This window comes from Erigeron canadensis, chromosome 8, assembly GCF_010389155.1.
Source record: "Erigeron canadensis isolate Cc75 chromosome 8, C_canadensis_v1, whole genome shotgun sequence".
In the NCBI taxonomy this organism is placed as follows: domain Eukaryota; kingdom Viridiplantae; phylum Streptophyta; class Magnoliopsida; order Asterales; family Asteraceae; genus Erigeron; species Erigeron canadensis.
In genome coordinates this window covers 214052-328396 of record NC_057768.1, presented here as the reverse complement: position 1 = coordinate 328396, position 114345 = coordinate 214052, and the positions used below count along the sequence as shown (strand labels likewise).

The window sequence follows — 114345 nt, the reverse complement described above, 5'->3', positions numbered from 1 at the left end:
TATAATCGTATATATATATATACACACTACACTAGCTCAGACGAAAGCTGGTATTTTTTATTTTTGGAATCTAATTACTTTTTCTCATGGTTCTCACATGTTGTTTAATAGTTGAGAAGATTTGAAAAAATAAAATCAATGAAAAGTCATTTATGTGTATTTTAATTATAAAGAAAATTATATTGTTTTTGTAAGACATCTTTGGGATTTTCATAGTTAAAATGTAAAAAATATGGTTATAATCTATTAAATGAATTAGTTATATATAAATGAAAACTTTGACTAAACAAAATGGATATTAGTTAAGATATTATAAACTATAAGAGTATAGTATTTCACTAAACCTAGGATTTTTATATAATACGAGTACTATAAATAAGAAAATATACATACACTGTGATGAAGAAGTGTGCGTAGGTATTAAGGTCAAATAAGCACTTTTTCATTTATGTCGCCACTCACATAATGTAAATGTAAATCAAATGAACGGGGTATCATTCGACATTCATACCCGCAAGTATTGGAGTCCGGATATGGTCTTTTTATTCATTGGATGGGGTCATATTCTATAATCTTTTGTTTCATTCCGGTTATATAAAATTTGTTGAATTTACGCCGATTGAACCATTCGGTCTCTCTTGTTTCCGTCTCTGAATGTATAAGATTACTAATTCACTATTAGGTTTTAATTTTTGGTTTATTGATTAAAAAAAGTAGTAGATGATCAAAACCACTTCATAATAATATAAGTTAAAGAAATGTGTTATGGAATGCAAGACCCCTAAATCAAGGATGGATTAAGACATAATATTGTTATTAGGGGACACTGATGTCAATGATCAAATCTTTCTTTTGATATTACTAATAATAAAAAAAAATACTAATCATACATACGCCATTAGAGTTGAGTTGGATGTCCACATCCTTGCCGTTTTGACTCATAAAGAGTGTCATCATATTAATATTTTATTTACGTGTTAGCGTACGTGGTACAAATATCCAATTTCTTGACGGGCCCCTACCTATATTGACTGTGTTCATGATTATTCATTCATATGTAATAAACAAGTTGTTAAATATATGTTAGCAGATTTTATGATTGTGGTCATAATTAAGCTATTTACCCATTATTTCTACTAACAACGTATCGCATGTATGAACGAATTTGAGTTATGTTCAATTTTGAAGTTTGAACGATTAAATTTTGAGTAAGGAAAAAAACAGAACATTATTAGTAACATTTTTATTTAATATATTCTGCCGTTATATATATATAAAAAAAATTATTTTGGTTATCAAAAATACAATATAAACACCCCAGCACCCTCGTAGTAATAATTTTATATGTAAAAAAAGAAAAGCAACGAAGGCCTTTTCTTTTCATGAAAACCAGGAAGGAGAATAATGCATTTGGAGAAAAAGGAAACTGCTTTTTCCAGAGCTACAATTGCTAATTGCACACAAATCATGTTTATGGTCGCTTGTATGTAGAGTTTTTATGCATCTGTTTTGATGGCGATGCTTTTCTTTAGGTCTGGGACTAAGTAAGATGCTACTGGCCGCCCTTTCTGATCCATGATGACATCGGCCCGAAACCACCACCCGTCCAAAAAGTGCATTTTACTCAGTTTTTAAACTTATGGTCCCACACTCTTTTGATAATGTTGTTACTCATATCCCCTCTTTTTTTGCTTTTTCTTTTCCGGTTTAGAAATGAATCAATAATTGTCGAGTCGGGGTCAAACATGGATGTAATTTGTGCACACACGAGTCGACTTGACCTCGAGCCATTTTTGTTTGACACAAACAAAATCGAATAATAACTGACGCTTGATTTAAAACAACAAAGAAGAATAATACCAATTAAACTTCGATTGGATGCTTATAAAAGTTAATTCTTTCGATATCAACAATCATGTAAAAACATATAAAAGTTAGAGCGTAACTTAAATATAAGTATAGAATGTTATATAAAATCTAACGATAACACCATCTATTAACATTAGATATATATATACTTTCGATGTTATAAGTTTAAGTCTGACACTCTGACCCTATGCATTTGTAGTTTGGTTTTAAGCTCGATTTGAACATGGAGCAGATAGAAGCTCTACTTAAACGGATTCAAAATGTTTGATTAAATCTCTGTTCAGCTCCAACGCTAGTCAAGTGACCTAAAATACTACATCTTCAATCTTTTATTTTCCATAAATATTTATTGGAGGAATAGTCATTTTAAAAAATACACAAAAATCAGATGTTAAAAAGTATTAAAAGTATTTAGCTCATGTGGCCAAAAACTTATATTTTGAATGGAATTGTATTTAATATAAGTAGACTTAAACTAGAGAATTGTACGCACATAACGGCGGTGACGCTAATTTCTACTTTTGTTCATGGTATTGACTCGGGAGTTTGACATGTGTGTTTAACTCTTACGAGTGTTATAATTTTAACAATTTTTAAAACTGGGCGAGATAAGAAAAAAAGTGAAAGGAGAAAGAGGGATCATAATATCCTAAAAGGGACCACAAATATGAAGGGGACATGTTGTCCTTTTGTTATATTTTGAAAGTGTGTGAAACGACTATATTGTTCTTATTAGTGTAAAAAATGGGTGATCTTAATTTATCTTATTAAAGTTGAATGACCAAAATTGCGTCTTAACTTAAAAGTTGAAAGTTTTAAATTTTGACAGAAAGGTAGATAATATGCTTTATATATGAGTATAGATGTTCGTCTATATTTTATACGGGATATTAGAATTAGAAAAACACACGAATGAACTCTATTTTTCCCCTTTAATAAAGGGTCATTTTATATACATACACAAATTCATCTTTTCACTTTTTATTACCATAAGCTATTCTGGTTAGATTATATCGAGTATTATTTTTATCTTTACTCCTTTATAAAGAAAATGACATTTTTTATTTTAAGTAATTCTACCTTTGAATTACCAGAATTACCCTTGACTTTTTATGTTTTGTCCTTAATGAATTATAATTTAAACTCTAAATCTTTATTTTAATAATTAACACTTTAAGCCTTTATCTTTTAAAAATTTACATTATCACAATTACATCAACCTATCACACTTTACATCGTCACCACCACCAATAGTACCATCACTGACACCACTAGACTGCCTACACCACCACCGCCGTCACATTGCGCGGGTACCATACTCGTTTTATATAACTATAATATATTCATGCAACAATTATAAATGTTCTATGAAAAGAAAAAAAATGTAAAATGTAAAAGAAGAAATTGAGGGGTTGTAGGAGCATGGGGTGTTTGTCTCTTCCGTTGTTAGGACTTGGTGTTTTTATTCACACTTTCTGCAACTTTCTTTCTTTCTCTCTTTTATTTATTTAATTTTCTACTAGTAGCAAGTTACGATTATCTTACACTATCCTAATATTACTAAATTATGTCGAAATTTGAACTTTGATTTATACTCGAAGAGACAACAACACTTACCAAATAGGCTAACTCCATATTGACTAATACTTTCTTTTTTTAAAATTCTTCTTCTTATATTTGTGTGTATATAATTACAAGTATATAGTATGTTCACAGAATGAAAGGGTTTGTTGTTGGGGATATACATAAAACACAAACAACACCCGAATATTAAAAAATCTCTAAAGGCATGTAATCACTTTCAGATTGAATCAATTTGATGGTTTATCCCAAAATTTTCAATCGGATACAATAAAAAATTGAAAATGTTTTGTGTCTTTAATTTGAGGGAAAAAACAAAGAAAAGAATATAATCGTATATGGAAGAAAATAACGGATATACAGATTAGGCTCTGTCAATTAGACAATTAAATAATAGGTTTTCAAGTTGCCAATTTTAGTCTCTTAAGATCCGAAAATTAAATTTTGGAGAGATTTTCACCAAAGCAATTTTGGTCCCTTAAGAACATTTTTAATGGTCATACCACTACATCAAGTTGGTGTGCAATATCATTGCCACGTCATACATTATCTTTATATTTTTTAATAAAACATAACACATTTATTTATATACATAAAAAACCTTCTATAATACTGTAATTAACAAGAATATAGTTATTACTAAAAGTTTTATAAACAACAAATCTAAACTTAAATATATTAACGTTTTAAATTATAAGCTATATTATAAACTATTTTGATAATTTGTGAATATATGAAATTTCAGGGTCTAAATGGTAAAAATAAGTTTATACGAGTAAATCAAAAAAATAAAAAATAAAAAAAAATTGAAAAGTTTATCATCACTTTCACCGTTTCACCTTCCCTCTCTCTACACAGAAGCCATAACCATTTCTTGAAAATGAAAAGTTCAAAACTTCAAAACCCATAAACACACACAATCCATACACACAAAGAAAAATAATAACAAAAAATTGAACCAACCCATAGCTTTACCGACACCGATACACCAATGCCGGCATTCCACACCACAACGACCCTAGCTACCACCACCCCGATTGTGATAATAGTCCACCCTACCTCCCCGGCGTCGTTGGCTTCAACGCTGGCCACCCCAATCACCATTACAACCGCTCTAAGATCCAAGTTGTCAATTAGCCAGGGGCTCTGCCTTTTGGACCCCGCTAGGGGCTGTCCTCCCTTGGACCCTGCTCCCAGGTGCGCTGCCCCGAATCCCCGTCCCTTGGGGACTTCGCCCCTAAGATGATAATAAATTCAAATAGGTGTGTACTCCGCACCTCCAAACTTATATATATTCTTATTATGGCGATAATAATTAAGCAAGCTAATCCAATTACACTAATATATATAACATTTGTCAATGGTGAATTGATGATATAACCATTGGAAGGACATGTATGATCGTATATAAGTAAAACTATGACGGATATGTCTTAATTATCTGATGTAATTTTTTGTGTTTTTCGGTATTTCGCCAAGAGTTCCTGTTTGTTAATACAATTGCTATTTCAAAAAGTTACTGTAGTAAAACCATGTCAAAGTTATACTATAATCGTTTGTATATACTACTGTTTCGAAGTATATAAAACTTCAATTTACTTTATATATAAAAAACTTATAAATGATATTCGTCCGTGACCTAAGAATGCTATACGAACGAGGGTTGGTAGAAGGCGATCTAAAGTTAACATTGTAAAAATATAATCACATTATTTTTAATTTATCTGGAATTAAATAAATTGTAATTAAGGCGCGTAGGATGGAACATGTTCTTTACACTCGATGTCATTTATTCTCACAAAAAGTCCCCGACAAGATCTGCATTTTAATTATTATTTTAACAAAAAGCTCTTGGTTTATGTTTTTCTTAAGAATATAGCAATCAATTCCCTTAAACATTATATAAGTTGATCAAATAACAACTATTTAATCAAATAAACCCTCCTAACCAATCCTTTTAAAAATCATCCTAATATATCTACTTGTTAACACATGGGATCCACTAATTATTTTTCTCAATCTCACCCTCTGATTTTCCACATGTCACAATCCTATCAATTCGGAAGATTTTTAGGCTAACAAATTAAGAAGATTGATCATTACCCATTTAATCATGTAGAATGATAAATCTACAACAAATTTTAGTCATTTATAATAACATTTGTTTTATACAGTTATATAATTGTGCAATAAAATATGCATATTTATAGTATATTTCTAACTATTGTTGTATATTTGCCACTAGCCTTTAAACTTTTGTTGTAAATTTGTAATACATTTTTTTTGAGTTAATTGCAGATTGGTCCATGTGGTTTATACATTTTAGTAAAGAAGACCCATTTTCGAGAATCGTTGCAATGGGTGTTTATATTCAAATATTTTTTTGCAAGATTAGTCCAATTTTGACTGATCCGTTAAAGGTGGTTGTCAAGTGTGCACGTGTGGGGATATTATGTACTTTCCACCCCACAGGGACCCCATTGCTAAAATGAAAAAACCACATGAACCAATCTTGCAATTAAAACCTTAATATCTTTTTGATTTAATTCAACAGATTATAACATATAATTATTTGCTCTTTAGGTCTCTAATAGTAAATTTATGTACACTTTTAAATTTTAATAATAGAGATATATCTTATATATATATATATATATATATATTTCTTTTTGATAACTGATTTATTTATAAACTTTTGCTATTATATAAGCTTAAATAAATAAAAGATTGTATGTTAAAAATTTGATATTTATTAAAAAGAAAAAAGCAAATATGTTTGAATAATATAAATGTCACATATGGTATTTTAGTTATCTATTATCGTGTCAAATACACAGAAAGTCAGCAACATTTTTGAAATAAAATAAATTATTACATAAATGCAAATAAAAAAACCTTATAAATTCTAATTTACAAACATAAGAAATAGCAAACTAGTAATTTGATATTTGTCTTAAAAAACAAAATCTTTGATATATTCTTAGAATGCAAATATAAGTTATTATGTGAATTGGAGTTTAATCATCAATTGAAGTATTTATAAGTTTTAGAATTTTTAGTGAAAATATGTTTTTAATAATTTAACTATAAAAAATCATGAAAAGCTAACATGTATTAAAAATTATATTTAAGTTAATTATTTAATAATTCTTTTATGGAAAAGTTAAAGAATACTCCACCCGTCCCATTTTAAATGTCTTATTTTGACTTTTCAAGTCTTTTTCTTTAAACTTTGACTGTAAATATCTTTGTTTGTGTTATATATTACTTGATGAAATTTATATCAATGGAAAGTATATCCAAAACTCAATCCATTCATATATTTTATAACGATTGTTATAAAATAGAAACAGAAATATTTACGGTCAAAAAAGTTGAAGGCAGAAGACTTGACCAGTCAAATCTGAATAATTAAAATGAGACGGAGAGAATACTAATTAGTGATGGATTTTTAAAAATTTTAAGTTAATTAAACTTTTATACAATTATTAATATAATTAAAAATTAAAAAAATTTTAGTTCCATATTTTTTGATTTGCCCTTATAATTTAAATTATGATACATGTAAATTCAATTTTTAGGATGTAAATTCAATTTTTAGGGTAATTAAGATTTTTAAATTGTTAAAAAGTGGTTAGGCCAATAGTCTTTTATTATATATAAAGAAAATTTAGTTGCAAGATTGGTCCCCGTGGTTTTTCCATTGTATCAATGGGGGTCCTTATGGAGTGGAAAGTACAAAAATACCTCCACACGTGTTGTACACCTGCACACTTGACGTCCACCTTTAACGGATTCGTCAAAATTGGACCAATTTTGTAAAAAATTCTCAAAATAGGACCCACATTGCAACGATTCTCAAATAGAGACCCCCTTGCTAAAATGTACAAACCACAGGGACCAATCTTGCAATTAACTCTTTTTTATGTCAAATAATCCTTCACTAGTTAATTAACCCGGATTCAACCCGGGTATTCTAATTAAAGTTTTAGAAATGAAAAATATGTAGTAAAAAAAGTATGTAATTTTTGTTATTAATATATTACAACTTGATATTGATATAAAGATAATGAATCGACTAAGACAAAATACATAAAATAAGATTACCATTTGGGTTAAAACAAAAAGAACTTTCAAAGATTTATGTTGAAAGATAATTTTTTTTGTCTTCAATAAAAGATTAGAAATTTTAAATAAACATTTAATATAATGGTTTTTTTTCCCATATATATATGACATCATAAATCAAAGACATTTGGTTTTTTTTTCCATATATATATGACATCATAAATCAAAGAAATTTTTTATAAAAAAATATGTGTGTTTGCCACATAATATTTTTTCTAGAGAGTAAGTTTTAATTTCCCAAATTCAGGTAATCAACTATCAATTTGGATACTGTAACATTGTTCTTCACTTCAATGTAGGGCCATTAATTTGTAGGAAATTGGTGGTCTAATCTAATGGTGTTTACCACCTCGATCAACCTATTACCAGGGTAGATTCGTCTTGGTCTTTCAAACCATCCTTTTTGTTGTCATCATTATTTCATACAAGTTAATGGGTGCGTGCCTTGAACAATCGTAATAGAGTAGTTTGTTTCGATAACTTTAAACTTGATAGGGAACAGCTAAACACGAAGATATGTTTTTGATGAAGTTGCTTTTATACTTACAAATGGATAAAATACTCCTTATTGATACTTATTTGTATTGTAATTTTTTTTCTCTTAGTGTCTTGTTTATTTAAATGTTACTTCATCCGTCCCATTTGAAAAGTCTTATTTTGAATATTCAAATAGTCTTAATCTTTAAACTTTGACGATAAATATATATTTTTTGTGTAATATAAAATTTGATGAAAGTTATATCATTGAAAACACGTTTAAAACACAATCAATTCTTATAACTTTTATCAAGTATTATATAACACAAAGAAAACTATTTAAGGTCAAAGTTACAAAAGTTAGACTTTTAAAAATTCAAAAATGACAATTTTCAGCGGGACGGAGGGAGTATACTATTATAAAAAATATATCAAGTTATGAGATACTAACATAACAATGTATATATGAAATACTAAACTTAGACATGTTTTAAATTACTTCATAATATATAATTATGTTACATTATAATTTTTTCATTTTTTTTTTCCAAAGAAATAGTTGATAATTCCAAAATTCCACCCTCACATCAATTATTTTGAATCATTTTTACTTGAAATATATATAACACATTTAACGAAATTCGTTAAAAGCATATATTACCTAAATAACTACATCACACTTTTACATCAATAACCTACATAAATCGCCGCCGCCACCATCATCGATCGTCATCGTCGCTTCCACCACTACCAGACCACCACTACCATCCGTCACTACCGTCACATCGCCCGAATACTTGTAACTTAATTATTAAACATATCTAATCTTCAAGTTCACCAACTCTAATCTTTTTCACCTTTAATAAACTTAAGGAATCGTTGGGATATGCATGTGCTATACATTATCGAATGAGATTGATTTCTCATCCACATTTCATAAACAAACCGATTTAGATCTCGATCTTGGCAATTAATTTATTAATTAACTAAACACATACTTCATTTCCATACCTCTTTCCCTTGTTTTCTTTTCTTAATTCCGATTTCTGACGTGAAATATATATATTAAATACCCCGGGATTCGAGTTAATTCTTTAACATTTTCATGACCAGTTCTTCCATTTCTCCGATCCGATCATATTTTCGTCAAAAAACAAGCTAATTATACCCTCTTTGGTTAAAAACAAGAATTTCTGACTTTGTTATATCAATTTTATTACTAGTCATATTTTACTTCTAAAGACTAAACACGGAGTAGGTGGTTTTTATACCCGTGTCAAATACACGAGTTTTACAACGGTATCAATATACGAATTAATATATAGAACAAAAAAAAAAGTAGTTAAAATGTAAAAAAATAATTAAAAAATAATTGAAATATTCAAATGTAATACTGAATGGTAAATCATATCAAAGCTAGATGGTGTAGCAGAGTGTCCTTTATACAAACTACTCTAGAGAATGAATATTTTAACCTTAATTACACAATTGATCGAGTTCTCATTGCTATCTTGCAAAAAAGTAATTTTGTTTTCGTTAGCTAATATATTATTCAAATTGGCTTAAAGTGTAAATTGGTGATAGAAATTAAAAAGTGTAAATTAAATATTTTTAAATTAGGACAGAGTGTAAATTAATGATGGAAAACCAAAAAATATAAATTATTTTTTACAAAATTGGGTTAAAGTGTAAATTGATGATGAAAGACCAGTAAGTGTAAATTAAATTTAGACATGTGCTAATTTAGTTAATTTTGAGAAATTGGGGGTTGTGATTAGCCAATTGATGTTAAGTCAATTGTCTTTTTAGTATATATTAAGTTAAGATTCCACTGGGTTTTAGAGAATTTACATGTTCTTAGATTTGTGTGTGGATTAAAAATTGATCAATGTATTGGAAAAAACGGAAACCAATTTTGTGTAAGTACATAGATTTTGATGTATATATATATATTTTCTCTTTTTTAATTTTTAGTAACATCTGGAACACCATATAAAGATGAAACTAGGCATAGTAGAAATATTCGTACTTGATCGGGAATTCGATATCCAAACTCGGTTAAACCGGGAAATCCTCGAGTTGAGCGAGGATGGAGACGGGTATGAGGATGCAATTCAATTCCCTGATGAGAATGTGGACGGTGATGAGAAATCATAAATTCCTGATCCTCCTATCTGAAGTCGAAAAAAATTAATTATATATATATTTATTAGTTTTACTTTAAGCTTTTTCTATTTATTAGAATCAACTTTAAGTTTAGAACTTTTTGTTTAAAACTTTTTATGTGTAACATTTTGTTTATCAATGACTTAATATAGATTTTAGTTTATGCATCAAAAGAAAAGGTTGAATTACATATTCTTTTAATTATTTTTTACTTTTACTGAATTTATGTTTACTTAAAAAGATATCTCTGATACCCGATGAGGATAGGTATGAGGATGCAACTTAATTCCTAGACGGGGATGGGGACGGAGATGAGATTACAAGTGGCCGGGAAACGGGTATGAGGATAGAGATTAAGATCCCCAAAAATATCTGACCTATTGTCATCCATAGATGACACTATGTCAATTCCACTTTTTTTCCATAGGTTTAAGAGATGCGCAAACATCTCTTAGAAAAAACTCATAGAATCGCGACTCTAAGAAGTCGAACCCAAAGATTCGTAGGTAAAATTTAGAGAAGCATTAACTAGTTAAACAAAAGTTATTAGTTTTATAACATAATTTGGTATTTTGTTCAGCCAAACAAGATTATCCGTTGATTTTGATCTCCTTCATGCAATCAATTAACAACGCGCTCTCCCAATTTCATATGATGATGGGACGGGCGACGCACACTACTTGAAGGTGTTGAATTATTGCCCCAATGCCTAATGATACTTTGATGTTGCCAAATGAACTCTAACCCACGAGATTGAATAAGGTTGTTCGATCTTAAAAAGGTCAATGTGTTAATCAAGATATTACTTTGTATTAGGCTTCTTCAATGTACATGGTCTAGCTGTTGGAACCACGTTAGTGTGACCGTCACTGATCATGTATCATTCCTGATATGATAATTGACGATAATGAAATCCCTATGTCTAGGTAAATATATGATGAACGTATTTACTCTTAGAGACGTAATGTGTGGGGGCTTCGCACTAATGTACATGGTTTCATCATTTGTGCCCAAAGGTCAAATATGATTCTCATGGTGCGTTCTTTTCCTTTTGGATAATGAACACTAAGTATATTGATTCTGCCCAAAAGTGATTTAATACACTTTGTGTGCTAAAAGGAATATTTTTCATGCATAAGATACACGATTCTTAATTTTGTGCCCAAAGGTCAAAAGATAAGCGTTGTGTTGCATGACCCTAATGCTCATGTGTACTTAGATATTAGTTACTTCTGCCCAAAGGTGATGTAAATCTAAGTAGAGCCTTATGTCAACTTATTGTTTTGGTGTTTACAATAGGTTACCTATCACTGGCTTCATTAGTATAATGGTCTTAGTCTCATTACTTTTAGGAACATTACTTTAGCCTCTTACGTATTAGGCATTACGTTAGTTCCATTACTTTTAGAGACATTACTTAATAAGCCTTGGATATCTAATTATGTTATTATAAGCAACATTATTATTAGCCCTTAGTTAAGTTTAGGCATTACTTTAGTTTCATTAGTTTTATAGATATTGCTTAGTCTGCTTTAGATAACTAATTATGTCACTATAATCTAATTGCCCTTAGTTTTAGGCATTACTTTATTAATCTTCTATTACTTGTATCCTAAATCTATATCCTCCTTATTTCCACTGTAGTACCTACTCTTGGTATTCAGCCACTTACCGGTGCAAACTACACTGCTTGGAAAGATCAATTAGATCTTACTCTGGGGTACCTTGACCTTGACTATGCCATTCGTAATGATGAACCCGCTGCTATTATTGCGAACTCTACTGCAGAACAGAAAGCAGCATTTGAGAAGTGGGACAAGGCGAATCGGTTATCACTTATGACAGTCAAGAACTCTATTCCCCTTGGTCTTCGAGGAGCTATTCCTGAGTCTGACAAAGTCAAAGATTACCTCAAATCTGTTGAGGATTACTTCCAGGGATCGTCTAAAGCGCATGCAAGCAGCTTAATGCTAAAGATGCTTACTCTGAAATATGATGGAAGTAGCGGTGTCCGTGAACACATAATGAAAATGAGTGACATGGCGAACAAGCTTAAGACTCTCGAAATGGAAGTCTCTGATAATTTTCTTGTGCATTTCATAATGACATCATTGCCTGCTCAATTTGATGCCTTCAAAATTAACTATAATGCTCAGAAAGATAAATTGAAGATGGGTGAACTGATTGCAATGTGTCAACAAGAAGAGGATCGCCTTAAGCTCGAGAAACCTGAAGCTTTTCACCTTACTACCACTGCTAATTCTAAGAAGAGGAAGGGTAACAACAACAACAAGACTGGAAAGAAAGCTTCAAAGATCAGTCCTGGTGCAGTTGCCTCTAGCTCTAATGTCTTGAACATCAAATGTAAGTTCTGTCGTACTCAAGGGCATGTTCAGAAAGATTGCCCTAAGTTCAAGGAATGGCTAGCTAAGAAAGGTAACATACTTTATGTAATATTTGATTCTTTTACTACTAATGTTCCTGTTAATACATGGTGGGGTGACTCTGGTTCTATGGTTCATGTGACTAACTCAATGCAGGGATTCCATACAATCCAGAAGCTACCAAAGGGCCAAAGAAAACTTAGAGTTGGAAGTGGTGATCTTTTAGATGTCGAAGCCATGGGAACTTATATTTTACATATGAGCACTTGAAAATGTATTAGACTAGTAGATACCTTATATGTACCGAGAATTACTCGGAATCTCGTATCTATTTCTAGACTAGACATTGAAGGTTTTGTAATAATTCATGGTTTCGGCAAGATTACTATTACTCTTAATAATGAATTGCTTGGTCGTGGTTTCTTGGATGGATTGCTGTATAAATTAGAACTAGATCATAATTTCTCACAATCTTTGTTATCTTTTAATGTTGATGATATAACTAAAACAAGGACAAATTCACTTAAGCAACAAGAGAATTCCTCCATGTTGTGGCATAAACGTCTTGGTCATATCTCACGAGATCGCATGACACGACTCATAAAGGATGGAATCTTACCACCTCTTGACTACAGTGATTTTGAAACATGTATTCAATGCCTCAAAGGCAAAATGGCTAAAGGGAATAAGAAAGGAGCCACCAGAAGTTCCAACTTGTTGGAAATGATTCATACTGATATAAGTGGCCCCTATCCCGCTTCCATTACAGGACATACTTCATTTATTACATTTATTGATGATTATTCACATTATATGCACCTTTATTTGATTAAGGAAAAGTCTGAATCCTTGCAAACTTTTAGTGATTTTAAAACTTTGGTTGAAAACCAACTTGAACGTAAAATAAAAGTTGTAAGATCAGATAGAGGAGGTGAGTATTATGGTAGACATACTGACGTTGGTCAAGCCACTGGTCCTTTCCATGACTTTTGTAAGGATCATGGCATAATTAACCAATACACCATGCCTGGTTCTCCTCAACAAAATGGTGTTGCTGAAAGAAGAAATAGAACCCTAATGGACATGGTGAGAAGTATGCTTGCTAACAATAACTTACCTACTTTCCTTTGGACTGAGGCCTTAAAAACAGCCGTTCATATACTCAATAGAGTTCCTTCTAAATCTGTCCCTAAAACTCCTCATGAGATTTGGACAGGGAAGAAACCGAGTCTTAGATATATGAAAGTATGGGGCTGTCCTGCCGAAGCTAAATTCTATAACCCTAACTTAAAGAAACTTGATCCTAAGACTGTTACATGTTTCTTTGTCGGTTATCCGGATAACTCAAAAGGTTATCGGTTTTACTGTCCTTCCCACACTACTCGCATCAGTGATACACAACATGCCACGTTCCTAGAGAACTCAGAGATCAGTGGGAGCACGACAAATCATAACTTCGATTTGCAAGAAGTACAAGAAGCGGGGGGAAACGATTCGTCGGTTATTATTACTCCTCCGATAACTCCTCTTGTATAGAACGCTGCTCTGAATGTCACTGATCCAACTCCTCCTAATGTTAATCATGAGACCACTAATGCTGAAGGATCTTCCGAAAATCAACTCAGGAGATCATCGAGGTCACGTAGGGCCACTAATTTTGATGACTTCATTACTTATCTCACTGAAGTTGAGGATGTTGGAAAGCTTATTGATCCTACCTCCTATAAAGAAGCCATTAATAGTGATCAGGCCACTCAGTGGAATGAAGCCATGATTGAAGAGCTTAATTCCATGCAGCATAATGACGTTTGGGAATTGGTTGAACTTCCTGAAGGATCCAAAGCTGTTGGTTGCAAATGGGTCTTCAAAACCAAATTAAACCCGAAAGGAAACGTCGAACGCTGTAAGGCCAGATTGGTTGCGAAAGGCTATACTCAGAAGGCTGGAGTCGATTATCAAGAGACCTTTTCTCCCGTGTCTCGTAAAGACTCTTTAAGGATCGTTATGGCACTAGTAGCTCACTTTGATCTTGAGTTACATCAGATGGATGTCAAAACAGCTTTCTTAAATGGAGACTTGGAATAAGACGTATACATGTGGCAACCTGAAGGATTTATTCCAAAAGGTAAAGAGCACATGGTCTACAAGTTAAAGAAATCCATATATGGGTTGAAGCAAGCATCGAGACAGTGGTACCTTAAGTTTGATGAAGTTATTAAAGAACAAGACTTCATAAAGAATCAAGTGGATCAATGCACCTATCTCAAGATCAGTGGGAGTAACTTTATAATCCTTGTTTTGTATGTAGACGATATTCTACTAGCAAGTAATAACTTGGATATGTTCCATGAGCCGAAGCGGATGCTTTCGCAGAAATTCGACATGAAAGATCTCGGTGATGCCTCTTATGTTATAGGTATCGAAATACATCGGGATAGGCATAATGGTATTTTAGGTCTTTCTCAAAGGGCCTATATTGAGCGGATTTTAGAACGCTATAACATGCAACATTTCGCACCCACTGTAGCTCCAGTAGTTAAAGGAGATGTATTCGGTACTTTCCAAAGTCCGAGCACTGAGATTGAAAAAAAGCAAATAAGGATGATACCTTACTCGTCAGTAGTTGTTGGTATGCAACATTATGTATGCTCAGGTCTGTACTCGTCCAGATATTGCTTATATTGTTGGTATGCTAGGGTGTTACTTATCTAATCCTGGATTAGCACACTGGAAAGCGGCTAAGAAAGTTCTACGATATCTGCAAGGGACCAAAGACTACAAACTAACGTATAAAAGAAGTGACAATCTAGAAGTAGTAGGCTATTCCGATTCCGACTTTGCCAAAAACAAGGAAGATAAGAAATCTACTTCTGGGTATATTTTCATGTTAGCTGGCGGACCTATCTTGGCGGAGTCATAAGCAGAAACTGACTGCAACGTCTACCATGATGGCTGAATACATTGCCGTTTACAATGCTACTTGCCATGGGATGTTAATTAGGAATCTGGCCAGTGGACTCAAAGTCGTCAACTCCATTTCTAGACCATTGAAGCTTTACTGTGATAACTCAGCTGCCGTAACTTTCTCGAACAGTAACAGTTCAACTGGCGCTGGGCTGTATTTCGATACAAAGTATTTCGTTTGTACGCGAACGGGTTGAGGAAAATGTTCTTTGTATTGAGTACATAAGTACAAATGACATGCTAGCGGATCCGATGACCAAAGGTCTTCCTCCTAATGTCTTCGTAGGACACGTGTTGAAGATGGGGCTTACTAAAGACTTAGTTTAAATTGTACTTATTTGGTCATTAGTATTATTGTTTAAAAAATTTTCCTCCTTATTCAGATTTTGTTTGTCTATTAATTACACTTTGAGTACTCATATTGGTGTATTGACATTGTGACAAAATTTGTCTTAGTCAATTGATCATTGCTTATTAGTTTTAAATTTGAGTCATAGTTTGACTAGTGGGGGTCCTGAGTTGATGTTCTTCTCTACGACTGTACTTATTGGCTATGATTTCGGTTTAAAACAAAATGAGTATTATTCCGGAACTTATTTAAATACTCATAGATAAATGATCGATCGGTCAAGTGGGAGAATGTTGGAACCACGTTAGTGTGACCGTCACTGATCATGTATCAATCCTGATATGATAATTGACGATAATGAAATCCCTATGTCTAGGTAAATATATGATGAGCGTATTTACTCTTAGAGACATAGAATAGGGTTTCCCATTAGGAGATTGTAAATAAGAGGACTAATGGTATACACATTAAACACCACAGGGGTTGAATGTGTAATTACTAAAGGGTGGTAAGTGTAATTACTCTCATTATAAATAGAGGGTAATTAACCCTAAGTTAAGGTTAATCACATACACATAATCCCACACAAATTCGTGTGTTTACTCCTCTCAAATTTGTGCATAACATCACAGCCGAATTACCCATCTCATCCTAACTCAATCACCTTGTTTTGGGAACCCGAAATCAATGGCAAATATGTTTAATGCCTTTAGAGGTTCCACAGGATCATCTAGTGAGTATTTTCCCTTGAATCAAACCATGTTTATTCCAACACTAGCTTGTATGCTCCACTGATGTCGAGGAAGTTCTAAATCTTTGTTTAGTGAATGCAATTTGATGGTCTAATTAACTTCGAAACAAGATCAAGGGCTGGCTGTAAGTTCACATTCCTAGTTTGGACCCAACAGTTGAAATTGTGATTAGCACACATTCCTAAAGTTTAAACATACCTTGAAGTAATCTGCTTACTCGGGTGGTGGTTAGTGAAATCACATAACATTTGGATACTTGTTGTGTGGTCTTAGCACATCGTGGTTGTTTTAGCATATTTGCCAAAATAAAATATGTAGTTTGGTTTAAATCTAAGATATTTGATATCTTTAAAAATATAAATAGAACTTGTTTAAAAAAAATATACTCCGTATTTTATATGGTATCAGCCTATCAGGGCTTTGATTATGTACAACCCATTGTCGATGCATTTGGAAGGGAACCTGATCTACTTATTTTTTCGTTATTTTTTTTAGTTTAATTATTGTTATCTATACTTTTATACTATATTATAAAAAAAAAGTAACCGCATTATTGAAACTTGCATGAAGAAATTGTCTAAAACGTCCTTAATTGTTAAATTACACTATGAGTTATTTATCTTTTAAAATATCTCCAGTATTCCTTTACATAATCAATTATCTACACTACTCGACGTCGCCTTTACTAACCACCGCCGCGTTGCGCGGGTAACATGCTAGTTATAGTTAAATAAAACATTATTACTTTTACTATTGATCAGTTCTTAGAAAATATTACACTCAGCAGTATAACTCTAACACTCAATTTCTTAAAATATGTATATATAAAGTATAATAGCTGCTATAACAAACATGCAATTGCTTGACTTTTAAATAGGATTGTTTTTAAAAACAAAGTTTAAGGTTTTTTGTTTTTTTTTTTCTATTTTATCATATACAGGGATAGAATGTGGACGATTTGATTGTGAGAGGAAAAAAGGAGGTTTATCTACTTATTTCTTCATAATTATTGTTTTCAAAGGTTCAACGATTAAAACGAGTGATAAACATTTTTAACTAAAAAGGTTGGTGCCTTGCTTATTTAATTTTTATTTTATGAGAGAAAATACCTGTGTGTTGCGTCAGTGAGAGATGGTGGGGTGATAGGTCATAAAATATGATATGTCCTAGGAGATGATAGGTCATAAAGTGTGATAGCCAAATGTCTTAGCCGTACGGGCTCCGCCCCCGGATTTAAAAATTCGTTGAAAGTATGTCGAATGAAATCTCTAATGAAAGAGCATGAAATTTTAAGTACACCCATATAATTTTTATAATATATCGACGTACGAATTTTGAGATAAAAAATTTTGAATGAATTAGAGGAATAAAATGATAGAGGAGAGAGAAAAAAATTAGTGGTTGAGATTTAAGAAGAGAGATGAAAATAAAAGTTGAAAAGTTGTAGGACATTGATGTATAATACATCATGCATTATCATGTGTACATTGCTGAAATTGAAAGTTGAAACCTTATTTGCTTTATAATACGAGAGCAGGTACCCACGCGTTGCAGCGGTGAGATGGTGGGATGATAGGTCATAGAGTGTGATAGGTCATAGAGTGTGATAGCCAAATGCCTTAGCTGTACAGGCTCCGCCATTGGATTTAAAAATTCGTCGAAAGTGTATCAAATGACATCTTTAATGAAAGAGTATGAAACTTTAAGAATACACATATAACTTTTATGATTTATTGATGTACGGTTTTTGAGATAAAAGATTTCGAATGAATTGGATGAATAAATGATTTGTGGGGGAAAGAGAAAAAAAATGATTGGTTGAGATTTGAGGAGAGAGAAAGGATAATGTAGGTAAAATATAGAATTGATAGGGGACATTTTGGGAAAGTAAATGCTAAAACTTATAATTTAGACAAAAGGATTTTTGCTTTATAATATAGTATAGATATAGATATAGATTTAGATTGTATAATTTTGAGCAACGAATTAGTAGTTAGAAACTAGCATTTGATACACCATGGTGGCATCCAATTGGCAATATGCAGAGCTCGAAGCACACTTTTCTGGACTAGGTTTCTCAAAAATCTCTTTAATGATCTAATTCTACAAGTAAAAAATGGAATTAAACCTTATTGAATTTCTCGAAGGTTTAAAATCTTACCAATGAGCCATTAACACATTAATCATTGACGCTTGTTTATTATTTGAATCAAGAAAATGCTTACACATAAGCAATTCCAAATACCCTGATCAAACTCAAATCAAGTTGCAAATTTTACTGCAAAAATAACAAGTGTTAATTAGGTTACAAGTTGGTGTTTATGGAAAGCTAGAAATGACTTCCTCTTTTTGAATATCCCTGTGAACATTGGCAAGATTGTCGCTAACATCAAAAGCCTGGGCTACTTATGGTTTAAGAATAGAACAAGGAATTGCTCGATTAGTTGGGAGAATTGGTGTAAATTTAATGTAATTAGTACTGTATAGCTTGTAACTGTTATTCCCGTTCGCTTTCGAGAAAATATATGAATAAAATTTAGCTTTCAAAAAAAAAAAAAGTTATATGAATAAAAATAATATGCAACATAAAGTATTTTTGATTCTAAAAAACAAGTTACCAACACCATTCAGTAGTTTTTACCTCAAAATGCAACTGGTACTGTACATAGTTTGATAAAAGTATCGTAAGTATAGTAGTATAGTAGTTGTCAAAGGTATGTATATCTATACTTCTATTTATACTACTATATAAAAATTATAGTCCTGTGTTAAAAAGTTTACAATTTTGGAGCATGCAAAATTACAATTTTATCCTTAATTAATTAACTTTCACAATCATTCCATATCTATACTTCTATAGTGCTATATAAAAATTATAGCCCTATGTTGAAAAGTTTACAATTTTGGGACATGCAAAATTATCATTTTACCCTTAATTAATTAATTTCACAATCATTCCATCTTTTATTATATTAAAACACAGTTGCTCTAATAACTTATCGACCAATCACAACTCTTGATTTCGTAATGTTGACTTTTGTTTTCAATTTTGACTTTAATTTACACTTTTTTGTTTTCCATCACAAATTTACACTTTTTACCCAATAATTTTAATATAATAAACAAATATAATAGTAGCTAAAATATATCTGATAGAATAATTGTTAATATTTATCTAACAAAATAATAACTAATATATATCCAATTTATATTTTTTACCCTATAATTTTAATATAATAATCAAATATAATAATAACTAATATATATCCGATAGAATAATAGCTAATATTTATCCAATAAAATAATAACTAATATATATTCAATAATATATTATCCAATGAAATAATAACTAATATATATATATATAATTAAAAATAAATTAAATTTAATGTAAATATATTAAGATTTTAATAGTAATTGTACTATTTTAATTTTAATATATACTAAAAAATAGTTGAACTAATGACTTATTAACCAATCATATCGTTCGATTTCATCTAATTGACTCTCGCTGATGTCATCATTAGTTTTTTACATAATTTTATTTAATTAATAAAAACCAAAAAACTAAAATAATTAATTTTACAATGTTATTAAAAATCGGTTTCTATTTACAAAGTCCGGTTTTCACACACGAACAAGTGTACATTGCAATATCTCGGGTTAAGTCGAGAAGGGTTTTAAGGTGTTAATATGTGACGAAGATGAAAAGACAAAAAACACTATAACAAATTTCTTCCATAAAGAAGTCTTTCAAATGATGAAGGAGGGTATATCCTTCCAATGTTCTTTTATTACATTAGTTTTCTTTCTATTAGCTTAACATTCTTGGCATTTGAATTGAACACTTCGTATCCACTTATATCTTCAACTTTGAACTTATAAGCTTTTATGAGATACATGTATAATGTATTAATATCTAATATTAATAATGTCGTAAGTCTCGTGTCCAGCGTTGGACACGGGTCTAAAATCTAGTAATTTATTAAAATATGTTCACTATCCCTAAAAATCCAATATCTTTGTATCAATTATTGCCTCTACCACCCGTCAACGCCACCACATCGCAACTAATGTCATCGTCGCCGCATTGCGCGGGTACCATGCTCGTACTACTATATAAAAATTATACCCCTATGTTGAAAAGTTTACAATTTTGGGACATGCGAAATTACCATTTTACCCTTAATTAATTAACTTACACAATTATTATATAATCTTTTAAAAGATATTCACTATACCTAAAAATCAAATATCTTTGAATCAACACCAATGCCATCATCATCCGTCGACGCCACCACATCGCAACTAATGTCATCACCGTCGTATTGCGCGGGTACCATGCTCGTTAATTTATGTATGTATTGTCGTTGCTGCTTTTGCGTTTTTAGGTAGTTGGATTTAATTAGTAAAAAAGAAACAATTAAGGAGGGTTTTAATTTGTAGCATACGTTAAAGACTAAAACATCTAGGCTGTCATTGTCTCCGGTTCAGCCTGATCTGAATCCAATTACATCTAGCTATAGCTTGGCTAGGCTATTGTCAATGAAAATTTAAGTAACATGGGGGGATGACCCCCACCCCCACCCCTCAACCTCCTTTGGCTAGCGACCACCCTAAATATATATATATATATAGATTTTATTTTATGGTCACTGGACCACATCATCACCTTTGGCTAGCTTATTAATTTAACGTATGTACCATATTATATAAATATTAATTAAGTTTTATAGAATTTACCAACAAAAAGATACAATCCAATACTAGACTGGACCATTACTATTCATATGGTAACGAGAGAAGATTTTTATCTTTACTTCTATCCATACTTTTTAAGATGTTGTGATTACGACTCACCGTGTATATGATTCATTTTCGACCAGGTTCTAACATTGCACAGTACATATCATTACCAATGACACAATATACCGAATTTACAGTCGTAAGCTAACACGTATCCATTTAAAAAAGTAAAATAATTAAAGCTAGGACCATATATTTTGAAGTCAATATTTGGTAAGTAACTAACACCCGATTCCGTTTTCCGTGTCTCTATATATGGGTTATGGGTCTTGATACCATCTACTGTGGTGTGTGTATATGAAGAAGTTTGAGATGTAAAAATCATTACCCCTACTTAAGAATCAAACATTTGAAACATGTCTCCAAACATAAATATATCATGAATTATTTTATCCAATTCTTATTTATTGAAGTCAATTAGTAATCTTTTGCTAAAAAACATGGAAAGATGGTAAGTAACCAACCATTAATAAATAGATTTGTTGTCGTTCAAGAGAAAAATTAAACTAAATGGATTTGTACGAAAAAAGGGTGATCCCTACACAACATAATTTTGCCATACACAATAATACATGTATCAGACAGTTGTACTGTACAATCTTTTAATGCATATGTTGTTGTATATGGTAAATTGTGTTGTGTAGGGATCATTTCCCGTTCAAAAATAGATGTGACCAAAGTTCTCTTCAAACCGGATTTTTCCAAAGTAACTGTTTTTTTTGTTTTGAAATTAGAGATGAATATATGAAAATCAATACCACTGTACCCAAACATGACGTTAAAAATAGTACTTCATCCGTTTCATTTTGATTGTCTTATTTTGATTATTCAAGTCTTTTTCTTTTAACTTTAACCGTAAATATCTTTGTTTGTGTTATATATTAGTTGATAAGAGTTATTTCAATGAAAAGAACATTTAAAACTAAATCAATTCATATATGTTATATCAAGTGTTATAGTCAAAAAATATTTATAGTCAAAGTTGAAAGAAAAAAATTCAAAAAATTAAATTAAGACATTTAATATGAGATGAAGGGATAATAATAAATATAGGGAAATGGGCATTAAAGTAAAAAAAAAAAACACATATATATATATATATATATATAGGTGGGTGTCATTGAACAACATGTCTATTGCTGACAGTTACTTCCAATGAAAACTATAACTCAAAACATGCAAGAAAGGGTACCAGGCCCCTAGATTAGCATACAGAAAGCTAACTGCCAAAACACCTTTTATTTACATAACAGAAAAGCTAGAAAAATTCCCACATCTACTTTTACTATATGACTAGTTAATTAATTAGAACTACTAACTTTCAATACATTATATAAAAAGGAAAAGTTACAACGAAAGACACCTTCAGTTACACCCTATATATGAAGAAATTGCCAATCAAGAGTGACAAATTCCATTAACATTTAACTACTATTTGATAATATACAAACATATTAACGTACCATCTACAAAAACACATGGAATTGTAAATCCAATCAACTAGCTAGGCACAAATTTTGTATGAAATCTTCACTTTTTTTCAATCACTCAACGTTAATTTTTATATTTAGACTTTTGTTTTTTAGCTGACATGTTAAAATTAATACAGTCCTATATAATACGAGTAGTATGCATAAACATGTCTTTCCACTCACCGGTAAAAATGGTAAAAATAAAAGTATTAATTACCTTTGACGATAAATCAATACTTGTTCTAAGTATTATACTCTTCTCATACGTTTACATGTATATAGTTTTGTAAATTCAATATATTATCAATAAAGTGATCGACACTTGTGCTAACTAAGATGTTTTTAGCATTTCTTTATTGCTATTATATCAACAGTCTATATATACATGTGAGTGTGGTTCAAGTATTCTTCCAAAAGAAAAAAAAAAAAAGAGAGAAAGAATAGCAAATAATAAATACTAATAAACTAGTACCAGTAAAGAAAGAAAACTATATAAAACAACAAAGGTGCGTTTAGATCCAGATATCTTCATTTGCAATTTATGTAATAATAAAAAAAAACATGCATCAACAATCCCCATAAAACACACACATCTCTTCTCTTCTCTTCTCTTCTCTTTCTCCTTCTCTTCTTTCCAAACACAACAACAGCCAGCAAGCAGCAATGCCTGCTCCTTTAAGGAATCCCAAAGTCTTCTCTTTGACATTTCTCAACACCTTCTTTTTCATATTATTATTATCATTCCCAAGTATTTGTCATTCCATTGATATCCAAGGCCAAGCTTTACTTTCATGGAAAGCCACCTTAAACAACAGCTCCACAAATGCATTGGTATCATGGAATCCTTCAGACCCAACTCCCTGCAATTGGGTTGGAATTCAATGCAATTCCAATTCTCAAGTTGTCTCTATAAATTTAAACTCTATGGATATACAAGGACCACTGCCTTCAAATTTACAGCCTCTAAAGTTTTTGAGTTCACTCATTCTTTCATCAACCAATCTCACAGGTCCCATTCCTAAAGAGTTTGGAGACTGTCTTGAACTTACACTTGTCGATATTTCGGATAATTCCATAACCGGATCAATCCCAGTTGAGCTTTTTAAGCTCACAAAGCTTCAAACTTTGGCTCTCAATACTAATCTTCTTGAAGGTGAGATCCCTTTTGAGATTGGAAATCTTTCTAGTCTCAAGAACTTGATGCTGTTTGATAATCAGTTGAGTGGTGAGATTCCCAAGAGTATAGGGATGTTAAAGAATCTTCAAGTTGTTAGAGCCGGTGGAAACAAGAATATTAAAGGAGAGTTGCCTCAAGAGATTGGGAATTGTAGTGATTTAGTTATGTTGGGGCTTGCGGAGACCAGCATTTCTGGTGGGCTCCCCGCAAGCATTGGCAAGCTCAAGAAAGTCCAGACAATAGCGCTGTATACATCGCTATTGTCTGGTGCAATTCCCGATGAAATTGGGAACTGCAGCGAGTTAAGGAATCTTTACTTGTACCAGAATTCAATGACTGGTTCAATCCCACGGAGACTTGGTGAGCTTCAAAAGCTTGAGAGTGTGTTGTTATGGCAAAACAGTTTTGTCGGGTCCGTTCCTGCTGAGCTCGGGAGATGTACCGGGCTCGTGACGATTGATCTATCAGAAAACTCGCTAACGGGGAACATACCGGCTAGTTTTGGATCACTTTTGAAGCTGCAAGAGCTTCAGCTGTCTGTGAACCAGTTATCAGGTATCATACCTTTAGAGATCACAAACTGTGTTGCGTTGACTCATTTAGAAGTAGATAACAATCAGCTTACCGGTGAGATACCGATTTCGATAGGGAAATTACAGAGCATGACTCTGTTTTTTGCTTGGCAAAATAATCTCACCGGTAACATTCCAGAGTCTTTATCCCAATGTCAGAATCTGCAAGCTCTTGATCTTTCTTATAATCAAATTTTTGGCACCATACCAAAACAGATCTTTTCACTTAAAAATCTTACAAAGTTACTATTGCTTTCCAACGATTTGTCGGGTTTTATCCCATCAGAAATTGGAAGCTGCACAAACTTGTACAGATTTCGGGTCAACGATAATAGACTTTCGGGTACTGTTCCATCAGAGATAGGGAACCTAAAGAATTTAAATTTTCTGGATATGAGTAACAACAAATTTGTAGGAACGGTTCCTAAATCCATTTCTGGATGTGGGAATCTTGAGTTTCTTGATCTTCATTCAAATGGGTTCACTAATGTTTTCCCTGATACACTTCCCAAAAGTCTACAGTTTGTAGATATGTCAGACAATAGGCTTACTGGTTCGTTGACCCCTAGTATTGGTTTGTTAACCGAACTAACGAAACTTAATTTGGGAAAGAATCAACTTTCTGGAGAGATTCCAAGAGAGATACATTCTTGTAGTAAGCTGCAGTTGCTAGATCTTGGAAACAATGGTTTCTCGGGTCAGATACCGAAACAATTGGGTCATATTCCGTCCCTTGAGATCTCTCTTAATCTTAGTTGTAACCAGTTCACCGGTGAAATACCACCCGAATTTATGGGCCTTAGCAAACTAGCAAGTCTAGACCTGTCCCACAATAACATAACTGGTAAACTAGACATCCTAACCAACCTTCAAAATCTTGTCTCCCTAAATGTGTCATACAATGACTTCACCGGAGCTTTACCAAACACTCCTTTTTTTCGAAACCTCCCAAGTTCTAATCTTGCTGGAAACCAAGCTCTGTACATTTCCGGAGCAGTCATTACCCCGGCTGACAAAATGGGGTCCACCAGACATGCCAGGTCATCAGCAAGGCTTGCTATGTCGATCCTAGTCAGCATTAGTGCCGTACTGGTCCTACTAGGAATTTACACGTTGGTCAGAACTCATTTAGCGAAAAAGGAGACACTAAACGAGAAATGGGAAATGATGTTTTATCAAAAGATGGAAGTTTATGTGGATGAAATCGTTCACGAGTTGACATCAGCAAATGTGATTGGAACTGGAAGCTCTGGAATCGTGTATAAAGTGACGACTTCCAATGGGGAAACATTGGCTGTGAAGAAGATGTGGTCAACAGAACGATCTGGAGCTTTTACTTCTGAAATTGAGACATTGGGTTCCATCAGACATAAAAACATTGTTCGTTTGTTAGGGTGGGGTTCAAATGAGACGATTAAGCTCCTGTTTTATGATTACTACTCTAATGGAAGCTTAAGCTCGCTCCTTCATGGCGTTGGGAGAAAAGGAGCGGAGTGGGAGACTAGGTATGAGGTTGTCTTAGGTGTGGCTCATGCACTCGCGTATCTACACCATGATTGTTTGCCTCCGATAATACATGGAGACGTGAAAGCCATGAATGTGCTATTGGGTCCTAACCTACAGCCTTACCTCGGTGACTTTGGGCTCGCTCGACTTGTCACCAATAATCAACATCATGATGTATCAAAGCAAAGCCAGAAACCTCAGCTAGCCGGTTCTTATGGTTATATGGCTCCTGGTAAATATTAATTTGCGCTCTTTTTTATTTTTATTTTATAGTTTTAATTTATTTTTGCTGACTGGATATTATGTTTATATCAGAACATGCTTCCGGGCAACATATTAGCGAAAAGAGTGATGTGTACAGTTTTGGAGTGGTACTTTTAGAAGTATTGACAGGGAGGCACCCACTAGATCCAACTTTGCCAGGTGGTGCACACTTGGTCCAATGGGTAAGGGACCACTTGCATGGTAAGAAGGACCCGGTTGACATTCTTGATCCGAAACTCAGAGGAAGAGCTGACCCCCAGATGCACGAAATGCTCCAGACACTGGCTGTTTCATTCCTTTGTGTGAGCCCACGGCCCTATGATCGCCCAGTCATGAACGATGTAGTTGCAATGCTGAAAGAGATACGCCATGAGGATTCTTTCAGGCCAGACACAGAGTTAAAAGGGAAAGTGTTGGTGAATGGTCCTCCAGTATCCCCGACTCCCAGAGAAACGATGGTTATACAAGCTGGTTCCTCTAATTGCTCCTACGCTTTCTCAGATGACTCCTCCTCCACCTAATCTAACTAGTGTTCCAATTATTAAGAAGATAATGTAAATCTGGTATGTATGGGTAGGCATGTTTATAATAATAATAATAATTCATGAAGGGAAGGGAAGGGAGTTACAGTAGCAGCTAGGCTTGTACTGAATATATAGAAACATGTACACAGATTATTACAGTACTATTGATGAGGTTGTTTTGTAACATAGGATTGAAATTGATCAGTATGACTCAAGTTAGTGATCGAGATGACCCAAATTGTCTGTCATTATTTTCTCAGCAAGTCGGATAGTTGGCTTCATTTGGATTTTATTTAATTACAAGTTACTACTTATGCAAATAATCAATCTAGAATATGTATATATGTATCTATATCGAGGCAGCATATTGCACATGGTCCCCGGGGTTCCTAACAGCACGTGCCCATGTGAACTTTACAGGTTTACAAGCAATGCAATGCAACGCAACAAGTATTATCTTCTGCTTAAAACCAAAATTGAAGTTTTGTTAGAGTGGACCCTGTCAAATCCGTTGTTACTCAACTTGTGACACTGTACAAACCACATTTTATTACATTTTAAAATAGTTTTGGGCATTCTAATTAATTAATTAAAGGTGAGGATTTTTTATAGGACATTGTTTCAGGCCAAAATAACTGACTCCCCTACTTAGTACTTACCATGGCCGGCTTGTGAGGCCAAAATTAATTCCTGCAAAATGACTTGACCGAAATTTTAAGGAGGTCCGACTATGTGAGTGTGAAACCAGAGCCCGAAATGAGAAAATTTGGGCCACCCTGTTGAGTGTTGACACTTTTTTTTTTTTTTTTAAATGGGCGGGCTGGTTGTGGGTCTAGTTATTTAAGAGAAAAAGTTGTGGTTACTTGAAGTTTAATATCCTCACTGTTTCATAGATGAATATGAATTAGACCGACAAATTGTATTGCTTGTTGAATCTGAAGCAGCTACCATATGATCAGCTATATATATTGAAATGGGTTGAGGTTGATCTATCAACAGTAGTAGCAATCCACCTTTAACGTGGTTGAGCAGATTAAATCTTTTACTTGTGCTTGCATATGACATTAGAGTTAGGGGGTATCTTCTAAAAATAAGCATATATATGTTGTTTGATTAAAAACAGATGGAGGAGATGTAATGAATGTCATAAAGAGAAATGATCGATTGATCTTAATGAATGGCATTTTGAATACGAAGAAGATGGAACACTAGCTAGCCTAGGCATGATTTATTAAACATTGTGACAGGATCCCCTGGGGGCCAACAATAAAATCGGGCGTTAAATAACTACTTAAAATTTGCAGTAAATGACCAAACTTTATATATACTATATAGGTTTATAGCAATAAAATTGCAGGTTGGTTCCACAAGCAATAGTAACTGGCGGGCCTTTTCGTGTCAAATTCATAATTTAATGGGGCTAGTTTAAGAAATGGATCCCATCATCACTAATCAAATTCATCCGTTCATATGAATTAACACACTACCCGCGCGATACGGTGACGCTAACAGCAACGGCCTTGTGATAATGGTGCCGGCAAATAATATTAGTAATTGATATAAAGAGGATAGTGTAGATATTTTAGAAGATAATAAATTGGTGGTGTAAATGGTCATTTCGCAACTAACTCTTTTCGAAAGGGGTTCATGAAGAAAATTTTGGTCCATTCGCAACTAATTTTTCTTTAGTTAACTATTCCAGAAGTAGGATGACTAGAATTTTTATATGGAATTATAAATAATGAGTATAAGTATTCTTTTTTCATTAGTAAACGTGTGTCTTAAACTAACATGAAATTAATACTAAAAATTGATGGATGTAATTCCTAATTTTCTAGCCGGTGAGAGTTTACTGATGTCGTATCCCGGCTTAATGTTTGAAAAATTTTTTTGCCTAATTTTCTCAAATGTGGACATGATTTTACATTTTGTTAGATTACCACTGCCTCCTATTGATAGATTTAGAACCGAGAGGCGCGAGATTAAACCATATGTAAATTGGATGTCGATTGCTTATGATCTTTGTTGTATTCAATATCCATACATGCTATGCATAAAAGCCAATTCCATCTGTTTTGGTATGAAGATCAAAAGCCAAAAAGTTGATATTTTCAACTTATCCCTAGCTAATGGTAACCAAATAGTGCAACGGATAGGCCAATTTGCCCCCACCACCACACACACACAAACACACACATGTATCTATATCTATATATATACATATTTTAGAGAAGATAATTAAAAAAAAAAAAAATTGGCTTTCCTCCTCCGTATTGCCCACCACGAAGCAACCCAATACACTCGCGAATACGGTTGAATACGGCCCACACCCAAAGGTGTGGACCGTATTCGAAGTCGAATACGGAGCAATACTAGTTACATTGGGGGTGCTCTTATAAAACATATTGAAATTCTATTTAAGTTAATTTAAGCACTTTTTTCGATATCCCCATATTGTCCCTTATTCACACATCTATCTACCAATATATATATAACAAGGTCCTAAATTCATCCATAAACAAATAAGAACCCTTAGATGAGTTCCATCTTTGATTTATAACTATTAGATCAAATTTAATTATTTCAACTTTATTAAATGACAATATTAATACTTATATTTTATATGAGTAGACAAAAAAACTCCTTTAAATTATATACCATATATAATTATTATTAATCATGGCCGTAAATAATTAGTATAACAACACATGTACATGTAAACTTCCCTTCAAATTCATGTGCCATAAAATTAATAATAATGATAATAATATTAATATTAACTAAATTATTACCGCCGTAATACGAGTAAAACATATATAATTAATGACATGTTAAAATTTTTTAGTATCATAAGTTGATAAATATTTAACCTGGTAAGAATAAATCCACTAGAAAACATGAAGTTACATTAGTGGTTATTTAGATTTCGGTTAACAGTAATCATGCAGTTGAAATATGGATACATTTTAATTTATATGCTATTGGTTAAGTAATATATTATTATTATGATCACTATTTAATTTTTTAAGGCTAAATTCTTTTATGAAGAAACAAGAATTAGATGAGTTCAAATTTTTAGTTACAACCCTTAGATCAAAATAATTATATTATTACCAAATTTATTTTTAAGCAAACACGACATTAAAACTTCTACGTAATTATTTAGACAAAATATAAAGTGCATTGAACTTTTATAATGATTTTTATCTATCAATAATTTAATCGGCTAATATAAAAAAAATGACTATTTCTAACTACTAAAAGTTATGCATCTAACAACTAACACTAAAATGTAAGGTATCTATCTATTTTATATTAAACATAAAGTTTTAAATTATATTTTTTTTCTCTTTTTGTTAACATAGCTAATTTTTAATAGCTCTATTATTGTTATCAAACATCAATTTTAAATATGGTATTCAAACTTTAAAGATAAACTAATAATAATAATAATAGCTATCTTTAATGTATATTCACGGAGAAAAAACCTAATTCTTTTGAACATATTATTATCATGATCATGCATTGTTTCTTTTCAATTTAATACTATTATTTGTATTTTAGTTTTTATATTATATATTATCTCTATACATATATTGTTTAAGCGGTAAAGTTTTTTAAAATAATAAATTAATAACCAACAAAATAATTTTTCTTGAACATAAATTCACATAAACTATGTGCTGCAATATATACTAAAATAGTTTTTAAAAAAAATCAAAAAAGCATAAATTTTGAATGATAGTTAATAAGAAAGGGTTTGAATAAAATAATTCATATAATTTTTAGATATGAAAGGCTTAAATTAACTTAACTCAAACTTAAGTGAAAGATGTCATCATCTATATATAAGAGAGTCTTAAATTATACAATGGAGAAATAATGACCATTAGATGAGTTTTCATTTTTAAAGCACGGTACTTGCGTGATGCGACGGTGGTGATTGTGACGGCGTTTAGGTAGTGTTAGCGACAAGTGGTGATGTCGCAATTATTGGTGATGGTGGCGATGTCGAGTGGTGCAAATTATTGTAAAATCTAAAGGGGTAGTGAAGATATTTTAAAAGATAAGATATTAATGGTATAAATTACTTCGCTTAGATCAAAATGATGTTATAATCATTGACTTTATAATTGGTCAAACACAATTTTAGTTATTCTACTTTATAGTTTAGACAAAAGGTAGATTCAAACTTAAACGATAAAATAATAATAATAATTATTGCTATTGTTTAATGTATATTTGTGTGCTAATTCTTTCTAATCTATTACTATCATTATCATGCATTATTTATTTTCAATCTATTACTATCATTTGTATTTTATTATATCTCTATACACTTATTGTTTAAATGGTAAAATTTTTTAAAATTGTAACTAATAAAAAGAATTTATTTATATATAAATTCACATAAATTATGCGCTACAATTTATTAAAAAATAATACAAAAATACCAAATATAGCCACAAAATAGTTGAAGGAAACAAACAAACCATGGCTTAGTAAGAAATCAAAGGGAATAAGCGATTATGGTTAGGAATTACAGTGAAAATTGTTTTTGCGTTCGGGCTAAAGAACTATAATCTATCAAAATAAAGAATTAAAAAAATTGTAGAGTGAAATCTTACAAGATATATTAATTAAAGTTGAAATTTTTTAATAAATCACAATAAATTTTTCACAAAAATTTTGAACGATAGTTGAAGAGAGGGTTTGAATAAAATAGTTCATACAATCCACAATATGAAGGGTTTAAAGTCGACTTAACTCAAACTTAAGTGAAAGATGACATCATTTATAAATAAAAGAGTCTTAAATTAACAATGATCATTAGATGAACTTCGAATGTTAGTTACAACGTTAATATCAAAATGATGATTCATCATTGAATTTAAAATTGGTCAAATACAACATTAGTCTTTCTACTTTACTAGCTAATAACCTGGGTTCAACCAGTGCATTTTAATAAAAGTTTTGTAAAAACATGTATTCACCACTGGAGTTGCGATGAAATTGATTGGGTATTATAATTAACTGAAACATTTTATAGTTTTGATAAGCAAAATGCATATAGCTACCTTTAAATTTTTGTATCAAATTTATTTAGTGTGCGTAAACAACAAAATATGTATATTACTCATAACTTCATAATATTATACCTTATGTTTCATCAATTTTCCATAAAAATTTGCAATATAAAAGCAACAATTGGAATCAATGGATAGAAATAGAGGAGATTATTATGTAACCATATTATAATATTATATAATAACTGTACAAGCATATAGTAGATATGTTTACATTTTTAATAGGTCATCAGGTCAACATTTAGTCAACCAAGTAAAAAATAGAAAAATATGTTGGTGATATATACTAATAATCCAGTTCAATTGGTATCTATGTAAATGAGGGAAAGTACATTAGTAATCCAGTTCAATGAGCAATCATGTAAATATAGATTAACCTGTTATAGTAGGTCATCAGGTTAGCAGTTGGTCAACCATGTAAAAAAATAAAAAGAATATGGGTGATACACATCAATAATCCAGTTCAATGGGCAACCATGTAAATGACGGAAAGTACATTGTTTATCTGGTGACTTAACCTTAATTTAATATCTGTTATTACAAAAATATGTAGATGACAGAAATTTAAAAGACTATGTATAAGTTATTAGAGTTTTTATAAAATAAAAATAAAACTTTTTTTGTTAGAAAAAATAACATCATAAATAACCAAAAATAAAAGTAAAATAAATCATAAATAAAATAATCACAATATTTTAATTTACATAAGACATAGGCTAGAAAAAAATTAAATTATAAATAATAAATAATAAATAATTAGAAAATGACTTAAACTTTAAACAAAGATGATGTTATAGATCAATACAATAAAAAATAAATAATTGGTATAAAGAATTCTAATAATGACAAGTGTGCTTTGCTTAGAAAATCATGATGTCATAAGAATTTGGTTTTATTTATATAAGAGATATCTTAAACAAAATATAACTTTCTGTATTTAAATAATATTAATATATGATAATAAAAGTATATATAAAATCTTAGAAAAGGTTTTAAAAGAATAAACTTTACCTATAAAATTTAATTTGTAAGTTTTGATTTTATGTTATGCATATATCAACTGAAACTATAATATACGTATATATAACATATAATTGAAGGCTAAGTTAATTTCAAATTTCACCGAATCAAATAGCTTTAATATTGACTTTGTATTTTATATACCATGAAATTATAAATGTTGACTTAGTATACAATCTTAAGTTTTAAACTTAACCTTGAATTTTGATTACATGAAATTAATAAATTCTACTAATATGAAATTGAAGAATAAATAATATGTTAAAAAAATATATTTATATGATTTTTCTTATTTAAAATCAAATAGCTCATCTTATGTAAAAAATCAAATATTTATTACTTTTTTTTTATTTATATCAAATAATATGATGTCATGAAATGATAACATGTTATTAACTAACTAATTAACCCGGGTTCAACCCGGACTTATTAATAAAAGTTTTATAATATTAAGTTATGTTAATGTTTAAGAAATATGGGATAGTTCAACCATACTCATAACCTCGGAATATTATACCTTATATTTCAAATAAATATAATTAACATATTTACTCGCATAATATGAGGATAAATTAATAGTCTTTTAGAATAAAATTATTTAGATTATTGAAAGTTAAAAGACAATGTATAAAATATAAAAAATTTCAAAAGAAAATAAAAAACTTATATTTTTTTAATAGAAAAGTACATTATAAATATAAAAAAAAATGAAATAAATTTAAAGAAGCAAAGTACGTATATCAAAAGTAAAAAAAAATCCTAAACTTTAAGAAAGAATTTAGAGATGACAAATAAGCTATTTTAATAGAATGACGATGTCATAACAATTGTCTTTTATTTAATATACTCAGACTAAATGATAATATTAAGACGAAAAGATATGGTGATATTATTTTGAAAGTCGTTTAAAAAGAAATAAATTAAATAATTACATTTTAATTTACATGAGACTTAAGCTTGGAAAAGAAAAAATCATAAATTAACTAAAGAACCTTAAATAGGAGAATTTAGAGATGACAAATAAGCTATTTTTATAAAATGACGATGTCATAACAATTGTCTTTTATTTAATATACTCGGACTAATTGATAATATTAAGACGAAAAGGTATGGTGATATTATTTTGAAAGTCGTTTAAAAAAATAAATTAAATAATTACATTTTAATTTACATGAGACTTAAGCTTAGAAAATAAAAAATCATAAATTATTAACTAAGTTTAAACCTTAAATAGGATGATGTCATAAATCAAGATAATAATAAAGAGATAATTAATAGGAATGAGTCTAATAATGACGTGTAAACATTTTTTAAAATTTAATGATGTCATAAAAATTTTGTTTTATTTATATAAGAGATTATATATGAATACTCGCGTATTACGCGGGTCAATAATCTAGTTACTTCTAATTCTATATCTTTAAACACAATTAGACAAACACCCTACCATGATCTAACATACAGTAACTTCTTTCTCTTCTTTCTATTTACACACACGCATATCAATTCCTCCTTACTGTTTTGTATTATCATCACCGTTTAACCGTCGCAACGCGCGGGTACTAACCCTCGTATAAAAGAAATATAAAGTAGCCATTAGCCAGTAATGAGAAATTGTATAAGATCTAAATTAAAGAACAAGTTAGGCCCAGGAATTTAGAATCTTGCCAATTTAGAAATTGTATAAGATCTAAATTGGACCCATTTAATCCAAATATTGGGCCAATCTGGTAAATGTGGGCCTTTTAAACTTACACCACTTATTAAAAAAAAAAAAAATTTAAGGACTTTTAATACATCTGCATCTCTCATGTATAATGTCCGGTCAAAGCCTACTTCTTAAGTTTCTCCGTTAAATAAATCGGGCAAATGACTAAACATGCAACCAAGTCTCCTCTCTTTTATTGTTTCAAAACTTTATACTGTATTTATTAAGCTGGTGTTTTTCCTGAGCCCCTGCTCTTTTCTAATATAAAACCTTTAATCCATTTGATAAGTTTAAGAATGACCATTAACAATAGTAACATTCTAACAATGATAACCCAATTGACATTTTTAATTTATATCTAGCCCATTTGATATAGCCCACTAACTGCCGAAGCCCATAACTTAAAAGTAGTATAATACATTTTGATAATTTGATATCCCTACATTTCCCTTTTCTTCCCTTTTCACCAGTCAATTTTACCAAAAGTAGTCACCGGCGTTACCACCGCTCCCGAACCTCCTTTTACCGTCGTCATCATCTCTGGTAAGTTAAAGCCCACATCTTTTTGTCTATAATATTCGTGTCATGAGGTTTAAGATGTGTACAAGTTGTGCCGCCTATGAATTAGGTACTAACTAGTTGCCTTTTAAAGAAAGCTGTCTTATACTTTGTCAGATCCTCCCAATTTTATACAACTGATGAAATCTTCAATATACATGTTATATCTTCCTACTACTATACAATTTAGTTGTATATACATGGGATTGCTTGTTGACGGATTTTGAAACTATTTTGTATTTATTATGCGAGACTGATAAATGTTTAGGTTTACAAACATATATGTTGATTGATACCTATCGGATTTAGAACAAGCACTCTAGTCTAGGTAACCGTTTGCCCGAACGAAATCCAACTTTCTATTCCCGGGGTCGCATTGCTTCTTCTTACACTGTCTTATCAAGTCTCAATATGAATATCATTCCTTTTATTTTTTATACATATACGAGAAAACCTATTACTCTGCTAGCAGCTGTTGATGCGGATGGCCCAATCCTTGAGGAGATTAGTACCTCAGTTATTGGGTTGTTTATCTTTGCAACATTAAACAAGTAAACGGTTCTAGTTCTTGTTCGTCCAAGATGGACTAATGAGGTCAAGTGCATTAGTTCAATGGTTACTATCTTAATTGACAAATTCGCCTGCATCACAGCATCACTTCACTAAGTAGCTCAAGAATTATAGTAAGTGGTGGCCTTGAAAAACACATCGACCCTCTGTTTTCAGCAATCACTGATGGGTTGAAAACTTGATTAAGAAATCTCTTTTTTACAAGTTTATAAGCTGCATAATTATCTGTTTATAAGTTCCATATAAAAATTGGTTTGGGGTTTAACCACATAAAGGTGAAACAACACTGGTGACGATAAGTCATGATGCTCACTTATGTGGCTGCTGATGTATCATTTTGGAACTGTTTAAGCTTGTGTGTCCGATGTCATAATGTGTCACTGCCAACGTGGAGATAACAGGTGCAACCAATGTTGCAAGTTACTGAGTGAAGATTTTAGAAATATTGACATCCAAGAATCATGACTGTAAACAACAACCATTTCTTCACTGATGCTTTTAAACCTAAATAAACCAGTATGACTAAAGTGTAAAGATTGGAAAGTTGAGAACTAAAATAATAAGTTTTTTCTTATAATTTTTGGTAACTAATACATGCTACTTTGGTGAGAAACTGAGAATGCTATCTTGTAATAATGGTCTTTACTCTTGTTTTAGAACATAGGAACCATAAACCCTAATACTACAAATGTACTTGAAGAGTATCAGGAATGGGGAATCCAACCAAATTTTGTTGAGAATATATGGATCAGTTGTTGACTGGATTGAAAAGCGTGATCTTGGTATTAGTATTTATTAGCTTACATTGTTAACTGGAATGTGTGAATATTGATTGAATATGGATAGGAGTATCTGTTATAGATTGGTAGTATCTAGTATGGATAGGATGAATGAAGGTCATTTCTTAGTACACTGGGCAGTCCATTTGACTAATAAATTGTAGACAGGCATATTTGAACAATGTTAATATATAGTTCACTTTTGTTAAAAAAAAAAAAACATTGTATGCATTTTGGCATTGACGTTGCATTTTACTTTTACTTTTAGATTTTAACTTTTGTAATTGTATTCGTTGTTGTGCAGTGTAACTCTCGTTATTAATTATGACAGACCAAGAAGACCTTATCGACGAAAACTTCCCCTTATTTTCTCGCAAACCAAGACATGAATCCTCTGAGTCTGCCTCCACAGTTGCTGATAATCCTAGCTCCTACCATCATCAGTTTGTCAAAGACACATCATCATCAAATCCTAACACCAGTAATAAAACATTTTCTGATCTAGGTCTTTCAGATTGGGCTCTGCAAACTTGCAAAGAATTAGGCATGAAAAAGCCTACACCCGTTCAACAAAATTGCATCCCACATATCCTTGCCGGGGACGACGTGTTAGGCTTGGCACAAACCGGAAGTGGTAAAACAGCCGCTTTCGCATTGCCGATTCTCCATCGCCTTGCCAAGGATCCTTTCGGTGTTTTTTGTTTGGTGGTGACTCCTACTCGTGAACTTGCGTACCAATTGGCTGAACAGTTCAAGGCACTTGGATCGTGTTTGAATTTAAAATGTGCTGTTATAGTTGGTGGGATGGATATGATCACGCAGTCGCAAGCATTGATGAGACGTCCTCATGTTGTTATTGCCACTCCTGGTAGACTTAAAGTTCTTATTGAACAGAGTCCAGATGTTCCTGCTGTTTTTTCCAACACCAAGGTATCCCTGATATTTTTTGTGTTGCAAAATAGCATTTTGTTTACTTGCTTTTTTTGCCATGCTGTCTTTGTTACGATTGTGGTAATAATATGTTCTTAATTATTAGTTCTTAGTGTTGGATGAGGCTGATAGAGTTCTAGATGTTGGCTTTGAAGCAGAGTTGAGAGTGGTATTCAAGTGCTTACCCAAAAACAGACAGACTTTGTTATTTTCTGCAACAATGACAAGCAACCTTCAAGCTTTACTTGACGTTTCTATGAACAAGGCATATTTTTATGCTGCATATGAAGGGTTGCAAACAGTTGACACTCTTAAACAACAGTATGTGTTTGTCCCAGAAACTGTCAAGGATGTTTATCTGTATCACATTTTATCACGGCGTATGGAAGATATGGGGATTCGATCTGCCATAATTTTTGTTTCCAGATGCAGGTATCTATGTTATATGTGTCATGTGTGCAAGAATATAACTTTTCCTATTATTTTTATAGTAATTCACGTCATTTTTTCATACGAGTATTAATATGTTGATGGCCAGGGATTGTCATCGTTTGGGTTTGTTGATGGAAGTGCTTGGTCTGGAAGTAGCTGCTTTGCATTCATACAAATCGCAATCTTTAAGGTTGTCTGCACTTCACAAATTTAAATCCGGGAAGGTTCCTGTATTACTTGCTACTGATGTTGCCAGTCGGGGTTTGGATATTCCGACAGTTGATCTTGTGATTAACTATAATATACCAAGGTAAACTCTATAAATGTGTATTTTATTTACAAAAAAAAAAACTTCAATCCCCTCCATTTTTCTGTAAACTATTTCAGAGATCCAAGGGACTATGTTCATCGTGTTGGACGTACAGCTAGAGCTGGCAGAGGAGGACTAGCATTAAGTTTAGTCATTCAAGTGAGAAATTGTTTTATGCATTTCCTGTAACACAATTTATCTTTGTCGATTACTTTATTCTTATTATGTGACATCAAATTCTCACTTCCTGGATGCACATTCAAACACACCCCAAATTGGTTTATATTCAAACATGACAAAAAGCTTCTTTTTTGTTTGCTGTAAGGTTAACTAGTACAAGCTTAAAGCAAGAATTGCCATTAAACATAATATTTTGGTATTTTTTAGCTACAAAAGCAAGTAGCTCTTGTGAACTTTATCATGTCTTCAATGTTTAACCTTTGATTAAGCAATGTTACTTTATCTGAAATGAATTTTTGGCAGAAAGAAGTTGATCTTATTAAGGAGGTAGAAAAAGATCTTGGGAAAGAATTGGAGAAGTTTGAATGTAAAGAGGATGATGTACTTGAAGATATTAAAAAGGTAAAAAAATTGAAATATTGTGCATTTCTCTTAAAATGTTTTTTTAACTTTTGCCCTGGTATGTTAAGTATACAGCAGCATGTTATTTTTTTAAAAAAATAAATAAATTTAAATGTGAGATGTACAGGTTTTTGATGCGAGACATGTGGCAAAAATGAAAATGTCGGATGATGGGTTTGAAGAGACGGAGAAAGCAAGGAAAGCACAGAAGATGAAAGGCTTGGCTGAAAAAGGATTTATGAACAAGAACAAGAGCAAGAAACGAAAAAGAGAGAAATTTACTATGAAGCAGTTGGTAGAGTAGATTGAAGCATTCTGATGATGTTTGTAATTGCATAGTGGCCATGAATTTTGTTGTTAAACTACATGGATTACATGCACTGATAAATTGTTTATTTATATTTTTTTGAACAAAGAAGAGGAAAGATAGCATATCAAACATAGTGTCAAATATGATTGTAGAAGTGGTAGTATACTAGTATCAGTAGTAAAACTAAGGCAATAATTAATCAATGATGAGTTTGTGTAATTGTTTGATGTTCCCTTTGTGACTTGTAGGTCTAGGTACGAATCCGTATTCAGCTAACTTTGAGATGTGGTATATTCAAATTCAATTATGGGAGCGCTGGGTAACCTTATTAATCGTCGTGCTTTTAGAAGAATTAGTATGAGTTTTTTCCCAATTGGGTATTTAAAATATGCATTTCTATCTCGAGGGCTCTCTAGCGTGGACCTGGTTAAGACAATGTATGATAGATCCCTCGCTGTTGAATTGCGACACGAAATTTTAAGCGAAATTTATGTTTAAAAAAAAAATAAAAAATTAAGAAGCAAAACATCAAGTGTATCAAACATCTCGATGAATGGAATAACTAGGAAGGAAGGAAAACACTAGTAGTATTTGTTTAATGGTGGAGATTTTTGACGGAAAATATTAATCGACCTACCTTATATGGTTAAAAATCAAACTAATATCGTTAAGATTTAACATATGGATTTTATCAAGTCTTTTTTCTAATCTTATCTTTTGATTCTTTTATACGTCATTATCATATAATTTGGTTTATTTTTAGTTAGGGTGATTTGTGGAGAAAAACACTCACGTATAAGATATGGTAACATGGATAAGAAGTACAATGAGGTTTGGCTTAGACGAATTTTTATTATAGTTTTCACAGTAATTTTTAAAATTTTTTTTTTTATGAATAAGACATCTATATTGTAACTAAAAAAATAAGGTTAGTGGTACATTTGACATCTCTAATTTGGGTCTAATTCTACTCCTAATTAATCTAGCTATCTTTTTTTTTTCTTTTTAGATTATTAAATTGATAATTATATTTAAAATTTATCACAACCATAACAAATTGTTTTAAATTTTAAAGATATATACGGAGTACTATCTTTAAAACACTCATATAAAGTTATTATATATATAATAGAAATAAGTTTTTATTAAGCATTTTCCATCATTCATATCCTTTGTATCTTTAAAAAACAAAATCATGGTCATGTAGTATCTCAATTAAAAACAAACGTTTTTTTTATATCACTTTAGTAATTTGTTCATGTTTGTTATTATTTGATATGAAGTGTTATTGTTATTTTTTAACTCTTGTAATTCATGTTATTGTTAATTGTAGGTTGTTAATTTTTTTATCTTATAAAAGGTTTTATTCTTTTAAATTTATTTTGGTCATTAACTTATTGTACTAGCTATTTACATCTTAATTTTTTAAATTTAAAATATAACATATATTCTTTTATTTTTGCTAGATGAAAATAAGACAAGGTTGTTTCATGTCGAAGAACTAAATCCAACCAATGTTAATAATCATCTAACATAAATTATCATTTTTGATATGAGACTTACTAGGCTGAAGATTTGTACTTTTTGTCAAGGTTGTAGAACTTCTCTGCCGAGTTCTCAAGATAAAATTTCCGATTTCTTACTTTGCTGAGTCGAGTCCGAGTCACTAATTTTCCAACCTTGATACGGACAAATTGATGATGAATCGTGCATCTATCAACTAATCTAACGTGTAATCTTGAAGTTTAAATTATTATGTTAATGTTTTTTAAAAAGTTATGTTTAAATTTGAAGTTTGGAATATATTTTTAAAATTTATCAAATATAATTTAAAAAATATTTATATTTATATATAAAATTTCAATCTGAGCTCTGTCAGAGTCGAGTCTGATTTTTCAAAAACTTTTAGACTCCTCTTACCGAGTCGAGTCCGAGTTGGCTTGCTTTTTGTTAAGAAATGCAACTAAACTAGTCACGTATCATCATCGTCATCCACATTCCACACACACAAAAGAAAAGAAAAGAAGAGAGAAAAAAAAAAGCTTCCTTCCTTCGTTCGTTCCCGGGGGTATTGAATTGATGGACTGGTAACAGACAGACAGACAGACAGATAAGAGATCATCAACAAACAATTGAATCTCTGTCTCTCTCATTTTGATTTGGGAGTGGGAATGGGAATAACTAGTAGACTAGAGGTGGTGGTGGTCAGCAGCCGCCATCACCAATTTTCGTCTTCCCCAAAAACAAACCACCTCCTATCTCCTCTATCTTCTTCTTCTTCATATTCTAATTATTATTATAATCCCACACATAATAGTTATAATAATAATAGAAGAAGAAACATAACCACGAGAAGAGGAGCACTGAAGAAGAAGAAAGAATGGAGAGAGTACGAGGATGCTGTCAAAGACAAAGATCTCCGTCGTGCCCTTTCTTTCCTCCTCCTCCTCCAACAACAACAGGAGGACCAGGACGAGGAGGAGGAGACACTAATAATCAGAAGAAGAAGAAGCGGCGAAGAAGACGAGAGAGATTGGCGGCTAGTCCTGGATACATGTTTGAATGCGGATGATATGCGACTTGTTGCGTCTGCTTATTCTTTCCTCAAAGATAAAGGCTTCCTCTCTCATTTCGGAAGATACCGCTCCATTGGTACCCCAACTCTCTTCTTCTTTCTTTTTTCATATACGTATTAGTATTATTAGGAATTTGCTAAGCATATCAGTTAGGGACGCATAAACACTGTTGACAGTTAATGTAGTGTAATTAATGTAGGGTACGGGTCCATTTAGTGTAATTTTGTTTGAAAATTGATGTATTCTTTATAGGTGTTACTACGGGTCAAAGTAATTTGGGATACCGGTCGATGTAACTTACTTTAAACTTTCAAAAGATTTTCCTACAATAAATCTTATAAACATGAACTTGTGCAACTAAATGAGAAATGAAAACCACCAAAATGCTGAAAATCTCTTTCAAACCGCTAAAAATAGCCAAACAAATCTTACAAATGCTAACAATCTAGACGTTATCGTTACTTAACGTCGATGCAAAGGCTATTGATAAAAATATGGGCCATCGAGCATAAATAGTTTGTTATTATATATACATGTCTGACTCTCAATGAATGGTGTTTGAGTCTTGGATGGAACTAGAGATGTCACCCCAACCGTGCTCAAGTCTTCAACCGGCTTAGAAGGTAATACATCATCATCTCATGTTTTACTTACTACTACCTTCCTTCTCATCTATGTAATGATTATTAAATCTACCTTGTATACTGCATTATGATGCTGCTTTCTACAGTTTCCAAACTTTCACCAAAGAAATGGGGTCTTTCCACAAACTCTGGTCTTGTTCTGCTTGCCTTTTTCGCTGCTTTGTCCTATCTCGTGGACCATGGGTTTGATCTCAGACCTCAGCTTGCCGTAACTTTGGGTATAGCTATGGCAGATTCTGTATTCCTTGGTGGTTCCTGTTTAGCCCAAATTTCAAGTTTTTGGCCTCCTTACAAGCGCCGTATTCTCGTGCATGAAGCAGGACATCTTCTAGTGGGTGAGTCTCATGTTTCTTGTCATTCGATTGCTAGAAGTTTCCTGACAACTATTTACTTACTGTTTTAATGGATAAAATTGTAGCTTATCTCATGGGATGCCCCATTCGTGGAGTTATTTTAGATCCTATTGTTGCAATGCAGATGGGGATTCAAGGCCAGGTATGTTAATACTACCCCGACTTAGCATCATTCTAGAGATTCCCCTGCTTTTGAAACTTGGCTTAATATATAATTGTGCAGGCTGGAACACAATTTTGGGATGAGAATCTTCAAAATGAGCTTGCTGAGGGCCGACTCACCGGTGTAGCCTTTGACAGGTCTCCTCTCTTTTTTCCTTTTTTCTTTTGTGATAATTAGTTTGATTAATATCAGTCTTCACTTTTTTATGAGGTACCTTAAATCATTGTCACTTAGGAGTTCTATGCCTTGTTTAGGTATTGTATGGTGCTATTTGGTGGGATAGCAGCAGAAGCTCTTGTTTATGGTGAGGCCGAGGGTGGAGAGAATGATGAAAATCTATTTAGGAGCATCTGTTTGCTTTTGGAGCCTCCATTATCTGTTGCTCAGGTACCTATTACCATTTCTGAATGTTTTTGCTTAAACTGGATGATTGTGATGATGGATGCTCATGGTTTTCAATATTAATAGATGTCGAATCAAGCAAGGTGGTCAGTTCTGCAATCTTATAATCTGTTGAAATGGCATAAAAATGCCCATCAAGCTGCTGTTAGAGCTCTAGAGAGTGGTGGTAGTCTCAGTGTAGTCATAAGAAGCATCGAAGAAGCAATGGCTAGCAGCAGATGATGCTTTCATTGCAATATATGATACAACAATCTTAACATATCTGTACGTAATCATGTACCTTCTAGTTACTACAGCTTAATTAGGAGTTTGGTCGTGAGATTGCGAATTCATTTATGTGTGATAGTATCTAAAGCATCAATTGGGTTAAAAAGTGAATTTCTTAATGTAGATACCCAACCGACTTACTAAAGGAAAGAGTTATTGATAGTTAATAAAATTGTACCAAAAGATTCACAAGAAAGTCAGCCTTTATTCTAGACAGGATTATTCTATCTCAATTTGTTTATGAAATAATGCATGTATGGTTTTTAATCTATCTATGCTCTAATAAAACAAACCACCCTTTTTTTTCCTTAAACTTTCTACCTTTGAAAAACCAAAGATACTTTTCTCCTTTATTCACTAATTTAAACATTTTCATCTAATATACCTATAATATCGTAATGAAATAATTTACAGTATAGATCCCCCAAAACTTTAAATAACTACAATACCACCTTTAACATCAATTACTTTTACATTCACCACCATCGCCGCCCTCATCACCGCCCCCACCACCGTCACCACCACCATCTCCACCATCATTACCCCACCGCCGCCGCATTACGCGGGCATAAGATTAGTAAGATGTAAAGCACAGGCACCTCGTATTTTTTTATAATAATTGGTCTTCCTTTCCCACCATTTTAGCTTTTGATGATCCTGATCAATAGCTACTCTGCCCTAATAGCATCCATCGTGGTCTACAGGATATAACACATATGTCGCCAGCGATACAATCCAAGATTTTCAATTAGTTTTTACACTTTTCATTATGCATATATCCGCTTTCATGTACACATAGCTCTGCCTATAGTTATTATTACATGGTGTGAGTGTGTGACAACCTAGGATGCATATGGACACCACACTTGGATTTTATCAACACAATTATTAGCCTTAAATTGTAGATCAAGAATATGTCTACTTAAACGAACAGCATATTGGACAAGAAGTGTCAGATACCAAGACCAATGATGGTACCGCAAATAAATTCTGAAAGAAGTATGAACTATAGACGATATACGATATACAATCAGATTAGGCTTCTCTAGATTTTGGAAGTTTCCAACTTTCTGAAACTTTCTTAATCAAAAACAGCACAGATACTAGACTCTTGCAATAATAGAGGGAACTAAATACAAATTTGTTTCGTTTCAAAAAAAAAACAATTAGAGAGATTCCCGTAATGCAAATCTCTTCGTGGCTGCATCCACGGTAGCACTCCAAATAATCAAGCACTATGCTATACAGAAACTATGGACAATCGATAAAACGGAGATAAAAAAGCAACAAAAAAATGAGCTCTATATTGAGCATTCATCATGGTAGAACCATGAATTTTCCTCGAGGTGTAGAACGGCTCCTTCTAAACTTCGTAATTGATGCGTTGCTACTCTCGTGTGCGTTATTTGCCCCAATTAAGGGTTTATTTTCATTTTTACTAGCAGTCATAACAGATTGCAGGTTGTGACCAGGTTCCCTGAAACAGAAACCCAATGTTAATCTACCATATGAGATAATCTGCAACCAACTTTTTAGGTCAAACACTTTAACATAAGAGTTGAATTTGTTCAATCTTGAAATGGAAAGTTCCCAGAATGAAGATATGATCCCTATTTGGGGAGATCAAATGGGAAGCAATTGGAAATTGAGAAGGGTGAACTTTTTGTACATATATTTTAGCTATTTAATAAAGGATTATTGTGTCAAATATGAGAACCAAATATATGTCAATACTAGTTAAATTTTTTGATAAAATGCTTTAGATTTTCTAATGCATTAATAATTTCCTTGCACGAATTTTGACCCATTTACATGTTTCAATTTTAAACACTTCTTCATTATACCTGCTTTGCTTGTTATAAATGAAAATTATTGCCCAAACTCCCCTTCTGTAAATAAATGGGTTAAAATTGACACCTATACAACTTGAAGATTTCGTTACCTGACTTCCACAGTATGAGAACTTCTGGATGAGCTGCGTTGAAGTTTTTTCATCCCCACTGGTAGTTGTGGCTTATTCAATACATGCTCGTTTTCTGGCTCTGAGAAGTCACTTCTATGACCTTCTTCAATAGTTCCGCCTGCATCCACACCCGAATACACTGTCCGTAGAAGATCGGCTTTGTGGATTTTGATAGGCAATTGACTTTTTGTCTTCACTTGATTATTCTCGAGCTTGAGTTTTCCTATGCCTCCCTGTCTAACATTAAGCATTTGTTTAAATTGCTCTTCTTCTTGCTCCTGATTACCTTTCCTAGCATTAATCCGTGGGAGATTATGTAATGCTTCAGAATTGTTATCTTGTGAACTTAAATACCCTCTTTTATTCTCAGTTGATGGTAAACTCGCTAAGGTGGCTAGAGATCTATTGATGAAAGCTCGTGTAGGGTACTGTGTTTTTGTTATAGGAAGATTATCAGGTGTATCAGGCTTGATCCTGCTTTTAAGATGGGCTCCTCTGTCGGTGGATATCGATCTTCTGATAGGAGGAGATTGTGATCCCTCTTCAGCTAGTAGTTTAGGTATAGACTCCCTGTCTGTGAACTTAGAGGGGTAACGGGGCCTCCTTTGTTTAATCGATGAACAGCTTCTAACCTGCCAGGACATATACAGCAGCAGGACATGGAATAAAATTTCTGAGGTTTCAGAGTAAATTCTGATAGAAAACAGATGACAGTTTTTTGTTGTTATGGCATAAAAAGTAACCCAAAAATTGTTGCCAAAAATCATTTGTTGGAATTAAAGTCTGCTACTTATGATAAAAGACAGTTAAGGACTTAAGGATGGTGTAACTATATTGTCCTCTTTTTCTGTATTCAAGAATTACATGATAAAATCCAGATGAGCAAGGGACAATTATGACCCATTAGTTATGAATGGTTTATTCAGGTTATGTTTTCTCTATCAACAGGTCAAAGAGGTAAACTAATAAACGAATCAGTTGAATTTTGAAAGTCCCCTATAGTGAGTGTATATTGCCTAAGATCTCTATGAACCCATTTATACTGTAAGTAGATCATTTTTGAATAAATTTAACTTTTGTACTATAGCCTACACATTTACTAACAAAGAATTAGATAACTTGAATTAAATGTATTTTGGGCTTACCTGACATGTTCCAAACCTTCACAAAGAAATCACCAACTTTAACCCATTACCCAACCCACCCAAATTACCATCTGTAATAAAATCCACCAAAGAATGTATACAACAACATAACTATGGTTTGTTTGTTTACAACACCTACTATTGGACTACCTCGTATCGAATTAGGACTAACCTCAGGAATCTTATTTTCATCAAGGTGGTGCTGATTAACATCGGGCCTCAAAGTGTTTGTGGGATTACATCTTGGCATACGGACAGGTGATATCGCACCTCGTGCATTCCCACGTCTCAATTGCTCTAACTCTGCCTCTTTTTTCTCCAACAATAGCTTCATATTGGATATCTGAAGTGAACAAACAGATAGGTGGGTCATAAAGCACATTTTAGCAGTTAATCTTGTACACTAAATGTAAGAATGAAGAATGAAAGTGAAAGCCAAACCTCTTCTTTCATATCTCTAATTTCACCGGTTTCTTTATTTGATTTAGCCGCACCTAATTCAATTGAGGCAACCCTCTCAGCAAATTTGAGGGTACTAATTGTCTCTCCGATGGCATTAGTTTCAGGATTTATATGCACAAACATCAGTGTTTTAGCATGCCCGCCTACAAGTGACAAATGGTGAAATCAGCAGGGTTTATGACCATCTGTTTTGGGTTAAAATGGGTCATTTTTTGTATATGTCAAAACAGGGGGGTGTGGGCTGACAAACTTTTTGGTCCATTTTCTAGTTGGTACTGAAATTATTATTGATAATAGCAATATACTTCAGTAATATGATTTAAAAAAATTAATTACTTATTATTTTGGACAATTTTTATGTGTTAAAAAATAAAACTTTGGAGGATTTTCAACCTGTTTGACTCATTTGACATGTTCACCTTCCATCTTAACTTTTTCAGTTTAACCTAACTAAGCTGATTGAAAAAACATGACCCATATCGAACCATACGTAAGTAAATGCCTTCAACATTTCCACCTTTGGAAGAAGTATTAAAACTTAGATTATTACCCAGAGAATCTTGCAATACTTGAGTGAGCTTGCTATTTCTGTAAGGAATGTGCGTGCTCTTTTGTGCAAGGGCAGAAATGACATCTCCAAGTGCAGAGAGAGATCTGTTGATATGCTGAGCTTCCTTGAGACGCTCGCCAACGGCCTCTGATTTATCTACCCTCTCACTTCCAGCAAGATCTACGAGATGCAGGCAACCCTTCAAAGTAGACCCAGAAACTAATTCTTTTCCGCGTATATGTACGGTTAGAACACTGTCAGTAAATCAGAAAGTTCTTATAAAACGATACAACATATTTTCTTAACACAGGTTGAATAGAAGTGGCAAAATGGGCGGGTTGGGTAACGGATCAAAACGTGTCCGGCTTAATGTGTTGACTATTATTACAATAAAAATATTGATACAACAGCAATCTCAAACTTTAAAAAAATGATTTAGAAGGTTATACACATTAAAACTGGACTTAGGAGACTCTGAACCCGTTTAACTCGTTACCTTTCTGATATTTACTTTCTAACTTGTTTGGGATAGAACACCCAAACCAACGTATTGTCAAAATTTCCAACTCTAAAAGTTAAGGATAAAAGCAGTAGAAACTACCTGTGAGAACGGCTACTTCGTTCATTTAAAGCAGTAGCACCAACTGCACGATTTCTGTGGCCAATTCTCATCAGATCAAGAACATCTTGAGTGCATTTAACAGAAACTAAAGATGCATCAGGAACATTAAGACCATTCAACTGGGAATTATTTCGTATTTCCAACGTGTAGTTTGTCAAGGATTAACAAAGAAAAATTGTAAAAGACAAGAAAATATAGTAACAGGAACATAAAGGAAAAGAAATCTTGAAGGATATCTTCTATTAGAGCCATCAATAACCAGGAGATCTCTCACTTGTTCATTGTATATTTCAATCATTTGAACTCCAACCTCATATGTTAAAACGCCTTTTCTTGCCTCCGACAATTGAAACAGATCTCGCAGAGCTCGATAATTTACGCCCCATGTATCCTCTGTTGTCATGTCTGGACCACTCTACACTTACGCAAAAGACAATATGTAAGGGTCAATCTCATGTTAAAAGACATAATATAAAAAGTCTGTATAATATATGAATCCAAACGAAAAAATGTCAAGAAATTGCACCACAGTCATCTACCATAGTGTATGTCTTCCCTGAACCAGTCTGGCCATATGCAAAGATACAAACATTGTAACCATCGAGCACAGATCTAATCAATGGCTGGGTATCTACGTATATTTGCTCTGAAAATAGGTTCACAATGTGTTAGATGAGATACTTTGACATTTTTATACAGTGGCAAAGATTCTTTTCCGGTTGTGATTTTAATCGTGCAAGCACATCGAAAAACTGTAATAGTATTAGTTATTCTTTTGCTTTAAATCTTGAATTATATCCAGTTTCTGTGTACAAAGATCAACTTACCTTGAGTTGTGTTCCCTCCAAATACCTTGTTGAAAGTGAATATCTTCCTAGCATCCTTGCCCTGTTTATGAGGATTAACAATCATTATATTTCCATTTTCTCCTATATACTCAACCGTGGATTTTTCATCGATTTGCTCATGCGTAAAGGGTTTGACTCTACAGTAAACTCTTATTGCCCCTGCAAACGATAAAATAAACTCTTTAAAGATACAAGCTTTCCTACAAACATGATGGTAAGAACACCAGTACCGACCTTTTAAGTCTTGAACCTGGTTGTAGAGCTGTCGGTTTTCTTCTAAAACTTTGTGGTATGAAGACGAGGCTACTTCAAGGTCCTTAGTGTGATGTACTGGAAATATCTAATGTTAGTATCTTTTGGTCTTAATAGGAATCGTATGCCAGCAAATGTAGAAACTAGTCTGAGAACCTACCTAGTTTCTTAAGTTCTTGTTCCCAAGTCAGATGAGCTTGTTGGATTTCCAATTTTGTCAAATGAAACCTAGCTTCTAGATCCTGGGTATGTTTGTGACACATATTAGATGCTATAGAATAACGACCGTTTAAACCATCTCAAAAAGCATAAGTTGAGAATATAGGACAGTCAATGTGGTTAACCTCTAGTTGTTTCTGCTGAAGATCCAGTATGATTGTATTGTCTGATGTGTGATTAATATTGTGCTGCATGCCTTTACTCTGGCCACCACATATGCAAAACTTGAAGAAATCATTTGACACTAAACCAGATCTTTGGTCTATATATTTTGAAATGGCTTGTAGGAATTCATGCTTTGATAATGGTTTGCAGTTGCCCTTTAACATATTCTTTAAAAAGATACCAAGCTGAAAAAGATATTAGAATGGTACATTCAGCGATTAATTCTGAATTTACATTAATTGCTTCAACCAGTTTGGATGTTACCTGATTTCCTTGAGATACAAGCAGTGCCGAAAGATCTTTAACTGCCTTCTTGAGTACTATATCGATAACCTATAGTATTACCCAAACATATCCTTGAGAACCCAGAAAATCATATCAGGGTATTATAGTAATGGCAATTTCAACCAATTTTCTTTTGAAATAGGTCGATTTGGGTTATGTACTTGTGTTCTATCTTCAATGAGTCCATCGGGTAAAACTAAAATATGAAGGGAAAAAATAGGTTGGTAGTCGCACAAAGTGTACTAGTTCATATAAGAAATCTTTGGAACAAAGTGTCTTGGGTCAGCCTGACCTGACCCGTTTTGGCCTGAGACCCAGCCTGCTTGATCTGACCATTTTCCACCTTTGCAAAATAGAAACAGTGAAATCCAGTATGTGACTGACAAGCAATACAGAATGAAGCTTACCTACCATTGAATTCAAAGGGAAGTCATCAAGATCATTGGTTTCTGTGAGATAAGCCTGTAAAAGCCCGATGCTAAGACGGTCAAACAGGAAGGTAAGTGCAGTTGACACTTTAGATTCCTCGAGGGACACCTCACTTGATGAATGTAGGTACTCAAGCAACTCTTCAAACTGTGATGACTCGGACTCATCAAGTGATTCATCTGCACTTTCACTGCCTATCAAAGAAGAAGGTGAGCCCTTGGGGAAAGAAGTGATCCTCACAGTTCCACCATACTTCCACACCCCAACACCACCTGAGTGCCTCCACTCATAATAACCTTTCAAACACAATATACAGTCTACAACTTTACCAGATGAGCCTCCCTGCAAACGCCACCCTAAGTTTCTTGAGCACAAATTACCTCAAAATCTTTATGTTAATGTAGCCACATTGTTCAAATGTAGAATTAGAGAAATGAAACCCACCTTTTCTAAATCTGATACCTCAAAGGTAAGAAGCTTCATTTGACCAACAGCTACTAGAAAATTCCTCGTGTTTTCAAAATACTGAATTGCAGTTTGTGCTGCCCCTTCAGTGTCAATGACTGGAATTTCTACTACCTTAAAATAATATCCCGGCCAAATCATCAGTAGTATTAACTAATTACTCGTATATATCTTGTTAATGTGTGGAAAAGAAAAGAAAAAAAAATAGAGGCTGGGAGTACGTACCTTTGGAATTGCTCCAGGATTGACCTTGTTAAGGACATTGCAGAGGATGAGGCCGTTGCGAAGAGATTGGCAGAAGTGTTCCTCTGAGGGTTCATTGGGCAGCACCTCCACCGCACCATGGTCCATTTGTCTTAGCCATTCTGCAGCCTGGTTCCTCCTAGCAGCTTTACAAGAAATTTAATACAACTAATTCAGTAACTAGTTATATTCTTTCCTTGCATGGATATATGCAAAAGCAAAAATTGTTGCTAACATATGCAGTATATTTTTAAGACATGTTGATTTTGCAGACCAAACTGTTTGTTTAATTTATATTTTATCTTTATATATATATAAACCGTTTATTTTAAACATGTTTGATCTTGTAGACGAAACATATATATTGAGATTTGACATACATGTACGCATTTTATGATACAAACTTTCTATACTGGGTTTAAAATATGTTCATAATGTGTTTATCTTAAAATATATTCAAATTTTAAGATCGGGAATTTTGTTCTTACTTTACATGAAATTAATTTTTGTCTCATGTATATGTATTAATTGAAATTTTTTATTGATAACTTATCCTTGCACATATAAAGTTTTATTAAATGCAAATTATCATATCTGGTTCCGACATTTATCATAGGGCAATCTATAGCCCAACGGTAACACATGGAGTTTGTAAAAGTGAAATTGACCGTTCAAGCCTTATTGTTGTAATCACAATACTTATAGCCTGAGCTGACTGTTTTAAAAAAAATAAACAGTTTATATGTGTTTTCTATCTAATTACACTAAAGAAATAATCAATAAAAAAAATTATTGAGACAGATTGTCAAAATATTATAAGCTTTAGAAAGTAAGTAATGTGAGTGATGATTTAGTTGTCCACTAAAAGAGTCACAATGTTATTGTTTAGATTTGTTGAGGACCAGGTCTAACGGGTGTATTCTTATATACACTTTATTATTATTACTATTGTTGTTAATAAAGCAAAAAGAAAGAAAGAAAAAAAAAAGAAGATGTTGGATCGTTATGATTATGAAAATTGGTCCTGCTAATTAAGCACCACCTAATCAAATGTATTTTGCTACTTTAAGAACAAGGCGTGTTTAGCGATGGGCCTGGGTCGGGCCCACTTCCGAGAATGTGGACCTTCGATGTCATAATGAGTGAGGGTACCTAATTTCCAGGATTTTCATATCATCTCCCGCCTGCATGCCCCCATTTTCTCACTTGAAATGAAAATATATATGTCCGGCGGCCGAATTAATGTTGCACTATATATTTATATATATATTTTCGATCGACATAAACAACAAAAAAAAAAAAACGTTGTTATTAATATATCTATGAGCATATGTTTCTACATATATCAAATTAAGGATCATGTCATAAACAAAGAAAATATATATAAACATGGTTTCTTGTTATTATCGATTTTAATTATTATTTAAAATAAACTACAAGAATTCAAGGAAGCTGGGAATATAAAATTAAATGAAAACAAATTAGTTCGGTCAGGCCCTGCATATTACTTATATAAATCTAATAATTAAATAATACGAGTAGGAGTAGCTAATTAAGAGGATGAGGAAGGATTATAAGGGGAAATTGAATATCATTAAGGGAATAAAAGGACCTGCTGCTTCGGCTTTACGTTGGGCTAATTCACGATCGTCGATGAAGTCTTCGGCTCCTTTAAGTAGTCCTCTGGAGTAATTTTTGGTGGGTGCAGGTGAGTTTAGTATCAGCATTTGATGATGATGAAAATTACTACTGACTATTTCCTGTTGTGGCATTATTAATTTTAGGTTGATAAACCGTAACAAAAGATAGATAGTGAATCAGAGCTTAACTTAATTGGCTGCGATCGAGGCGAATATGAGAGAGAGAGAATTAATTGGGAGGTGAAACAATGATGGATGGATCGAGGTTCTCGTGTGTGATGTGTTTAATGAAATGAAAATGGATAGGCGGGCCGGCCGGCCGGGGACTGTGCATTCAATTCTCAGATTCATTCAAGTCATCACATATGAATTGAATGATCGATGGATGGAATTGAAGTCTTATTAAATGCTCGCTCCCTCCCTCTTCGATCAAAAAGACGGACAAGGGAGAGAAACTAACACAAGTGCAAAAAGCTAGCTAGTGATGAATAATAATTGTACCTATATAAACATTCTTATTCTTATTTCAAAGTATATATATAGATAGATGGAACGTTGAAGACTATAAAAAGCGAAAACAAAAAGAAACAAGATGTTAACGGCCGGCAATTCAAAATATATGTATGTGCCATACATACATCTTCAAAATAGAGTTTTACATATAACAAAAATACAATTTTCTAGTCTATAGTATTTATTAAAGGGAAACCTTCTCCCTCTTTTTTATTTTTCTTATAAAAGATGTTTTGAAAAACTATTTTACCTCTCAATAATCGTTTCTATTTTTTCATACTCACCTAATATATCTATAATACGTTTATTGAAACAGTTTACAACATAAATTTCTCAACCCATAAAATAACTACACTATTTCTTTTTAAATCAAATTTAATCCATATAAACATCCAATCTTTTTATACTTATTTTATCACATATTTGTCTTCATTTTCTAACTATGATTTTAATTTTTAAATATCGAGTATGTTGCTACATATATTTATCTTAATACGAGCATAGTGTCCGCGCGTTGCGTCGGTTAGAATGTGATGAGGATATAAAAGGGAGGCAGTGGTGCAGATCGAGGGAGGGAGGCGGCGGAGGGTGATAAAAAGTCGATAAGAGTGTGTAATGATTAGAGAAAATGGGGAAAAATTATGGTATATAAGGCTTTTATGTTTAAGTATGCGTATTTTGCGAGGAAAAAAAATGCTGAATTTTAATAAATTCAATACTCTTTATAAGGGAGTATAGATTAAGTTTTTATATTTTTTATGATTTTATTTTATGGATGACTTTCTAGCTATGGATTTAAGTTTTTCTTATTACAAACAAGAATATTCTTCTTTAGTTTTTTCTTTTTAAATTTTATTTTAAGTTATTTATTGATTTATAAATACGAGATTCAAATCTTAAAATGGATGGAGTATAAGAATTTAATGATGATACTAGCATGGTATCTGTGCAATGTGACAGTGGCGGTGAAGGTGTGGTGGTGGGTGACGAATGAGTGGTAGAGGCAGTGTCGAGTGTCATAGATAATTGATATAAAAGTAATTGATACAAAAGGTTAATTGAGATTTTAAAATAAAAAAATCACTAATAGTGTAATATAATCATGAAATGTATTTTGGACAATTTTTCATGTAAATTTTAACATGAAGGCTATTTATTTATAATATAATATAGATATAGATATAGATGTGTTCTTATATATATATTATTTATCAGGATAATACAGCTAAATATTTCGTTAATTTTATTAAGAATAAAAAGGAAGGAAAGAAAAGAATAGACGTTTTAAGTGGCTGTTGACTTAATTTGACCGTGGAGTTGTTCATTTGTGGTTAAGCGTTGAGCACATGGGACCCGTCATAAACCAAAAAATCCGAGTTTTTTTTTACAAAGTGTATAATGAAAAAGTTTATTTACCAAACTAGTATACTTTTAAAAATATTTACCATTTTAGTTAAAACTTAATTTAATTTAATCTTATATTTATTATATTGAAAAATATAATAAAGAAAATCCCTAATTACGACTAAAAAAACCCTTTATCTTCTTTTTCCCCCAATTTTTTCTTCACCTTCATTTGCTATCCACCTTTCCACCGTATTTGTTCTTCAGGTAATTATTTTTATATGAATTTAACCTATTTTTCTAGTTGTTGATTGTAATGTGATAACAAAAAGGATGTAACTATCTTTACTTACGCACACATATACATATTAATTTGGAGATTTATATTGTTTTTTTCATTACTTACAATTTTAGAAAAACTAATCTGATAGTAAATTTTGTTTGTTTATTATTTTAAACATGTATTTGTCTTTTTTGTGTTTGCCCATTTTTTTTGTATTTTTTGTTTTCATAGGCAACCACCACCATGAACAAATTGAATGTAGTCAAGTGAATATTTCAATAAAATATCTCAAGCTGTTGTTGTGAACAATTTTGATGTTAACAATGCTTTAGAAGATGAAATTAATACGGATGATGTTTTTGAAGAAGATGGAATTAGAGATGAAAATGAAACACAAGAACATCGAGATTGTATTGTAGTGTAGTGAGTGGCTAGGTGCAAGTAAAATGGTAAAATGGTGACAACAGATGCTCTTTTAATTTTTTATATTTAATGTTTAATGAGCTTTAACTAAAATGGTAAATATTTTTAAAAATATACTAGTTTGGTAAATAAGTTTTCCCATTATACTACTTTGGAAAAAAACTCCAAAAAATCCCGTGGGAATAGATTTCCATGGCCATTTTTTTTTGTTTTACTTTTAATTTGGGCCAAGTAAAAGCAAAGATATGTAGCCCAACTTTCATTTTGTTTGGTGGGTTGCCAATTATATATATAACAATCCAAAATTAAACTACTACAGTGACGGCTTGTCGGCTTTTAACTGGCTCAATTGCCTTCTAACCGGCTCAGTTGAATAGGGTTAAATGACATTTGTAACCCTTGATCTTCTACCACTTTCGGCGACTTTCTCCTTCATCTCTTCTCTTCAACTCTCTCTATTATCCCCACTTTCTCTACTTATTTCTTATCTGTTACATCCATCGCCGACTTCTATTTTCTGAGATCTTGCATTCTTGCGTTTTCTATTCTTTTCTACCACATTCATAAGCTTCTTAGTAGCTCTGATATTCTGATTGCAAAAGTATTTTGTGTATATCTTCTTACATGTCTTATTTGAATTCATGGTTTCATGTTCCGGGATCTCTTCTTTAATTTAAAGGTATTTACTATTTATTTTTATTGTAGATTTTGATTAGGTTCCACTTCTATCTAATATTGATTGTTTTTATTATTATATTTTTCTTTAATGATGAAGGATGATGCTAATGGTTACAAGATGGGATGCAAGATTAAATCAACCAAAAGAAATAGCATTTCCATGTGACAACCCAAATGCATAGCTTATGGTAACAATTTTTTTAGGTCTTCTTTTTGACTTTTATTTGAATTTTTTATTTGATTTTTATAATTAATGTGAATATAAATACATATCTTTGTTTTATATTATACAATATAAGTATGTAGTTTTGGAAATTTCAACCTGATTATCTTCAAACACTAAATTATTACTATAATAACAACGATTTGATGTATCTATACTTGGGAATATATGTGCTGAAGTTGTGTTAAATGTTACTAAATGGAATTCTCAGAACGTCAAGCTTCGAGTATTGTAAGAATAAATTGCTGAATTGGGACATGAATGGTTGTTATGACTTTTGTTGGGTTGGTATAGGCTCTTGAATGATCATGATAAAAAATGCCCTGTTCCAAAGTTAAATACTTACTTTGCAATTGGTTAGTATGGTTATCTAACTTGAAATACTATACTTGATATTTAAGATAGTTTCTCAAATTAGGCAACTATTAGCCCAATTACCTTAAGCTACTTATAACCATCTTGGAGGACGTTGTGGCGAACATTCTCAACAATTGCTTTGGATTGCAGAATGAAATACCGTTCCATTTATTTGATGTGCTCATATATCAATTTGTATGCAAATATGAATGATGGATGAAACTGATGTAAACAAATAGTTAGATGACCAAATATGACATTTCAATAGAATTAAGGAGTGTTCAAGTTCTATAGATGTATTAATGTAATAATGGTTGCAGAGATATTGAAAAATACATGTAGTAGTGCCAAATGCTATTGGTATCCCCTCAGGCATATGCGATTCTCCAAACTCAAGAATCTGTCATTGACAAGATATATATTAAGGCCTCTATACTACACCTTTTTCCTTTAGATGTAACAATCCCGCAACGTAATATATGTCTATATTTATTTGCTCATTTATATGATCCATGTTGCTTGAACACAATTGCACATGTTATATAATACCATACCATAATGTGGAATGATTTCATAAGGCTAGGATTAGAATTTTGAAATTAGCAACATGTATCTGGAAAATAAAAATAAAATTAGAACTTGAGGATTAAAAAAAAAATTGGCCATTAGAATTTTGAAGTTAGCGATAGACATTTGACCCATCTGGTGGTTTCTGCATATGGTTAAAGCTATATCTTTATGTATGTTGTTCATTAGTTTCTTATGTGTATATTATGAAATGTCTAGCAAGCATAATTTCAATGGTAATATCTCTTTATATGGAGTGGATTTATCTTGTATTAGATTTCTCCTTTTTTTGTATTTATTTACTTACTGATGCTATGAATTGGGTAGTACCTATATATGATTATGTTAATTCAGTTAATTGTAGTTAAGACCATAATTAGATATTATAATGCCTTGAAGACATTATGTGTAGTACATAAGTTCTTACATTGTGTCAGTAAGGTTACAACCAAATATCTTTTTTTTTTTCATTTTGGTCATGTAATTATACAGAGATGTACCAAAGCAAGCCTAACACATGGAAAAAAACACTTCTAAACATCACACAACTGAGACTTTAATTGAGCTTATTTTAGGTGTCTGCTATAAAGTACATTTAGTTGTTTCTCATTATTGTTCTTGGCACACGAGTATTTCAATGACATTGTGGCACAGTGGCACTAGCTACAATGGAAGGCTTCTTTTTGCAAATACAACTACTAATTTCTATGTACATGATTTTTTATATCGCTTTATAGTTATTTTGTAGTAGTCTATATGCTATTCGTAATCTGTTTTGGAGGTTTTTTACAGAAATTTGGGACCTGCTGTTTCACAGCTAGCTCCCGCCGCAACGCGCGGGCAGGTTACTAGTTAACAACAAATACAAATAGCTTCTTTATATGAGATTATCAGGAGCCTTAACCCTCATCCCCCTATTCATTTCTAATCCGTAATCTCAATCTCTGTCCTCATTCCCGTTAAGGATTTAAGCTACATTCATTTATCCATACCCATCAGGTATCGAGAATTCCCATCGGGATATTCATAGATAAAGGTTTTTGAATAAATATTAAGCCATTGATGAAGAAGATAATTAAAATAATGTATAGTTTTAATAATTTCTTTCATAGAGTATGAATATAATTCTATATACATACTAATATTTATGTGAAGTAACTGATAAATAAAATGTGACACAAAAAAATTTCTAATTTTAAAGTGGCTTTAATAAATATATATATTTTTTTCGGGTTCCGTTATAGGGATCAGAAAGTTATGGTTTTTCATTCTCGTCCCTTAGCCGATCGGGAAATAAAATTACATTCTCATATCCGTCGCACCCCACTACAAAAAAAGCAGGCCTTTAGAGACTGAAAAATCAGTCGTTATTGATTATTCAGTTACAGAGCTTAGTCGTATAACGTACTAGCCTATAGAAAACAACAAAATCAGTCTCTAGTCAACTCGGGATTCCCTACTCATATATACACCACAAAACAAATCATGAGCGTATCAACTGTTTTCAGTCCAATGTGATAAGAAATGAAAATTTATTTAGTTTCTTGGTGTGCATATCATTTTGTCACATAAAGTTTTGTTACAAGTGATTATTTGATTATGATTATTCATAACACACATTCTGTTTTAAAAATGCAATTCCATACACAAAAGAAAGTGATTGATGTATATTACCGAATCCGACGAAGTGAATCGTGACTCGGTTCCCTGCAACTGGCAAGTAAGTGATAACCAAAATATGGAGAAAAAAAAAATTAAACAAAGTTCTAACTTTAATTAAAGTGCTTATTGATATTCACCAACCGTCCCTCGAGATTTGGGCTATTTGGCGTTTCAAATGAATGAGACAGTAGTACTATTATTTGAGCCCAACAAGAAGAGAAATACGTAGGTACGAAAATACCATGTTAGTTTGAGTCGATTGTTAGTCATTTTTGTGATTGGTATTACTCTATATAAATAGACATAAGAAGCCGATCGAAGCCACTATCATCTAGCTGTGGGTGGATTCAAAAGCCTCAAATTTTATGTAATTTGTTTTTTTAATTAGAAACAATAATAAGTAAATAAAAATACCCCATACACCTGTACGTATGTACGACATATATATATATATATATATGATATAGAGCTTTATATAGTATACTAGTCTTAATACTCGTACGATGTACGATAGCTATATAGCTTGTATCATAAATAAACTTAAATATGCCTTATACATGATTCGTGTATTAAATAAATTGTGGTTGAAGTAAACCCATGATCAAGATAAGTTATAATAAAAAGTAATGAGTAATGATAAATATAACATATGTTTAGTTAAAAATTTAGATTTACCTTACATTATTATAGTAGATGACAACATAGTCTTGTGATTTCTGATAGTGACGGTTCCACTATACTACAAGGGGTTCCATTGACCCTGCTTACAAATTAATAAATGTTAAATTAAAAGATTTCTTTCAATTTTGTTTAAGAACCTCCTTAAAAATTATCATGGAACCTCTTTGATTTTAAGTTTTATAGGAAATGAACCCATATTAAACCAAAGCTTGCTTATTTTGTTGTCAAACGTATATCACACTTTCAAAAATCTCTACCCTTTTATATTTTATAATTAGTTTATTACTGTATCAATATTTTAAGTTTGAATTTTGTAAACTGTGACTATCATTTATGTATGGAGTTAAATAAAAGTGATTAGAAACCATTATAATTTTTTGGATTTAAGTTTTTATGCATTGATCGGTTAAAAACATTATAAAATATTGAAATCTATTGATATTTTTTTATATAAGCTAAATTTATTATTAGTTCTTAAATTTTGGATAAAAGAGTAGAGTGTTTTTTAGACTTATAGACCGTGTGCATTATATCTATTTAATTAATTGGTATTAAGTGATTAGCGTTTTTTTTTCTTGTTTTTAAGCAACATATTCTTTTACTGATACTCTTAAATTATACGAATGCTTGAAATGAAACTCAAACTTTCTCAATAATCTTTCGAAAGTGGGACTCAAAAGTAATGAGAAACTTATGAAATATATATGCTTTTGTATTTGTAAAGTTTAAACCTACTTATTCAGTTTGTCGTGTCTGTTACATTATAGATTAAAATTTTTAAGAACCCTCCTAAGCTTGGACCCTGGATCCGCTACTGGATTTCGAATAGTAAAATCAAATTTTTGGAGTCATCATGTTATAGCGATATGAGTTGAAAAATTGAGAAAGAAAAAAAAACAATTTTATTAATAAGATAACGATCAATCAAATAAGGTTATAAATTATAATGTGTTTCGTATCCATACGTCAAGAGTTAGAGTTTACTTCTAAGACTAATAAGAAAAATTGAATCTATATACAATTAAAAAAATTTAACAAAAAAAATAAAATAAAACAACACATGTCAATAAAGGATTACAACACGTATCATTTCAAAAACATGTCAATCTTGTTTTAGTTTATTGCATACACCACGATGGTGGAGGAATCATTAAATTCTGCTGTTATATAGCTGCTCATAGATATATGATGTACCATATTATATTATATTAGTAGTATATAGATAGATATATGATATGATATATCATTGTACGTATACACTTGAAAATATTATCTGTCGATCGAATCTAGCTAATTACGTATATCTCAATATTATTAATTCTAAAAAAAATAATAATAAGCACCATGCATCCATCATGAATAACTAATTGAAATAGCTTGTTAATAATTTGGTCATATATATGATATGATATGATGATGATCGATGTCATCACCTCCTCTTAGTCATGCAGGTTCGAGCCACGAGGGAACCCGACGGCGGGCTGCTCATTTGCAGATCACAGTCTCCGTGCAACCAATAGGTGAAATGAAGCCCACCCAAAGTTACCCGCACCTTAAAAGTCGCTCTCACCCTATAAAACACTTTATCGCTCAAAACCTGCCTTTGAAGCTCCATTGCGTGATTTTGCGGCAACGAAACCATGTTCGATACGAAATGAATCCCCACCACCCCCGCCTCCTTTGGCCTTTGCCTGAAAGGCCGGATGGATTGACTCGCTATCAAGTCGTCTTTGAAGAACAGCTCCATAACCGCGTGCTCGTATTTTATATCGAGTCTCTTGTTGGGGTTGGAGATATTTGCGACAAAAGTTAAATCCCCGTTGAAATGACCACCGGGCGAGTCAAAGTATACCACGTTTAGGGTCGCATGGCTAGTGTCAAGAACCGGTATTTTTGGCTTCACCACCGCATAAACGATCAAAACGGCTATCACGAGGAAGATTATAAGGACGGTGATGATTAGACATATTATCGCGGTAAACCAAACGGCGGGGTGTGTTTGGCGGTGTCTTCTTAGAAAGACTAGATGATGATTACTACTACTAGTACTTGCTGCTGCTGCTAATTTATCATGATCATCGTGTGGCGAGAATATGATGTGTGGAGTACTAGTAGTACAACTACTTGTGATATTGAATGAGTAGTGATCATGTTTGGGTTTGACGATTGATTTTTGCCTTGACATGAACATACGAGCCGCAAGGGGAGGAGACGGGGTTGTGGCTCTGGATTGCGGCGAAGGCGTGCAATACACGGATGGAGGTTCCGCCGGTGGAGAATGGAGGGGTGACATGTTATAGTTAAGAAAAAAAAATTACTATATATATATATATATTAACAAGCTAGTTTACGTTTAGATCAATTGCGAAGCAAAAAGATCTTGAAATAATAATAGGAATGAAAATAATTAATGATCCAAGTAGTATAATATCATTGCAACATTGAAATAGCATGCTTATAGCTAGAGATATACTATCACATATGTTTGGAGTAAAGATGGATGGATGGTTTTATTAAAAGGCATGAATGAAATGAAAGCAAAAGTATGTAGTTAAAGTGGAAAGTAGACTTTTGGGTTAATTGGGTTGATTGATACGACGGTGTTTTTGAAATACAAGCAAATTAAAGGGCTCTATCGAAGTGGGGTTAGTTCGAATTTGATTTTGAATTCTTGTGCTTTAATTTTATATGTACGTATGTAACATGTGGCAAGGCAGCATTTGCCAAATTTTTGTGGTCTTTTATGCACTTTTTTGAACCCCGGATCGGAGTTGGTGTGGGCTTTGACCCTCCAGAATCAATGGCTTTGATTGAATCGTACTGTTGATGATCATTGTTTGATACTTACTCGTTAAGGAAGGAAGTGGCATATATATATATATATATATATAGTCTGCCCCTAGTAAATTATATATGTTCTTCATAATGAGGTACTACTACTATACAAAATCTACCTAATTTAATTAATTAAGTTTAATGTTTTTGAGTTTTTGGATGTTGACATCCAGTTCAAAGACTTGTGGGTTTTCTTTATATATGCATCATGATTGATGATTTTTTATAGTGCTTGAATTTGAATGAATTATTGTGTCTTGAAGAAGGTACCAGCTAGCTAGCTTAAAGTGTGTGTCCCTTTTATGTAACTTGTTTTAATCGTACTGTGTTTAGAGTTAAAAGTAGTGTAATAGTTAGGCAACATCGTTCTCAAAATCGTTACTATTTTTAGTTTGTGTGATGAACTTTGCTTATCTACATTGATTGATATTTCTAGTATCGTTCACAGCCAATATATGTTTGATGACTTTATATACGAGTACTTTATACTTGAAAATTAAAGGTAAAAAAATCGACCGTACATGGTATTTTATTTTAATCACAACTTTTAGGGCTAGCATGTAATAAAATATAATACTAATAAATGAAAATATAATTAATCGCTCATAAAAATAAGTTCCAACTCGATCCCCATGTCACGAGATATCATAGCCCTCACGGCTGAGTAGCAAACTCCATTTTATTTTTAGCGTATCAAACGAGCTATACCAAAGAAAAACTTTGTACAAAACATATATATATTTTGTCGCTATGGTGTTTCATATATATATTTTTCAAAAGTTTTAGCAAAACTTTACGAATTAGTTGAAACAACACTACAACAAATATGTTATATCTTAATACTCATTTCTTCTTACTTTTTAAAAATGTTTAAAAAATTATAAATTTGTTCACACTTATAAATGTGTAAAAAAAACTCACATTTAAAAGTGTGAATAAAGTTAAAGAATCAAAAAAATTTCACAATTATATATGTAGAAACAAAAAGTTCACATTTTCAAGTGTGTAAAAATATATAATTGTTAACACTTAAAAGTGTGGAAGTAATTTGTGATACCAAATTTCCTCACACAAGAGGAAGTGCAAGGAATTTGAGTGTGACAAATTAGCTCTCACACTTTTAAGTGTGAACATTTTGCTTATACATTTATACTTGTGAAAAAAATATGTCTTTATTAATTTTTTCACACTTCTAAGTGTGATTTTTTTTAAACAATTTTAAATGTGAACAAATTAACATATTTTTTCACATTTTTTAGAAATGCGAGGAAATAATTGTGAGCAATTAACATATTTGTTGTAATGCAAACAAATCCTTTTTTAAAGCACATTTCAATTTGTCATGACAAAGTAGAAAATCAAGCTTAGTAAGTCATTTGTTTAACATCAAAACATTAGTGTCTTAAAATTAATATATATATATATATATATATATATATATATAAAGATAAGTAAAGATTTTGGTATCGGATTTTTAAAAGATGTTATGCAATATCCTAATCCAAAAATTTGGATCGGATATCTAAATTTTTACATAAATTTAGATTGGACTTTCGATTTACCAAATCATTAAATTGTTATTAATTATCGTGTATAGATTGTTATATTTTTATTATCGTGTATAAATTGTTATATTTTTATTCTAAAATTTAGAGGTGAGATTTTAATATATAGTTTTTAATGAGAAAATCCATTTTATTATAGAAGAAAAGTTAATTTTGATGTGCACACGTTTTACGTACTTAAAAGATCCAAACAAAACACAACGACATGGAAACTGGGTCTAGTGGTCTACATTAAAAGAAATCAGGCTTCTTTCGAGTTTTGCACTTGTATGGGCATGTATTGGGCTGACCTGCTTAAGCGATGTTAATGTGATCCAAGATGCTTTAATTGATCATTTATTAGCTAGAAGTATAATTGAACTTTTCATATTTGATTGTCAGTATTTTGAATGGGAATTGATAAATATACCACATGAAATGATAAATCTATCATAACGTATAACTTTCGCTGCATACTGTATAGATATATGACGTGCAGTTTTTAAAATTTGGATTTGTAATATACGGATTTCACCTCAGTTTTTAATTTCTATCTATACCCCTTTATAAAGAGGATAACATTAAGATATTAAACATATTTTTTTTCTCATAATAACCTTACTTTATCCTTGAAAATTCAGAATTATCTTTCCACACAAACAAAAAACCCACACATCCTAGAAACACATATTCACAGACAAACACACATATCCTAAAAAGCACATAACCCAGTCGCCGCCGCCGTAATTGGTCATATCCACAAACCGCCACATTTAACAACTGCTTTTTAACGGGTTCCGATGCAACGTGTGGGCACCAGGCTAGTACTAATAATATTGAATTCAAAATTGTTAAAAGAGAAAATTGAAGAGAAGCAGTGGCAAAGCATGGACCATTTGATTTGATAACGGACTCTGTATTGTTGGCCCAACTGGTGGAAATGGTATGGTTAAGACGGAATGGGTTACATTACATGTTGGCATGTTGCCGTATGCCTGTATTGTCGTATTGATTGGCTATCCCACCATGAAACCAAATTTCACCCATATTCTTTTATCTCTTATTTATTTATTTAGGAATACCTTTATTGTCTTGTTATATAATTACGAGATGTATGTCTACACGATGCGACAACGATAATTGTAATGACAGTGTGGTTGTGGCGGCAACGAACAGTGGAGGTGCCAACTTGTTGTGTTGGTGACTATTATGAGTAGTGCAGACTATTGATGTAAAACAATAATTTATTATATATATATATATAACTAACTAAGTAAGGATGTGAAAAAGCTTATGTGACATATTTATTCAGCTTATAAGTATGATTTTTGTGTATTTGTCAATTCTTAATAAAATTTTTTTATTTAAGTTTAACTTAACTTAATCTTAAATGGCAGTTTTTGTTGCAATTAAATATCTTTATCTTTATCTTTATCATTACTCAGGAGCTCTTTTTTTTAAATCTCAAATTACAACTTTGAACTAGTTAAATTACCCATTTTCTTTATTCACTAATTTAAACATCTCTACCTGATATAACTATAATACCCTTAAATCTCAACCACTCATTTTTCTCTTTCTCCTCAAATTTCAACCACTCATTTTTTTTCTCTTTCCTACATAAACCATTTTATTCCTCTAATTTATTCAAAATCTTTTATCTCAAAAACCGTATATCGATAAATTTTAAAAATTATAAGGTTGTTCTTAAAATTTCAAGCTCTTTCAATAGAGATGTCATTCGATATACTTTCGGCGAATTTTTAAATCTGATGGCGGAGCCCGTACGGCTAAAACATTTGGTTATCACACTGTATGACTTATCACCTCCTATGACCTATCACCTCACCATCTCACCGCTACAATGCACGGGTACTTTCTCTTGTATGTATAAATATTTAATATATGTTCAACGACATTTAAAAATCAACAAATGTTCTTTCGTTTTGAGCTTATTTGACGTGCTTTTTCTCATGGGCCAAAGAAAGACCAACATAAACCCAAAAAAAGAAGTGTTTTGAATTGTACATCGGCTCATATATAAGACCATTTCTTAAAGGGAACGTGAATACTATAGATGAAAGGATATGATGGATAGGTGAATTGTTAAGCCTCATAGGTGATAGGAGAAGGTGAATAGGAAATAGGTGAATGGTTTAGCTTAGGTGAAAGATGAGATGTGGGTTCATTTTAATTTTTTATATTATTTGTGTTATTTTGTTCTATTTTGATTGGGTACATTGTTTTTAAATAAATAAAAGTGAAGACCAAATGATAGGTAAATGATTAAAGGAAAAAGTAAAAAAAAAAGTGTAAGTTAAAGAGTGAACGTTACAAATGGTCTAATAATGAGTGACACTCAAAATAAATTACATTTAAGAGAGCATGTATTACCCTAAAATGACATTTCTAACTTCTAAGTAAAAAAACTCCATTGGTGTATCTACGCTAGGACTATGGGAAGACCCCAAATGCATCCATGAGTCATGCTAATTTTGTTTGCCACATATTTATTTTACTTAAGTGAAGCGTAGTAATTAACTTCTGTTTTGATTACGGCGTAATGTTTTGGAGTGGCTTGAAAAATACTCGTATTCAAAAAAAAAAAAAAAACGGATGAAAGAAAAAGATGAAAACCAATGCTTGCAAACTCTAAACCAATCATTTTACGTTACAACTCGGTTAGTTATCAAGCTGAAAAAATAAGGCTTTTTATCTGGAAAGTACCTTAATTTGTCACTTTTTACTTTATTAAGGTACAAACAAAATTCCAGCCTATTGTTGGGATAAAAACCGGTTAAACCATCTATATTGGGATTTGACCGGCTGAAACATGACATGTAACATGTAAACACTTACTTGGCAGCCATGTGTCAATAGGACCCCACTTAATCAATCCAAATCATAATACACGTAATAAACTTACATTAAAATCTATATCTAAAATTAACCCCCAGCTCATTTGTTAGTCAAACATGAAGATCACGATCATATCTAAAATGAAGATGACGATCTATATCTAAAATGGAAGTCATATTTCTTCCAACAACAACATGTACAACAATATGTACTGCAATAACATTAACCCAATTCTTTTTAATGGAAATCAAAAAAGTTAACAAAAGCAGCCACCGATCTTTATAAACCACCTCGCTGGAAAACTTACAATCCAGATTACTTTTTCGTTACTTCGAATTAGAAAACAAGATTTACACCAAAACGCTCAGAATCAAACCGCGAACAAACCCTGACCAGAAAATAATCCGATTGAGACTCGTCGGAAAATTCTTAATCTCGCCGGAAAAATTAAACTTACGATAACTTTGTTGTTTCTTCGAGTTATGACTTAAAATTTGGATCAAAGTTCTCAGTTTCCCAATCCGCACAACCCTTAGCCAACAAAAATCGATTATGACATTCGCCGGAAAACTCAACAGTTCATGCGAGATGCAACAGCAACAGCGACAAATGGATCTATAGTACACTGGTTGGATCTATAGTACGACGCATCGATACCTACGAGATGCAACAACAACAAATGGATGGTTGGATTTAAGGATCGAATTAGCATATGGATCTACAAAAACTCTAACCCTCCCGCATCGGAGATTATGTTTATTAGGAGAGCGATTATTATATAGTATTATAGATACAGATTAGATGATATAAATATAGATTTATGTGTTATAGATACAGTAATATAGACACAGATTCGAATGGGAAGATTGATGATGATGAGATAGATTCATGTGTTTCAAATATTAAATAAGTGATTTTTTTAGAGGGTGCAGACTTTTTTTTTTTTTTTTATTGAGTTGGAAAATCCGTGTAACTAATATGACTAAATAAAAAAACTCAAAAGAAAATTAAAAAGAAAAAAATGACTGACTACTGGATGGTAGACCTAACATAGATGATTTAGCCGGTTTTTTTCTCTACAATCAGACGAATTTTGTTTGTACCTCAATAAAGTAAAAAGTGACATCAATAAAGTAAAAAGTGACAAATTGATGTACTTAATAATAACTTTACTAAATTATAAGCTAGCCAAGCTTAACAACTACAATAATTTACTTCAGTTTTGTCATTAATGCTGTAATAATGATAATGAATAAATAAAAGTCTTCGTCTGCCCGAAGCAATATATATATATATCCATCCCTTCCAGAATTGAAATGTATATATAAAGCCTGCCAACATTCATTCACTGACATACATACTAGTATTTTTATACTCTTAATCAGTGTTACATACGTACATAAGATTAAAAAAAAAGAAGAAGACAGTTTTAGTAGTAGTAGTGAAGGACAGAACACACATTAATTAGTGGATGTGTGTGGTTTCCTTTTACAATAGTGTAAAACATACATTACAATTTACATATACAGGAAGGCTGGGAAAGCACGGGGAGTTGGTGTTTGATGGAATATTCAACTGCTTTAACGAGATCGCGGCAGTCCTTTCTTTCACCAGCAGCGGCAGTAGCAGGATGAATTACCACGTCGAAACTGTTTCCAGACTCGCTCAATGGCGTATTATTGATCATCATCTCGGCTCCACTTGTTACAGAAAATCCGACCCTTTTCAAATTGGAAGCTGGAACTGGTACTGGTACTCTTATTTATTCTCTGTTGATTTTGGGTCATACAATGCATGTTTTTTAGCTTGAAATTTATATATCTTGAATTATGTACCTTGATAAAATAAAAACAAAAAGATTAGATCGATCACTAAAAATATTATTCTCTCTGTTGATTTTGGGTTAACATATTCTTGTGAAACTCATCCATCCAATCCAAGCTAGGTACTTAATCCTGGAAAAGAACCGAAACTTGGTTATTAAACTCTTGCCGGAAATACCCAAGTTAGCCTCTCCTCCGGTTGCTTCCTTCAACATTCGGCTAGTCTCATTCCTGGGCGGTCGCAACACTTTGGTTCATCCAGGTAACTTACTACTACATATTTACCAAACTTCAATATTCACTATATATGTATAAATGGGTTGGTTTAAAGGACTTCATACATCTATCCTACTAAATCTTTTTATTCGAAATACTGATATGATTATTATATTCAATTATAGAGTAATTAACACATTACCATTTGTAAACCTGATCCCGATGACCCTACAAATGACATGTTTCTGAATTGCCTATCTTGCTACCTCTAGCTAGTTCACCTGATCCTATTCCCAAGCTCCATTTTGTAATAATTTACAGCATTTACTTTCTTCTTTGTGATTTGGATGCAGAAATCAGGGATAAGCCGCTCAAAAGTGGTGAGGGTTTTGTTTGGGCGCTTGAGGTTCCATTGCAGGGGAGATTTATCATCGACGTCGAGTTTCTTGATTTGAAGATTACAGCTCCAAATGTAATTTACTTACCTATCTTTTCGGTATTTTAAACATATATGCTATCTGGCATCTAATCAATTGTTACTCAACAACACGTTTACCATTCAAATCTAGTTACACTAACTACATGAGTCAATACCATGTGTCATGATGTTCGTGTGTGCAGTAAAGAAGTTTAGTATTTTTAAGTTATGTCTTTTAAGTTCATGTGGATTTTCTTTTTCAGTCTCATAATGCCAAGATTTGAGGCGCCTATAAATCCTAATTCAAATGGGAAATACACATTTACTTCCAGGCAAACTTTTTATATATAGATATACTTTTAGGCCATAGCCAAATATTAGTAAATAACTCTAATGTATGCATAGATTAAAGATAATTGACTCCACTAATGGATATATCACAGTATAGTATCACACTGGTCCTTGGTTATTTCTTTTTTCTGCATTGTTTTGCCCATTATACCCAATGTTGGATAGCTTTTTTATGAAAACTGATGGATTTGGTGAACTCACACAAAGATTTGTTTTCATGAAGAAATGATGTTTAGAAATAGAGGTGTTGAATTTGACTTTTGTTTATAAATGAGTTGATTTAAGTACGTCTAATTTCTAATGGTTCCTTGGGGAAAAAATGACTTCAATGAAAATGGGACAAACATGTAAGAACTGGCCTAGTATGTGTATTTGTTGCTCTAAACTATTCGGAAAGTTTTTGAGAGTAACAGTCTTTTGAGTCAACCTGACTAGGCCAATATTGACCCGTTAACCAATTCGCTCATTTTTGCCATTTCTAGTTGAGATAAACTGTCTAGTTCATTGGAATACGCTATAGATGTTAGTTTACTGAGCTTTTTGTTTAAACATTATGTAAATACAGGGTGGCGAGTCTCGTTCCATGATCTGGAGTGAAGGCCTGACACAGGACACCAATTCAACAGCACTCTTCTCTCTGGGTAGAATGCTATCAGAAAGTATCCACACAGATATTATCATATGTGCTTCAGATGGAAGCGTTGGGGCCCACCGAGCAGTTCTTGCAGCCCGTTCACCAGTCTTCCGGAGCATGTTCTCCCATGACCTCAAAGAGAAAGAAATGTCTGCCATAAACATCTCAGACATGCCCATTGAAGCATGTCAAGCTTTTCTCGACTACATATACTCTAACATAAACCATAAAGATTTTCTCAAGCACAGAATTAATCTTCTCCAAGCTGCTGACAAGTATGACATTTCAGATCTTAAAGATGCTTGCCAAGAAAGTTTATTACAAGACATTGACACGAAGAATGTGTTGGAGAGGCTGCAAGGTGCTTTTTTGTATAGATTGCCAAGGTTGAAGGTCTGTTGCATTCAGTATCTTGTGAAGTTTGGTAAGATTTATGACATTAGACAAGAATTCGATGTATTTATACAAACTGCTGATAGGGAATTGATAGGCGAAGTCGTCAATGAGATTCTTTCTCATTGGAAAGGTTTCTGAAAAGTTAATTACTCCATATTTGTTTTATCTACTGATTTCATGGAATGGGTATGCTACAAGATTCAAACTTTGTGTTGTTTCTTGTCATGAAATGTGGATTATGATGAAATCCATTTGTGTTCATGTTCAAAATAGTTTGATAGGAAGCATGGTGGTTTGATTGCAATCCTCTAACGTTATCGTTTTCCCCAGTTGCATAGCTAAGCATAAATACTTATTGGCACTTACTTATTGCATTTATGGCCGGGTGATTGGGTATGGGTCAATGTAATGTGATTTTATAGAGGAGTTAAGTAAGCATTATACCATTGTGTTCATAGGCCAATGGTCAGAAAGTCCTTACATAAGAGTTTGGGTTTGGATTTGATGAGACCTAGCTCGATTTAAGTCTTAAAAGGGCAAGGTTTTCCCCTAATATGTTGTCGTGTCTGTAGGCGGATTATTAGGGGGTTTTCCTCGTACTAAGTATCTGGTAAGGGGCTCTCTAGCGTGGACCCGGTTAAGACAATATAGTCTATACTTTCGGTTATGATATTGATCCGCACCTATAAAGAAAAGCATGAATTATGTTTGTTTAGCAAGGATAAAGAAAGTGCTTGGAATGCTAGTGTATGATCACCGCCAGGAAGGTGGTCACCGAGGCACCACCGTCCGCCACCACATTCCCATTAGTTATTACAAATGGTCTATATAAACTGGTCATTGGATGTTTGTTTTTCACGGTTGCAAAGTTCGGTGTTTGCTGGAAGAATGTGTATGGACTGTTTTATCAAATAGTTAGAAAATGTTCTGAAGCTTGCAAATAAGTTTTTATCATGACACATTGTCCGACGCCGACACTATTTAAGAATTAATCAAGCACAACTTGACTTGATTGTATTCAAATCAATATATCTTTGATATTAAAGCTATATTTGCGTATTGTTTTATTAAATTTAAATTCATTAGATGTAATTGTGATATAATCTTATACTCCCTCACTTCTACTAGAAATGTCCCATTTCGAATATTCAAAGTCTTTGTTTTTTAAGTTTGACTTTAAATATTTCTTTTTGTGTTACAAAATTGTTGATGAAAATTATATCCAATGAAAATATATCTAAAACTCAATCAAAACATATAACTTTTATCAACTATTATATAACACAAACATAAAAAATTAAGGTCAAAATTGTTACATAAAGACTATGAATATTCAAAACAAGACACTTGTAATAGGACAGGGGAGTATATAAATTGGCTTAACAGAAGGTGGCTTAATGTTTATTTCCAAAGGTCTTGTATTCGAAACGTATCAACTAAGTATATCGAGGTAGTGAGGAAAAAAAGTTAAGAAACTATGAGGCGGGTAACTTGATTGAATTCGGTAAAAGGTTAGACTTGTTAACTTTTATAAATCAAACAGGCGGAAAACAGAATGCCATATGACTTTACAACGAATGCACAATGTGCAACATCTAATACCCAATAAACCAGCTATCTAATAGCAAATTACATGAAACCAATAAGCAACATATATATTAAATGAAAAACAAATATGCTGCTAGAAGCAGCCTACTTCTAACATTCCCCCCTCACAATCTCCCCCTTAGTAATCATGTGTATATATATAAAATCTCCCCCCCCCCCTTCTCAAAATCTGGGTATCAGTATGCAGCTAGATACATACTTGTTAACCCCATATATTAAAAACTAAAGACAGCGGTAACTTCCAATGCATGGGAGCTGCCTCCAAACGCACAATTCGTTTGAACCAAAAAGTAAGCAGTTTCAATTTTGACCGTCTCTATAATCTCGTTGATAACTCAACTGAATTGCATTTATCTTACTCGAATTATGGATAACATATATATTAAAATGCTTGAAAGGCTGACATTGAAAAGTAAAAACGAAATAGCTAAAAGTCCTGGGGTATTTGGTTTCCAGAATTTCAAAGAATTCTATGGAATTGGAATCTTAATTCCACTCCTAATCATATTTGGTTGGAGAAAATGATGAAATTGGAATTCAAAACTTTCCATTAAACTCCTTAAAACATAGAGTTTAGAATTCCTTCATAAAACCCTCGAAATGTTTTGAATTTTATAAAAGAATTCAAATATTTGACTAAAAGACCCTTCCATAGTTATATATTATTAAATTGAAAAAAATGCAAGAGTTTAACAAAGGTAGTTTTGCCATTTGTAATAGTTTAAATTCAAATTTCATTAGCTAAATTACATTGATTTTATCAACCAAACACAAGATAGATTTTAAAAGTACGTTGTAGATTCCAATTTCTTCAAATTTCAAGTTTTCTTTTGATAGATTCCAATTTTTCTCAAACATTATGCGAAACAAACATTATGCAAAACAAACGATCCTAAGAGTTTTCACATCGGAAATGAAATTGACAGGCTATTACTTGAGTGACTGGTGTTGAAATGGTAATGATATGACGCTCATGTTTCATATCACTTTGACATAGTGATATAACCATAATCATTATTAATGCTTTAGGCATGAATGATGATTTAGAGAGATAATTAATTCGGTAAGTCATATCAGGTTTTTATATGAAACCTAACGTCTTTGAGTTTAAATATCAGAACGACAGTTTCTTTTATGGATGTATATTCATCAGTGATAATTTTTTGAACAACAAGCCAGTTAAAACAAAGTATGTCACATATTTTATAGAAAAATAAAATAAAAATAGTCCAGATGGATAAAAGGTTGTAAGGGGTTAATTAAATCTACATATATCAGAACATATTATCATCATCACTCCAATAAATGATTGAAGTGATAGCATGATTGAATTAATAAGTAATGGTTGTATGACTATGGATTAAGTTAATATAATTATTTTTTACTTATGAAGTTAAAAAACAGACACTTTTAATTACTTAATGAATTAAGTATTTTGATTATGTCATGATTTTTTTTTTATTAAGACCATAATAAATACTACCTAAAATGGTCTAACGATAACCAATAAGAAAACTTGCTTTTTTTTTAAAGAAAGATATATTTAAAAGGAAAATGATAAATCCAAATTAGCTTAAAAATCTTTTTAAAACGGACGATTAATCACATCCCATGTTTAAAATAGGGGAAGGAAATATAATGCTGTTAGACATTTAAGTTGGTAAAAAATTTCTCACCTATTTTTTTTAAACCATAAAAATCATGAGAGACCAAATATTTATTCAAAATATTAAAATATTAGTATGTAAGTTTCTTTAATCACTTTTCTCGTTAAAATAAGACATGTATGTAAGTCCGTACCCACAAAATGTAAAAATAATGATAACAAAACATATCAAAAACCCTAATCAAAACTACATACATACTTCACCTTCCTCTGCGCCTGCCTCCCTCCCTGTGAGTATTTTCCTTTTTTCTTCCTTGGATTAAAAATACATACATAGCAGCCGCAACAGCACCAGCAGCAATTGTATCCTAATCTTTCCCGTTCTCGTTCTTCCTTATTTATATTCCTCGTAAGTATGCTCTCTTTTCATATTAATATATATATATTTTTTTAAAATTTGATTGTATTGACTCTGGGATAGAATGAAAAATTAATAATAACTGTAGTACTTTGTTTTTTCCCCCCTTCCAATATTGTCTTTTCTCTTACACTTAAGAAAATTCTTTATGGGCTGTAGATGATAACTGAGCTTTGCCCCCTAATTTATTTATTTATTTAGATAGATATATAGATGGAAGTAATTATTATTCAACATATGCAGACCCTCCTCTTATAGATGATGATGATAGTATTTACTGCAATAATTCAAATTTCCTAATCCGGTACCAAAATAAATAAAAAACCTATGTTTATGCGACTATTGAAAAAAGTATAGGAATTTTGATTACATACATATCCTTTAGATGGTAATTTTGATGATAAAGTGAATTATTGCGTTTTAGATACAATAAAATGCAATCCAATAAAGGAACCGTTTCTATGGAAGTTGAGGAGGCTGGTCCTAGTGATGAAGTCAAAGTTGTAGTCAAGCCGAACTTTAAGCCTTTGACTGCTCATGAGATATCTGATGGCCAGGTTCAGTTTCGTAAAGTCTCTGTTCCAAAACACAGGTATACCCCTCTCAAGAAAGCATGGATGGATATATACACTCCCATATATGATCAAATGAAGGTTGACATTCGCATGAATGTCAAGACCCGAAAAGTTGAGATGATGACCACACGGGACACTCCTGATATCAGTCATCTCCAAAAATGTGCTGATTTTGTCCATGCATTCATGCTTGGTTTTGATGTGGCGGATGCGGTTGCCTTGTTGCGGATGGATGAACTGTATGTTGACTCCTTTGAGATCAAGGATGTGAAGACCCTCAGAGGAGAGCATCTTTCGCGCGCCATTGGAAGGCTATCGGGGAAAGGAGGGAAAACCAGGTTTGCGATTGAGAATTCGACCAAGACCAGAATTGTTATTGCAGACACGAAGATTCACATATTGGGATCGTTTGCTAACATCAAGGTAGCGAGAGATTCGTTATGTAGTCTCATTTTGGGTTCCCCTGCTGGGAAGGTGTATTCAAAACTGAGAGCTGTAACTGCAAGACTAGCCGAGAGGTTTTGAGTGTGTTTTTCTTTTGTTTCGATAAGTTTAAACTGGAAGATATGAGTTTTGAGTTTCTTAGGAGTATCGATTTAATTTTATCAAATGTATTGACTATTGAACATCTGCTACATTTGTGGTTTCTTCACTTTGTTTGAATATGATATGGCATAACGATATTATAGCTGTTCTTCAGTTATTGATTCATGTTTACATTATCATATGGTTTCAAGAACAGAAGATATTCTCATGTACCAGTTTGTTCCATTGTTAAATAGTTCTTTGTTTCTGCCCCCGAGTTTTTGTGAAATCTCATCATCCATGTTCCATATCGTTGACGGAATTTTAGTAAGAGTTTTAGCCTGTGCAGTTTTTGTCATAATGGTAGTAGTTATTCAGGCCAAGAGTGGTTAGGGGTTTATTGGCCAGAAGTAATTGCCTTTACCAGCCAGTAAGTTTGAAGTTTGCGTTCGAAGTGTAAAAGAGCTCCAAGTTCTATCAAATTCATCGTTGTCTAATTTTAACCAGCTACCTAAGATGAGGAGTGAAGACAATATTCAACAAGGCCCATAATTTAAATTGAACGAATCATTCTGAAATCATTTATACATTACCAATCTACCAAAAATATGAAATATAAGGCAAGGAAAAAAACCTTATGTTAAAGAGGTGTGATCTGTAACATTAAAAATAGTATAATAGCTAATGGGGTTGGGTGACTCATTAGTAATATCTTTGATCTTGGGGGATCCACCTGGGTTCGAGTCCCACCTCTTACATTTGTGGGGATGGATTAATGAGAGTTTTAGGTTTCATCCCAGACATGCGTATAATTTAGGATTAAGGATAGATTAGAATGTTGTTCTAAAAAAAAATTATAATGGTTAATTAGCTCCACTTGAATTACAGGTGTGTTTACACATTTTTACATTATTATTCTCTTATTGTAACACATAGTTGTCATTGGTGTTTACACATTGTTTTTTTCTCTATTGAGGACACAAATACAAGGAGGTTTCTAGAACTGCCTGCCTTAATCTTACTCAAACAACACACCTGGTTCTTTTTCTTGTTTTTCTTTTTTGGAATATTTCCAGGGTAAATGCATCTTTGAGTTCGAAACTTTTGCAGACAAGGAACATTGTCATTACTTTGTAGAATTGTAGTTAAGGAGTTTTAACCTTGAGTTTATTCACATTGTGTTTAGTTAGCTTAACTGTACCATGACTTAACTTATACTTTTAACCAAATTTGTAATTCAATAAGTATTTGAAGCGACATGCTAAAGATCATCTTTTCGTATTAGTAGCCAAAGCTATTAACACATTTTTATGGTGAAGTTAAAGGAGCTGCCTGTGAAAAGCAAGTCGTTCCACTTAAAGGTGCAGCTTGTATCAACATTCATATGTTACTTATATAGATATAGATTAGAGATAGATTAGGGTAAAATTACTTTTCATTCTCTTTAGGGGATGTTTGGTTCACCGAATTCAAAAGAATTCGATGGAATTGGAATTTCGAATCCCATTCCTTTACTTGTTTGGTTGAATAATTGAAGGAATTTGAATGTAAAACATTCCCCCAAATTCCCTTAAACACAAAATTGAGAATTCCATCACATATTAGATGGAAAGTCTTGAATTCCTTTGGAATTCACATATATTACCAAAAGACCCTTCCTCTCCAGCACCTACACTTCCATCACCATCTTTAATGTCGCACTTCCATCACCACTAGTACCCTTCGATGACTTCACACCAACGTCACCTTCACATCAAATTCATCAAGACACGACCCCAAACAGCTCTGGTGGAACAACATTGAACCTCATGAAACAAAAAACCAACAGATCGAGCGTGATGGTTACCTAGAAGAGTGGATCTAGCTTTCAGGTCAACGAGGGATGATATAACGGTGGCTCAAAGTGCACCTACACTTGTAGAAACATCTGGCTTCACAAGAGCATCTTCAATTCGAACAATGCACATATTACGTATCTCTATTCTTTTTCATCTTCAACTGGTTTCTCATGTAAAGGGATTACCTCAAGTTCCCAACTTGACTAGAATCTTGACCCTTAATTTAAATTAAGAATTAAGATTAAAATATCGTTTTTTAATTTTAACCCTTGATTTTAAATAAATGGTCATTATTGTTCTAACTTGACCCCTCAAGTTATTTTCAACTTGAGGGGATCTCCACCCGTTTTCTCATACCATTTGTGATTTTCATAATTGATATTTAATTTAGGTTAAACTAAAGGGTTCAACGCAATGCGAATACTTTGTGAAATACCCCGTTGTTAATTCTGTTGTTAAAATATATAAGTATATGTTGTATTAAGACATATTTGTGAATTTTATAATTAAATTAAGAATATATAAATTAATTTATATATTAAATGAATTAGTTAAATGTATAATATAAATAAAACTTTTTACCAATTATAAATATACAAAGTAATTATTCAAACTTAAACTTGAGAGGTAGATAAGTCATTTTGAATATTAGTGCCTCTAAAGTCAGAAACAATTTTATTAGTAAAATTAGAAGGATCTTGATCATGGATTAAAATAAAAAATTAAGATTTAAAAATTATCACTTTTAATTGTAACGCCCCAAAAGTTTAGAATTTTTTTTCTTTTTAGATTATTTTATAAAAAAATGTAACTATTAGTTGTAAATATTTGTTTGTATCTCAATATCAGTCTTGTTTAAAGAATTACAATATAATGAATTAACCGATTTAGCAAGACAATATTTATTGGGTGTGTGGTATTGCGATTACAAAACAAAATCTGCGTTTGAAAAAGCATGCAAGTACATGCTTCTCCAAAACTGCGTTTTCATAGTCAATAATCACTTTTTCATACAAACACCATTTTAGATTATTTGCGTTTATAAACGTAATAATCTGATAATCACTTTATAGCACAATCCCAACCACAACCAATGATTTGAAATCCTCTGTAAAGAGTATGTTGCAACGTATCAAGTGATGCCACACGTGGCACCATACTTTGCACCACACTTGACAATTTCACATATTCAACATAAAAAAACACTTATAAACCATTTTGTAACTTAATTCTTCGTTACAAGGACTTGTAAATTCTAGAATGTTTTTATTAAACATAATAAACACATTATACTAAAAAATTTACGATATAATGAACTAACCGATTTAGCAAGACAATATTTATTGGGTGTTTGGTATTGCGATTACAAAACAACATCTGCGTTTTCAAAATAGATTATGCGTTTTCAAAACTGCGTTTGAAAAAGCATGCAAGTACATGCTTCTCCAAAACTGCGTTTTCATAGTCAATAATCACTTTTTCATATAAACACCATTTTAGATTATTTGCGTTTTATAAACGTAATAATCTGATAATCACTTTATAACACAATCCCAAACACAACCAATGATTTGAAATCCTTTGTAAAGAGTATGTTGCAACGTATCAGGTGATGCCACACGCGACACCATACTTTGCACCAGACTTGACAATTTCACATATTCAACATAAAAAAACACTTATAAACCATTTTGTAACTTAATTCTTCGTTATAAGGACTTGTAAATTCCAGAATGTTTTTATTAAACATAATAAACACATTATACTAAAAAATTTACGATTAAAACCTGGATATAAGAACTCGTTTTAACGAAAAGGGCGGGCATCCAGAGCACATGACCAGAGATAACTAACCCCAATGGCAAAAAAAAAATTAAAGTTGCAACTACCTCAAGAAAGCTTCTAAGCGGCCATATCTTCTAGTCAAATTTTGTTCTTCATTTGCATTAGCTTTACCTATAAAATTGAAACACAAATAAAAACATAAATGATTTCTTAATGAGTATATATTATATTGGAAAATTCTTTTGTTTGTTTTTTTAATATACATGCAAATGTGGTGAGGGTGCCTTAGCAATGTTATTTTCGTCTACATATGAGAGAACAAACCTTTATAACATTGTCAAGATTCGAACCCAGTGTGAGCATATCAAAATTGGGGGTCTTAACCATTTCTGCTCTGTCTTAAAAAAAAATTAAATGTAATGTTTGATTCATTCATATTTTAAAAATGGATGTTACATTAATTTTTAATCTTTTGATTTCAATCCATCTATATCTATACTTTCTATATTTATACTATATTATAAAAAGAATAACATTTTATTTTTAAAAGTGTTGAAAGACATTTAATATTTTTATTTAGCACTATTTAAAATATTTCCATATACATCACCTTTTAACATTAATAATTAAATTACACTATAATTCTTTTTTTTTTTTGAACATTACTGTAATTCTTCTATCTTTTAAATACATCCAGTAACTCTTTACATCAATTACTGTTACATTAATTATCAACACTACTCGATGTCTCATTTACCACCAACAGTCGCCTCCACTATCACATTGTCACGTCACGACCACCGCCGCATTGCGCGGGAAACGTGTTAGTATAAGATAAATAATGTAATAATAAATTGTTTTTATTTTTATTATTGCAAAGCGGGTCGGTCACTCGGTTGTTTTTTTCTTTTTTTTTAAATTAAAATAGAAAGAAAACCGATTGATTAGTAAGTTTCAAGGGTAAATAAATAAATTTGGTATAAAATAAAAAGAGCAAATAATAAGCACCGGCGGAGGATACTTGACACAGCCAGCCATCCATCCATCGACTGTTTTCGGGGAAGAATATTGTTTACTAGTAGTAGTTCACCGTAATTCTGCAAAGCAATCTTCTTCTAATAATAATCTTTCGGGTTGATTATTTATTATTAGTGATCTGAGACAAACAGACAGAAAGAGAAGGAAGAGATGACGGATGATGATCGGATGATGACGACGCAGATGTTAGTGAAACGGGCCAAGTTTAAATCTTCTGTCAAAGACCCCGGCGTTCCTGGCATTCTCACATTGGTTCTTTCTTCTTCTTATTAATCAATTATTACACTAGTTTTTGGTTTAGGTTTTTCAATTAGATTTTGTTATTGTTATTAAAATTTATGAATTACTGTAACCCAAACAGACGAGGGAGAGGCTTGTTTTTACGCCTAATGATCCATCATTAAATCTTCCTGTTGATGTTCCTTTTAAGCTTATTAAAGGCAAGCACCCATTCATTCATACACTTCTTCTTCTTTATCCATTCTTAGTATAGTATTACCTTTTTTGTTTAATTTTTTCATATATAAATAAATAATTATATTGTCGATTGATGATGATGATGATTAAGGACACAAATCTAGCAAGGAGGCTCCCAATCGACCTGCTCTACTTAATCTTACGAGCCAACATCAGGCCAGTTACTTTTTCGAGTTCAACACTTACCCCGACAGGGAACTTTGCCGCGACTTTGTAGGTAACCCACTACTCCTTCTTTCCCCTCCCCCCCTCATTCATTTTGAGCCCTCATCATTTCCTTTTTTAATAGCCAAAGCTATCACATTCTCTGCCGAAACTGGAGCACCCCCTGAAAACGTTGTCAATGAACAACTTAGTTCAGCTGAAATGGAACGTCGAATTAAACTACTGCAAGACGACACGTACCTTTCTTTTCTCAACATTCGTTATCAATATATTTGTTTCACACCGTGTTTCTTGGTGCTCTATTTGAGATTGTAGCTAAGGTAACTTTTTATGTAGCGAGCTGCAGAAGCTTCATAAGCAGTTTGTCATCGGCGGTGTGTTGTCAGAGACTGAGTTTTGGGCGACTAGAAAGGTTAGACTTTGTTAAACCATTATGTGGTTTCATGCCTAGGATTTATCACCTTATGATCTTTTCAAGTTTCGAGCCTGCATGACTTGTGTTATGCATGCTTTATATGAATACTGAGCCAAAACTGGTTCTTTTGCATCTTTTTTATTTTATTTTTTGTTGTTGGTGATTTAGTTTATGTTGGAAAACATGTAACAGAAAAGTTTACGTTTACCACTCGAGTGCAGAAGTTGCTAGATGTGAATCCTGGCAGAAAAGCAAAGCAACGTTTGGGGTTGAAAAGTGATATGACTTTCAATACCAAACCCTCATCTGATGGTCAGTCGAACAGAGTTACATTTAGCTTAACGCCTGAAATGATACACCAGGTACCTTCATCTTTGTTTATATATATATATATATATATATAGTTATATTCCCAATTCCAAAAGTTGCCTAGCGTTTGCATATAGATGCATTATGTTGCTTTAGGAGTTTTTCTTCTCAAATAAACACGAAATCTGCTTTTAATTTGGATTCTTCCGACTCTCTATTCACTTAAAACCTTTCTCAGATATTTGCTGAAAAACCAGCAGTACGGCAGGCATATCTAAACTTTGTGCCTCACAAGGTAAGGATAAATATGAATGTCAAAGTTATGCATGTCTTTCAGGAATCTCATATTTTTGTGTTGCTTGATTTTCAATTCCAGTTGAATGAGAAGGAATTTTGGACTAAATACTGGAAAGCACAATATATCCACAGTACCAAAAATATTGTTGCTGCTGCTGCAGAGGCCGCTGAAGATGAGTATCTAGCAGTTTTTCTAAAGCAAGATGCCATTTTGGCTAGTGAAAGTCGCCAGAAGGTGCTTTAGTTTTGAAAGTTGTTATTTATATTATATAACTATCAAACCCAAATGGAAAATCTCAGTTTTGTTTCTATATCTTTTGCTTACAGATTAGGAAGGTAGATCCGACTTTGGACATGGAAGCCGACGAAGGGGATGATTATACTCATATTCCGGTAACTTGGATGTTTAGAATGCTACAATTTTTTTTTTTTTAATTGGTTCATTTTTTGGTAGTCCTGGTCAGGTGTTTATGGTGTTTTTGGTATCGTCCACAGTTTATTAAGCGCTGCTACATGACCTTTATGAGGTTCATCTAATCGAACTAATTTTTGATATATGATTATAGCTTACGCGTAATCCTTATTTTTGATATACGTACGTCATGATTATGTAGCAATTTTGACTCATTTATGAATGGGTTGATTTTGGTGCGTGTTCTATCTCAAATGGGTCAACATGTGAAACCATTAAAATCAAAGAAGTTGGCTAAAATGGAAATGGTCAAATTGGTTGAACGGGTTGAAAGTCGCCCAAGTTGTATTTGTAATGCAACCCGCACCAAAAACCAACCGTTGACCTTGACCGGTTACACAGACATCTAAAAGGCATGTTTTGTTTTAGTATGTTGGGGTGATATTCTTAAAGTCTGTTTAGTTGTTTAAGCTGTTTGGTCAGTTGGTGATTGTTTTCATGTAATTGATAGGGTCATGGCCTAGCCAGCGAAAGTAGCAAGGATGAACTTGAAGCACAGTATGAGCCTTACAAAAGATCTTTCCTGCAAGATATTAATAGGCATGCTGCAGTTGTTCTTGAAGGAAGAACTGTAGGTAAGGCTTCTATTGAATTAAATAGATAAAAAACCCAGACGTCAGTGTGAATTCTGTGATGAGTTATGACAAATTTGTGACTTTTCTGCATCAACTTATCTTTCATCTTAGATTTTGGTACAGATAATATATGTAGAGTTTTCTTGGTCCCATAAATTAAAGTGTTAAATTAGTAAACATTTTTTTTTATCTTTATCTTGAAAACAAATTAAACAACTTCGGTATGTATCCCTAATTATGATAATGTACTTGGCATTCACCTATAAAATGGCTCAAAATTTCAATATTTTGACCTGTTACATGCTGGTCATCATCTAAAGCAATTTACTTTGCAAGTATTATTTATTTTATTTTTGAACGGCAAGTATTATTTATTAATTTCTTATAATCCCAATAATATGAGTTCAACACTGAATTCACATTATTCTTGGCTCATGTGTTTACCCGGTTTTAGATGTCGGGACAGTTGATACAAGATCTGTTGCTGAAGCACTTGCTAGTTTAAAACATGGTAAGTACACCTTATACTTGTTTCTTTCTTCTAATGTATTCTCAAAGTTCTTCTAAATTTTGGTTAAAACAGTTGAGCTAGCTAAAGAAGCTTCAGATGGCAGTGTACATCAAGATCGGCTAGATAGAATAACTAGAATGACTGAGATTGAGGACTTACAGGCACCACATGACCCTCCAGTTGCACCACTTTGTATAAAGGTTTGACCTTTAGCATCCTAATTAGTGTTGTTAAGATAATCAATTTTTATGTTTCTTATAAGTAATTGATAAACAGGATCCTCGGGATTACTTTGACTCTCAACAAGTTAATTCCCTAAATCAGTTTGCTGGAACAAGACAGCTGAAATCTAGGCTTAGCACCTCTGAAGCTTATTGTTCTCTAAGGAACTTTATCTCTGATACTAGAGAAGTAGGTTTGAGTGATCCCATAGTCAGGCCTGAAGTGGCTGTCAAGGTAATAAATGCTCTATTTTGATTGCTTGTTAAACTAGAGAGGTCAATGACTAAGAGTTTAACCCTTTAACTGATGAAAGTGTGAATTCGGTTTATGTTGTATTTCTATTGGGTCAAGCGGTTAAATTAAATTATGCCATTCAAAATAAACGGGTTAAATCAAAAAGAGTGTTTTTGAAATGGAACAGGTTGGAAGTCCCTTGAAGTTTACACCTAAAGATTAATTGCTTAGAATTGCAAGATACTTCACCTGTATGATACTCGGGTCAATTATGGTCAATTTTATTTTTCTCTTTATAAAAAACTTTTAATAAAATCCTAAATTGGTTTAAGTTTATGTTTCTGAATAATTAAGTTTGAACTTTAAAGTATTATTTTAATATCTTTAAACAACTATATTTAAGTTTGAAGTTTATTACATATAATTTCAAATTTGGATTCTATATAAAAAAACCAATCTGGGTTCTCCCCGATTCCGATCCAAGTTTTCAAAAACTCCTGACTCCCCCCTTCGCCGATCTGATCCCGAGTCACTAGTTCTCCAACATTGGCAGGCTGTATCACCAAATAACTTTATACAAAAATTTTCAGTAATTTACTTGGATTTTGCTACTGATCATGGCAATGTAATGTACTCTTTATCTATTTTTCCTTTTGCCAATAATAGCAATATTTTTAGCACATTTAGGCATTTAGCTAAAAAAAGGGTACATGGGTGGGAACCCTCTAGTCCCATGTACCTTCTTGGTACTCTGAGTGCACACCGTTTAGAACTCATGCCTGGTAAGTCACCATTTTCACATGGATCACAAGATATAGTTTCTCCACTTACCTTTGGCAAGTTTTGAACCTGACCTGCAGCCCCTTCATCTATGGGTCCATGTGGTCACATGGTGGCGGTACCACCGGTGTTTTACCCCATTGGTAGCACATTTAGCTATGATTGGTAACAAAAGTAAGTTACTAATATTGATAATTTGCATACGATATTATTATAAATGGGGACACGGTTAACTATTCTACTATGCTAAACAGTTATCCAATTTATATTCAAAATATCTTTTCTCAACAGTTTAATTTAGAGAAAGCAAATTAGTTCATGAAGTATATGATGTGTTTTCAAAGCATTAGTTATATTAGAGAATTTACTGGTTTTGTCTTGTTAGCCTACGTGCCCATTCTGCCATCTCTACTTGAGATAACACGTAGTTGCTGTTAACTATGATCCAGGTTTTCAAGATATTGACAGATGATATATCAAGATCCAAATATCAGCTTGGTAAAACCTCACATGATAGCATATTGGATACGTTTCCCAGTGTCACGAAGGAGGAGCTTTTGCTTGTGAGTTTTTTCTTTTTCTTTTGTGATCTATTTTTTAATATGGTTGTTGGTTTTCTCTTCCAGGTCACATCTGTTAATTCACTTTTAAGGTTGAACTTTTTTGAATTCTCTCTAAAATAGGTTTTTCATCTTTCAGCATTGGACGTCCATTCAGGAATTATTAAAGCATTTCTGGTCCTCGTATCCAATTACAACTTCATATCTTTATACGAAGGTAATTTCTTCTGGGTTTTCAGTTTGATTTTGTGATGAGACTTTCCATCTTTCAACACTAGTAACTAGATATCATGCTACGCTGCTCTATCAATATTTTAAATGAGAGCTGGAAAATATCTCAGGCATCATATTAATCATCGAATGCAAAATAATCCAATTAAAGTGCACCAATCTGTTTGTGACTTTGTGTGCTGGTAAATGCAACGACAGCTAACTTGATAAAGCATAATTATGTTATCTTCTTTTGTGCATTGTTATTTGGATTTTCTGTAGGTGAGCCGGCTGAAGGATGCCATGGCACAAATCTACACGAAACTACAGGTATTCTTTTCGTGGTCCAAGCAGTGTGTATGGTATTCTTCTTTTTTGACAGCAGATGATGCCTTTCCGGCTTGACGTGCAATGATTTTATGATATGTGTGAATATCTATTTTGTATCCTGTTTAATTTGTTATTCAAGGCATCTGTTCACTCCCATTTGTATCCTTGTTAATTTGCAGGAGATTAAAGAATCCGTGCAATCAGATTCAAGGCACCAAGTTTCGCTTCTTGTTCAACCAATGCTTCAGGTTATTTTACTTGCTTTGCTCCATATCATCTTTATCATTGTCTGAAACAAAATTTGCCTCTTTGACCCTTACATTACGGTTTATAAGTTTTTTGGGTAAAAGGTTATACCCCGTGTGAATTGTATAAATCACGGTTTATTAGATTTTTCACATCTCATCCGTGGCACCTACTGTTTATCAAGGGTATCCACTACCATGTTTATTTTTCTTACTTTTTATTTTTATGGGTATGCATTATCGTTACAAAAAAAAGTCAATTTTAGTTTTTACACTAATATATATATATATATATATATATATTATATAAATATGTTGGTGCAGGCTCTAGATGCTGCCTTTGCACATTACGAATTAGACCAGCAGAAGAGATCTTCTAAGAGTGGTGACAAACCGAATGGATATGTTTAACAATGCTTTGGGTACTGTTTTATTATCTCAACCAATCTGATTGGTAATTTCATACAATTACGTTACGTTGAAGAAAATTTTGCTCTGAGCTACCTTGGTCTAAAAGACCTCCTCCAGATTTTTGGGTGCATGACACATCATTTTGTAAACACAGTAATATATAAATCATCAAAATTTAATAACCTCTTTTCTAATATCCTGGGACATTTGCGGTCAAACATTTGAAAAAAACCATTGTTTGGTATATTTGTGTTCTGAATGGTCTGAGTATTGGTCCTTGTGTTTGTGATAACTTCATTCTTGGGAACTGAATAATATACAGAAGATAGCGTTTTGCTAAACGAACTACGTACAGTTAGTAGATTTGATCCCTCAAAGTGTGGCATATATTCTTGTTTACATCAAAACATCATATAAACTCCTCTGATTATTCTGCTAGCTGCTTACCACTTTGATGGAGGTGTGTGGCAAACTGGCAATGCTTTCGGATCTACATATATATATATATATATATATATATATATAGGGGTGAGATATTTTGAGACCACCTCTTAATTTAGGACTAACTAAGACCATTGATTTTTGTACACCATCATCATCTACTACGATATACAAGACTTTTTTGTAAAAATATTAAGACATTCCGGCGACAGGCCCACCAGAAAATCATGTGTAAAACTTACACATGATTTTCTGGTGGGCCTGTCGCCGGAAAGTCTTAGTATTTTTACAAAAAAGTCTTGTATATCGTAGTAGATGATGATGGTGGTGTGTAAGTTACAAAAATTAATGGTCCTTTTTTGGACTTTTTTTAGGTGGTCTCAAATTATCTTTTCCCTATATATATATATATATATATATATATATTTTGTTGATTCCCCTGATGTTGCTGCTGTTGTAGCATAGTAGCTTACGTAGTAGTAGCTGATTACTAGTATTATTTGAGGTTGTCCTGCATAGCAATAATAAAGATCCTTGATGGAAGAGGATGAGGAAGAGGTGGTAGTTAGCATCTATTACGTACTGTTGTTGAGTTAATAAGATTAAAGGAAGGATCGATATATGGGTTAATATAGGGGAATTTTTGTAATTGGTTGTGATGATACTTACTATACCAACCCAACCCAATCAGGGGGTAATTTATAATTTTATATGTATATGCAGAATTGCATATGAAGTGTAACAACTCATGGGCGAAATAAATAAAGATTGCTAGAAAAATAGTTAGGAACTAATCATGGGCGAAAAATATAATCTGTTGTTATCCATGCACAAAAGTCGGGTGATACTCAGTTTCCAGTTTAGAGCACGTAAGCGAACATCTCATATTATTATGGGTTTAGTATTTGGAGATGTAAGTAACTTTTACATTTTTTCTATTGTGTGAATGTAACTTTCATTTGGTTCATTTTATGTAATCAACTCGCCAAATTGAACGATTAATGTAAAAGTGTATACGTGGTACATTATATGAGCTGCCACGTAGAAGTTTTTGATTGGTCAACCTTAAAATTTTACATTAATCGTTCAAATTTAACGCGTTAGTTGCATACAATGAACCAAATGAAAGTTACATTCACACAATAAAAAAATGTAAAAGTTACATACACTTTTACTTAACCCTATTATTATTTGTTACTCTTATCGGCCATTTATTTCTTTCATAACTTAGCAACATTGGATATTTGATGATGTCCAAATCTTAGTCTCAATCTTCTTAATCTTAATAATATTAGCATAAAATAATATGTTTAAAGATACATCTTATCTTATATTGATTAATACAAATCATTTGTTATCTCTATTTGGAAAATTTTCTCTTTGATAAACCAATAACTAATATAGTATACTACAACTCAGCAAAATTTTTCCTTATTAAGAAATTTTCAATAATATCTATAGGAGACTAATAAATTTTTTTAAAAATCTTCTTAGATGTGATAAATCAAAAGATTAGAGTGGAAGAGAATGAATGGATAACACTTATTAGGGGTGAGTATGGATCGGTTTGGTTCAGTTTTTGCTTAAAACTGAAACCAAAACCGATCCATTCGGTTTTTAGAAAACTAAAACCATTGGATTCGGTTTTTGTTCGGTTCGGTTTCTCGGTTTTCCGGTTAGGTTTGGATCGGTTTCAGTTTTTTTTCGGTTTTTTTAATAAATTTTGTTTTTTAAGTTTTTTTTAAATATTATGTTATAAATTTAACTTTCAATTGTTAAGAAAAAAATATGATATAAAAATTCAAATACAGAGAATTTTTTTATTAAGTAATTATATTTTTTAGGTGTTAAAATTTGTATAACTTTTATAAAACGAATTGTTTTTACTGGACGTTTTTATTAAAAATATACAATTTGTATAGATTTGTACAATAAAAAGATAAAAAGATTAAATTATTAACATATTTATAAATTAAAATTAATAAATATAAATGTAATATGATATAAAAATAAAATAAATTAAAATATATTTAGTTCGGTTCGGTTCGGTTTTGATCGGTTTTTTGGCATATGAAACCGAAAACCGAACCGATCCGTTCGGTTTTTAGAAAAACGAAAACCAAACCAATGGATTTCGTTCGGTTTTCGGTTTTTTCGGTTTGGTTTTGTCGGTTTTTTTCAGTTTTTGGTTTTTCGGTTCGGTTTTTCTCACCCCTAACACTTATCATCTTTTAAAGTTTTGATTTATTTTTTTAGTTTATTATTATATGTCCTTATCTTAAAATAGGGGCCGTGAGTCCGTGACTCATCTTTAAATCTAGATCTAACAAGAATAATGATGATGATAATAAAAATGGAATCTAATCAGGAGACCTTTCAAATGATTAAATATACACGTGAGCTTTTCCCTCCCTCCTTCCCTCGATATAAATAGAATACAAATAATAAAATATCTACCCTCATCCCATCATCCTTAAAAAAAAAAACAAAACAAAACAAAAATTAGGAAATAAAAACAGAGGAAAATAAGAAAGTAGATTCCTTTAAAATACTCGTAATAATTAACACTCTACATATCATTATCAGAATTCCAGTAAGTTAGTTAGTGGCGGTGAAGAGAATCAGAGATGAGGGTGGGAGCAGTTATAACTTTGAGTGGTGATGAGGGAGGAAGCCGGAAGATGAAGGTGTTAGGGGGCAATACCGTCCTAACTGATGTTCATGATAATGTTTTCCTCACTAATCATTCATCAACTAATAATAATAATAATAGTGATAATGATGGGGGGGCTTTCATTGGCGTCCATCATCAGACCACCGGCAGTAGTAGTCGCATGATCTTTCCTGTCGGTAAACTCCAGTAAGTCCCCTCCCCTCCTTCTTTCATTTTCATGAATAGATAATAGCTGCTTAATTTTAATTTTTCCTAACTCCCTTATATTAGCTAGTCGGTAACATATACCTATACATTATAGTAATTAATCCCTGCAATTTTTGTTTTGATTTCAAAAATATTTCATTTGTTATAATGCACTCTTCGACTAATTATTACTTGAAAACTAAACTTATCATTTTCTACTCTTTAATCAATCAATGTACAAACCTGCAAAACAGAACAACCTAGCTGTACATACATTTAGATTGGATTGGCCGATTGGATGTTTAATGAATGATATAATATGCAGCAGAGGATTGAGGTTTATGTGTGTGTTCCGCTTCAAATTATGGTGGATGATACAGAGAATGGGCACATTTGCTCATGATATTCCTACCGAGACTCAGTTCCTTCTAGTTGAAACTACTCATGATGATGATGCTGACGGATCTCCTCTCTACACCGTCTTTTTGCCCATTCTGGAGGGTGATTTTAGAGCTGCTCTCCAAGGAAATTCCAACAATGAATTGGAGATTTGCTTGGAAAGTGGTACGGGCAACTCTTTCATTGTGAACTTTTTATTTTTTAAATCATATAACGAATTCATGGATTTGATGGTTTTATGGTTTTTTTTCTTTAGGAGATCCTGATGTCAAAGATTTTCAAGGGACTCATCTGGTTTTTGTGGCTGCTGGGTCAGATCCATTTGATGTTATCAACAACGCTGTCAAGTATGCACTTTAACCTTATCATATATACATTGTACATCAACTTTCAAAGTTATTTGATGACTTAATTAATTGTGCAGGAGCGTGGAGACACATTTGCAGACATTTTCCCATCGTGAAAGAAAGAAGGTAAATTGGAAGATTATCTTCACTTTTGTAGGTGAAGAGGTAAGGTATAAATCCTTTACCTAATTTATATATGGAAGAGAAGGAAGTCGAGAGATAAGGAATGAATCGAGACCTATCTCAAGGAAGAGAGTGATCCTTGTGGGCCCAGCCTAGAGCTCATTCGGGAAGAGAGAGAGACGAGAGTGAATAAGGTCTGAGAGCCTTCAGGAGAGAGGAACAAGAGCTCAAGGGTGAAGAAAAGATATCGAGCAATACATATATATTTATAATATGTATTTGTGACGGGAGTAAGCTAACGAGAAGATAGAGAAACGAGAGTGATGTTTATAGTGGGGCCCAGCTGAGAGCTCACTCGGGAAGAGAGAGAGAGCCGAGAGTGAATCTTCCGAGAGGTATATATATCTAGCCATGAAGTGAGCTAAAGGAAGGTTGGGATGGAATGTATGACGAGAGTGAATCCTAACCAAAGCAAAGTTCTGGTTGACCTAGAAAATATAAGGCCGGAAGGAATTAATGGGCTGTGAGCCCAATACGCAGCAAAATCCACGAGAATGTCCAAAAGGAGAATGAATGAGAATGGATTTTGGTTGGAGCTCTTGTCTAGAGTGACTTTAGTCGAGAGTTAATTCCAATAGACTTATTTGAGGGTCCCATTGGCGTGCATCCAACAGGAATTGAACCTACGAATTCGCCAATTATGAGTTGGGTGCTTTAACCATTCAGCCATGGATGCTTACCGGGTCATAGTGAATGACCAGATTCCAATTCAAATGGAATCTTTCAACTAAAGCAATGAGATGCTTAACTGAAGTTCTTTTAGTTCTAATAAATAAGGAGGAATTTAATGACAGGACATGAATTCAAGTCCTGGATTTTAGAATTGAGAGAGATCAAGAATTCTCACTAATTCTTAGATTACTGGACCCAATTCACTTCAGTGGGATCTTTCATTCACATTTTTTTCCACCAAGAACGTTTTATAAAACTTTTTGACTCCCGAATTTGGAGTATCCTACTTTCACACAATTCACAGGGTTCAACAAGCAATCGATATTTCACGATCAAGGGTGTAATACTCTTTGGAGTAGCGGTCCTTATATATCGTATTAACAATTGAAATATGGTCGGAAGAAAAAATCTCTATTTGATAGGGCTTCTTCCTATACCTACGAATTCCATTGGACCCAGAAATGATACATTGGAAGAATACGTTGGGTCTTCCAATATCAATAGGTTGATTGTTTCGCTCCTGTATCTTCCAAAAGGAAAAAAGATCTATGAGAGTTCTTTCCTGAATCCGAAAGAGAGTACTTGGGTTCTCCCAATAACTAAAAAGTTGAGCATGCCTCAATCTAACTGGGCTTCGCGGTGGTGGAGGGGCTGGATCGGAAAAAAGATTGATTCTAGCTGTAAGATATCTAATGAAACCGTCGCTGGAATTGAGATATTGTTCAAAGAGAAAGATCTCAAATATCTGGAGTTTTTCTTTATATACTAAAGGGATGAATAGATCCGCAAGGACCATGATTGGGAATTGTTTGATCGTGTTTCTCTGAGGAAGAGGCAAAATAGAATCAACTTGAATTCGGGACCACTATTTGAAATCTTCGTGAAACACTGGATTTGTTATCTCATGTCTGCTTTTTGTGAAAAAATACCAATTGAAGTGGAGGGTTTTTTCAAACAACAAGGGGCTAGGTCAACTATTCAATCAAATGATATTGAGCATGTTTCCCATCTCTTCTCGAGAAAAAAATGGGCCATTTCTTTGCAAATTTGTGCTCAATTTCATATGTGGCAATTCCTCCAAGATCTCTTCGTTAGTTGGGGGAAGAATCCGCCCGAATCGGAATTTTTGAGGAACGTATCGAGAGATAATTTGATTTGGTTAGACAATGTGTGGTTGGTAAACAAGGATCGGTTTTTTTTGCAGGGTATAGAATGTATCGTCAAATATTCGATATGATTCCACAAGATCTAGTTTTGTTGAAGTAAGGGATTGTAGCCAATTGAAAGGATCTTCTGATGAATCCAGAGATCATTTTGATTCCATTAGTAATGAGGATTCGGAATATCACACATTGATCAATCAAAGAGAGATTCAACAACTAAAAGAAAGATCGATTCTTTGGGATCCTTCCTTTCTTCAAATGGAAGGAACAGAGATAGAATCAAACCGATTCCCGAAATGCCTTTCCGGATATTCCTCAATGTCCCGGCTATTCACGGAACGTGAGAAGTTGATGATTAAGCTTCCGGAAGAAATCAAAGAATTTCTTGGGAATCCTCCAAGATCCGTTCGTTCTTTTTCTTTTGACAGATAGTCAGAACTTCATCTGGGTTCGAATCCTACTGAGAGGTCCACTAGAGATCAGAAATTGTTGAAGAAACAACAAGATCTTTCTTTTCTCAGGCGAGCGGAAAAAAAAGAAATGGTTAATCTATTCAAGATAATTACGTATTTACAAAATACCGTCTCAATTCATCTTATTTCATCAGATTCGGGATGTGATATGGTTCTGAAGGATGAACCAGATTTTTTCATGCTCAAACAGTAGGTAATTATATGATTATTACCAAGTTAATTGACTTTTTTTTTTTACATCATTGTTTGTTCAGATGCCAGACATGTTAAATTGGTTTGGTTGGTGCACATGGGATGCTTTTTACACTGATGTTACATCTGAAGGTGTCAAACAAGGCCTTGAGAGGTAAAACTCTTACCATTGTTTTTTTTTTTCCTTCATGGTTTTCACGTGATATTGAATTATTAATGCTAACCAATAGGTATCTGATACATATAGTTTTGAGAAAGGAGGAATTTCACCGAAATTTGTTATCATTGATGATGGATGGCAATCAGTTGGCATGGATCCCAGTGGCGTTGAAGTTAAAGCTGATAATACAGCCAAGTGAGTACTTTGAATTTCCATATCGTTGTTATAAAAGCATAACCTAACCATTTTTTATAAACTAACAAAAAAACTACTCATATGTTTTTATATAGTTATGCAAATAGGCTGACTCATATTAAGGAGAACCACAAATTCCAGAAGGACGGTAAGGAAGGTCACAGAGTGGAGGATCCATCCATGGGACTTCGTCATGTAGTTACAGACATTAAAGACCAACATAGAATTAAGTACAGCTTTTATCAGAATTTCTTATTATGATGCCTTTAATGTTTACTCGTTTTCTTTTTTCCATAAAATATTTGTATGTTGTATAGGTACGTGTATGTTTGGCATGCGTTAACTGGATACTGGGGTGGAGTGAGACCTGGAGTGGCTGAAATGGAGCATTATGATTCCAAGTTATCTTTCCCGGTTCCATCTCCAGGAATTGAATCCATCATCAACTGTGATGCTTTTAAAGCCATTGCCAAAAACGGGCTTGGTCTTGTTGACCCTGAAAAGGTTTTCAACTTTTATAACGAATTGCATTCGTATCTTGCATCCGCTGGAATTGACGGTGTCAAGGTAGATGTACAAAACATTCTTGAAACACTTGGAGCAGGCCATGGTGGTCGGGTCAAACTTACAAGGAAGTACCATCAGGCATTGGAAGCTTCCATTTCTAAAAACTTTCCCGATAATGGAATCATTTCTTGCATGAGTCACAATACAGATGGTTTGTACAGGTAACCAAGATCAAAATTTCATTTTTTTTTATCCTTTCTTGTATACAAGGGAAGAAGTTACATGGAATGGTAACCAACTTTGGTTTGATTTCTGTTTCGGGTAACCATAATCTTTTTTTCCCATAAAAAGGTAACCAACTGCTTTGGCTTTACCTGGTCAAAATGATGAGGTCTCAGCTAACTTGTTGGAATCATGTTTGACTTCTTTCTATCTTGGCGCTGCCTGACTTGGTATCTTTAAGTATGTTGACTTTTTCATGTTGCAGAGCTGATGTCACTACCTAAAAGTCGATTTAACTGGAAAATTACTCTAAATGAATATCTTCTGAAACTGTGATCCTTTATACAAATGGGAATGGAGTGTTGCCCAAAACAGAAAGAGAACAAATTTTGTCATCTTTTTATTCAATTTACCATTGTATAAATACTAATGATACTAAAAGGACTTTAAATAAAACTTAATGAAGTGCAAAGAAGACTGCGGTTATAAGGGCATCAGATGATTTCTGGCCTAGGATTACGGCTTCACACACGGTTCATATTGCTTCTGTTGCTTACAATACTATTTTTCTTGGAGAATTCATGCAGCCTGATTGGGATATGTTTCATGTAAGCTTAAATCACAGACATGTGATTCATTTTACATGTCATTATTCATGATTATTATAGCTAAACTATCTTGATCATACGTTTTAGAGCTTGCATCCTATGGCTGACTACCATGGTGCTGCTCGAGCTGTGGGTGGCTGTCCTATATATGTCAGGTGTAGTTTTCAGCTTTTTATTCTTTTCTTTCCTTCAATTTTAAAATATTCATGAATGTATATAAATGCAATGCAGCGACAAGCCTGGACATCATGACTTCAATCTATTAAAGAAGCTTGTGCTTCCTGATGGATCGATATTAAGGGCCAAACTTCCAGGGAGGCCAACAAGGGATTGCTTGTTTATTGATCCCATCAGAGATGGAAAAAGGTAGCTTATGCCTGTCCAGAATAGAGGTGGCAAGATGGTCAATGAGTGAGGGTTGACTAACAGGTCAAAACCAGTTCAGGTTAAACGGGTTCAGTTGGGCCAGCCTAGGTCTTGTTGACTGCAAACAAATTTCTTTTCCGTGTTTAAATTCTTTATAATTAACTAATTTCTTAATCGTGATTGCAAAACAATATTTGCTAATATATAAAAGAGTTGGAAGGCTGTATCCATTATAAACATATACTTAGGGAGATTTTCAACCATTTTGACATGTTCCCATTTCAGTCAACTTTGTTTTTTTTTCATCCTATGACCAATTTGACCTGTTTGAGATAAAATTCATCACAGATTGACTCATTAATTAATAGCTACCTATAAATGGATGTGTACAGTCTGCTGAAGATCTGGAATCTGAACAATTTTACCGGAGTTGTCGGAGTTTTTAACTGCCAGGGAGCAGGGTGGTGTGAAGATGGAAAGACGATCCTCATCCACGATGAGCAACCAGCCACCATCTCCGGTATTATCCGTGCTAGAGATATCAATTACTTGCCTAGAGTTACGGACACTACATGGGCTGGAGATACCATTATATACAGTCACCTCGGTGGTATGTTTCCACTCTACATCTATACTACTATATAAAAATTATACCCCATGTTGAAAAGTTAACATTTTTGGGACATGCAAAATTATCATTTTACCCTTAATGAATTAACTTACACAATCATTCCACTATCTCCTAAAAGAGATACACTACTATTTCAAATCAAATATCTTTATATCAACTACCTACACCACTTGACGCATCTGCCGCCACCAACGGTCGCCGCCGCCGTCACCATCCGTCGATGCCACCACGTCACTGTCTTCGTCATCACCGCCGCATTGCGCGGGTACCATGCTCGTAGTTGAGGAAATAAATAAAGAGTAGTTGTTTGTTTTTTATGTTACCTTTTTTTTTATATATTTTTATTTTTTATTTTTATGTTACCTTGTAGATTACAGAAACGTAACCTTTTGCATTTTGCAGGAGAGTTGGTGTACCTTCCAAAGAATGCATCTATCCCAGTTACCTTAAAACCCAGACAATATGAGGTGTTTACAGTAATTCCGGTCAAGAAATTGTCAAGCGGGATTACTTTTGCTCCAATAGGTTTGACCGGAATGTTTAACTCTGGAGGTGCGATTGTGGAACTGAAATATGAGGAGGAGAAACAAGGAAATGTGCAGGTGGGGTTGAAAGTTCGAGGTTGTGGTGCATTTGGAGCATATTCCTCACAAAGACCGATCAGAGTGACTATCAATTCGATAGAAACGGAATTTGGGTACGAAGAGGGAAGTGGATTGATTAGGATTGAATTGGGTGTTCCAGAAAAAGAGATGTATTTGTGGGACATGATCATTCAAGTATGAAGAAGTAAGCAAGCAGTGTTGGTGGCAATGCAAGTGATAAATAAGCAGGCTTCATGAGTTGAGAATGCTCATCAGCTCATTCATGGAAAGGTCAAATTAATTGATTATTTATTAAGCAGTAGTCATTGTTTATTATATTTGTGTAGGGGAGTTATTTAAATTAGAGAGTATTACTCTACGATACTGTTTGAGCATGAAATATCAAACTCAATCACAGATGAGATTTAACCACGAAAACCATTATAATCTCTTACCAAGTAGTGCAAACCTACTAAATTCTTCGCGAATCTAAGGTGAATAATGGTTTTCCCAAAGAGATATATCGATCTTTGGAGGATAATAAATGTATATGATTTCGATGATTTTGATGATGATTGTTTGATTGATAGATTTAGAGAGAGAATGATATGTGTGTATGAATATGATGATTGAATGTTGAATCGAATGAATTCTGACATTCAATGATGGGGTATTTATAGGCTGACAATTAGGTTACCTTGTATTTTGGGCTTGTCATAAATGGGCCTGGCGTCTGAATCCATGTCAGTACGAGGAATAGAATGTTCGAGAATTCTATTATGTTTTATATCTCTTTTATATCTTTGAGGTTGTGCCGAGCTATTAACTCCCAGATAGCTTGGGAGAAATTTATTTTCAACAGGTAAGGTCTTTTCAAAGGCACATGAAAGAAACTTTTCTCAAGGATCAGGAAAGTTCTCAAGGGCAAAGGAAATAAATATTATCCTTAAGCAAAGGAAAGAAACTATAATTCCGGTAGGAATTCACGTGGGAATCAGCTCCATCCTTTGGCTGGGAATCGGCTGAGGAGCGGCTCCCATTTGGCTGGAAAGTAGCTAGGAATCGGCTGGTACCTCTTTAAGCACATATAATTGTTTCCATCTCCATTTCCCCAACCGTACTAGTCTTATCATTATTCTTTTGGGATTCACCTTATTAATAACACACAAAACCTTTGTCACTTCCTTTCCAATAGTCGTTCCACATATTATGGTTTTGAGTGGGATTTAGGTTGGGTCATCAGATACATTTTGAAATTGGAATATATATTTATATTACTGTGGTCGTTCCCATGGTAAATAAAGTCATTTCTATGAGTTACAGCATTGATTATATAACAAAAAATAATAATTTGATTTAAAAAAATCAGATCTCTTTTCATATATATATATCTGATCGGATTGGATTGCTGACATTGGAACAAGTTTGAATGTAAATTGTAGGTAAAAATGTTTCAATAATCGGTAGGTGGTAACTGGCAAGAAGTATTTGTTACTACTAACACCATTTAATTTGTTACATTACATGATAAGATAACTTACTTATTATAAGGTAAAGGGGTAGCCATATAGGTACCTGTGAATAAGAAATAAACATGGTGTATATGTTGTTTTGACCCACCACATATTTTGTTTGGAATGGAAAGAAATATTTTGAGTATATATTTTACTACTATTGGTATAAAATGCATACCATATTTTATTATCTAATACAGTCCTAAAATAATATACTCCATAAATGAATAAATATCTTCATGTGAGGAGTAAACGGAGACGAGGGAAAGTGACTCGAAAGCAACTAGACACACATATATACAAGCAAGGGAGGAAAGAGGAGGAATTAATCAATGGCTGATGAGGAAGAAAAAGAAACACCTTTAATATTGCAGCTGCAGCGCACCTCATCACCGCTTCCTTTTGAAATCCAACCCATTGGTTAGTTCACTCGATCTCCCTCTCATCCTTCTATCATTCCCATTATTTTATTATTACATATACTCGTATATAATAAAATAAAAAAGTAATTAAGGCAAAAACATGAGGTACGTGTCTGAACTACAGACGTTGACTTTGATTCGGTTGGTGCTATTATGCTATGTATGTATGATATTGAATTAAATTATATACAGTGTCATCTTGGGTGTGTGGATCTAATTAATAAATATATAAGTGGTGTGTTTGGTTTGAAATGAAGGAAACGTATGGACAGGGGTAGCACATTTTATAGCCGGAGTAATAGGATCAGGTGTTTTATCCCTTGCTTGGAGCCTCGCACAGCTTGGTTGGATCGCCGGTCCACTCGCTATTCTAGTCGTCGCTTTCTTCTCCCTCGTCTCCGCCTTCCTCATCACCAACATTCATACTACTTATTCTAACCCATCCCTGACCCCCACCACTAACCGCTCCTTCCTGCAGGCAGTTCACACCATTTTAGGTACTTTCTTATTGTTACTTTCACTTCGCCCCCGCCCACATACCTTACTACCAAGTACATATATGCATGTCTTTAATTTCTTTTTGATCCTCCCTCCCAGGATATAAGAATGGATTCATATGTGGATGCTTGGTATATTTCAGTCTCTTTAAAACAGGAGTTGTCTATGTAATCACTGCTGCTATCTGTATGAGGTATAATACCTATCTTCTCTCTTTTTCATTATTATCGTAAAGCAGCTCAAAAGAGTACCAAATTTGTTTGTTACTCTCATCTAGTGATATCTTCTTTCTTGCCTATATATTTATGACATTGCTTTGCTCCGGCTGGGTGACAGAGCCATTAGGCAGTCAAATTGTTACCACCAACAAGGCCACGAAGCTGCTTGTGAATACGACAACAGATACTTTATGCTTGTGTTTGGAATCGCTCAGATAGTAGCTTCTCAAATACCCAACATTTTCCATACCAAATGGCTCTCAATCATTGCTGCAATCATGTCCTTTACTTATTCCTCCATTGGAATTGGACTTGGATTAGCCCAAGTAGTAGGTACGGATTCTTACCCTCAATCAAACAATGTAATTGTACTAGTGTCAGATCAAGTTGATTGTTGAATATTGGATTTCAGGACAAGGGACAATCAAAGGTAGCATCCATGGAGTCTCTACTGCTAATCCCACTCAGAAAGCATGGTTGGTTGCTCAAGCTATTGGAGATATTGCTTTTTCATTGAACTTTTCGTTAATACTTCTGGAGATACAGGTAGAGTGCAGCTCATCCCTTTTGATAAAATCTATGCAGGGTTATAGTAGGCCCAATCAATAAGTATGATGTTTGTAATATGTAGAGCACATTGAAGTCACCCCCGTCTCAAAAAGAGACCATGAAGACGACTTCCACTATTGCAGTTTGTATAACTACTGCTTTTTATATATGCTGTGGTGCATCTGGATATGCGGCCTTTGGAGATATGACTCCTGGAAATCTGCTGACTGGCTTTGGGTTTTATGAACCATATTGGCTTGTTGACTTTGGTAATGCATGCATTGTTGTCCACTTAGTTGGAGGGTATCAGGTATCACATTGTTGACCTTGGCTTACTGGTTTACAATTTTAGTAATTTATGTTTGTGAATTTATTTGCATTTTCAACAGATATATAGTCAGACATTGTTTGGAATTGTGGAAAGATGGTATGTGGTGAAGTTCCCTGAAAGCGTATTCGTTGAGAGTTTCAAGGTTTGGTTGTTGGCTTTTGATTTTAGAGTCAATCTTCTTAGGTTATGTTTTAGAAGTGCATATGTTGTTTCGACAATGGGTGTAGCAATGTTATTTCCTTATTTCAATGAAGTCCTGGCATTTTCGGGTTCAATAATCTACTGGCCCTTGACCATATATTTCCCTGTGGAGATGTACTTTGTGCATAAGAGGATTGTACCTTGGACCGGCAAGTGGATTGTTCTTAGAATGTATAGCATCTTCAGTTTTATCGTAACAATTTTTGTTTTGGTTGGTTCCCTTGAAGGACTCATTGCCAAAAGATTTGGTTCTTAGTAGATTTTTATTCTTTTATCCACGGTGGATAATCCACCCAATATATTGTTGGTTCTGAACATCTGAGATATTGTATCTAAATCATAATAATAGGAGTTGAAAGAAGCTTTATCGATAACTTGTATATATACGCGTTTATCATTGCGGCTATTAATGTGGAAAGAAGCTACACAAGTTTAGTAGCAAGCTTGCAGTCAGCAGTTCCAGGTTACAATATTATGAGAATGTGGAGGAAGTATGGGTGTTTGCTAATAGTAATGGGACCTATTTCTTTTGGTTCAGTAAATGGACCAGGATGATTAGTAAGAAGCCTTTGATTATTCAGAAATGGAGCCTTGAGGTTGTTAATCTGTTAATGATAGAAGTGAGCCAAGTAAACTCCCACAGGTCAGAATTACGAATGTAGTGTTGAGGCTGGAGCAATTTTGGGATAAGTAAAGTAATACTCGTATTATACAATAATCGACGAGTCAGTCAATGTGCAGAAGCCGACAAAGCAAAAACGATGTCTTCATTTGTATTATTGTATAGGCTTGGTCGTCCGTGCTGCCTTAAGTGATTCATTCTTGTTGAACTTGAATCCAATAACGGTGTTCGGAAAACATACCCAATTCCAGTTAGAGCAAAATTATAACAAGATCGAGAAGACCCATAAAAAGTATATTAGTGCTTATCAAAGACATTACTTGTTGACTAAGTTATATGTTTATGCTAGGGTTGCTAATTACCTTTAGTTAGAGGGTTGTGTTTGTAATTTGTCTTTCTTATAATTTGGCATCAGAGCCTTTTCGGCCGCCACTTCCTTGTTCCGTTAAACAAATTGATCTAATCATATAAGGAGGCTTAATTTATTTTCATCCATAGCAACTAAAGCACCGTACCATCATAGCAATTAAATTGCATAAAACTCTTTTTTTTAAAAATTTTTTTTAAAACCACCGTCCCACCATCCAATCACCATAGCAATTATGTTGAAGTTTTCATAAAACTCATTGTTTTGCTTTCTCTGTCATCTCGAACAACAACCAATAAAAAAAGCCTTTGATAATAAATCAAACAACAACCAACCGAACAGCAATTCTGTTGTCACAATCTATCCTACACTTTCTACCGATAATAAATCTATCACCATGGCCATACTTGCTGTTTTTACTTCTCAGGAAAAAGCCTCTAACATGAGTCACAAGTTTCCTTTTACTCTTAAACCTACCAATTACAACAATTGGAAGACAATGATTCAACCCTTTCTTGAGACTGGCAACATCGGTTATATTGATGGTACTATTCCTTGCCCACCCGCCACAATTACTACTCCTGCATCCGGTCCTGGTGACAATATTCAACCCGAAACAGTTCGAACCAATCCAAACTTTACAGCATGGAAACACAATGATGCTCACATCAGTACACTCTTGATCTCTACCGTCTCAGAAGAATCGTTTCACTATGTCAACGGACTTACTGCACATGAATTATAGGAGAACTTGGAACGTGGTCATGCTCCTCAAACTCGTGCTGGTGAACATACTATTAAGACTCAATTAATGCGCATCGTCATGAAAGGAGACAAACAGCCAACTGCCTATCTTAATCGTACCCTAGCTCTAGCCACTGATCTACGCAACATTGGTAAACCCATGGACAACGATGATCTCATCATGCTTATTATCTCTGTTCTACGTGAAGAATACAACGGTTTAAAGTCTAATCTCCTTGGTCGTGACACGCCTATCACCTTGACCGATTTACCGTCTTTGCTCTCGGACCATGACTATATGGTTCACAAAAATCAACCTCATGCTGATTTATCACCTGCTACCTTCAACACAGTTTCAACCAATTCAACACAGCAGCAATATGTCACCACTCCTCTTAGTTCTTCTCAGCAAGGTACGACCCCCCTCCTTGCCGTGCAACACTTAGCTGCCAAACTTGGATTCACTCTTACACCTAATTCCACGTCACAGGCAATGTTCTCTAATCGATCATCTCGAGGCCGCGGATCATCTTATGCTCGTGGGAGAGGTGGACGACAATCTTATGGCCGTGGCTTTTCTGCCCGTGGACGTGGTTCTTTCGAATGGGCTTCAATGACAAATCAAGTTCATGGTCATTGCAACCGTTGTGGCATCGGTCATCTTCCAAATGATTGCCCTAATCGTGAACGTGGTCGCTCCCAAGCATACTTTGTTGATAACAGGTCACAAGCATCTAGCAATAATTGGCTTCCAGATTCCGGGGCCAATAACCATGTAACACCAGATCTTTCAAGCATCTGGACTCCAGAACCATATCACGGCTACGATAATCTTCATGTTGGTAATGGTAAAGGCTTTCCCATTCTTCATATTGGTTCTACTAAAATTTTCTCACCCTCCAAAACTTTTAAATTAAAAGACATCTTACATGTTCTTCAAATTAAACATAATCTTCTCTCCGTTCAAAAGTTTTGTCTTGATAACAATGTTTTCTTTGAATTTCACCCGTTTTTCTTTTGTGTGAAGGACATATCTACACGCAATACCCTACTCACGGGTCCAAGTAAGGATGGTCTGTACTCCTTGGTCCTTCCTCAATTTCATCAAATCCCGAAGACTGCTTTTTCTGCCACACATGCTCCCGCATCTGCTTGGCATCAACGTTTAGGGCATCCACATTCTCCAATTTTACAATATATGTTATCTCGTTATTTGCTTCCTGTTTCTGATAAAACTTTTAACGATATTTGTACCTCTTGTCAATTGGGCAAGTCATCAAAATTACCTTTAATAAGTTTAAGTTTTCGTAGCAATAATATTCTTGATTTAATATATAGTGATGTTTGGGGTCCTGCACCATCTTTATCTTTTGATGGTGATCGTTACTTTATGTTGTGTGTTGATCATCCTACAAAATATATGTAGATTTATCATCTTAAACAAAAATCTGATGTTTATTCATCGTTCAAACAATTTGTTTTAATGGTTAAGCGCCAATTCAATACAAAATTAAAAACTGTTCAACCTGACTGGGGGGGGGGGGGAGTTTCGCAATCTTTCCTCTTACTTTGCTTCACTTGGAATTCTCCATCGTCGATATTGCCCTCACACAAGTGAGCAAAATGGTACTGTTGAACGCCGCCACCGACACGTTGTCGAAACCGGCCTCGCTCTTCTTGCCCAATCATCTGTTCCGCAACGTTTTTAGCATTATGCCTTTGACACTGCTGTCTATCTCATTAATCGGATGCCATCCACTTCCACCTCTCTCATCTCTCCTTTTGAACGGGTTTTTAATCGCTCACCAGATCTTTCATTTCTTAAAGTCTTCGGGTGTCAGTGTTTTCCCTACTTACGACCTTACAACCCACATAAGATGGATTTTAGATCTTCTGTGTGTATCTTTCTTGGTTACAGCCTTGTCCATCATGGTTACCGGTGCTTTGATCCATCTCTTGATCGTGTCTACATTGTTCGACACGTCCGTTTCAACGAAACGGTCTTCCAATTTCAGTCTATACCGTCTGCTTCTACTGCTTCTTTATCCGATCAATCATCTTCAATAACTCATGATCATACCTTTCTCTTTTCGGAGGATGTCACTACATCTTCATCCGAACTTCCGGTATCTACCACTACTACAGCCGAACTAGCCCATGCTACTACGGTTCCATCATCAACATCCACGTCCGTGTCCACCGAACACCCTATTCCTGCACCACCTCAATCTGCCAGGCTGAGGCCTTCTTACCTTCGGCCCAATCCAAAGCCCACTACTCGCTTTGATCCTTCGGCTTTTCAAGCATCCAGCGGACCTCCTTCACCTCCAAACATTTCAACCGCGTCTTCTACCTCCACACTCCCACCTCCTACCTCTGAACCACTTAGCTTTACCGCTGCCAACAAACACATTGAATGGCGCCGTGCCATGTTTGACGAGTTTTCGACGCTTGTTAGTAATGGTACTTGGTCTCTTGTTCCCCCGGTTCCCGGGGCTAATACTGTTGATTGCAGGTGGGTTTACAGGATTAAAAGAGACAAAACTAGTGTTCCAATCAGGTACAAGGCTCGTTTAGTAGCCAAGGGTTTTACACAAACTCGGAACATTGATTAAAAAGAAACATTCAGCCCAGTAGTCAAAGCTACAACTATTCGGGTTGTCTTATCCTTGGCAGTCTCTCGACAATGGCCTCTTCGGCAATTGTCAAGAGTGTTAGATGCCTTTCTCCATGGTCACCTTGAGGAAACTATTTATTTAAAGCAACCACAAGGATTTATTGACACCAACAAACCCGATTATGTGTGTAAACTACATAAGTCACTTTATGGGCTTAAACAAGCCCCCCGGGCTTGGTTCACTCGGTTCTCTACTACATTGCATAAGCTTGGGTTTCAAGGATCCAAAACTAATCCCTCTTTGTTTATTTATCATCGCAAGGCCACGGTAATATATCTTCTAGTCTATGTGGACGACATCATTATTACAGGGAACAATACCGAAGCTATCCAGGTTGTGATTTCTGCTCTTAGTTCTGAGCTAGCTTTAACAGATATGGGGGATCTTGATTACTTTTTAGGCCTTGAAATTGTTAGACGGGATAAGGATGTGATTTTGTCTCCGCAAAAATATCTACTTGACGTTCTAGAACGAGCTGGTCTTTCCTCTTCGAAATGAGTCTGGTCACCAATGAGCAGTTCCACTGTTCTTTCTACAGATCGTTTTATCTTGTTGAGGTCCAAGCTGCAGGTGGTTCCCAGGCCTCAGCTTGAGGGGGCGTATTAGTGCTTATCCAAGACATTACTTGTTGGCTAAGTTATATGTTTATGCTAGGGTTGCTAATTACCTTTAGTTAGAGAGTTGTTGTTTGTAACTTGTCTTTCCTATTTATATTCCCCTTGTAATTTTGATTTATCAATACATACAATACAAATACTCTTACAATTATAATTAAGTATACCTCCAAAGAAGGCTTAACGAAGTAATATGCTACAAGAATAGTGTACGAGTGGATTAATTAAAATACTATAAATTGCATACAATGTCTAATACTACGAGGTATGTATATATTAATTAAGCACATGTTGAAGGAAGGAAGGATGGATGGAAAGAAGATTATAAACCGGAAAAAGTACTCAGAAGTCGAAACTAGGGGTGAGATCGATCCAAACTTTTGACAATCTATTTGAATTCGAGTTCATTTAATAAGTTGAGTTCGAGCATAGTAGTTTTTGAACTCAAATCGAACTTACTATTCGATTAGTTCACGAGCAGCGACTAATATTCTGCTCAGCCATTCGAGCTTTACGAGTCACATAAGACAACGAAGTTAGTTAAAGTGATTTTTATTAGTTTTTTTCTTTTAAATATAAGATTAGTTTATGTACTAGATTTTAGACTCGTGTTCATGAAATCTTCATACATTTAATTCATGAAATCTTATAATTTTGAAGATATACGGTTCTAAGTGTTATACTTTGCAAGTTGTAGTACAATAAACACAGGTTTTTTAAGTGTTATACTTTGTTAGTTGTAGTACAATAATCACATGTTCGTTACTGTTATTATTAACTAAGATATATTGATGAAACCGTTTGCCATAGTCATTACACAAGACACATGCTACAATAATTTTCATATTATATAATTTTTCGAAACCAGTTGTACTTATAATGTAATATTATTATGAAAGATAACTAAGAATTAAAATATAAATATACTTGTGATCATGTACTTGACATTCAATTATATGTATTTGGTCATGATGCGGACCCATTAACGAATAGGTTTATTTTCAATCACTGTCCGATGATAATTAGATAACAATTATGATTGTTTTCATATTCTTTGATAACAATTAGGACTCTTGATTTGAGTGACAATTCTAACTTTAAAAAATTAAATATAAATAATTTTTGTAACTTAATTAAAATTTTTTAAAAAAACTACTCAAGTTGATGGTTAAAAATAAATATAAATAAAAAATTCAAGGTTAAAAAGTGTAAATTATTGATGGAAAACAAAAAAGTGTAAATTAATGAGACTTTTTTTTACAGATTAACATAAATACTAATATAATAATATATTTAGATAATGATTATTAGAATTTTTAATTTATAGTAAATCTAAATGATGACATAAGCGAGAGCCAATTTGATAAAATTGAGCGATTTGATTGGTTAATAAGTCATTAGTTCAACTGTCTCATAATATATAATTAAGATTAAGATTAAGATGACGAAATTATTCGAACTTGTAAGCTAATCTCATGTGATAGGGTTTGTTTGTTGGTTTCCTTTTCTCAAATTAAGTTCTGTTTGGATTATTGTCTAATTTGTGTAAGCCAGTAAATAAATTACTGTATTGTTGTTTGTTACGTGTGCCGAATAAAACAACTGAAGAGTATAGATTATGACTATAACATATCCTTCCAATTTAAGATGGGGCCTGGGGAAATGAGTACGAGAGAGAGGTTATGGAAGTGTAAGTTTGAAAAAAATAACAAGTTCAATTAAATCTATCTCCAACTTTTTTTTTATTAGGCCAAGACCTTTTATTTAATTATTAGATTTTAGACCCGTGTCCATTTCTGGACACGAGATTTACGATATTATTAATATTATATCTTCATACATTTAAGTTATAAAAGCTTATAGTTTTAAAGATATACGGTTTCTAAGTGTTATAGTTGCAAGTTGTAGTACAATAATCACAGATTTGTTACTGTGATTATTTGCTGACACATATTGATGAAATTGTTTGTCGTAGTCATTCCATAAGTCACATGCTATTACAATTTCTCTAATATAGAATATTTTGAAACCAGTTGTACTCATACTATGATTATTAGGATTTTTAATTTATAATTAATCTAAAAGATGACATAAGCGAAAGTCAATTTAATGAAATTGAGCAATTTGATTGGTTAATAAGTCATTAGTTTAATTGTCTTATAGTATATATTAAGATTAAGATTAAGATAAGATAAGATTAAGTTATGAACAAATACGAGTACTTCTATACAACTTATCCGATTAAAAAATTTCTCGGCTAAATTTTAGTTTTTATAGGCTAATATTAATATGTTTAATTAATATGCCTTAAAATGTGTAACAATTAACAATGAGAAATACATACATAACAAAATATTTTTCATTATAACTTATTGGTTGAGCACCAACTTTACTGGAGGTCTCGAGTTCGAGATATGAGAAAGACATTTAAAAGGAATTTCACTAAAAGTCCTCTAGTGAAGCAGGTTTGAATCTTGCAGAGGGGACAAGGTTTTACCCCAATTAAATGTCATGCCTTCGGGCGGTTTAGTTGTGGGTTTCACCTCCTACTAGGTATTGAGGGTGAGGTGGCTCTTTAGCGCGGACCCGGTTAAGACAACATAAGCTAAATCCCTTGTTGCGAGCAATGATCAACACCTTTCAAAAAAAAAAACATACATAACAAAATCAATGACGAGGAATAAAAAAGAAAAAATATATAATTTACGTGTCAATAAATAAATGAAGACATATACTAGACATATCTTTTTACGCATATGTATCATAGTCAATTTTTTGTACTACTTACTCCGCCCCAATTTAAATGTCTAAATTTGGCTTGCTGAATTTTTTTCATTAACTTTGACCATAATGTATATGTTTGTATAATATAATATCTAATGAAAGTTATATCATTTGAAAAATACATCTAAAACTTAATGTATCTACATATTTTACATCCATTATTGTATAACACGCACGAAATAATTTACGGTCAAAGTTACGAAAGAAGACTTTGAAAGTCAAAATTAAAGATTTAAATTGGAACGGAGGGAGTATTATCCATCCCTCTTTTCTCAAAAGGACAGGCGATCTACCAAATTGTTCTTTTCATTTATTTAATAATTTAAACATTTTCACATAAAATAATGATTAAACTCGTAATTCATTAGCCTAAACATCTTCCAAATCATAAAATGAGACGTGTGGAAAAATCAATAGCTAAGATTAAGGAAGAGATTGAGTGAAATCTATATATCATATTCATGGTGTTTAATGAGGATTATTAGGCTAATATTTAAGATGATTAATTATTTATTTTTTCCACATAATATATACTTATAAAATTCTTAGTAAAATAATTTACTACATAAATTTTTTAACTGCTATAATAAGTAATTTATCCTTTTACATCAATTATATATATATATATATTAATAACTATATCACCATCGGCACTGTCATCGCTAACATCAGCTCCCGTTGTTGTAGCTATCATCCACACTGTCATTGGTACCATTATTGATTCTCGCTTGGTTAGTAAAGTTAAGTTTTTGACGTATGTAGGCATGATCTTTCAAGTTCCCTAAGGGTCGACGGAGTGCATAGGCATCCAACCGGTACCGGTATGCACACCAATCCGACCCTCTGGTACCGGTAGGGTGGGGAGGGAATAGGGGTGCGTCGTGCCAGTTTTGATGCCTATGTTTTTGACCGTTAAAAAAAAATAAAAAAGAATAAAAAGCAGGATGGGTCCATATGCAACGGTACACTATTTCTTTCCTTTTTTTTCTTGTTCCTTTCTGGTTTTTGTTCTGCCGATTTCTTTCTTCAATTTTCTTTTATTTCTTTCAATTATACAATCAAACAACCCCAAAAATTACAAAAATGAATCAAGGGAGGGGTAATTCAAGACAAAAAGATGCAGTTTTCTCCCAACTTTCAAAACGTCACAAAAATCCACCACCCCCAATCGCGATTCAATGCCACCTCCTCATCCTCCTCTACAAAACACCGCCGAAAATGTTTACAGACTGCAGCCCGTTGAGGAATTCTTAAGTCAGATGGACCCCTTGTTTTTTGATACTTCCGAGGGGAAGAACAGGAGGTCGAGGAGGAAAAAGAAGAAGCAATACCCGAGACCCAAGTCCCGGTTAAAGGAAAAAAAGAATGTCTTGGATGGAGGGTGGATGAAGAGGTGACATTGGCAAAAGCTTGGTTAAACGTTTTCGAGGATCCATACACCGGAAACGCCCAAACGGCAAGATCGTTTTGGAAAAAGGTGAAGTTTGAGATGGAAAAACACTTAAAAGCGTGATTCGGGGCGTACCCTGGAAGTGATTCGATCGAAGTGAAGGATTTGAAATTTAAGGTTTTGGGTTTTTGTGGTATTTACAATGTTAAAAAGAGTAAAAATTTAAGTGGCCAAAACGACGAGGATGTGTTTAAAGTGGCCGTGACATTGTATTTGCGGAAATACAATAACAAGACTGGGTTTCCGCATGTAGAGGCGTAGCAAATTTTGAAAAACGGGCCGAAATGGGCTGAAGTTCTTACCTTGGAGGGGATGGAGGATTCGGGAAACAAAAGGGCAAGAACGGAAGGGTCAAATGTCAATGTCCGTTCATCTGGGGAGACGTCGGTCCATATTGACTCGAACAAGGACCAGTTTGATCAAGAAGAGGAAGGTGGGAACGATATTGATGCACTAGTACGCCCTGCTAGACCCGTGTCGCCCCGTCGTAGAGTTAGAGGTAAGCAGCCGACTACATCCACCTCCATCACATCTGAAGAATTCTTAAAGGTGGTCGCCGAGTTGAAATGCGACAAAGAGGATAAACGGCGAACTTGGGAGGAGAAACTTCAGATTCAGAAGTCAATGATGGATAGTTATATGGCGACGGAGGAGGCTAGGAAAGTACGGGTTGAGGAGATGACACGTATGGTCCAAAGTCAACAGCAACAGAACGATATGGACTTCGTCATCAGGTCATACGATCATCTCATCGGGCCAATGTTGGATATGGTGGCCGATGCCTTAGTTTATATGTTTTAGTTATTTGTGTATTTCAATAATAGTTTTTGTGTTTTATTTATGTGTTTTAGTTGTATTTTTAATTTATTAAATAAAAATTTTAATTATTGTTGAAAAGAGGTTACGAGGTACCCACCCACCCTAACACGTCTGATATATCCACCAAACAAACCCAACAAACAAACAAACAAGGGGGGGGGGAATAGCCCACACATATACACATTCTCCCTGTCCCTGTTGTGTGTCAGTGTGTGTGTGTGTGTGAGAGAGAGAGATGGCCGTAGAAGACGAAGGAGAAGAGACGCGGCGGCCACTATTGCGTGACACTGAACTCACTGGTTTTTCCTATTCTCTCTACCCTTACTCCTACCTCTTCTTATATCTATATATATGATGATTAAGTCACTGGTGGTGGTGCCACTACATTTATCTACTATCTGATCTTATCTCATCATCATCTGGTTTACGTTCTGCTTATTCCTTGTTTGCAAAGTGGCAATTTAATTAGTTTAGTTAATTGTACTTGACATTGTTGACTTTTATTCCTCCATACAAATGACTACTCTAATAATCATCATAATTCATTCCATCAAATCAAATCATCATATATTATTATCAGATAACTTACCTGTTTACTTTCTACCCCTAATTTTTGTAACCAGGGTTTATTTTTATCTATTTTTATCATTATTTGCTTTCCTAACAACATTTTCGCCATCTTCGTTAATGTATTATTACGTTTATTACTATTATTAATGGATGGATTTATGTAAATATAATATCATTACTAGTTAGGAGAATATATAGGAAGGAACTCAATTACTTGATGTCCTCCACTACCATGAGATTATTAGCGATCTAGCTAGGGAACTTTCGTCCTTGAATCGAGGAACAAATGCATGGGCCCCCATGATTTTTATGGATTAAAAAAACAATATGTGAGTGTTCCACACCTAAGCTTAGATACCCGACAGCCTTATATTCCCATCCCCCAAGGGAATATAAGGCTGTCCGACACCTAAGCTTAGGTATGGAACCCCTCACATACTAATATTTTATTATTTCTTATTTAATGAATAAATGCATGGGCCCCCATGATTTTTATGGATTAAAAAAACAATATGTGAGTGTTCCACACCTAAGCTTAGATACCCGACAGCCTTATATTCCCATCCCCCATATATATATATATATACTACAAATATGTCTTTCCAATGGTTCATTTACTCTACTACTTAGACTTGTAGCATTCACTTAATACGATTGACATCTATAATTGTAACATATTCCGACTTCATGTTGTTTTCATTCATTAAATGATTACTAATGCCTATCAGATATTCCTTTATAAGAGTTTGATTTTTGATGATTAATGAATTTCAGGAACTTTATGGACTGCCCTAGCACATATCATTACAGGAGTTATCGGATCCGGTGTTTTATCACTTGCTTGGAGCATGGCTCAACTTGGATGGATTGCTGGCCCTTTTTCTATCCTGCTCTTTGCGTTCTTCAATCTTATTTCTGCATCCATTCTTTGTGACATTCACATTTTTTCCAACAATACCACCACCGTTGTCAATCGCTCTTACTTGCAAGCTGTTAATACCTTTTTAGGTCCGTCAGTCGCATATTTTTACCACTCTACTATTTCCACTTCAAATTTCATAAGCATCTGCTCGTTGTGTAATTGGGATTTCAGGATCTAAGAATGGATTTGTATGTGGATGCTTGGTATATTTTAGTATATTTAAAACAGGAGTTGTCTACACAATCACGTCTGCTATTAGCTTGAGGTATGCTTAAACACTTCTGTCTGTAAATTGTCTTGTCATCTGTAAACGTTTGAATCAAGATGAAATTAGATGTAAGCAACTTATTATCTATCTGCATGCAACTGTTTAAGCAGCTTCAACACAATAGTTCCATTCACATATTTTTCTTAAAAATTCTGTTGACAATTGCCACAACATTTGATTTGGTAGCATCTTGAAAAATAACATTAGTCCTCTTTTGTTCATTTGACTTGGTAACAGAGCAATTAGGCAGTCAAACTGTTATCATGAAGAAGGACATGCTGCTGCTTGTGAATTTGAGAATAAATACTATATGCTTCTGTTTGGCATTGTCCAAATAGTAGCCTCTCAAATACCTAATATTTTTCATACCAGATGGCTCTCGATCATTGCTGCAGTAATGTCCTTCACCTATTCTTTTCTTGGAATGGGACTTGGATTAGCCCAAGTAATAGGTATGTTGATCTATAGCTTGTTATTGGACTTCAAAAGAACTAATATGTATACTCAGATCAAGTTTCTTCTTAAATACGGATTGCAGGACAACGGGAGATTAAAGGTAATATCAGTGGAATCCAAGCAACTAATTCCACACAGAAAGTATGGTTGGTGGCTCAAGCTCTTGGAGATATTGCATTTGCATATAATTTTTCGTTAATCCTTCTTGAAATACAGGTATAACATCTCTTTCATTCTGACAAACTTTCTTATCTATTTTAAAATTATTTCCCCGTCGGTTATGTGATGTTTGTAGTATTCATAGAACACTTTGAAGTCACCTCCATCCCAAAAAGTAACAATGAAGAAGGCTTCCAGCATTGCAATATCCACCACTAGTATCTTCTACTTGCTCTGTGGTGGTTTTGGCTATGCCGCCTTTGGAGACTCCACTCCTGGGAATCTCTTGACCGGGTTTGGATTCTATGAACCATACTGGCTGATAGACTTTGGTAACGCGTGCATCGTTCTCCACTTAGTTGGAGGGTATCAGGTATCAACTCTTTTTGGCATACTAATGAAAAACTACATATTCATGATGGGACTGCTTAAGCCCGGATAGCCCAGTACCAATAGCATGTGGTTTGATAAAATCGTAAAAGGAATGTAATGGTCCATTCCATCTGAATTGGACGTCTTTTGTTTGGTTCAATGGAATTAAATTGGACAATTTCCTGCAAGAACGTGGTTCTTCAATATGGCTGATTCTCATTCTGAGGTTACATGGACACATGGTGTTTAATGCAATGACATTTACAATGTTGCCCAGTTATATTATTTTAATTTACTAATCTTGCAGGACATACTTCTGCGTCGAAAATAAATCTAAAGTTACATTTAAATCACATCAATTATTCATAAACATCACTATAAGATATATCATTTTATTATAATACTTAAGGATTATAACTATTTGAAGTTTTACTGAGCTTTTATTATATTTACCTTGCATAATTTGTTCAAATAATATTCAATAAAATACGCTAGAAGATGAAAAAAATATAGATCATACACTCTATTTATCATACTAGAACTCATTACATCCTAGAAATTACAATCTTTATCTATGATCCATTAATTACCCTGTTGACTCTGCAAATTCATCTATCCATTGTAGCCTGCTATAGAGGTGATGACTTTGTTTTTGTTCATATAATGTTTATACATACCAATTTCATCTTGCTTATATGCGTGCGTGCAGATATATAGTCAGACATTATTTGTAAATGTGGAAAGGTGGTATGTTGAAAAGTTTCCGGAAAGCGCATTCGCAACGGATATTCAGAGTTTGAAGGTGTTGTCATTGCCGGAGTTTAGAGTGAATCCTCTTAGGCTATGTTTTAGAACAGCGTACGTGATATTGACCATGGGGGTAGCAATGTTATTTCCTTACTTCAATGAGGTTCTGGCCTTTGCAGGATCAATCATCTTCTGGCCATTGACGATTTATTTCCCAGTTGAGATGTACATTTTGCAAAAGAAAGTTGTAGCATGGTCCAAAAAGTGGATTGTTCTTCGGCTTTATAGCACTTTTTGCTTGCTTGTAACAATTTTTACTTTGGCTGGTTCTATTGAAGGGCTTATTGCCAAACGATTTGGTTAGTAATGTGTTTGTCCAAAATATGTATATTTATACTAATAATAATGATCTCTTTTGTATAATAATAAAAGATTAACTAATTAGGCAAGTGCATTGTGGTGGTGATCGAATATAATATTTCCAAACAATTGCATTTTATATTTTATACACATCCACACACACATATATATTCACACACATATATATAATTCACACACACATATATATATATATATATATATATAAGTCCCAACTCAAGAGATGGTACTCTACTGGAGACACCTCTATGTCCATAGTGGAGTTTCTTTGCAATA

The 114345-nt window shown here is 33.3% G+C and overlaps 12 protein-coding genes and 1 long non-coding RNA gene across 20 annotated transcripts; 11 read left to right on the top strand and 2 right to left on the bottom strand.

The window, feature by feature from the left end:
- Positions 1–10053: 10053 nt before the first annotated feature.
- Positions 10054–12502, top strand: LOC122580404. Its single transcript, XM_043752671.1, has 3 exons — positions 10054–10195; positions 11866–12396; positions 12492–12502. The coding sequence occupies exons 1-3, from the start codon at positions 10054–10056 to the stop codon at positions 12500–12502; spliced, it is 684 nt and encodes a 227-aa protein (XP_043608606.1).
- Positions 12503–23540: 11038 nt separating this feature from the next.
- On the top strand, positions 23541–27254 carry LOC122580596 (LRR receptor-like serine/threonine-protein kinase RGI3). The gene is made up of 2 exons (XM_043752862.1): positions 23541–26435; positions 26519–27254. The coding sequence occupies exons 1-2, from the start codon at positions 23612–23614 to the stop codon at positions 26986–26988; spliced, it is 3294 nt and encodes a 1097-aa protein (XP_043608797.1). The 5' UTR covers positions 23541–23611; the 3' UTR covers positions 26989–27254.
- Positions 27255–35260: 8006 nt separating this feature from the next.
- LOC122578322 (DEAD-box ATP-dependent RNA helicase 36) lies at positions 35261–39406 on the top strand. Its single transcript, XM_043750259.1, has 7 exons — positions 35261–35349; positions 37018–37643; positions 37750–38075; positions 38182–38385; positions 38463–38544; positions 38869–38967; positions 39095–39406. Exons 2-7 carry the CDS (start codon positions 37038–37040, stop codon positions 39269–39271), a joined length of 1494 nt encoding a protein of 497 aa, XP_043606194.1. The 5' UTR covers positions 35261–35349; positions 37018–37037; the 3' UTR covers positions 39272–39406.
- A 1869-nt stretch (positions 39407–41275) lies between these two features.
- Positions 41276–43878, top strand: LOC122578913. The gene is made up of 7 exons (XM_043750963.1): positions 41276–41929; positions 42417–42476; positions 42584–42832; positions 42916–42992; positions 43074–43150; positions 43268–43400; positions 43482–43878. Exons 1-7 carry the CDS (start codon positions 41449–41451, stop codon positions 43635–43637), a joined length of 1233 nt encoding a protein of 410 aa, XP_043606898.1. The 5' UTR covers positions 41276–41448; the 3' UTR covers positions 43638–43878.
- An 854-nt stretch (positions 43879–44732) lies between these two features.
- LOC122611108 (kinesin-like protein KIN-14F) lies at positions 44733–53447 on the bottom strand. Its single transcript, XM_043784076.1, has 17 exons — positions 52943–53447; positions 51313–51476; positions 51067–51201; positions 50605–50964; positions 50173–50241; positions 49869–50093; positions 49685–49766; positions 49507–49602; positions 49252–49431; positions 48964–49070; positions 48661–48839; positions 48404–48568; positions 47803–48056; positions 47232–47395; positions 46963–47133; positions 45625–46277; positions 44733–45159 (listed from the first exon to the last, which is right to left on the bottom strand). Exons 1-17 carry the CDS (start codon positions 53100–53102, stop codon positions 45000–45002), a joined length of 3324 nt encoding a protein of 1107 aa, XP_043640011.1. The 5' UTR covers positions 53103–53447; the 3' UTR covers positions 44733–44999.
- Positions 53448–55966: 2519 nt separating this feature from the next.
- Positions 55967–58065, top strand: LOC122611110. 4 transcript variants are annotated; one of them, XR_006325474.1, is made up of 3 exons: positions 55967–56212; positions 56309–56399; positions 57851–58065. It is a non-coding gene; the product is annotated as an uncharacterized LOC122611110 (long non-coding RNA). The 4 variants fall into 4 exon arrangements; XR_006325473.1 differs by lacking the exon at positions 57851–58065 and adding an exon at positions 56853–57244; XR_006325472.1 differs by lacking the exon at positions 57851–58065 and adding an exon at positions 56646–56835.
- A 2820-nt stretch (positions 58066–60885) lies between these two features.
- Positions 60886–62135, bottom strand: LOC122611109 (NDR1/HIN1-like protein 10). The gene has a single exon (XM_043784077.1). It carries the CDS (start codon positions 61992–61994, stop codon positions 61131–61133), a length of 864 nt encoding a protein of 287 aa, XP_043640012.1. The 5' UTR covers positions 61995–62135; the 3' UTR covers positions 60886–61130.
- Positions 62136–68449: 6314 nt separating this feature from the next.
- Positions 68450–71005, top strand: LOC122580209 (BTB/POZ domain-containing protein At1g55760-like). The gene is made up of 4 exons (XM_043752487.1): positions 68450–68685; positions 68885–69024; positions 69332–69450; positions 70313–71005. Exons 1-4 carry the CDS (start codon positions 68570–68572, stop codon positions 70913–70915), a joined length of 978 nt encoding a protein of 325 aa, XP_043608422.1. The 5' UTR covers positions 68450–68569; the 3' UTR covers positions 70916–71005.
- Positions 71006–74208: 3203 nt separating this feature from the next.
- LOC122578928 (RNA-binding protein pno1-like) lies at positions 74209–75687 on the top strand. The gene is made up of 2 exons (XM_043750980.1): positions 74209–74400; positions 74834–75687. The coding sequence occupies exon 2, from the start codon at positions 74844–74846 to the stop codon at positions 75507–75509; it is 666 nt and encodes a 221-aa protein (XP_043606915.1). The 5' UTR covers positions 74209–74400; positions 74834–74843; the 3' UTR covers positions 75510–75687.
- A 4436-nt stretch (positions 75688–80123) lies between these two features.
- On the top strand, positions 80124–86627 carry LOC122579807 (general transcription and DNA repair factor IIH subunit TFB1-1). Of its 2 annotated transcripts, none has more exons than XR_006320702.1 (18): positions 80124–80422; positions 80532–80610; positions 80739–80864; positions 80937–81048; positions 81149–81224; positions 81449–81589; positions 81775–81831; positions 81913–82068; positions 82161–82226; positions 82757–82880; positions 83335–83391; positions 83464–83591; positions 83668–83847; positions 85077–85190; positions 85311–85404; positions 85680–85727; positions 85907–85975; positions 86297–86320. XR_006320702.1 is itself a non-coding variant. In XM_043752043.1 (18 exons), exons 1-18 carry the CDS (start codon positions 80321–80323, stop codon positions 86381–86383), a joined length of 1800 nt encoding a protein of 599 aa, XP_043607978.1. In that variant the 5' UTR covers positions 80126–80320; the 3' UTR covers positions 86384–86627. The 2 variants fall into 2 exon arrangements, 1 of the variants encoding a protein (XP_043607978.1); XM_043752043.1 differs by having other exon boundaries at positions 80126–80422; positions 85327–85404; positions 86297–86627.
- A 2697-nt stretch (positions 86628–89324) lies between these two features.
- Positions 89325–96874, top strand: LOC122611304 (probable galactinol--sucrose galactosyltransferase 1). Of its 2 annotated transcripts, none has more exons than XM_043784313.1 (13): positions 89325–89684; positions 90013–90248; positions 90340–90430; positions 90508–90556; positions 93176–93267; positions 93361–93468; positions 93564–93698; positions 93786–94196; positions 94664–94805; positions 94893–94960; positions 95037–95171; positions 95564–95781; positions 96205–96874. In XM_043784313.1, the coding sequence occupies exons 1-13, from the start codon at positions 89452–89454 to the stop codon at positions 96585–96587; spliced, it is 2301 nt and encodes a 766-aa protein (XP_043640248.1). In that variant the 5' UTR covers positions 89325–89451; the 3' UTR covers positions 96588–96874. The 2 variants fall into 2 exon arrangements, with proteins under 2 accessions (XP_043640248.1, XP_043640247.1); XM_043784312.1 differs by having other exon boundaries at positions 90010–90248.
- Positions 96875–98087: 1213 nt separating this feature from the next.
- Positions 98088–100979, top strand: LOC122578044 (probable amino acid permease 7). 2 transcript variants are annotated; one of them, XM_043749907.1, is made up of 7 exons: positions 98088–98320; positions 98595–98819; positions 98920–99013; positions 99157–99371; positions 99451–99584; positions 99670–99897; positions 99977–100979. In XM_043749907.1, exons 1-7 carry the CDS (start codon positions 98233–98235, stop codon positions 100373–100375), a joined length of 1383 nt encoding a protein of 460 aa, XP_043605842.1. In that variant the 5' UTR covers positions 98088–98232; the 3' UTR covers positions 100376–100979. The 2 variants fall into 2 exon arrangements, with proteins under 2 accessions (XP_043605842.1, XP_043605841.1); XM_043749906.1 differs by having other exon boundaries at positions 98580–98819.
- Positions 100980–110360: 9381 nt separating this feature from the next.
- On the top strand, positions 110361–114140 carry LOC122578353 (probable amino acid permease 7). 2 transcript variants are annotated; one of them, XM_043750300.1, is made up of 7 exons: positions 110361–110496; positions 111542–111775; positions 111861–111954; positions 112330–112409; positions 112496–112629; positions 112718–112945; positions 113654–114140. In XM_043750300.1, the coding sequence occupies exons 1-7, from the start codon at positions 110433–110435 to the stop codon at positions 114053–114055; spliced, it is 1236 nt and encodes a 411-aa protein (XP_043606235.1). In that variant the 5' UTR covers positions 110361–110432; the 3' UTR covers positions 114056–114140. The 2 variants fall into 2 exon arrangements, with proteins under 2 accessions (XP_043606235.1, XP_043606234.1); XM_043750299.1 differs by having other exon boundaries at positions 112195–112409.
- The last annotated feature ends 205 nt before the right edge of the window (positions 114141–114345 follow it).

What these genes read in the sequence shown, in the direction of transcription:
- LOC122578044 (XM_043749906.1), top strand. Translation starts at nt 98,233, where the DNA reads ATGGCTGATGAGGAAGAAAAAGAAACACCTTTAATATTGCAGCTGCAG. An exon ending in TTTTGAAATCCAACCCATTG is followed by an intron (nt 98,321 to 98,579) that starts GTTAGTTCACTC and finishes TTTGAAATGAAG; the next exon opens with GAAACGTATGGACAGGGGTA. An exon ending in ACTTAGTTGGAGGGTATCAG is followed by an intron (nt 99,898 to 99,976) that starts GTATCACATTGT and finishes CATTTTCAACAG; the next exon opens with ATATATAGTCAGACATTGTT.
- LOC122580596 (XM_043752862.1), top strand. Translation starts at nt 23,612, where the DNA reads ATGCCTGCTCCTTTAAGGAATCCCAAAGTCTTCTCTTTGACATTTCTC. An exon ending in TTATGGTTATATGGCTCCTG is followed by an intron (nt 26,436 to 26,518) that starts GTAAATATTAAT and finishes TGTTTATATCAG; the next exon opens with AACATGCTTCCGGGCAACAT.
- LOC122580404 (XM_043752671.1), top strand. Translation starts at nt 10,054, where the DNA reads ATGAAACTAGGCATAGTAGAAATATTCGTACTTGATCGGGAATTCGAT. An exon ending in CCCTGATGAGAATGTGGACG is followed by an intron (nt 10,196 to 11,865) that starts GTGATGAGAAAT and finishes TTTCCACTGTAG; the next exon opens with TACCTACTCTTGGTATTCAG.
- LOC122611108 (XM_043784076.1), bottom strand. Translation starts at nt 53,102, where the DNA reads ATGCCACAACAGGAAATAGTCAGTAGTAATTTTCATCATCATCAAATG. An exon ending in CGAAGTAGCCGTTCTCACAG is followed by an intron (nt 48,057 to 48,403) that starts GTAGTTTCTACT and finishes ATTTACTGACAG; the next exon opens with TGTTCTAACCGTACATATAC. An exon ending in TCTCATACTGTGGAAGTCAG is followed by an intron (nt 45,160 to 45,624) that starts GTAACGAAATCT and finishes TTTCTGTTTCAG; the next exon opens with GGAACCTGGTCACAACCTGC.
- LOC122579807 (XM_043752043.1), top strand. Translation starts at nt 80,321, where the DNA reads ATGACGGATGATGATCGGATGATGACGACGCAGATGTTAGTGAAACGG. An exon ending in CGCCTGAAATGATACACCAG is followed by an intron (nt 81,590 to 81,774) that starts GTACCTTCATCT and finishes AACCTTTCTCAG; the next exon opens with ATATTTGCTGAAAAACCAGC. An exon ending in AAATCTACACGAAACTACAG is followed by an intron (nt 85,728 to 85,906) that starts GTATTCTTTTCG and finishes GTTAATTTGCAG; the next exon opens with GAGATTAAAGAATCCGTGCA.
- LOC122578322 (XM_043750259.1), top strand. Translation starts at nt 37,038, where the DNA reads ATGACAGACCAAGAAGACCTTATCGACGAAAACTTCCCCTTATTTTCT. An exon ending in CTGTTTTTTCCAACACCAAG is followed by an intron (nt 37,644 to 37,749) that starts GTATCCCTGATA and finishes CTTAATTATTAG; the next exon opens with TTCTTAGTGTTGGATGAGGC. An exon ending in TACTTGAAGATATTAAAAAG is followed by an intron (nt 38,968 to 39,094) that starts GTAAAAAAATTG and finishes TGAGATGTACAG; the next exon opens with GTTTTTGATGCGAGACATGT.
- LOC122578928 (XM_043750980.1), top strand. Translation starts at nt 74,844, where the DNA reads ATGCAATCCAATAAAGGAACCGTTTCTATGGAAGTTGAGGAGGCTGGT.
- LOC122611109 (XM_043784077.1), bottom strand. Translation starts at nt 61,994, where the DNA reads ATGTCACCCCTCCATTCTCCACCGGCGGAACCTCCATCCGTGTATTGC.
- LOC122578353 (XM_043750299.1), top strand. Translation starts at nt 110,433, where the DNA reads ATGGCCGTAGAAGACGAAGGAGAAGAGACGCGGCGGCCACTATTGCGT. An exon ending in GCGTGACACTGAACTCACTG is followed by an intron (nt 110,497 to 111,541) that starts GTTTTTCCTATT and finishes AATGAATTTCAG; the next exon opens with GAACTTTATGGACTGCCCTA. An exon ending in TAATCCTTCTTGAAATACAG is followed by an intron (nt 112,630 to 112,717) that starts GTATAACATCTC and finishes TAGTATTCATAG; the next exon opens with AACACTTTGAAGTCACCTCC.
- LOC122578913 (XM_043750963.1), top strand. Translation starts at nt 41,449, where the DNA reads ATGGGAATAACTAGTAGACTAGAGGTGGTGGTGGTCAGCAGCCGCCAT. An exon ending in GTCTTCAACCGGCTTAGAAG is followed by an intron (nt 42,477 to 42,583) that starts GTAATACATCAT and finishes TGCTTTCTACAG; the next exon opens with TTTCCAAACTTTCACCAAAG. An exon ending in AGCAGGACATCTTCTAGTGG is followed by an intron (nt 42,833 to 42,915) that starts GTGAGTCTCATG and finishes ATAAAATTGTAG; the next exon opens with CTTATCTCATGGGATGCCCC.
- LOC122611304 (XM_043784312.1), top strand. Translation starts at nt 89,452, where the DNA reads ATGAGGGTGGGAGCAGTTATAACTTTGAGTGGTGATGAGGGAGGAAGC. An exon ending in TTTCCTGTCGGTAAACTCCA is followed by an intron (nt 89,685 to 90,009) that starts GTAAGTCCCCTC and finishes TATAATATGCAG; the next exon opens with CAGAGGATTGAGGTTTATGT. An exon ending in AAAGCTGATAATACAGCCAA is followed by an intron (nt 93,469 to 93,563) that starts GTGAGTACTTTG and finishes GTTTTTATATAG; the next exon opens with TTATGCAAATAGGCTGACTC.
- LOC122580209 (XM_043752487.1), top strand. Translation starts at nt 68,570, where the DNA reads ATGAATTACCACGTCGAAACTGTTTCCAGACTCGCTCAATGGCGTATT. An exon ending in CAAATTGGAAGCTGGAACTG is followed by an intron (nt 68,686 to 68,884) that starts GTACTGGTACTC and finishes AATCCAAGCTAG; the next exon opens with GTACTTAATCCTGGAAAAGA. An exon ending in TGAAGATTACAGCTCCAAAT is followed by an intron (nt 69,451 to 70,312) that starts GTAATTTACTTA and finishes ATGTAAATACAG; the next exon opens with GGTGGCGAGTCTCGTTCCAT.